Source organism: Oncorhynchus clarkii, chromosome 25 (assembly GCF_045791955.1).
Source record: "Oncorhynchus clarkii lewisi isolate Uvic-CL-2024 chromosome 25, UVic_Ocla_1.0, whole genome shotgun sequence".
NCBI lineage: Eukaryota > Metazoa > Chordata > Actinopteri > Salmoniformes > Salmonidae > Oncorhynchus > Oncorhynchus clarkii.
This window is the reverse complement of record NC_092171.1, coordinates 697019-841197: the sequence shown is the minus strand read 5'-3', so window position 1 is coordinate 841197 and position 144179 is coordinate 697019. Positions and strand designations below refer to the sequence as shown.

General features: G+C 42.1%; 1 protein-coding gene across 5 annotated transcripts; it reads left to right on the top strand.

Moving 5' to 3' along the window:
* The first annotated feature begins 40454 nt into the window (after positions 1-40454).
* On the top strand, positions 40455-141601 carry LOC139383540 (echinoderm microtubule-associated protein-like 1). 5 transcript variants are annotated; one of them, XM_071128113.1, is made up of 24 exons: positions 40535-40929; positions 90707-90889; positions 94802-94934; positions 96740-96796; positions 98083-98214; positions 98465-98493; positions 99893-99919; positions 102222-102351; positions 110694-110843; positions 112265-112334; positions 112448-112558; positions 112702-112797; positions 113001-113135; positions 113469-113568; positions 114075-114226; positions 114621-114746; positions 115050-115181; positions 117914-117981; positions 118182-118270; positions 119692-119789; positions 138283-138370; positions 138486-138581; positions 139025-139155; positions 139258-139411. In XM_071128113.1, exons 1-24 carry the CDS (start codon positions 40755-40757, stop codon positions 139381-139383), a joined length of 2634 nt encoding a protein of 877 aa, XP_070984214.1. In that variant the 5' UTR covers positions 40535-40754; the 3' UTR covers positions 139384-139411. The 5 variants fall into 5 exon arrangements, with proteins under 5 accessions (XP_070984218.1, XP_070984214.1, XP_070984216.1 ...); XM_071128117.1 differs by lacking the exon at positions 96740-96796 and having other exon boundaries at positions 40455-40929; positions 139258-141601; XM_071128115.1 differs by lacking the exon at positions 99893-99919 and having other exon boundaries at positions 112451-112558.
* Positions 141602-144179: the final 2578 nt, after the last annotated feature.

The following is a 144179-nucleotide window of genomic DNA, read 5'->3' as shown; positions in this document are numbered from 1 at the left end:
TTACATACATTACCAGTCAAAAGTTGACACACTTACTCATTCAAGGGTTTGTCTTTATTTTGTACTATTTTCTACATTGTAGAATAATAGTGAAGACATCAAAATTATGAAATAACACATATGGTATAATGTAGAAACCAAAAAAAGTGTTAAACAAATCAAAATATATTTTATATTTGAGATTCTTTAAAGTAGCCATCCTTTGCCTTGATGACAGCTTTGCACACTCTTGGCATTCTCTCGACCAGCTTCATGACGTAGTCACCTGGAATGCCTGGACTCCGGGATGCTGGCCTTCTAGGCATAGTTCCTCTGTTCAGTGTCTGTTCTTTTGCCCATCTTAATCTTTTCTTTTTATTGACCAGTCTGAGATTAGGCTTTTGATTGGCAACTCTGCGTAGAAGGTCAGCATCCCGGTGTCGCCTCTTCACTGTTGACGTTGAGACGGGTGCTATGTAATGAAGCTGCCAGTTGAGGACCTGTGAGGCGTCTATTTCTCAAACTAGACACTCTAATGTACTGTCCTCTTGCTCAGTTGTGCATCGGGGCCTCCCACTCCTTTTTCTCTTCTGGTTAGTGCCATTTTGCGCTGTTCTGTGAAGGGAGTAGTACACAGCGTTGTACGAGATCTTCAGTTTCTTGGCAATTTCTCGCATGGAATAGCCTTAATTTCTCAGAACAAGAATAGACTGACGAGTTCCAGAAGAAAGGTCTTTGTTTCTGGCCATTTTGAGCCTGTAATCGAACCCAGAAATGCTGATGCTCCGGAGACTCAACTAGTCTAAAGAAGGCCAGTTGTATTGCTTCTTTAATCAGAGTTTTCATTTGTGCTAACATAATTGCAAAAGGGTTTTCTAATGATCAATTAGCCTTTTAAAATGATAAACTTGGATTAGCTAACACAACTTGCCATTGGAACACAGGTGTGATGGTTGCTGATAATGAGCCTCTGTAGATATTACATTTAAAAATCTGCTGTTTCCAGCTACAATACTTATTTACAACATTAACAATGTCTACACTGTATTTCTGATCAATTTGATGTTATTTTAATGGACAAAAAAATAGCTTTCTTTCAAAAACAAGGACATTTCTAAATGACCCCAAACTTTGAACGGTAGTGTGTGTGTATGTGTGTATTTCATTATTATTATTATTATTTTTACATGAACCGCCCCAGGAGAAGGCTGCATTTTTTAAATTATCCGTAGGGATTGTCTGTTTCCTCCCTTTTTCTGCTTGTTGTTTGTTTAGCTTGAATTATACATGGTTTCAAGGTCGAGCTCTGGTCTTTTGGTGTAGAGCTTGAAAAGTGACTTCATTTTAGGAGGTTTTTTGGCTGGATCATGTCCACAAAAAAAACTAAGATAATGATTCATTTAAACCCGTCACATAACATACAGAACGTCTCTGTTCCTATGTTCGAAACTGACAAATTAGTATGTTTCTGGGAGATTGCTTACTTTCCTCCATTGCTGCTGCTTCAATTTCCAGTTTCACTCAACTTGTTTCCATCGTTTTTATTTTTGACCTCCATCTGGACATAATATGTTCAGAAAAACAACTCATCAGCAGTCGTGAGATGTGTGAAGGGCATCGGTGAGCCTCGTTCGTTTTGGGTTTTGTCTGTTCTGAGAACTGCTAGTGAGGGGTTGAGTGAGTAGCTCTGAGGGCCATGTACTGAGTTCACAGATCGTGCTGTTATGTAGGGAGTACACTCTTTGAAATAGAGTGAAACAGGGATGTACATAGCTGAACTTCTTCCAATAAGAACACAGATTTTTGTTTTCAGATGTAAAATGTTTGGCAACGACATTGTGCCCTCCTGAACGTGACCCTGGGCTATCTGCTGACAGAGCTGTTCCTTTGAGTAGCCATATTGAACTTCACAGGCCCGGGGAGAGAGAGAGGGGCCATGGATCATGTTTTTAAAGCCCCCAAGTTAACCCCCAGCCAAAGGTTTATTCCGCCTCCTATACCCATGGAGCCAAGGTACCGTTTCACCATGGCTTCCAGTGACTATGCCCGTGAACCATGAATGGACTCAATCCACCAAAGGTTCAAAACCTAGCTCTTAAAAATGTATTGAAACTGAGATGGCTGGGACTCAGTCAGGACAGCCCTGAATCTCATTCAGTTAACATATCCCCATGTGCACTTCAGTCCGTGCAAGATCAGACGTTTGGGCCTGGATCAGCTTTCCTTTTGAAGCTTCTCTTCCTCTCACCCCCATCTCCCCCTGAGCCCATCCATCACACTGGAGCTCCAGCAACCTCTCCTCCCCACCCTCCACTTCTCCCCAGTCCAGCACCTCTGTAAGTCATCCGTGACTGCCTGGCCCTTTCTACTGCAACCGAGGACCTGAGGGCAGGACTGGGGGAGGGGGAGTGGAGGGGAAGGGATTCTGGCTTCAGGAGTGGCCCGGCCTTGTCACTGCTGGAGTTAAAATCAAAGGCCTTTGCCTTTTGTTCTGGGGTCTCATATCCATTCTCCTCTTGTATCTTCACAGCCATTTCTCAGTGGAGCCAAACCTCCAGGAGCCCAGGACAGAATTAACATGTTCCAATATCCACACTAGTGTATTAATTAGAATGCATGGCTTAGTAGTATGCAAGTCTAGATATTGAAACAGTCACAGTCAGTTTCAAATTGATTAGGGCCTTTTGGCTAATTCAATTTGTTATTCCAAACTAAAAGGCCTACATACAGGCGAAAAAAGGCATTGTCTACTTGATTTCACTTGTCTGCTCGAGAGTTTGCAGTATGTAGACCTCCCTTTGACCTTTAGCAAGTGCAGTTTACTACTCTATAAAGATACGCTTTGCGTCAAAGGAAAAGTAACACCTGGAACCTAGTCATCAGCTTGGCTTATTTGTTACTGTTTTAAAAGCCATTTTACATGCCAAGAAAGTGACACAACCAGAAGAATACATTAAAATATTATAGACAGACATACAGTAGGTGCCGTATTCATATTAATTTATTTACTTGTTTTGTTTGTGATTGTGCTCTGACACGCCAAATGCAGGGTTCAGGAACGCAACCTTGTTGAAACCGTTAAACCAAGGAGAGACCTGTAAAACGCTGTGAACAGCCAGTCCCTAATTAGCGTATTGCCTCATAAAACAGTTAAGGGAATCAATGAGGTGCTGTAAAAGTTAGCACCATTAGGAGTTAATTAGGGCATACAGTGCTGCATCATTAACATATTGCCAGTAAATGTCCATCGGTAATATCAATTCAATACAAATCCTTGGCTGGTTACCTGTGGTAATGACTTATGGAGCTGGCTTACTTCAGGCAGACCATTAGAAATGTAAACTAGTAGGTAGGCTGTAACTCTGATGCATTTAACACACAGTTTTTACAGTTCCTTTACAAACCTGCACCGTAATTCCCCTTTAAAGCAAACATAATAGTGAGAAAAAAAATGAGAAGAATCATTCCATATATTACACAGAATTATATTTTTGCTGGCTGCCCAACTAAATTCTGCCCTAAAGTTAATTTGCACAGCATCATCTAATAACTTTGATATTTGTCAGATCAAATGTATTTTGCGTAAGTGGAGGAAGCAATTCGGGGTTGTGGAGTACATTACTTCCATTGAAAGTAATCTTAAACAATTAGAGAAGTAAAAACAGTCAGCGCCAATCCAGCAAAGAGGGTTTGAGGTGGGGATTATGATTGGGAGAATTTTTGTAAACAGGGGTTGGAGATCAAAGAAGAAGGCTGGTGTGGGATGGTGATTTTGGTCAGGGTCTTAGCAGGGCCTGGAGAGAGGGAGCCAAGCTTGGAAGAGAGAGCTGCCCAGAGCGGTCACAACCGACTGCCCCTTCCCCTTCCACTTCAAAACACAACTCAACCTCGAGCCAGCCTAGAGAAAGTAGTCTACTCATTCTCTGCTGTCGTTTAGGGTCACAGAATTGGTTTGAAGTGGTTGACAGAATGTATTCCTTTCCTGTCTCTCTAAACGTTATCTTTGGCGACAGCTCTCCCCTGGCCTCCACAGAAGTGCTGACGGAGAACTCTCTGACCCTAGGAGTACACGTTTGAACTTCCTCAAAAACAAACATCACGGTGACAGACCAAACACGGCAACCATTATTTAACACAAGACATCAAGTCAGCTGAATGCACCAACAATCTTTCATCTACACAGCAACATACTTTTGTAGCTCAAAATAGAAGTAGTTAAGTGCATAAGGACTTATCAGGGTTAGACAAATCTCCATATGATTTTGCCTCAATAGACTGATAAGATTTTTTGTGAGTACGTTATTGTAAGTCACCTATGAAATATATTGCAGTGTCAGTCTCTACTAACCCATTTCACTGCACCTATTCAGTGTAAGTGACAATATATGTTTTTTACTAGGTTTGTCAGTCAGCACTGTACTGTGATCACCTTAGTCCAACTTAGGCAGCCCAGCCTGGATAGAGTCCAGACACACTCCAGGTCTTGAAGTGTCAGGTAATATGTAAAGCTTCACCTAACCTCATATCACCACCTCTTCCCTTGCAATCTTGAACATGCTGCAGTAGACTGGTGATGAAATGTGATATGTGGCCTGAAGGAGTCCTAAGTATGTTACCTATCAAATCAAAGCCTATTGGTCGCGTACAGATTTGCAGATGTTATCGCAGGTGGAGCGAAAGCTTATGTTTCTAGCTCCAACAGTGCAGCAATATCTAGCAAAACAATAACAATACACACATAGTGGAATTAAAATGGATTTGATAGTCATTTTTTGTTAATGATCTACAGAAAATACTCTGTAATGTCAAAGTGGAAGGAAAATGAACATTTGTAAAACATTTATAAAGATAACACCGTAATATATATATATATATTTTTTTTAAACTTTTTATTATTATAGTTTTTACACCTAATATATTTTGATTAGATAAGTGCATGTTATTAACTTTTTTGGTTACTACATGATTCCACATGTGTTATTTCATTGTTTTGATGTCTTCACAATTTTTCTACTGTGTAGAAGTGGGTCTAGGGTGTCAGGTAAGGTAGAGGTGATATGATCCTTGACTTGTCTCTCAAAGCACTTCATGATGACAGAAGTGAGTGCTAAGGAACGATAGTCATTTAGTTCAGTAACCTTTGCTTTCTTCGGTACAGGAACAATGTTGGACATCTTGAAGCATGTGGGGACAGCAGACTGGGATAGGGAGAGATTGAATATGTCCGTAAACACTCCATCCAGCTGGTCTGCACATGCTCTGAGGATGCGACTAGAGATGCCATCTGGGCTGGCAGCCTTGCAAGGGTTAACACGCTTGTTTTACTCACGTCGGCCACGGCGAAGGAGAGCCCACAGTCCTTGGTAGTGGCCGCGTCGGTGGCACTGTGTTATCCTCAATGCGGGCAAAGAAGGTGTTTAGCTTGTCGGGAAGCAAGACGTCGGTTTATCTCTAGAATAAACTGACAGATTTTTATAAATTTGTTTTATTTATTTTGCTAATTTGATTTCCGCGGTGGCGCGACATTGACTCTAGGGGGTTAAAACTTCTTCGGGATCGGTGTCCCTTCCACGGGATGGTTGAGCTAACATAGGCTAATGCAATTAACATGAGTTTGTAAGTAACAAGACACAGACATATCTGATATTGGCAGAAAGCTTAAATTCTTGTTAATCTAACTGCACTGTCCAATTTACAGTAGCTATCAGTGAAAAAATACCATGCTATTGTTTGAGGAGAGTGCACAATTTAGAATATGAAAAGTTATTAATAAACAAATTAGGCACATTTGCAATAGTTCATTGGATCAATCTACAACTTTGCACATGCATTGCTGCCATCTAGTGGCCAAAATCTAAATGGCACCTGTGCTGGAATAATACATTATGTCCTTTCTCTTGCAAAAAAATGATGGTACAAAAAAATACACAAGAACGGTTCGTTTTATCTCTGTTTTAACTTTCACCAGATCTGTTGTTTTACTCTCCTACATTCCTTTCACATTTCCACAAACTTCAAAGTGTTTCCTTTCAAATGGTATCAAGAATATGCATATCCTTGCTTCAGGGCCTGAGCTACAGGCAGTTAGATTTGAGTATGTGATTTTCAGCTAAAATTTAAAAAAAGGAGAGGATATATATTTTACATTTGAGATTCTTCAAAGTAGCCACCCCTTGCCTTGATGACAGCTTTGCACACTCTTGGCATTTTCTCAACCAGCTTCATGAGGAACCTGGAATGCATTTCAATTAGCAGGTTGTTCAATTGTTCAAAGTTCATTTGTGGAATTTCATTCCTCCTTAATGCGTTTGAGCCAATCAGTTGTATTGTGACAAGGTAGGGGTGGTATACAAAAGATGGTAAAAGATCAAGTCCATATTATGGCAAGAACAGCTCGAATAAACAAAGAGAAACACCAGCATCATTACTTTAAGACATAAGGGTCAGTCAATCAGGAACATTTCAAGAACTTTGAAAGTGTCTTCAAGTGCAGTCGCAAAAAAAAAATGAAATGCTATGATGAAACTGACTCTCATGGGGACAACAACAGGAAAGGAACACCTAGAGTGACCTCTGCTGCGGAGGATAAGTTCATTAGAGTTAACTGCACCTCAGATTTTAGCCCACACAAATTCTTCACAGAGTTCAAGTGACAGACACATCTCAACATCAACAGTTCAGAGGAGACTGTGTGAATCAGGCCTTTATGGTCAAATTGCTGCAAAGAAACCACTACTAAAGGACACCAATAAGAAGAAGACAGTTATTTGGGCCAAGAAACACGAGCAATGGACATTAGACCGGTGTAAATCTGTCCTTTGGTCTGATGAGTCCAAATTTGAGATTTTTGGTTCCACCCGCTGTGTCTTTGTGAGACGCAGAGTAAGTAAGTGAATGGATGATCTTCGCATGTGTGGTTCTCACAGTGAAGCATGGAGGAAGTGTGCTGGTGTGTGGTTGCTCTGCTGGTGACACTGTCAGTGATTAATTTAGAATTCAAGGCACACTTAACCAGCAAAGCATTCTGCAGCAATACACCATCCCATCTATTTTGCGCTTAGTGGGACCATCATTTGTTTTTCAACAGGACCATGACCCAAAACACACCTCCAGGCTGTGTACGGGCTATTTGACCAAGGAGAGTGATGGAGTGCTGCGTCAGATGACCTGGCCTCCACAATCACCTGACCTCAACCCAGTTGAGATGGTTTTGGATGAGTTGGAACTCAGAGTGTAGGAAAAGCAGCCATCAAGTGCTCAGCATATGTCGGAACTCCTTTAAGACTGTTAGAAAAGCATTCCTCATGAAGCTGTATGAGAGAATGCCAAGAGTGTGGAAAGCTGTCATCAAGGCAAAGGGTGGCTGCTTTGAAGAATCAACAATCAGTCCCCCCCCCCCCCCTTCCAGGACATTTTTTTAACCTTTATTTAACTAGGCAAGTAAGTTAAGAACAAATTCTTAATTACAATGACGGCCTAGGAACAGTGGGTTAACTGCCTTGTTCAGGGGCAGAATGACAGATTTTAAAATTGTCAGCTCTGGGATTCGATCTTGCAACCTTTTGGTTACTCTAACCACCACTCCAGGGCAGAAAGCTTAAATTCTTGTTAACCTAACTGGACTGTCCAAATTATAGTAACTATTACATTGAAAGAATACCATGCTATTGTTTGAGTAAAGTGCACAATTATGAACTTGAAAATGTATTAATAAACCAATTAGGCACATTTAGGCAGTCTTGATGAATAATTTTCAACAGATATACAATGGTTCATTGGATCAGTCTAATACTTTGCACATACACTGCTGCCATCTAGTGGCCAAAAATCTAAATTGCCTTTGGGCTGGAATAATACATTATGTTCTTTCTCTTGCATTTCAAATATGTTTATTTAAATGTTTTATTTTAACCATGCTTTTTCTTTGTATTATCTCCTACGTATTCCCCTACATTAGTTTCACATTTCTACAAACTTCAAAGTGTTTGATATCAAGAATATGCATACCCTTGCTTCAGGTCCTGAGCTACAGGCAGTTCGATTTGGGTATGTCATTTTAGGCGAACATTTAAAGATTTTGATGTCTCCACTAATTCTACAATGTAGAAAATAGTAAAAATAAAGAAAAACCCTTGAAAGAGTAGGTGTGTCCAAACGTTTGACTGGTACTGTAGGTATTCCTACATATGTACAGGCACGGGAGACAGTTAAGTATGTAAGATGATCTCTTTACGTTTGTGAGATCATCAACAAAAAACATTTAGCCTTAACATGTAGCCATCATTATATCTGTATATATTATTTAGGTATTTATATTGCCTTCCTCAAGACACTTTGGCTCTTTCTCAATTGTCTATGAATCCATCCTCACCTACTTATTTTATTTTACCTAGCCTCCTCTCCCTCGTTGAACTGACCAGGTTAAAGACGGCCTAATGATGAGCACCATATTGTATTCACCAATCAAATATGTTCTATTCAGTGCAGATAAAGGGTGGGAGACAAGGAGAGGAGAAGATTTTTAAGCCATTGAGATAAAGCCTTTGCAGTGTTGTGCATGGAGACCAATACAGTGTTCAATGAAACATTACCGCCCTCTAGCAGCAGAAAGACACCACTACTACCACCACCACCAATGTGGACACAGGAGCATATATTTGGTGGAGGTGCCCACCTGCCTTCCAGCCTTCAACCAGTTGGCAGATTTGTGCAGGAGTCTTTTAGACTGAGGAGGTAATAATCATAGAGAGGGATAGAGATGTCTACTTGGAAATAACAGCTACAAAGATGAGTCATCTAACTAAGTCTATGGTAACAATCAGGGCCATCATGCACTCCAAAAATCTGAGGGTGCACAAAATAAGTGAGGATGGCTGGAGTGTGGTCCATTAATTTAGAGAATTTAAACATTTTAAAACACCTGAAACAGATTTTTCCTCCAATCTAGAGCCAGGGTCCTAACTACATTTGATGACACCGAGGTCCAGACAGTGGCGTGTATTCATGGATGCCAAGGGAAGCCTGACTTCCCGCAAAAAAATTCACCAATACATTTTTTTTATAAACATGAAATAATTTATCTTCGTCTCTCTCCGTTTCATAATTTTCCTTCAATTTGTAAGAGGCTGAATGTATCTCACAGGTGAAAGTATCCGAGCGAGTGAAACAGTGCCCCTCTGTCTTTCAATTTGTAAGAGGCTGAATGTATCTCACAGGTGAAAGTATCCGAGCGAGTGAAACAGTGCCCCTCTGTCTTTCTAAGTGTGGGCCAGCTAACTGATGTGGTCTGGTCCAATGAGTATGATGTTGTTGCCGCCCGTAGCATTGAAGGCAAGGGAAGCCAGCGAGCATCAGGTCTCCCTTGACAAAAAGTATTAAAAAATAATGTGCCAATGAGCATTGAGCAAAACTGAGCGAGCTCAACTGTGAATGGTCCTGGCGCACCGAAAGAAAGTGTCAAGGGAAGACAGCTTGGATTTGGCATCACTCCTGTAAAATCTCATTGAGAGCATACGTCATTGACAGGAAAACTTTAATTGTTGCATCTCGTTGTGTTGTTGTCCTCCAGGGGGTAGCTAGCCAGCTAGCTAAAATGGTCCGTTTCCTAAATTAGCCGTGGATGGAGATAGAGAATTAAGCAAAAAGTCAAAATCCCTGTACTGGCCAATGATTATAACAGATATTCTGATCCAACCATTAATTCATACATTGTTGTGCCCCTGGCCTGAGAGGATGGAAGTTCAATATGTAGCTAGATGTAGAAGGCTAATGTTTACTAGGTAACGTTGCCCATGAATGGAAGTTAGGCTAGCGAGCAAGCATTTTAGCCAGGTAGCCTAGGACCACAAAAATACAAGCGTGTACTCTATGATAGACCGTTTTGTCCACATGATAGAGAGGAGGATGACATGTTTTTCTACACGCATTAACACACACGCATGCGCACTTAGAAATCAGAACCATGGACAGCCCCATCATATTTAGCTTATGCTGATTGGACTAAATGGGGCGGCAGGGTAGCCTAGTGTTTAGAGCGTTGGACTAGTCTGTCTGTTGTTCCCACATGCTTCAAGAGGGCCACCATTGTTCCTGTTCCCAAGAAAGCTAAGGTAACTGAGCTAAACGACTACCGCCCCCGTAGCACTCACTTCCGTCATCATGAAGTGCTTTGAGAGACTAGTCAAGGACCATATCACCTCCACCCTACCTGACACCCTAGACCCACTCCAATTTGCTTACCGCCCAAATAGGTCCACAGACGATGCAATCTCAACCACACTGCACACTGCCCTAACCCATCTGGACAAGAGGAATACCTATTTGAGAATGCTGTTCATCGACTACAGCTCGGCATTTAACACCATAGTGCCCTCCAAGCTCGTCATCAAGCTCGAGACCCTGGGTCTCGACCCCGCCCTGTGCAACTGGGTACTGGACTTCCTGACGGGCCGCCCCCAGGTGGTGAGAGTAGGCAACAACATTTCCACCCCGCTGATCCTCAACACTGGGGCCCCACAAGGGTGCGTTCTGAGCCCTCTCCTTTACTCCCTGTTCACCCACGACTGCGTGGCCACGCATGCCTCCAACTCAATCATCAAGTTTGCGGACGACACAACAGTGGTAGGCTTGATTACAAACAACGACGAGACGGCCTACAGGGAGGAGGTGAGGGCCCTCGGAGTGTGGTGTCAGGAAAATAACCTCACACTCAACGTCAACAAAACTAAGGAGATGATTGTGGACTTCAGGAAACAGCAGAGGGAACACCCCCCTATCCACATCGATGGAACAGTAGTGGAGAGGGTAGTAAGTTTTAAGTTCCTCGGCGTACACATCACAGACAAACTGAATTTGTCCACCCACACAGACAGCATCGTGAAGAAGGCGCAGCAGCGCCTCTTCAACCTCAAGAGGCTGAAGAAATTTGGCTTGTCACCAAAAGCACTCACAAACTTCTACAGATGCACAATCGAGAGCGTCCTGTCGGGCTGTATCACCGCCTGGTACGGCAACTGCTCCGCCCACAACCGTAAGGCTCTCCAGAGGGTAGTGAGGTCTGCACAACGCATCACTGGGGGCAAACTACCTGCCCTCCAGGACCCGATGTCACAGGAAGGCCATAAAGATCATCAAGGACAACAACCACCCGAGCCACTGCCTGTTCACCCCGCTATCATCCAGAAGGCGAGGTCAGTACAGGTGCATCAAATCTGGGACCGAGAGACTGAAAACAGCTTCTATCTCAAGGCCATCAGACTGTTAAACAGCCACCACTAACATTGAGTGGCTGCTGCCAACACACTGACTCAACTCCAGCCACTTTAATAATGGGAATTGATGGAAAATGATGTAAAATATATATCACTAGCCAGTTTAAACAATGCTACCTAATATAATGTTTACATACCCTACATTATTCATCTCATATGTATATGTATATACTGTACTCTATATCATCTACTGCATCTTTATGTAATACATGTATCACTAGCCACTTTAACTATGCCACTTTGTTTACATACTCATCTCATATGTATATACTGCACTCAATACCATCTACTGTATCTTGCCTATGCCGCTCTGTACCATCACTCACTCATATATCTTTATGTACATATTCTTTATCCCCTTACACTTGTGTGTATAAGGTAGTAGTTTTGGAATTGTTAGCTAGATTACTTGTTGGTTATTACTGCATTGTCGGAACTAGAAGCACAAGCATTTCGCTACACTCGCATTAACATCTGCTAACCATGTGTATGTGACAAATAAAATTTGATTTGATTTTGATTTGATAGTAACCGGAAGGTTGCAAGTTCAAACCCCCGAGCTGACAAGGTACAAATCTGTCGTTCTGCCCCTGAACAGGCAGTTAACCCACTGTTCCTAGACCGTCATTGAAAATAAGAATTTGTTCTTAACTGACTTGCCTAGTTAAATAAAGGTAAAATAAAAAATTGTATTTGGTATCTTTTAGTTGTCACTCTATTTGACTAAGCAGAGGTGATTTGATGATGTTGAAATGGTGCTGGAATAGTGGCAGCAGGGTCTCAACTTACTGTTGAGAGTTAGAATACACAAGGTGCTTAGTTGTGCATTAGCAGTTTTCCCCTTGTTATGTTACTCACTAACAGTCACTCAATTAGCCCATGTCAGTTAAAACATTTTAGATTGGTAAATTAGTCTAGCCATATTACTGAACAGGAACAAAATAAAAAAAAAACATTGAATATCCCTTTGAGCATGTTGAAGTTATTAATTACACTTTGGATGGTGTACCAATACACCCAGTCACTACAGGCATCCTTCTTAACTCAGTTGCCAGAGAGGAAGGAAACCGCTCAGGGATTTTATCATGAGACCAATTGTGACATTAAAACAGTTAGATTTTAATGGCTGTGATAGGAGAAAACTGAGAACGGATCAACAACATTGTAGTTACTCCACAATACTAACCTAATTGATAGAATGAAAATAAGGAAGCTTGAACAGAATACAAATATTCCATAACATGCATCCTGTTTTTATAGTTGTTTTATTTAACCAGGCAAGTCAGTTAAGAACAAATTCTTATTTACAATGACAGCCTAGGAACAGTGTTAACTGCTGTCACGACTTCCTCCAAAGTCAGTCCCTCTCCTTATTCGGGCGGTGTTCGGCGGTCGACGCCACCGACCTTCTAGCCATCATTGATCCATTTTTCATTTTCCGTTGGTTTTGTCTTGTCTTCCTTCACACCTGGTTCCAATCCCATCAATTACATGTTGTGTATTTAACCCTTTGTTTCCCCTCATGTTTTGTCGGAGATTGTTTTATTGTATGTTTGTGCAAGTCATGTGTCGGTGTGCGACGGGTTTTGTACCCACTTATGTTATTTTTTATATATTTTGGTTTTTGGAGTTGTATGAGCACTTATTAAACGACTCTGTTAATACCAAGTTCGTTTTCCTGCACCTGACTTCCCTGCCACCGACACACACCCATTACAACTGCCTTGTTCAGAGGCAGAACAACAGATTATTTTATATTGCGGGGATTCAATCTAGCAACCTTTCGGTTACTGTCCCAACGCTTTAAATACTAGGCTAACTGCTGCCCCCTGTTTGCAACAAGGCTCTAAAGTAATACTGCAAAAAATGTGGCAAAGCAATTAACTTTATGCCCTGAATACAACATGTTATGTTTGGGGCAAATCCAATACAATGAATTACTAAGTACCGCTCCATATTTTCAAGCATAGTGGTGGCTGCATCATGTTATGTGTATGGTTGTAATCGTTAAGGACTGGGGAGTTTTTCAGGATAAACAAATAAATGGAATAGAGCTAAGCACAGGCTATATCCTAGAGGAAAATCTGGTTCAGTCTGTTTTCCACCAGACACAGAGATGAATTCACCTTTCAGCAGGACAATAACCTAAAATACAAGGCCAAGTTGCTTAACAAGAAGACAGTTCCTGAGTGACCGAGTTACAGTTTGACTTAAATCTGCTTGAAAATCTAAGGCAAGACCTCAAAATGATTGTCTGGCATTGATAAACAACCAATTTGACAGAGATTGAAGAATAATGGGAAAATGTGACTGGATTGTGGAAAGCTCTTAGACTTTCCCAGAAAGACTCACAGTCAGTTTAGTGTTTGAGACCACCTAAAGCGAGACTGATTCAAGACCAAGGGGGGGTGGAGACCGAGACCGGGAAGGGGGAAGGGGGACAAGGAGTCAAGAAAGAGACCAGAAAAATATGAGTCCAATTCCAGACCATGATTGTAATTTTGTCAAATCACCACCATAATAAGAGTTCAAAATGTCCAGTATTTCTTTGTTCATATTTCAGACCACGTATGGATTATTTAAACATTCAGAAGAGTGAAAAAAATGCATTCTGAGGGAAAATAGTGCCACTCCTATATATTTCACGTGCTTTGCAATTGTGTATTTGTATTTATTATGGATCCGCATTAGCCAAAGCAGCAGCTACTCTTCCTGGGGTCCGGCAAAATTAAGGCAGTTTATACAATTTTAAAACATTACAATACATTCACAGATTTCACAACACACTGTGCCCTCAGGCCCCTACTCCACCACTACCACACATCAACAGTACTAAATCCAAGTGTATGTATAGTGCGTATGTTATCGTATGTCTTTCTAAAATTATCTGCCAAAATTGTTGCAACCCCTATTACTAGCCTGTTCAACCTCTCTTTCGTATAGGACTGAGATCCCTAAAGAATGGAAAGCTGCCGCAGTCATCCACCTCTTCAAAGGAGGAGACACCCTAGACCCAAACTGCTACAGACCTATATCTATCCTACCCTGCCTTTCTAAGGTCTTCGAAAGCCAACTTAACAAACAGATAACCGATCATTTCGAATCCTACCGTACCTTCTCCGCTATGCAATCTGGTTTCCAAGCTGGTCATGGGTGCACCTCAGCCACGCTCAAGGTCCTAAACGATATCATAACTGCCATCGATAAGAGACAATACTGTGCAGCTGTATTCATCGACCTAGCAAAGGCATTCGACTCTGTCAATCACCATATTCTTATCAGCAGACTCAACAGCCTTGGTTCCTCAAATGACTGCCTCGCCTGGTTCCCCAACTACTTCTCAGACAGAGTTCAGTGTGTCAAATCGGAGGGCCTTTTGTCCTCTATGGAGGTGCCACAGGGTTCAATTCTCGTGCCGACTCGCTGGTGACTCTCTGATTCACCGCTACGCCAACGACACCATTCTGTATACTTCTGGCCCTTCTTTGGACACTGTGTTAACTAACCTTCAGACGAGCTTCAATGCCATACAACACTCCTTCTGTGGCCTCCAACTGCTCTTAAATGCAAGCAAAACTGAATGCATGCTTTTCAACCGATCGCTGCCCACACCTGCCCGCCCGCCCAGCATCACTACTCGGGACGGTTCTGATTCTGAAATTGTGGACAACTACAAATAGCTAGGTGTCTGGTTAGACTGTAAACTCTCCTTTCAGACTCACATTAAGGCTCTCCAATCCTAAATTAAATCTAGAATCAGTTTCCTATTTCGCAAAACAAAGCATCCTTCACTCATGCTGCCAAACATACCCTTGTAAAACTGACTATCCTACCGATCCTCGACTTTGGTGATGTCAATTACAAAATAGCCTCCAACACTCTATTCAGCAAATTGGATGCAGTCCATCACAGTGCCATATGTTTTGTCACCAAAGCCCCATATACTACCCACCACTGCGACCTGTATGCTCTCGTTGGCTGGCCCTCGCTTCATATTCGTCATCTATAGGTCATCTATAAGTCTTTGCTAGGTAAAGCCCCGCCTTATCTCAGCTCACTGGTCACCATAGCAGCACCCACCCGTAGCACGCGCTCCAGCAAGTATATTTCATTGGTCACCCCCAAAGCCAATTCCTCCTTTGGCCACCTTTCCTTCCAGTTCTCTGCTGCCAATGACTGGAACGAACTGCAAATAAAAAATAAAGCTGGAGACTCATATCTCCCTCACTAGCTTTAAGCACCAGTTGGAGAGCAGCTCATATATCACTGCACATAGCCCATCTGTAAACAGCCCATTCAACTACCTCATCCCCATATTGTTATCTATTTTATTTATTTTGCTATTTTGCACCCCGGTATGTCTACTTGTACACTCATTTTCTCCACATCTATCACTCCAGTGTTTAATTGCTATATTGTAATTATTTCACCACTATGGCCTTATTTATTGCCTTACCTCCGTTATCCTACCTCATTTGCACACACTGTATATAGACTTTTCTATTGTGTGTCTGTTTGTTTGTTTATTCCATGTGTAACTCTGTTTTGTTGTTGGTGTTGCACTGCTTTGCTTTATCTTGGCCAGGTCGCAGTTGTAAATGAGAACTTGTTCTCAACTAGCCTACCTGGTTAAATAAAGGTGAAATATACATTTTTTTCTTCATCAAAAGTGTGTGTGTATGCGTGTGTCTGTGTTACTTCACAGTCCCCGCTGTTCCATAAGATGTTTTTTTTAATCTGTTCTTTAAATCAAATTGTACCTCTTGTGTCAGTTACTTGATGTGGAATAGAGTTCCATGTAGTCATGGCTCTATGTGGTACTGTGTGCCTCCCATAGTCTGTTCTGGACTTGGGGACTGTGAAGAGACCTCTTGTGGCATGTCTTGTGGGGTATGCATGTCCGAGCTGTGTGCCAGTAGTTTAGACAGACAGCTCGGTGCATTCAATATGTCAACACCTCTCATAAATCACTGGACCAGACAGGACTGGCAAGTTGCGGTTTTATCTCACCAGGGCCGATGGTCAGATTTTTTATTTTACCAGGCAAGTCAGTGAAAAACAAATTCTTATTTTCCATGACAGCCTAGAAACAGTGGGTTAACTGCCTTGTCCAGGAGAAGAATGACAGATTTTTTTTACCTTGTCAGCTCAGGGATTTGATCTTGCAACCTTTCGGTTACTAGTCCAATGCTCTAACCACTTGGCTACCAGTCACCCCAATTAGCTCAGTGTTCGCGTTTATTGTTGAAGGAATAAGCGTTACACCGGACATTATGCTAAGATTTTGAAAGTATGATGTTGACACGATCAGTCCAGTCAAAGCTAATGTAGATAATGTGATTTGACGTCATTTTATGGGCACTTCTAATGTAAATCTATGGCAGCACCCAAGGGGGCTTGAACTTTCTAGCTCTCCCTGTAGATTTTGTAATGACTTAGTGTCCCCATGAGTGACAGAACACTGAGCCAATCACGGCGCAACTAGGGATGATTATCAACCCCTACACATTTTCCGCTAGCTGCCCGGTGCCTGCCATGAATGACGGTCGCCACTGATGCCCATTGAAAAAAAGTGGGTATTTGGCTTAAACCAGTGGCCCTTTGTGTTTTACAAAAAGTGCACTCTCCTACATGACATTGCTGTCTTTTCAGAGTCACAACCTGTCACACACTGAAGGCCTATAGGTTCGCCACTACGCAAACATGTCTATAATAGATATTAAGGTTGTTAAGATATTAATGTTTCAAGAAAGGGGTGTATATATTTGGCCAGCGAAGCGGTTTTATGTGCTGACTGAATGGAAGCTGATAATTATTCATTTTTTACGCTGCTGGTCTCGACTGGTCTCTGGAAGAAATTTAATCCTCACTGTCCGAGACCTGAGTCAAGACCGAGTAAACTATCCAACAGCAAGACTAGACCAGACTGAGACACTCAATATGTGGTCGTCTTGAAAAAAAGAATACAGAAATATCTCATTTACAAATGTATTAACACAGCGATTACACTGTGAGCGGTGTAGTATTTGAGACGGTCTCGAGTACTGCACTGCTCACAGCTGTAATCGCTGCCAAAGGTGATTCTAGCATGTATTGACTCAGGGGTGTTAATATGTAAATGAGATATTTCTGTATTTCATTTAACACATTTGCAAAAATATCTAAAAACATTTTCACTTTGTCTTTATGGAGAATTGTGTGTAGATGGGTGAGACTTTGTCACGCCCTGACCTTAGTTATCTTTGTTTTCTTTATTATTTGGTTAGATCAGGGTGTGACAAGGGTGGTTTGTGTAATTTTTGAATTTTCTAGGGGGTTTTGTATGTTTATGTTTTTTTTTTTGTCTAGGTGTTTTATGTCTATGGTTGCCTGAATTGGTTCTCAATCAGAGGCAGCTGTTTATCGTTGTCTCTGATTGGGGACCATATTTAGGTAGCCATATTCCTTGGATAGTTTGTGGGTTGTTATTCTATTTTTAGTTGCCTGTTTGCACTAGTCGTATAGCTTCACGGTTCGTTTTGTTCAGTGTTCGTTCTTTTCATTAAAAGAGTTATGTACACTGTACCTTGGTCTCCTCATTATGACGAACGTGACAGACTTTTATTTAATCCATTTTGAATTCAGGGTGTAACAACAAAATAAAGAATACATTAAGAGGTATGAATACTTTGAAGTCACTGTATCATATTAACATGGCATAAGTCATGGCATTTGTTAACTTTTTGTTCATAAAATACTTTTCTACGAACAGATCCCACTGTACGTATCAAAATATAGTTAATGACCCGTGCTGAGTAAATGTGAGGTAATGTGTTGTGTAGATAACAGGTTGTGTTTGTAAATCGACTGAGGTGAATGAAGTTACAGCAACCAACATGATACCGGCTGGGGTGATTGTTTTGCCTATTTTTGCTATTCTCCAAATATATTTTAGAGTTTTAAATTGTATAGAAGTGCAGTAAATGAGCTTCCACTTTCTTAACATTTCTTGGATGGAAGGGATCTTTGCTAAAACTCAGAACCTGGTTACGACCATGTCTAGAGCCATAATCATTTTGCATAAATTCTATGTAAAAAAAAAATTATATTCTTCTGCTTATCTAAGCATACCTCTAGAGCAGTCTGTATCCTCTCGGAATCTATGCATCACTGCTAAAATCTGGGTAAAAGATTGAAAGGAATGTGAGTCTTATAGAGTGCGTTAAGTTATTGCTTGCTTTAAAAGTCTACCAACCTGGCATCAGGCATGCCAGCTGAGATAGTTAGACAAGCTAGCCACTCTTAATTAATTGAGAGCCTGAAACAGTGGTAGCTAGTTCTGAGGTTGGGAACCTCTGGGCTAGCTAAAGCCAACTTCATAAAATTGCTAAGTGGCTAGTAGAATTACAAAGAAAACAAAACAAAAATGTTAATAAAAGAAACATGTTTTTTAGTTACAAAAAAAAAACAGGACAGATCGGAGTTGGCACATGCCCGTGTGTCTGTCCTCTATGGGCATGACACCTATGGAAACAATCCATAAAGGAACAGCTGTGTTCCAGGATGAAATCCTCCCTCTTCTGGGTTGCTGCTTCAGTTTGAAAACGTTTCTCCGCAGATGTTCCAGTATGAAAGTAATCTAATCTATATATTTGTTCATGTACAGTTGAAGTAGGAAGTTTACATACTTAGGTGTCATTAAAACTCATTTTTCAAACACTCCACAAATGTATTGTTAAATTATAGTTTTGGCAAGTCGGTTAGGACATCTACTTTGTGCATTACGCAAGTAATTTTTCCAACAATTGTTTACAGACAGATTACTTGAAGGTACCACGTTCATCTGTACAAACAATAGTACGCAGGTATAAACACCGTGGGACCACGTGGCCATCATACCGCTCAGGAAGGACACGTGTTCTGTCTCCTAGAGATGAACGTACTTTGATGCGAAAAGTGAAAATCAATCCCAGAACAACAGCAAAGGACCTTGTGAAGATGCTGGAGGAAACAGGTACAAAAGTATCTATATCCACAGTAAAAACAAGTCCTATATCGACATAACCTGAAAGGCCGCTCAGCAAGGAATAAGCCACTGCTCCAAAACTGCCATAAAAAGCCAGACTATGGTTTGCAACTGCACATGGGGACAAAAAATCGTACATTTTGGAGAAATGTTCTCTGGTCTGATGAAACAAAAATAGAATGGTTTGGCCATAATGACCATCGTTATGTTTGGAGGAAAAAGGGGGAGGCTTGCAAGCCGAAGAACACCATCCCAACCGTGAAGCACGGGGGTGGCAGCATCATGTTGTGGGGGTGCTTTACTGCAGGAGGGACTGGTGCACTTCACAAAATAGATGGCATCATGAGGACGGAAAATTATGTGGATATATTGAAGCAACATCTCAAGACATCAGTCAGGAAGTTAAAGCTTGGTCTTCCAAATAGACAATGACCCCAAGCATACTTCCAAAGTTGTGGCAAAATGGCTTAAGGACAACAAAGTCAAGGTATTGGAGTGGACATCACAAAGCCCTGACCTCAATCACCTAGACATTTAGTGGCCAGAACTGAAAAAGCGTGTGCAAGCAAGGAGGCCTACAAACCTGACTCAGTTACACCAGCTCTGTCAGGAGGAATGGGCCAAAATTCACCCAACTTATTGTGGGAAGCTTGTGGAAGGCTACCCAAAACGTTTGATCCAAGTTAGACAATTTAACTGCAATGCTATCAAATACTAATTGAGTGTATGTAAACTTCTGACCCACTGGGAATGTGATTCATTCTCTCTACTATTATTCTGACATTTCACATTCTTAAAATAAAGTGGTGATCCTAACTGACCTAAGACAGGCAATGTTAACTATTATTAAATGTCAGGAATTGTGAAAAACTGAGTTTAAATGTATTTGGTTAAGGTGTGTGTAATCTTCCTACTTCAACTGCATCTTTGTTTCTTAAGAGAATTGATCACTTGTCTATGAAATTAACTGAAAATGTATGGACATTTAAAATCTAAAAGAAACCCTTAAGATTCAGAAAAAGTTGAAAAAACAGGAAAGGAAAAAAACATTAACCTTGTCTATATAATAAGGTGGCCTATCAATATTAATAATGAGATTAAATTAGTTCAGTCATCCCAATGGGGAGGGCTGCTAACAGATGTACTATCCAATAGCAGCCTGGACATTAATGTTTGATAGTTATGCTTAGCGTCCTGTAGTCATAACACACTCAGAGGGACAGAAAGTCAGACCCACAGCCTGTTAGATGGTGACCATTCCACTCAAGGGTCTCACACAGCCAGCAGTGTAGAGGAGGAGCAGTAACACCACACACACACACACACAGTCTGGGAGAGGAGGAGAAGCAACAGGAACCACCTGACACTGCTGGACGGGAGAAGGCCGTTACTAACTGTCCCTCGTCACCATGTCGGACTTTGGATGCAAAGGGCGGCCTATTGGTGCGCATCGGACAGACGGACAGACAAGCAGGCAGGAAGACAGGCACAAAAACAGACAGACAAAAAAGAGAGAGAGAGGAGGCAGAAAGACGAGCAGGAAGGCAGGCAGAGTTGATCAGCTCCATGCTGTGTTGGCCTGAGACCACTGGGACAGCTCACCCTGCAAATATTCAGCCAGAGGAGAGCTTCACATGAGGCCATATATGGAGATGTATGTTTTCAGTCGGGATTTCTGTCACATCAAGACTTACATAACGGTGTGTATGTTTGTATTGGAGAGGGGGAGAGAGGGGGAGGGTGAGCGAGTGGAGCCGGGTCTTAACAATGGTTTTCTGCTCAACAGTGCTTCACAACGAGTGGCAGATAGTGATGTGCATTATGTGTCACTGAATCTACTCTTAAGCGGTGTCCTATTCCAGAGGGCATCTAGTTTTCCCAACATGGCATCAGCAATAAATGGTAATGAGCTGTTCCCAGATGGGGTTGTGGGCTTATGTGTGCCCACATATCTTGTGTGACCGACGGGGCATTGAGTGAGGGGTAATTTCTTACAAGTACTGAGAAGAGCTGAAGGTTTCCAGCATCTCTGGCAGGGGAGGAGAAACAATCAGATATAAATAGGCTAGCACCCCTCCCCCTGCTGTCTGGGATAGTCTCCCACTCCCAGCACAGTCACTCCCTAGCTATGATTAATACAATTGTGTAGCACCTAGGCCCTATCACCACAATAAGAGATGAAGGAGAGTCTGAGGAGGGGAGTGGCTTTCTACTTTTCAATTCACATCCTTGCCTTACCTTTCGTTGTGGCTGGCAAGATGACAATTTTTCTCTTTTGTTCTCAATTTTTTTTTATTTCACCTTTACTGAACCAGGTAGGCCAGTTGAGAACAAGTTCTCATTTAAAACGGCGACCTGGCCAAGATAAAGCAAAGCAGTGGAACAAAAACAACAGAGTTAGACAAACGTATTGGTCCTCCATTGTTCCTCAAGCACAAGCACAAACAAATCCAAACTGACTATATTGTAAAAATGTATGAAGAAAAAAAAGTTGCTGTTTGTCTTAATTTAAGGTTAGCATTGTCATTAAGGTTAGGTTTAAAATCAGATTTTAAGAAGATAAATTGTAGAACTAGGCGGGGCTTCTGACTTTTGGAACTTGGCCAGATCGTGATGACCAGAGAGACTCATGTGTTATAACTTCCTACCACTAGCTGCCAGTATGCACACATATTTACAATGTTTATACTCCTTCAGTAAGAGCAGAGGCAGGATATAATGACGAGATGATTGAGTCTCCATCCTAAGAATGGGATTCGTTTTCCACATGGCGGAACAGCGGGCTGTCAAGCACCCACCTATTCCCCTCTTTGGATTGGTGGATGCATCTCGTTATTTGGATATTCGATGAGGGGTGTTAACATCAACTGCCTGTATTCAATGGAGAGTGAGATGCTAGCCTCATGAATATGCATAGACCGTCTCAAATTTCAACAGGGACAACTCAGCACAGGAGGCTCATAATGTCTGGAACAGAGTAAATGGAAACCATGCGTTTGATGTATTTGATACCATTCCACTAATTCCGCTCCAGTCATTAACATGAGCCTGTTCTCCCCAATTAAGGTGCCACCAACTTCCTGTGCAACTCAAATATAAAACAAATTTTCTCTCAAAGTTGGGATAATGTCACGTGCATCACATATCAGTACACTCTTAACCTAAGAATTACAAAACCTCTTAGATTAAGTAAGCCTCATGTATCAAAATAGCAATACATTTTTATTTTGACAGAATTCAACACTCATTGCCACCCATACAAAATGCCTAATAATTAATGACCTACGTAACATGGACAAATTTTGGCCGGAGTTAACCCTCTCACCCTCTCAGGTGTGAGCAAAGGCTGGAAACTGGCTGGAAGTGGAAATGCTTGTAGTGATAACAATCCATAAGAACTAAGACTAAACTTAGCAAAAAATGAAACGTCCCTTTTTCAGGACCCTGTCTTTCAAAGATAATTTCTGAGAGAAGTTGGACTGAGGGCTTGTAGGCCTGTTGTAAGTCAGGTCCTCACCAGACATCACCGGCAACAACGTCGCTTAAGGGCACAAACCCACCGTCGCTGGACCAGACAGGACTGGCAAAAAGTGCTCTCACTGACGAGTCGCGGTTTTGTCTCACCAGGGTTGATGGTCGGATTCGCGTTTATCGTCAAAGGAATGAGCGTTACAACGATGCCTGTACTCTGGAGTGAAATCGAGTTGGAGGGTCCGGGCGGTGTGTCACAGCATAATTGGACTGAGCTTGTTGTCATTGCAGGCAATCTCAACGCTGTGCATTACAGGGAAGACATCCTCATGTGGTACCCTTCCTGCAGGCTCATCCTGACACGACCCTCCAGCATGACAATGCCACCAGTCATACTGCTCATTCTGTGCGTGATTTCCTGCAAGACAGGAATGTCAGTGATCTGCCATGGCCAGCAAAGAGCCCGGATCTCAATCCCATTAAGCACGTCTGGTACCTGATGGATCGGAGGATGAGGGCTAGGGCCATTCCCCCCAGAAATGTCAGGGAACATCTCACAGCAAGAACTGGCAAATTTGGTGCAGTCCATGAGGAGGAGATGCACTGTAGTACTTAATGCAGCTGGTGGCCACACCAGATACTGACTGTTACTTTTGATTTTTACCCCCCCTCCCCTCCCCTCCTTTGTTCAGGGACACATTACATACAGTTTGTTAGTCACATGTCTGTGGAACTTGTTCAGTTTGTCTAAGTTGTTGAATCTTATGTTCATACAAATACTTATAACATTAAGTTTGCTGAAAATAAAAGTTGATGGTGAAAGGACATTTATTTTTTTGCTGAGTGGATTTCAACATTTATAGATCTTTAGCAAGTACCTATGACTGGAAAAGCATCAGAAGACCACACATACAATTTAGTGAAATTTAAGGCTTTCAAGAACTGCAATATGAACAGATTGTTTAAGGTGTGCCTTCAAGATTGCTTTTTTAGACACATACCTTGTCACAGGAATTGCCTGTGACAATTCCTGTGTGTTTTGTTAAGAGTAGGCCTACTCACCAAAACATGACAACCTACAAGAGTATAGCTACATTGAGTGAAAAACCACAGCACACCATATTGACCTTTAGGCCATGTCCAAGATACAGTCTCTATTTGATGCAATACATTACATTTACACTCAGGGCAAGCCCATACCAGTCATCCTGGGGCAAGAAACAAAGGATGAAAAGGTAGAAGAGGTGCAATACAGAGGTGAAGCAGGTTAACTATACCGGTGATGAAACAGTTCTGCATGAGTTACAAATAGCCATCAACTTGAAAGCCGAGCTCCAGACATTACATGGGGATGGACATAGGTGCCAGGCATCCCTCTATATGTCTTGAAGATGTGAACAAGTACCCCTTGTATGATGTCAATTGTAGCCTAGTTTCTTTCACCTTTGACTAGTGAGGAATCCCAAATCTGTGGCTGAATTTTGATTTTAGTTTAGGTATTAAATGGGAGATCCTCAAATTAATCTGACAGTAATATTTGATCAAGGTACCGTATTTAAATATACAGCACATTGAGATGTCCTCAACTGTTTTCCCATGCAGTGTACAGTATATTCTTGCCTGTAGAGTCTGCGTCGTTGATTTCAATTCTAGTGAAGATTACTTAAATCGCTTGCCAAGTGATGGATTCAAAGCCTGTATCAGATGCAGAATAAATATTTCTTAGTTATCCAGTAACAGTATGCATTATCAGACTTGGAAGTGGGTGTGCACACATGCCCTTGTAACATGGGGAATGCACCATGAATAACTTTTCCTATAGCCAATAACCCAATTGTTTATATGCAAGGTGAGGATCTAAACATAAGTTTCTATCAGGGAGTGGAGCATGGGAATAACCAGTCAGAGAAACAAAAATATGGGCTTTATTCACAATTCTGAAGAAACTCAATGAGATTATTTTCAGACGGAAACTCTCATGGCTTTGCATTTAATATTCTGTCAACAGAAAATGTTTACAGCTCATTATCATAGATCAGCATCACCACAGACAAGTATTCAATCTCAATGCATCAGGTAGTTTCAATCAGAATTAAACAACATACCTAGCGAGGTACACCATGGGAGAAGGACAACCAGTGGCTACGGGCACATTTGCCACAAACATACTCACAATCCATTCTCATCATCAATTTGGTCTTGTTCACAGCCATCCGCCCAAGGCACGCCAGCCTGTACACAGTAAGAGAGATCCCTAAATAGGCATAAACAGCACAGCTTGTATACATGGGCATGGCAGCCATGCCCCTAATTGACTGTTGAAGGAATTTGATTCCTCTGTTTTAATTCCCAATTCAAATTAAACACTCTGTCAATTCATAAGAATTTGTAGGACCCTTATTTTATAGGAATGGACAGAGCCCCGGTCTTAAAGTCAAGTAACAGCCTTTATTCAAGAGAGTACTGAGTACACACACATTTTACCACAGGTTATAAACTGAAAATGACGTCAGCGTTTTCTAAATGTTCCGTCTCTTCTTGACACTGGTAGAAAGGCTCTATAGGTCTCAAGCCTTCCCTCCTCGCCTAGAGCCAAGGTCAGTCAGTGTACATAAGAATTCTAGTCAGTCTGGAGATATAGTTCATTCATTTGTACCAAGGAACAGACCGTCATTGTTCTAAACTCTTGACCACATTCACACACACATTATTTTCAGTACTGGGATGAAGAAAGAAAACTCATACATATACAGTAACATTTAGTATTCTGATTAGTACATATACAGTAACATAATAGTATTCTGATTAGTACATCCTGATTGAAATGTATACATAATTAGTCATTATAGATAAAACATTCCCTTAATCACAGACACCTGGTGCTGAAAGAGGGTGCAACTTCTTCAGTTTCACCCTGTTACACCCTCGTTCACTGCATATGTGTGTGTCCTGCTATCTCTGTGTGTTCCTATCTGCACAGAAAGTGGGGGAGGGGAGGGACATGAATTCAGAGCGGCCAAGACAGATGTGATTATTGTTGTAGTCGCTTCACAGAACATGAAGCATTGCATGTGTCAGAAAATACAAACGGTATGGACCCATTGGATTCCATTCTACACAGTAATGAATTATAGTGTCCACTGGACTGTAGGAAACATACGCACACTGTAGTGAGTTTTAAGTCATAAGGTGAAAATGAAATGCATGTCACATGATAGTAGTTGTGAGGTTGAAGTCAGACATCTCTGTCATAATCCAACCCCCACACTCTTAGAAAAAATGTGCTATCTAGAACCTAAAAGGGTTCTTTGGCTGTCCCCTTAGGAGAACCCTTTGAAGAACCATTTTTGGTTCCAGGTAGAATAACCCTTTTGAGTTCAATGTAGAACCCTTTATGCAGAGGGTTCTATATGGAACCAAAAATGGCTCTTCTATGGGGAACCCTTTTGGAAACCTTTTTTCTAAGAGTGCACTGTTCATGATTACCAGCTAATTTCTTCATCAAATTCTGTGAAATTGGCAGAACCGTGACCAAAACATGATTTTACATCCTCGCGATTCAATCTTTAGAGTTCTTCAGAAAATACCCAGGACTATGTGGTGCTGTACCCTATTCTTTTTCAAGAAATCTTGTGCTCCATACTCCAGAATATGTGTGGTCGTTGCTATCCAAACTATAGTTTCCCAACTGTTTATTGACCCTCAGTTGTATGCCACTGAAGTTATGCATTGTAGGTAACCAGCCTCACTGCTGAAAGCCTGGCTTAGTGTATGGCCTCTAATCCACACCTCAATGACATCATCATCCAGCTCAGTTGGCCTAAATGGGGAGAGTGAGTTCAGCCAGTGATGGGTAAGGTGTGTGTGTGTGTATGCACTCCCACATGTATGTGTGTGCGTTCATTTGTGCGCATGTTGAGCACAGGGGCGGAGAACTCTATGATGTTATTGGCTGACTAGATGTACTCCACTGATCCACAGAAGCCCAGCCCAGAAGTAGGACTTAGCTATGAAGGTCATGACGATGAGATGTGGTGAACAGCAGATACACATTGAAGTTACCCAGTTAAAATAATTGTGCATTGTATGTAGGATGTTGGCACTTAAAGGGAGATACAGTAGTTGCTATAATCTCCCCTGAGAGATGAATACAGTTTATTCAGTTTAATTGTATTGAATATGACTTCTCAGTACTGTGATTACAGCCAAATCACAACAGCATTTAGTGCTTTGAACTTCTTGCTATTTAACACTTGTGATTTGGAGAGAACATCAACCCCGTTAGCACATACACAGTCAGAGCCAGACGCATGCCAGTGTGGCGTGCTGTGTCTTTGACTACATACCAAATGACACCCTATTCAGTACTGATCAAAAGAAGTACACTACTAAGGCTGCGTTTACACAGGCAGCTCAATTCACTAGTTAATATTTTGACTGATCAGATACTCTGAAAAAGACCTGATATGAAAATATCTGATGTGATTGGTCAAAAGACCAATTAGTGGGTGAAGAAAAGTTTTCACCCACAAATTTTTCTTTAAAGACTCTCAGAAAGACTTTCAGAATAGCCTAATAACTGTGTTTAATAACTGTGTTTCACACCCATATTGTAATGGTTTTCCTCCTCTTCTGAGGAGGAGTAGGAAAGATCGGACCAATGCGCAGCGTGGTAAGTGTCCATATTTTAATGAAATAACCGAACACTTAATACACAAGAACAAGATAAATAAATGAAAACCGAAACAGTTCTGTATGGTAAAACACAGACACAGAAAACAACTTCCCACAACCCATAGTGGGAAAACAGGCTGTCAAAGTATGGTTCTCAATCAGAGACAACGATCGACAGCTGCCTCTGATTGGGAACCATACCAGGCCAAACACAGAAATACATAACCTAGAATACACAACATAGAATACCCACCCCAACTCACGCCCTGACCAAACTAAAACAGAGACATAAAAAGGAACTAAGGTCAGGACGTGACACAGATCTTGATTTGATTGGTGATTTACTGAATCTAACTTTAAGTAGCTTAATTTACAGTAAACAGTATGTCTACTGTATACATTAAATGGCCAATATGAGGTTCGAACAATACCAACGCTGGGACACCACCACTGTTTTGCTAAATAGCTGAGAGATGGGTCTTGAGAACCACTCTCAAATTCATGGTGCTCTACAGTATTTGTTTACAATTACATTGTTTACAAACAAAGGAGTAAAACAAGCTGATATTTTGTGTTCTGGTGGGGTACGGCAGTTGAAATAAACTCATGAGACATTTATAATTTATATTCTCCAAGTATAAATGTGCATATATCATTGATTTATATGTCGAAAAATGGATGTAGCAGGCTGCATTTCATTATTGTTGGCGCTAGAGGTGGAGCAGGTAATTGGCCTACCTATCCACAGCCTCTTCAGGATTATCGTCTATTTCCATCCCAGGTTCCTCCTTGTCCATCTGCCTGTGGCTGCATCTCAGTGGGGACACTCTTCGGCTACATCTCAATAGGGCCACTCTTCGGCTGCATCTCAATAGTCTTAATAGCAATTTCCTGTTCTCGTCTCTTCATCCCTTCTCCTTCATCTCCACTTATTAAAAAATCCAAAGCAGATAAAAGCTATATGGTGGATCCCTACAATTAACTTTTTGTATTGTTACGGGGAATTGGCATCCTCCTGTCCAATTTCTATCCCATCATCTGAGATTTTAAAAAGTAGAGGAGAAAAATAAGCTATTGAGATACAGCCGAGGACTGTTGTGACAAAGAGCTCAGTGAGAGAGTGAGAGAGAACCAGCAGGAGACGGGAAGCTCTGTTTGAAGCCTCCGTGACGAGAACAATCGCTCCCCCAAAACAGATTTGCTTAACCTTGAGTTAGAGAGAACAATGTTTTACTACATAGTCAAACTGTTGGCAGCAGTAGCCATTTTGTTGGTGTTGGTAATAACCACCCGGATCAGGGACAGACACCATGATAGTGAGCTAGTAGTAAGATAGTACATTTTAGTCATTTTAAATATGCACACAATGCAATTATAGACTGTGACAAAAGACTAAGCCAGAACAAGGGCTGTGACCCAGATTCATAAATCATAAGAATCTTAGCTTCTATGATGAGGCACTATATGTGTACACACAGTACAGGGACATTGTTGCTGTGCTGAAGCTGTGACATTAGAATAGAACTGATAGAATGAAATCAATAAGAATAAAATGTTCTTATTGATTTCCTCTGTTCCCAGTCCCTCTGTTTGTGACACGAGGCACTGTGGTGTGTAATGATACTGGCTGGTAATGTTGTGATATTGTCTGGTCATGTTGTGATATTGTCTGGTCATGTTATAATACTGGCTAGTCATGGTTTGATACTGGCTGGTCATGTTGTGATATTGGCTGGTCATGTTTTGATACTGGCTGGTCATGTTTTGATATTGGCTGGTCATGTTTTGATACTGGCTGGTCATGTTTTGATACTGGCTGGTCATGTTGTGATATTGGCTGGTCATGTTGTGATACTGGCTGGTCATGTTTTGATACTGGCTGGTCATGTGATATTGGCAAGTCATGTTGTGATAACGGCAGGTCATGTGATATTAGCAGGTCATGCAATGATAATGGCTTGTCATATAGTGTGGCAGGAATGATACTGGCTGGTTATGTTATGATACTGGCTGGTCATGTTTTGATACTGGCTGGTCATGTGATATTGGCAAGTCATGTTGTGATAACGGCAGGTCATGTGATATTAGCAGGTCATGCAATGATAATGGCTTGTCATATAGTGTGGCAGGAATGATACTGGCTGGTTATGTTATGATACTGGCTGGTCATGTTATGATAGTGGCTGGTCATGTTGTGATATTGGCTGGTCATATAGTGTGACAGGAATGACACTGGATGGTCATATTGTGATATTACACTGTAAAAAAATATGTTGATTTGATTCAACGTACCATTGTAAGGCAACCAGCTGAAATAGGATTGTGAGTTTGGCCAACACATTTTTTCTTCAGCAAACTCACAATTCTATTGCAGCTGGTTGCCTTACAATTTTACATTGAATCAAAATATTTGTAAAAAAAAAATACAGTGTAGCTGGTCATGTTATGGTCATGTTATGATTCTGGCCGGCCATGTTGTATGATAGTTCCACCAGTCACATGCCACTACTATTATAGATAAGGAAGACAGCTTTAGTGCAGCTTTAGTCTTTAAATCCATCAGCCTTACACAATATTCATCTCATATCTCTGAATCTGTATATATCTGATGGGGAGGTTCTATCTATGGAATAAAGCCATTTTTGAAAAAGTATATATTTTCCGATTACAACCAAATTACAACCAACATATTAATTTTGTTGTAGTAGGTAATTTCAATTTAGCTTGTGGGTGGATGAACACAAAACATGAGAGTGACTGTACAACTGAGCATTAACAGTCCATCATCACATACTGTGACTTCTGTGTTTATGTAGGTAGGGCATGATATTTTGCTTGCCGATATTCCACAGTGACAATTATTCTGGGTGATGATTTAAGTATTTATTTTGTTGCTGACGCTAGGTGGTGAGACTTACCGCAAACAGGGCTTGCTGTCACGTTCTGACCATAGTTCTGTTATTTTATTCTTTGTTTTAGTATGGTCAGGGCGTGAGTTGGGGTGGGCGGTCTATGTTTGTTTTTCTATGTTGTATTTTGTGATCGGCCTAGTATGGTTCTCAATCAGAGGCAGGTGTCGTTAGTTGTCTCTGATTGAGAATCATACTTAGGTAGCCTGGGTTTCACTGTTGGTTTGTGGGTGTCTGTTTCCTTGTCAGTGTTTGTCGCCACACGGTACTGTTTCGTTTCTTCACGGTTCTTTTGTTATTTTTGTATTCAGTGTTCAGTGCTTTCTTTGATTAAAGTTATGGACACTTACCACGCTGCATCTTGGTCTGATCCTTACTCCTCTTCAGACGAAGATGAGATCTGCCGTTACAGAAACACCCACCACAAGAGGACCAAGCAGCGTGGTAACGGGCAGCAGCAGCGGCCGAAAACACAAGACTCCTGGACTTGGGAGGAGATTTTGGACGGCAAGGGACTCTGGGCACAAGCAGGGGAATATCGCCGCCCTAAAGCAGAGCTGGAGGAAATCCGTTACAGAAACATAGACTGCCCACCCCAACTCACGCCCTGACCATACTATAACAAAGAATATAATAACAGAACAATGGTCAGAATGTGACACTTGCCTGGGGCAATATGGATCCAGTCGTGGAGAGATTTAGGTAGGCTCAGGATTTAATTTTCAAAAGAGGCGAAATATAGTGGTCTGAATAACATTCATAGCAAATGTGCCATTCTTCATTGGAGAATGTACCATTTGGCTTCTCCACATGATTTCCATAGGCATTGAAAACAATGCAATGCACTGTCTTTCAAGTCTGTTCTGGACTATTTGATTCTTATTATAAACGTTTCAGTCATAATAGTGAAGTACATTGTAAGTGTTGGGTTAATTCTGTTTTTTTAATCCCTTTATGTACACTGCTCAAAAAAATAAAGGTAACACTTAAACAACACAATGTAATCCACGTCAATCACACTTCTGTGAAATCATACTGTACACTTAGGAAGCAACACTGATTGACAATACATTTCACATGCTGTTGTGCAAATGGAATAGACCACAGGTGGAAATTATAGGCAATTAGCAAGACACCCCCCAAAAAGGAGTGGTTCTACAGGTGGTGACCACAGACCACTTCTCAGTTCCTATGCTTCCTGGCTGATGTTTTGGCCACATTTGAATGCTGGCAGTGCTTTCACTCTAGTGGTAGCATGAGACGGAGTCTACAACCCACACAAGTGGTTCAGGGAGTGCAGCTAATCCAGGATGGCACATCAATGCGAGCTGTGGCAAGAAGGTTTGCTGTGTCTGTCAGCGTAGTGTCCAGAGCATGGAGGCACTACGAGGAGACAGGCCAGTACATCAGGAGATGTGGAGGAGGCCGTAGGAGGGCAACAACCCAGCAGCAGGACCGCTACCTCCACCTTTGTGCAAGGAGGAGCAGGAGGAGCACTGCCAGAGCCCTGCAAAATGACCTCCAGCAGGCCACAAATGTGCATGTGTCTGCTCAAATAGTCAGAAACAGACTCCATGAGGGTGGTATGAGGGCCCGACGTCCACAGGTGGGGGTTGTGCTTACAGCTCAACACCGTGCAGGACGTTTGGCATTTGCCAGAGAACACCAAGATTGGCAAAGTCACCACTGGCGCCCTGTGCTCTTCACAGATGAAAGCAGATTCACACTGAGCACATGTGACAGATGTGACAGAGTCTGGAGACGCCATGGAGAACGTTCTGCTGCCTGCAACATCCTCCAGCATGACCGGTTTGGCGGTGGGTCAGTCATGGTGTGGGGTGGCATTTCTTTGGGGGGACGCACAGCCCTCCATGTGCTCGCCAGAGGTAGCCTGACTGCCATTAGGTACCGAGATGAGATCCTCAGACCCCTTGTGAGACCATATGCTGGTGCGGTTGGCCCTGGGTTCCTCCTAATGCAAGACAATGCTGGAGTGTGTCGGCAGTTCCTGCAAGAGGAAGGCATTGATGCTATGGACTGGCCCGCCCGTTCCCCTGACCTGAATCCAATTGAGCACATCTGGGACATCATGTCTCACTCCATCCACCAACGCCACGTTGCACCACAGACTGTCCAGGAGTTGGCGGATGCTTTAGTCCAGGTCTGGGAGGAAATCCCTCAGGAGACCATCCGCCACCTCATCAGGAGCATGCCCAGGCATTGTAGGGAGGTCATACAGGCACGTGGGGGCCACACACACTACTGAGCCTCATTTTGACTTGTTTTAAGGACATTACATCAAAGTTGTATCAGCCTGTAGTGTGGTTTTCCACTTTAATTTTGAGTGTGACTCCAAATCCAGACCTCCATGGGTTGATAAATTAGATTTCCATTGATCATTTTTGTGTGATTTTATTGTCAGCACATTCAACTATGTAAAGAAAAATAAATATTTAATTCATTCAGATCTAGGATGTGTTATTTTAGTGTTCCCTTTATTTTTTTGAGCAGTGTAGTTCATTCTTCTATCCATCATTGGTATACATAGAGTGTTCTGTACTCAGTGTCTTGTAATAGTGTCTTGTGATTATACCTGGCCTGTATTGTGCTTTATGCATATTGTGGCACAGAAAGAGGCTATTTTCTCCAATATACACACGCACGTATGCATGTGCGCATACACACACACACTTCTCTCCACCACTATTTCCACTCTCCCATCCACAGGTCAGAACATTATGAAGAAAAGAGGTGCTGACCTGCTGTAACCCATAGAAATGGATTCTGTTTCTATGCTGTCACCAACCTTATTATTTTCACACTATCCAACTCTCACAGTCAGATGAGCCAGCTCTATTCCGAGGCCCATGTGCTGGTGTGCTGCCCAGACCACTGATTAGCCCTATATGAACCTTGGCCCTCTCTTATCACTCATTAATAAGCACTTGGGGAAAACCCATCAGACTGACTAAAATCATTTAGGCTGCCTTTCTCTGACACATTTGTGCCCTAAGATCTGCAAACAGCACACTGTTTGACTAAGGCGAGAGGGGTGTGTTGGTGTGACACACTCCAATAACACCCTAACACTTGGAGAAAAACAAATCACACAAAGGCAGACCATTTTGGCTGCAATCAACCATCTTTTTTCCCCAACTCATTTGGAACACATATTGAGTGCCCTCAGATCTCTCCAAAACAGACAAATTGGGATTTACCCCAATATTTGACTATGGCTTTGGGGACCTATTTGTGTGTCCCATTGGAGTGATCATCCCCCAGGCAGATGGTAGGTAGATCTTATAGAGGGATTAATCCTCTAGGATACCCATAACTCTTTTGATTGTGGCTTTAATCCTGGCCCACTGGCAGACTGGCAGGTCCTCTGTAATACTGCCGCAAAGCTGCTGTGAGGTTTAAGATGTGCTTCTGTTTCCAGCGGGGCAATGGAATGCATATCTGGAGAAAGCAGTGGTATCAAAGAAATAGAATGACTAGAGCAGACATTCCCATTCAAGTCAACGTTGAATGTTCTAGTAATTATATTACAATGACTGGGATATCTTCCACAGAGCAGCATGAATGGATGGAAGCACGCTTCAGGTTAAGTTCCCTGTGAAGGGTTCCTCCGGTCACTGCTGGTGGGTTGTTGTGTGTAGTGTGCTGTCTACCAGTACCTACCCCCTGAGGCCTGAGTATGTGTCTGACTGTGAGTGTGTGCTGGACCGCAGCCAGGGGCGGTGGAGAACAATGAGATTAGTGGGAGGGGGACGGGGTGAGGTAGAAGAGCCCTCCTCCAGCTGCCACCCGCGGGAGGCCCCTGCCTCACGCCCCTCATCCAACCCCCGTATTGCCGCACCCTCTCCAGCCCTAATCTAGAGCTCCAATCTGCCCTCATACAGATTCCAATCTGAGTGTATTCCAATTTAGCCACAGTGAGGCTTTTCTCAGATAATAGTCTTGTGTTTTTCAACTGAGGGCATCTAAAGGAAAGGAATATTATTTATTTTTTTACCTTTATTTAACTAGGCAAGTCAGTTAAGAACAAATTCTTTTTTTCAATGACAGCCTAGGAACAGTGGGTTAACTGCTTTGTTCAGGGGCAGAACGACAGATTTTTACCTTGTCAGCTCGGGGATTCGATCTTGCAACCTTTCGCTTACTAGTCCAACGCTCTAACCTCTAGGCGAGCTGCCGCCCCATAACTAGCCCTTTCATAAATCAATCATAACATTGGTATTATAATTTTTTGGGGTGTGTGCAAATTTGTATTACACACCACTATTCCAGGAGAAAAACAGATAAATATGAATTTGAACAGACAGATAAACACGTTTTTAAAGGGAGTCCCCATCATTCATATTTACTATGATGCAGAAAGAATTTCAAGAACAAGTGAAAGCAACATTGTGATACAGACAGACATATTCCAGTAATGTTTTCACTGTCTCTGATTTAGAAGCATTACAAAGGAGAGCCTTGTCTACTCCTGTAGGTCACCAGAAAATAGGAGTCTTAGGGGGCCTTCATGCTGTTGTGTAATAGGCTATCTAGATGGAACAGCGCTGACTGCAGTACAATCCCCTGAGGGGAAATAGAGGAGAACGCTCCACCACCAGTACCCACCTGGGATTACCCTAACTCAGCTGGTCTGTAGGAATCAGTAGGAAAGCCGCTAACACATCACCGCCATGCTCTGAGACAAAGCGGTCTAGGTTGAAACAGATCTGAAATCTGCCTTAACAAATCATTGCCATGCTCCAAGACAAAGCAATCCAGGTTGGAAAAAAAAATCATTAGAGCATTCTTTGTTGTGTTTTTGCCTTGTTTATTTTCATGAGCCAGAACAGTGCGAGGAGTGTTTGAAAATAAGTAAATATAGACCACAGAGTTATCTTTATGCATATTTTTTTCTTTCCATCCTGCGCCAGGCGCATGAATAATTGAAAGAGGTTTTCCACCATGATAGCTCCAGTCAGAAGACACACAGTAAAAACGAAGAGGCAGTTTCTCTCTTTCCCTCCCTCCCTCCCTCCCTCCCTCCCTCCCTCCCTCCCTCCCTCCCTCCCTCCCTCCCTCCCTCCCTCCCTCCCTCCCTCCCTCCCTCCCTCCACTATTTCTCTCCCCCTCTTCGTCTTCTTTGTCAATTACACTGTCTGCTTTAAGACAGAAGGCTGAGAATAATAATGTTTAGGTTCAACACTGATTGTGTTCAAACGCCTTCTTGTTTAGCTTCTTGGGATGATAGAGCGGGAAGATTTTTTTAACGTTTATTTGTCAAGGACCATGTACAACATGCCATTTCACCAGATTTAGCTAGATAGGTCAATTTCATCTGTACTCCCTGGGCAGAAAAAATAAGAAGAAGAGAGTAGCTTGGGCCAAGAAACACGTACAATGGACATTAGACCGGTGGAAATCTGAAATTTGTCCTTTGGTCTGATGGGTCCGAATTTGAGATTTGTGAGATGCAGAGTACGTGAACAGATGATCTCTGCATGTGTGGTTCCCACCGTGAAGCATGGAGGAGGAGGTGTGATGTTGTGGGGGAGCTTTGCTGGTGACACTGTCTGTGATTTATTTAGAGTTCAAGGCACACTTAACCAGGATTGCTACCACAGCATTCTGCAGCAATACGCCATCCCATCTGGTTTGGGCTTAGTAGGACTATCATTTGTTTTTCAAAAGGACACTGACCGAACACACCTCCAGGCGGTGTAAGGGCTATTTGACCAAGAAGGAGAGTGATGGAGCACTGCATCAGATGACCTGGCCTCAACAATCACCCGACCTCAACCCAATTGACATGGTTTGGGATGAGTTGGACCACAGAATGAAGGAAAAGCAGTCAACAAGTGCTCAGCATATGTGGGAACTCCTTCAAGACTGTTGTAAAAGCATTCCAGGTGAAGTTGGTTGAGAGAATGCCAAGAGTGTGCAAAGCTGTCATTAAGGCAAAGGGTGGCTACTTTGATATTTGATAAAAGAGTAAAAAATAAAGAAAAACCCTTGAATGAGTGTTTCAACTGTTGACTGGTATATATATATATATATATATACAGTGGGGCAAAAAAGTATTTAGTCTTGCACAATTGGTGGCTGACTAAATACTTTTTTGCCCCACTGTATATATATATACACCGTTCAAAAGTTTGGGTCATGTAGAAATGTCCTTGTTTTTTAAAGAAAAGCTACTTTTTTTTCCATTGAAGTAATATCAAGTTGATCAGAAGTAGACATTGTTAATGTTGTAAATGACTATTGTAGCTGGAAACAGCAGATTATTTTTTATGGAATATCTACATAGGCGTACAGCAACCATCACTCCTGTGTTTCAATGGCACGTTGTGTTAGCTAATCCAAGTTTATCATTATAAAAGGCTAATTGATCATTAGAAAACCCTTTTGCAATTATGTTAGCACAGCTGAAAACTGTTGTCTGATTAAAGAAGCAATACAACTGGCCTTCTTTAGACTAGTTGAGTATTTGGAGCATCAGCATTTGTGGGTACGGTTACAGGCTCAAAATGGCCAGAAACAAATAACTTTATTCTGAAAACCATCAGTCTATTCTTGTTCTGAGAAATGAAGACAATTCCACGCTAGAAATTGCCCAGAAACTGAAGATCTCGTACAACTCCATGTACTACTCCCTTCACAGAACAGCACAAACTGGCTCTAACCAGAATAGAAAGAGGAGTGGGAGAACCCGGTGCACAACTGAGTAAAAGGACAAGTACATTAGAATGTCTAGTTTGAGAAACAGATGCCTCACAAGTCCTCAACTGGAAGCCTCATTAAATAGTACCCGTAAAACACCAGTCTCAACGTCAACAGTGAAGAGGCAACTCCGGGATGCTGGCCTTCTAGGCAGAGTTCCTCAGTCCAGTGTCTGTGTTCTTTTGCCCATCTTAACCTTTTATTTTTATTGGCCAGCCTGAGATATGGCTTTTTCTTTGCAACTCTGCCTAGAAGGCCAACATCCTGGAGTCGCCTCTTCACTGTTGACGTTGAGACTGGTGTTTTGCGGGTACTATTTAATGAAGCTGCCAGTTGAGGGCTTGTGAGGCGTCAATAGTCATTGACAGTAGTATTTACAACATTAACAATGTCTACACTGTATTTCTGATCAATTTGATGTTATTTTAATGGACAAAAAAATGTGCATTTCTTTCAAAAACAAGGACATTTCTATGTGACCCCAAACTTTTGAACGGTAGTGTGTGTATATATAAAATATACAACAATAGACAATATAACGCTAATGTTACATGAGAATTTAAATGTGCCTTGGTCCTACAGTATCTGACATCTTAGGAGTCGCAATGTCTTAATGTTCACATGACTGGTTTACCTTCAGCCACCTTTTCAGGTTTGCCTTGAAGCTAGCAAAGGTACTGAACTCTCTCTCACATTGGTTGGCAGGTTGTTCCATAATCTAGACGCTCTGACTGAAATAGGTTTCTGGCCAAATTTAGTGGACCTAAACTGAGTTGAGCAGCCCCCTCTGGTTGAAGCTCTTGTTGTCCTGGTATTGTCCTTGCAATATGTAGCAAACTGTTTAAGAGGTGGTGGGGCAAGGTCATGAGTGATCTTAAACAGCAGAGAAGTGTCATCAAGGCATAAGAAGCTATCAAAGCTCAGTAGGTATTATGTCTTTGTGATATTGCAGTGGTGACAAGTGTTTGTTTTTTTGTCCAGCACTTTCAGAGTTTGTTTACAAAGCTTTCCGAGTGGTTTCATTGCTGTGATACTAGCATTTGACCAGGTTGTGACACAGTACGAGAGATGGGACAGAACCATTGAGTGCATGTACAGTTTACCACATCTGCTGACATTTGGTTTCAGATAAATTAGAAATTCACCAGGTTGTGTTTTGCTGTTCCATGCACTTTTTAATTGTTTTTTTGAAGGAAAGGTTAGAGTCAATCATTATTCCTAAGTATTTAACATGTGAAACCACCTCAATCCTCTGTTCCTTTACAGTTCCCTCGGGCTGATGGGTCTCACTGTTCCTGATGGAGAAATACATGCAGAGATTGTAGACAGTTTTTGTTATGTTCAATTTTAGACATGAGTGGTCCAACCAGTCATCTATTTTGTCCATTGGTGCTGTAAGTTTACGAGCAGCCTGTTGCTTTGTCTTGGCATGGACAAAGAAGACTGTGTCGTTGGCATGCATCTGCATTTTGATCTCGGGACATACATCATTTATGTATACATGAATACTTGAAAGAGGTGTTCCACCATGACAGTTCCAGTCAGATGACCCACAGTCTCTTTCAATTATCCCTCAATTTCTCTCCTTCTCATCCTCTTCTATCACTTATTTGATGGCTGCTGAAAACCCCCAGTCAAAATGAAGAGGCAGTTTTTCCCTCCCTCCCTCCCTCCCTCTCCCCCTCTTCGTCTTATTTGATGATTACACTGTCTGCTTTAAGACAGATAAGGCTGAGAATAATAATGTTTCGCTTCAACACTGATTGTGCTCAACCTTGTTTAGCATCTTGTTTAGCTTCTTGGGATGATAGAGCAGGAAAATGTGATGTCGCATTGTTTTGTGACTTTGTGGTCCAAGTCCTTCTCTGCCCCAGTCTGACTCCAGGGCCAAATGTTGCAGATAAACATGTCTTGAATAGGGTTGACATTATTCAATGTTCTGCTTGTTAGAGGGGCATGTTTGTTCTACATCATATGTGAAGTTGTTGAAGTTGTTGAAGTGTAGACTGGGTCAACTCAAATCAAAGTTTATTTGCTGTGTACACAGATGTTAAGGCAAGTGCAGGGAATTGCTTTTGTGTCTAGCTCTAGAAGTGCAGTAAATATCGAACAGTACAATAATAATACACAAATAATCCCAAGAAAAAAAGAAGAAACAAGAGATTAAGTAATATCAGAATGAGCAATATCAGAACGAGCAATGTCAGAGTGCTGATATAAATGTGGTTTGTATAGACAGTATGGACAATATACACTGCTCAAAAAAATAAAGGGAACACTAAAATAACACATCCTAGATCTGAATGAATGAAATTTTCATATTAAATACTTTTTTCTTTACATAGTTGAATGTGCTGACAACAAAATCACACAAAAATGATCAATGGAAATCAAATTTATCAACCCATGGAGGTCTGGATTTGGAGTCACACTCAAAATTAAAGTGGAAAACCACACTACAGGCTGATCCAACTTTGATGTAATGTCCTTAAAACAAGTCAAAATGAGGCTCAGTAGTGTGTGTGGCCTCCACGTGCCTGTATGACCTCCCTACAATGCCTGGGCATGCTCCTGATGAGGTGGCGGATGGTCTCCTGAGGTATCTCCTCCCAGACCTGGACTAAATCATCCGCCAACTCCTGGACAGTCTGTGGTGCAACGTGGCGTTGGTGGATAGAGCGAGACATGATGTCCCAGATGTGCTCAATTGGATTCAGGTCAGGGGAACGGGCGGGCCAGTCCATAGCATCAATGCCTTCCTCTTGCAGGAACAGCTGACACACTCCACACTCCACACTTATTTTTCTCCTGAATGGATTTGATTCCTCTCTTCTCTTGGATTCATCTCCTCTCTTTGAGACTGAGAAAGAGCTTTATTCTATATATATTTATTAATTTCTGTGCGGTTTCTCTCATATCAGTGGCTCTTTGGGATTATTATTGTCACAAAAAGATTTCTGGCAGCATGCCAGAAGAGCTGAACAATAATATGGTGACTATATCAATATATAATCCCATTCTACTCATTCTACCAGCTGCAATCTTTTTTCTTCCTTGTGACCCTTCTATTCCACTTATTCTCTTCCTGGTGATCAGAGCCTCTCTCTCTCTCTCTCTCTCTCTCTCTCTCTCTCTTTATCTCTCTCTTGCTCTCTGTCCTCTCTAGGCAAGGGGGATGATCTGTCTTTTGAAAGAGGCCCAACCCCCTCTGCCCTTATCCACAGTTAGTGAAAGTCTGGGGCCGGGGAAGGCTGTCCAAGGTATTATCCAAACACTCACTCGCACACACACGCTCTCGCTCTATTTCTCTCTCTATCTCGCTCCCCCCACTCTTTCTCTCTCTCTCTCTCTCTCTCTCACACATGCGCACACACACACAGTCGCTGCTGGGCTGGCGCCCTCCACTTACAGCTCCAGCCTTTCAAAGCTGTTTTTCCTCTGGAGATCAGCACACGGTTTAACACCACACAGCTGCCACCGAAGAGACTGAGGGAAGGAGAGAAGAGTGAATAGAGAAAATAGGGAGCAAAAAGAAGAGGAAGAGAAAGAAAAGTGTTTTCAAATACTCCAGGTTTTTTGTGTTTTGAAATACTCCGGGTTTTTTGAGTTTACTCCTTGGGACCATTCAAAGAAGAGAAGAGAGTGAGTTCACAGGAAATTATCAGAGTGAATGGGTTGCCATGGTAACTGACACTGGCAGCCTGACACGAGAAAACTCGATGTTTAATGGAGGAAGATCCTCGGTGGTGGCAAGCAAGCGAAAGTAACAGGGATTTAAGGGAGGTGAGAGGGAACAAGAGAGGAGTGAGTGGAGGAGCGCGGTGGAAGTCCAGAATGGAGGACGGGTTTTCCAGCTACAGCAGCCTCTATGACACATCTTCGCTGCTGCAGTTCTGTAACGGTAAACTCATCCTCATCCCTGGTTATCATTATGTGTGCTTGACATGACATGTCACCACTGCCTGGTTAAACTTAACACCAAACTTAACACTGCCGGCAGGGCTGTTGCATGTAGGCATGAGGCTATTTTGGAGCTCAAGCTTGACTTGATGAAAGTGAAAGTTTATCCTTTGTGCTGAAAAGATGCAATCTTATGTGACAGACACAGATGGGATGGTAGGCTATACGCTACATGACCCTAATTTAGACATAGCAGGGAACAATATTCAAATGTTGAGTTTAACCATGCAGAGATGCAGAGATTTGTCTTTCAAAACCTCCTAAGGAAATGTTTCTGCCAAGAATCTCAGTTGAAGGTCTCTGTGGCTGTTGTGTTCTTATGAAGCATTGTGTAAAGCATTGTGTAATAATAATATGCCATTTAGCAAATGCTTTTATCCAAAGCAACTTCCATTGTACATATGGGTGGCCCCAGAGGGAATCAAACCCACAACCCTTGGTGTTGAAAGCACCATGCTCTTCTGAGTGAGCCACAGAGTCTTCTCCCTGGTGTGCTGATTATCATCCGTATCTAGTGGATAGTTCAATTGTGATTTAACCCACAGCAGTGGGCTAAATCAGGGTCACACAGAGTGTTTCTTGGTCCTCTTAATCAAATCTACTTTGAAACAAAAGTATACACCTCACACACATGGTTAGTGGCTTAAATAAAATAAGACATCCATACCATGTCAGATATAGAGTTGAAATGTATTCAATTTTGAGTTGCATCACAATATTACATTTTATATACATCACAGAAGACTGAACTATAACAAAACCGTTTGAAATAGAAACATCAGATTTTATGCGTAAAAAATGTCATGTTTATAAATTATAAAATTATGAGAAATATTAATAACATTCCACCTATGACGCCACTAGAGGGCAATTTGGACATTTGACTGCAGAAAAGGGTTTAAAAGGCTGAAGGGTGGAAGTGGAGTTGGGGTTGCAGGTTATTAGTGGAGTGAGTGAAGGTGCAGCGTGACACATCACTTTGTCACAACTAATCAATCTATTATCAACAAAGCCTGATGTCTGCTCAGATACAGGAAACACTGTCTGACACTTATTTATAGCTCTGCTGAGCCAAAGGAAGTAGGGTGAGACGCTGGTCTTGGGCCAGTTTTGAGTTTTCCCAACTAATCCTAGATCTGTACCCTGGAGCAAAACAAAGAGAATACTCAAATTGTCTAACGATGTGGCTGATTAGTGAGTTACAGAAGGTTGGCAGTTTAAAACTAAATAAGAAAATCAATGACATTTACAAAGTAGTGTCCTGAACATGAACTAATACTGTGTGGTGTGCTGTGTGGTGTGCAGACATGCTGATAATGTCAATGATGTCACAGACATTCACTCAGGCATGTTGGATTATCTGAAAAACAGGTGTAGGCTGAATGTCAGGTTGGATAAAAAATAAATAAAGCTTCATTCTCCAAGGATGAGTTGACCTTTTAGAGTGTTGCGAATGACACTGTCATTTAAAGAAAGAAAAAAGGCTACTGCAACATGTCATATTGTTTAATTGCTGTCAACCTCAAGGGTGTTTAATTAAAGGATTCACACACATACAGGAGTATTGGGTCAAATTCGTGCAAGGGTCAAGACAAAATCCCTTTTCCCACTGTGTTGTCAAACATAAAAATATTGACTAAAGTCTCTGAGTTTTCAATGTTCTGAAGTCCCCAAATTGGCACCTACATGCATGCCCTAGTCTGACATGGTTGACATTTTCTAATTATGTAGAGGTTAATGACTTTTCTGTGCAAGCGAGAGGCCAGTGAGTGCTTCAAATCACTGCCTTAATCTGTTTGTTATTACTTCAGAAAGTCCGGTTAGCACTTACAAGACGAAACACGCCAATCTGTTGTGACTCTTGCCAGGGATTTTCAAATGTTCTCTCACTAGAATGACTAAGACTGTCATACTGACTGAGGGGCTTGGTTCATATCAAGCGAGAGGACCTCATTGTTCCAACATACAACTTAATTGTGTGAGTGTGTTGTCTGGAGGCTCTGAAATCACCCAATGGTGTGTTGGCCAGCTGTAGCTCTGCCTGTAAAAGTGATGTAATTTGTTCTTGAACGCTTCATGTGTTAGTGATCAGCCAACCAAACTAATGGCAGGGGAGACTGGGTCAGCGACTCAGCAAACTGGAAAAGCATGCTTTTGTCCCGAGGAGATCGGCTACTAAGGGAAATTATCCACATTAGTAGCCTACTAGTCCAATTATCAGGGAGTTGCATCTTTAGAAGAGGATCTACAGTATTGAATGTATCCACCACACCTTATGAGTGCCTTTAATGAAGAAATGATTAAAGGTGTATATTTTTTTTACTGCCCCTATCGCTAGGTGTCTGACTTAATACTGACAGTGGATGATCTGGTCGTATTCACTTAGTGTTGTTATGACTGATCAATAGATTATGAATCAAAACAAGAAGAGAATTCACTGTTTCACCCTTCAGATTTAACCAGACATCCTTATCACTTCCCTACACCCCCTCTCCTCTAGGGCCTGCAGTGCTGGCACTACCCGCCACATCACCAATGTCACCAAGAGATTGGTAGTTGGCACACAAACAGTGTGACACGGTTCCCTCTCCTCTTTGGTTTCTGTAAAGCCATTAATGGAAGCACATGCAAAGGGATTAGGGTTTAAGTCATGCTCACGTTACCAACAAACCAACAAAAACAGACAAACAAAAGGTTGGGCCAAGTCGGGTCAGCCCATGCCTGCCCACAGTCAAGGAATTCTGACCTGTACTCAAATATGCTCTCTGACATTTCTACAGATTTTTGGTTTCCAAAAATTCCTGTTTTGTTGGCCTCTCCATGTTGGAGTAATGTTGACTAATCCAACAACACTGATCCTACTCAGTGACCACACTCTTGTGATTAGTAACCTTGCCAGAGACCTTGGGGCCTCATTTATAACCATTGCATATATTTCACACTAAATATCCTTTACTACATTAAAAGACTGAAGGACAGCTTTTTCTTGTTGAAGCGAGTATTTCAGTTCTGTGGGTAAAATAACTCATCACTGCTGATCAAATTTAAGGTTGGCCATTGATTCCCTTTAGTTGCATTGGGCTCTCTTTCTGACTCTTCTGGTGATTTGTTTCCTCTGTTTGCTAAGTTGAAACCAGACTGCACTGAAGGATAAAAGTAATTTTCTCTCTTGAATGGAGAGATATTCAGAGGCAGTTTGGGCTGTTAATGTTCTATGCTGTTGTTTCTGTTGTAGAATACAAAGCATAAACAGTGGAACTGACAGTTTGTTTCCTATCTGCAAAGTAGTTCAAACAGACACATTATCAGTCAAAACTATCAAATTCCTAGTTTATGCTGCAAAAGCAACTTTAAGATTTTTTAAAAATAGGTTATATTTGACTCAAAATTCCATTACGTAGAGTAAGCCATTGTTGGCTGAATAGATGGATGCAGTTCAATACATGATTAAGATATAGTGAAAATAAAATCTCATGTTTCAGCATAATAATGCACGGCCCAATGTCGCAAGGATCTGAACACAATTCTGCATACTCATGACAATTTGTGCACACAATTTGAGAGAAAGAAGCTTTTTGTGCATATGGAACATTTCTGGGATCTTTTGTTTCAGCTCATGAAACATGGGACGAACACTTGACATGTTTATCAGGGCACAAGGCGAGACCCAGATGCAAACACAGAAGGCAGATGGTTGGAGTCTTAAATGTTTATTAATCCAAAAAAGGGTAGGCAAGAGAATGGTCATGGACAGGCAAAAGGTCAAAACCAGTTCAGAGTCCCGGAGCTACAGAGTGGCAGGCAGGCTCGAGGTCAAGACAAGCAGGTACAGAGTCCAGAAACAGGCAAGGGTCAAAACCGGGAAGGCTAGCAAAAAAAGAGAAAAAACACGAGCACGGGAAAAACACGCTGGTTGACTTGGATATACAAGACAAACTGGCACAGAGAGACAGGAAACGCAGGGATAAATACACTGGGGAAAACAAGCGACACCTGGAGGGGGTGGAGACAATAATGACAGGTGAAACAGATCAGGGTGTGACAGTACACCCCTTAGGGGCGCATACCTGGCTGACCGGGGTGAAAAATTGGTGACGAGGGCCGGGTCCAGGATGTCTTTAGCAGGAACCCAGCACCGCTCCTCCGGGCCATAACCCTCCCAGTCAACCAGGTAGTGGAAAACCTGCCCCATGCTCGAACCCTCAGGAGGCGTCTCACCATATACGCTGGCTGGCCATCGATGACCCGGAGGGGGAGGGATGGGCCTAGAAACAGAAGACAAAGGACTGAGGCACGGGCTTAATCCTAGACACATGGAAGGTAGGGTGAATACGGGATAACACAAGACAGACAGCAGTGGAACTAAGGACTCTAGAGATGGGGAAAGGACCAATGAAATGGGGGGACAGTTTGTGGGACTCCACCCGAAGGGGCAGGTCCCTAGTGGAAAGCCATACCCTCTGCCCAATGCAGTAGCGGGAAGCTGGGGTCTGACGACAGTCCACTTGTTGACGATACCTGGAGTTGGTCTTGAGAATTGCCACCCTGGCTCTTCTCTAGGTACGTTGACAGTGGTGGAAAAACATCTGGGCTGAGGGCACGCTGACCTCCTGCTCTTGTTCCGGGAAGAGTGGATGTTGATACCCCAAAGAGCACTCAAAAGGAGAGAGTCCTGTGGCCGAACAGGGACGGGTGTTCTGGGCATACTCCACCCAGACCAGTTGTCGGCACCAGGCAGTGGGGTTGGTTGAGACCAGGCATCTCAGGGTGGTTTCTAGATCCTGGATGGCTGGCCGTTGGAGTGGGGATAAAATCTGGAGTGGGGAAAAAATCAGGCTGGCCGACCACCCAATAAGGGTGCAGAACGCCTTCCAGAACTGAGACAAGAACTGAGGACCCCGGTCGGAGACCATGTACACCGGGAGTCCATGGATCCGGAAGATGTGCCGCACAATAAGCTGGGCCGTCTCCTTGGCAGAGTTTAGTTTGGGGAAAGGGATGAAATGGGCAGCCATGGTGAATTGATCCACTACTGTCAGAATGACAGTGTTGCCATCAGACGGAGGGAGCCCAGTGACAAAGTCCAGAGAGATATGGGACCAGGGACGATGAGGGACAGGTAGTTGCTGAAGGAGGCCAGAAGGAGCTTGCCATGGAGTCTTATTCTGAGCACACACTGTGCACACTGTGACGTAGGCAGAGACATCAGGAACCATTGTGGGTCACCAGAAACATTGTCGGATGAAGGCTATGCTACAACGGGAACCTGGATGACAGGTCAGCCTTGAGGAATGAGCCCATTCCAGGACTGGACTGAGTTAGGAACAAATAACCGGTTAGCCGGTTCAACCCCTTCAGGTTCAGGGTGGGAACGTTGGGCCTTTCGAACCAAGTTTTCAATACCCCAATCCACTGAAGAAGCAAGGCATGAGGTAGGGAGAATGGTTTCGTAGACCGAGGGTTTGGCAGAGGAACTGTATATGTGGGAAAGGGCGTCCAGCTTCACATTTTTGGACCCTGGGCAGTAGGAAATGGTGAAGTTGAATCTGGTGAACAATAAAGGCCACCTGGCCTGCCTGTAGTTAAGGCTGTACGGAGATATTCCAAATTTCTATGGTCGGTCCAGACCACAAAGGGCTGTTCTGCTCCTTCCAGCCAATCCCCACACTCCTCCAGCAACAACTTGACATCCAGGAGGTCGCTGTTGCCAACGTCATAGTTCCTCTCAGCCAGACTGAGACGATGAGACAGGATGGCACAAGGATGGAGCTTCTGGTCCTGTGCAGATCGCTGGGGCAGAATGGCCCCTGCACCAACAGAAGCATCAACCGCTACCACAAATTGACGGGATGGATCCGGATGGACGAGGATGGATGCTGTGGTGAAATGTTTCAGATCCACGAAGGCTTTGTCAACCCCTGGAGACCATGTACTTTGGGAGAGGTGAGTGCCGAGAGGGGGACCGCCAGAGTGCTGTAGCCCCAAATGAAACGGCGGTAGAAATTAGCGAACCCCAGGAAACGTTGCAACTGCACCCTGGATGTAGGAATAGGCCACTCAACCACCGCTTTCACTTTGTCCTGATCCATTTGGACATTTCCATCAGCGATGGCATATCCCAGAAAGGAGATTGTTGAGCGGTGAAACTCACATTTCTCGGCCTTCACAAACAATTGGTTCTCCAGCAGACGCTGAAGGACTTGTCTGACATGAAGAACCGGGAAACAAAACAGGTTGTCGTCCAGGTAAATGAACACGAAACGGTTCAGCATGTCCCGGAGCACATTGTTTACCGGAGCCTGAAAAACAGAGGGGGGCGTTGGTGAGTCCAAACGGCATGACCTGGAACTCATAATGTCCACTGGCTGTATTAAAGGCTGTCTTCCACTCATCTCCTTCACGTTTCCGAACCAGGTGGTAGGCATTCCGAAGGTCCAGTTTGGAAAAAATGGTGGCTCCCTGGAGCGGTTCAAAGGCCGAGGAGAGGAGTGGTAGGGGATAACGATTCTTGATCGTTATATCATTAAGACCCCGGTAGTCAATGCACGGACGCAGGATCTTGTCCTTCTCCACAAAGAAAAACCCCGCGCCGGCAGGAGATGCAGACGGACGGATGCCTCAAAATAGATTCCTTAAAATACTCTTCCATAGCCTTTGTCTCCGGGCCGGATAGAGAATGTAGACGACCACGAGGTGGTGTGGTGCCTGGGAGGAGATCAATGGCACAATCATAAGGACGGTAGGGAAAGAGAATTAGCCAGTGCCTTACTGAAAACCTACAGGAGGTTATGGTACTCAGTGGGGATGGCAGAGACATCCGTGGCTTTGCTCACATCCTGCGGGGAACATCTCAAGGACGACTGTGCCGCTTTAAGGCAATGAGAAGGACAAAACGGACTCCAACACTGGCTGGAGCCCGTGGTTCAGTCAATAACCGGATTTTGTTTCTGAAGCTAAGAAAACCCCAAAACCACAGGAACATGGGGTGAATCGATGAGGAGGAACTGTATAGTCTCACTATGGTTTCCTGATACCCGTATATGAACGGGCACAGTGCTGTGGGTGACTCTTCCAATTGAACAGTGCCCATGCATCCATGGGAACAGAGAAATGTTGAGTGGGAAAACCCAATTCAGAAACTATGGTAGCATCCATAAAACTTCCATCAGCCCCAGAGTCAATGAGCACTCAGAGACTTAGATTGGTCTCCCCACAGCAAAAGCACAAACAAAGGTGTGCAGGTGATGGAAATAAAGGAATTCCCAGTCAGGCTAACCAGAGTACTTGTACCGACCAGAGACAGGGGTTTCCTAATAGGGCAGTTAGCTATATAATGTCCTGCCTCACCACAGTACAGACAACAGTTAGGGAACGCTCACGAAGGTTGAGTTCTAACTGATAACTGAGCGCTTCCCAGTTGCATTGGCTCAGGAGTGTCCAACTCACCCGTCGTAGATGATTCACGAGGGGGCTCGGGTGGCTTCAGAGCCTCTCGGAAAAACTGCCTTCGGAAACTTCCGGATTCCTTCGAAGATGAGCCAGCCCTAGCGAATGAACGAGTGTGCCCGAGGCCAGACCTCCTCTCACTCCAGCGTTCCCTTAGACGCCCATCAATTCTAATGGTGAGAGCGCTAAGGGAGTCGAGGTCCACCGGTAATTCCCGAGCAGCTAGCTTTTGACGTAATTCAAGAAGCTTACTATGAGTTAACTCCTTAATTAGCTCCATGGTAGCCTTAAACCCTTGGTCGTGGCGTTCCGTCAGGGAACAAGGCCCTTCCAACAGGTCCTGTAGTAGTTCGTCATGCCTCCCAATAGTGTCTCCCTGCAGGGAGACACTATTGGGAGGAGGTGGTGTGGTGGGAGGAGGTGGTGTGGTGGAGCTGATCCAAGTCTGCTGGGTCTGTCATGGCCAGTTCGTACTATAAGGGCACAAGGCGAGACCCAGATGCAGACACAGGAGGCAAATGGTTGGAGTCTTAGATGTTTATTGATCCAAAAAGGGGTAGGCAAGAGAATGGTCATGGACAGGCAAAAGGTCAAAACCAAAACCAGTTCAGAGCCCAGGAGGTACAGAGTGGCAGGCAGGCTCGAGGTCTGGTCAGGCAAGCGGGTAAGTCCAGAAACAGGCTAGGGTCAAAACTGGGAGGACTAGCAAAAAGTGAAGGAAAAAGGCACACGCATGGGGGAAAACAGACTGGTTGACTTGGACATACAAGACAAACTGGCACAGAGAGACAGGAAACACAGGGACAAATACACTTGGGAAATCAAGCAACACCTCTGGAGGGGGTGGAGACAATCACAAGAGCAGGTGAAACAGATCAGGGCGTGACAATGTTGCATTTATATTTTTGTTCAGTAAAATAACAGTTTTATTCATCAGTGTCTAAGATTCAGGTAAAACATATAACTTAGACTTGAAAAGTGAACGTCTGTTTCATCAAACATGGGGCATGATGTGTAATATCATACATTCATACTTACAGAAACAGCATAGCCATGATTTTCCTTTTATTTTTTATTTTTTATTCTGCCTTTTCTTCTGCTGAAAACCAATGACCCATAAAAACAATGAAGCATATAGAGAACAGCATAAGTCACGGGGTAAATATGTCTGAAAAACATTGTGTAAGTAATATTCCCTGTTGTGCCCCACGGTGAGGATGAGTAGTGTGTGTGTGTGTGATCGTGTGCGTGTATGTGTGTGTGTACATATGTAAGCCTCTAGCACTGTAAATATATGAGGTAAATACAGATAGCGAGGTCATAACACATCCAGGAGAATACAGCTCTTCCACAGATCCTTGAGCGTGTATGAATACCAATGGAAGAGAGTGATAAAAATGCTGCTTTCTATTGGATGTGTGGAAGTGTTGGTACGAGAGGTATACTGCTGAGGCTTTGAACTTCAGTACAGGGAGCAGGAGGGGTCATAAATCATCGAACTTTCAGCAGCAGGGTTCCAAGGAGAAGCTGTCTAGTGCTCTGGTTAACGTCCTCGGATGGGTGGTGTTCATTAGGCCCCTATGGCAGAAAACGGACCGAAACTGAGAGAGACTACCTGGTCCAATAAGAAACTACAATTTTCCATGCAACACTAGGTGCACCTTTTGGTTTTTGCCCTAGCACTACACCAGTGCGTGTGGTGGCACCTTAATTGGGGATAACGGGTAATGGCTGGAGCAGAATTAGTGAAATGGTATCAAATTCAACAAACACATGTTTTCCATTCGTTTGATGCCATTCCATTTGCACCGTTCCAGACATTGTTGTGAGCTGTTCTCCCTCAGCAGCGTCCACTGCAATACACAGCTGATTCAAATAACCAACTCATCATCAAGCTTCGATTCAGCTGTGGAGTGCTAGGGCAAAAAACTAAATGTGCACCCAGGGGTTTGGGAAACCCTGTCCTATTGAACTCAACCCTGATTTTGAAGATATTCAGCACAACTCTCAAGAGTAGGACAATCAAAGGTGTTTTATAACTAAATCTGGAGCTATCAGGATTATTCAAATCTGGTATTTGGATTTAATATGCAAGTATGCAAATGATTAGACCAGTAGGCCAACTGTGATGTATGTTTCACTGAAAATATTATGACCATTGGATGAATTAAATGAGTATGACAAGGTGAACAACGAGCGGTGAAGGCAATTATTTAATTATAGTGTAATTATATGTATTTGCATATTTCCCCATCCCAAAGCCATTGCCCATGACATGGCCTGGCTTAAATTTAGAATTCAATGCCATGTTTTCAATGCCCAGTACTAATCACACTAGATATAATTAACCTTATTCTGATGAGTGTCTCCATGAACTGATTGGTTGAATTCTGTTATTACAGGGGGGAAATCGGGAAAAGCCCAGTTTAGCAGATGGCTAAGAGATATGATTCCTAATTAGATTGTGTGTATATTCACATGGTGGATAAATCTATCAAGATAGAAAACATTCACTATCACAGGTAAGGGAATAAAGAGAATGAGTTAAAGCATTTAATAAATCCTCTTGGAACTCCCTCTCCCGGATCCGGGAGAATTGTCATCAACTGACACTAATTAGCATAACGCAACGGACAAAAAATATTACTAGAAAATATTCATATTCATGAAATCAAGTGAAATATATTGAAACACAGCTTAGCCTTTTGTTAATCACCCTGTCATCTCAGATTTTGAAATTATGCTTTACAGCCACAGCAAGACAATCATTTGTGTAAGTTTATCGATAGCCTAGCATAGCATTATGTCTAGCTAGCAGCAGGCAGCTTGGTCACGAAAATCAGAAAAGCAATCAAATTAAATAGTTTACCTTTGATGAGCTTCGGATGTTTTCACTCACGAGACTCCCAGTTAGACAGCAAATGTTCATTTTGTCCCATAAAGATTATGTTTATAGTACCTCACGTTTGGTTGAGAAATCCACCGGAAACTGCGGTCACGACAATGCTGAAAAATATTCCAAATTTGTTCCATAATATCGACAGACACATGGCAAACGTTTTTTTATAATCAATCCTCAAGGTGTTTTTTAAATATCTATACGATAATATATCAACCGGGACAGGTGGCTTCTTAGTAGGAAAGAGAGAAACAATGGCCGTATTTGTTTTTTACGCCCAAAATACTGAGAGCCTCCAGCTGACCATTGACGCAATGTTGTCGTTCAGGCTCATTTTTCAAAATAAAAGCCTGAAACTATGTATTGTGACACTAGACACATTAGGGAAGCCATAGAAAAAGGAATCTGGTTGATAGCCCATTCACTGCTCAATAGGGACGTATCGGAACGCAGAGCTTTCAAAACATGAGTCACTTCCTGATTGGATTTTTCTCAGGCTTTCGCCTGCAATAACAGTTCTGTTATACTCACAGACAATATTTTTACAGTTTTGGAAACTTTAGAGTGTTTTCCATCCTAAGCTGTCAATTATATGCATATTCTAGCATCTTGTCCTGACAAAATAGCCCGTTTACTTTGGGAACGTTATTTTCCCAAAAATGAAAATAGTGCCCCCTAGTTTCAAGAGGTTTTTAAGTAGCTCAGTTCAGACTTTCTCTTCAAAGAATATTATGTTTGACTCAGCTTTTATGCATTCCTTGTGCCCCTATAGGGTAGTTTTTTTCAACAAGGTTGCATTTCTTACATGAATATGTTACTTTGATTTGTCTTACCTTCCAGGTCACCTACTTTCCATTTTGTAAATATATATTATTTTCTGGAACTACTACATATACCCATCTCATTGCTATTCAATTATTAGAGATACACATTGTTTTTGCACCCACCATGAGTCATGTCCACAATGTTCATGTGAGGTTAAATGTGTATATTTTGGGATGTTTGACCTGACGAAGATCCACTTCGGATTGAAACGTTGTCAATAAATTGGTGAATTGGGAGCTTTAACAGTGTGCGGGCCTTCTTGTTCTTTACTACCATTATTCTAAGCCCACACTGTAACATAAAACTGTCATTTATTTGGGGTATTATCAACAGCAAATGACTCAAACCTTTTACTGCAGCATACTGTCAATGTTGTTGGTGGGAAAATATATCCTGTATTTCCAAATGGTACCGTAATTCAACCCCACATAATACAGTCCTGTACTGTGTCTTTGGAGCGCCAACAATCTTTTGACCACTAGTGGTGCATGGTATTGTTGTTTCTGGCTCAATAACATATTTTGAGGCGTGCCTTGTAAGAGGCTATATTTGTTGCACCCGTGAGTGAGAATGCTGTTACAATTTAACTCTTATGTGGTTATAGTGCCTAATCAATTCAAAATGTATAGAGCACAGATTGGAATGGCAGCAAGTCTTAAAACCTTAAGTGGGTGAGCATTTTGCCATGTCTTTTTGGTCTGTTTTGCCCTGTGGTCGATGCCAGTTTGGAAGCCTTTGTTAGGCCTCTAGAAGAGCAACTGATATAAAACACCAAGTATTCATTCATATGTTGTGATGTGTAAACACTTTAACTAGCAGCCAACCTGCTTGCACCAATCCCTTGTAATTACAGTAAAACACTGAAATTCAAACCCCTCCCGTCAATGAATGTCATTCATCCATTCTTTCATTCATTCATCACGATTTTTTTTTACAGTATAATAGTCAATTTTACGGCATTTTACTGTATTTCATATTACAGTACACCTACTGTAATATAATTATGGTATAATTATGGTATCAAAGCACATTGTGTAATTATATTACAGTAGGTGTACTGTAATATGAAATACAGAATGTGACTTACCACCGAGCTGCCGGTAAAAAACTGCCAAATTCACTGTAAATTCATATGCTTAACATATGGTCTGCCCCATACACAGTATCTGGCTCGAAACATCCCTGATTGTCCATTGTTACCCTTCTCATTTGGTTTCCACACCATATGTAAATCCTAACTCTTACAACAACGCTGTCACTTGTCTGAACAACTGGACCGCCCAATGTTCCTAGCTGTTTGTTATTTGTGCACAAGGCCCTGTTTATGGGAGAAAAGGTTATCCAATCATGCACACTGAAAAAAGCATTGTGTCAAAGGAGTATTGAACGCCGTTTGGGTCTTTAGGTCTCAAAAAATATACATGTCTAATAACACTATTTGACGTGTTAAATAAGCTTTTACACGTTGACACGTCAAATAACACAATTTTATTACATGCAAGCCAAGCGCCACCACTATCAGTAGCACTGTCAAAGCTGTAGAAAAAGTCTTCAAACAAGCACACACTGGGCACGAACTATGTGTTTACAATACCATGTTGGTAATAAGGTATTATTTGTTTCTCCAACATTTCTCATGTTGGAGTCAACAGAAATACGAAATTACATCATAAATATTCCCTTAACTTTGATGATCTTTCATCAGAATGCAGTGCCAGGAATCCTAGTTCCGCAATAAATCGTTGTTTTGTACGATAATGTCCATTACTAGTGTCCAATTAGCTACTTTTGCTAGCACGTTTAGTTCACATGTCCAAAAGCTGGCGCCGGTCCAGGCGAACTCGGACGAAAACTTCAAAAAGTTATATTCCAGGTCGAATAAACTTGTCAAATTAAGTAGAGAATCAATCTTCAGGATGTTGTTATCATATATATCCAAAAACGTTCCAACCGGAGAATTTGTTTTTGTCTACAGAGTAATGGAACGCATGGCGATATCATGAGTAATCCGCGTAACCAGGAACTGGCATTCTGCCAGACCACTGACTCACACTAGAAGTTTCATTCCATTTTCTACTGACTGTTGACATCTAGTGGAAGACGTAGGAAGTGCGAACAGATCCATATCTTACCGGGATGTGAATAAACGGTGAGTTTAACATCAACCAGCCCCAGAATTTCCACTTCCTGTTTGGATGTTTGCCTGCCATATGAGTTCTGTTATACTCACCTACATAATTCAAACAGTTTTAGAAACTTCAGAGTGTTTTCTATCCAATAGTAATAATAATATACATATATTAGCATCTGGTACAGAGTAGGAGGCAGTTCACTATGGGCATGCAATTAATCCAAAGTGAAAATGCTACCCCCTATCCCTAAAAAGTTAACAACTTGGAAAATTCCAGAAAATGATTTCATGGCTTTAGAAGATTCTGATAGGCTAATTTACATACTTTGAGTCAATTGGAGGTGTACCTGTGGATGTATTTCAAGGCCTACCTTCAAACTCAGAGCCTCTTTGCTTGACATCATGGGAAAATCAAAAGAAATCAGCCAAGACCATATAAAAAAATGGTAGACCTCCACAAGTCTGGTTCTTCCTTGGGAGCATTTTCCAAATGCCTGAAGGTACCACGTTCATCTGTACAAACAGTAGTACGCAAGCATAAACACCATGGGACCACGCAGCCGTCATACCGCTCAGGAAGGAGACCAGTTTTGTCTCCTAGAGATGAACGTATTTGTTGCGAAAAGTGCAAGTCAATCCCAGAACAACAGCAAAGGACCTTGTGAAGATGCCGGAGGAAACCGGTACAAAAGTATCTATATCCACAGTAAAACGAGTCCTATATCGACATAACCTGAAAGGCCACTCAGCAAGGAAGAAGCCACTGCTCCAAAACCTAAAAAAAAAAGCTTGACTACGGTTTGTAATTGCACATGGGGACAAAGATCGTACTTTTTGGCCATCATTATGTTTGGAGGAAAAAGGGGGAGGCTTGCAAGCTGAAGAACACCATCCCAACCGTGAAGCATGGGGGTGGCAGCATCATGTTGTGGGGGTGCTTTGCTGCAGGAGGGAATAGTGCACTTCACAAAATAGATGGCATCATGAGGACGGAAAATGATGTGGATATATTGAAGCAACATCTCAAGACATCAGTCAGGAAGTTAAAGCTTGGTCGCAAATGGGTCTTCCAAATAGACAATGACTCCAAGCATACTTCAAAAGTTGTGGCAAAATGGTTAAGGACAACATAGTCAAGGTATTGGAGTGGCCATCACAAAGCCCTGACCTCAATCCTATAGAAATTTTTTGGGCAGAACTGAAAAAGCGTGTGAGAGCAAAGAGGCCTACAAACCTGACTCAGTTACACCGGCTCTGTCAGGAGGAATGGGCCAAAATTCACCCAACTTATTGTGGGAAGCTTGTGGAAGGCTACCCAAAACGTTTGACCTAAGTTATTAAACAATTTAAAAGCAATGCTACCTAATACTTATTGAGAGTATGTACATTTCTGACCCACTGGGAATGTGATAAAATAAATAAAAGCTGAAATAAATTCTTCTCTCTCCTATTATTCTGACATATCACAATCTTAAAAACAGGTCATGTTTTCTTTGATTAAATGTCAAAAGTTGTGAAAAACTGAGTTAACTGTGTTTGGCTAAGGTGTTTTTAACTGTATTACCTCAACTAACCGTTATCCCGCACATTGCCTCTGTACAGGTACCCCCTGTATATAGTCTCACTATTGTTATTTTACTGCTGCTCTTTAATTACGTGTTCCTTTTATTTCTTATTCTTATACGTATTTTTTATAACTGCATTGTTGGTTAGGGGCTCGTTAGTAAGCATTTCACTGTAAGGTCTACACATGTTGTATTCATGTGACTAATACAATTTGATTTAAAAATTTGAGTTAAATGCCTTCTGTGCTCGCTTCGATGCAAGCAACACTGAACCATGCATGAGAGCACCAGCTGTTCTGGACGGCTGTGTGATCTCACTCTCTGTAGCCAATGTGAGTAAGATATTATAATACAGGTTCATTTTTGCAAGGCTGCAGGGCCACATGGAATACCAGGACGTGTACTCAAGGCAAGCGCTGACCAGCTGTCAGGTGTCTTCACTGACATCTTCAACCTATCACTGACCCGGTCTGTAATACCAATGTCACACCTTGATCTGTTTCACCTGTCTTTGTGATTGTCTCCACCCATCTCCAGGTGTTGCCCTTCTTCCCCATTATCACCTGTGTATTTATACCTGTGTGAGCCATGACAAGCCTGGGAAAAGCAGGAGCTGTTTGTCTGTAGGCAGTTTGTCAAGTCAACCAGTGTTTTTGTTCTCAGCTCCTGCTTTTCCCAGTCTATTTTTCTCGACCTCCTGGTTTTGCCTGTCCTGACTCTGAGCCTGCCTGACCACTCTGCCTGCCCCTGACCATGAGCCTGCCTGCCAACCTGTACCTTTGCCCCACCTCTGGATTATTGACCTCTGCCTACCCTGACCCTGAGCCTGCCAGCCGTCCGGTACCATTGCCCCACCTCTGGTTTACTGACCCCTGCCTGCCTTGACCTGTCTATTGCCTGCCCCTGTTGGATTATTAAACCATTGTTAATTCAAGGTTGTCTGCATCTGGGTCTTACCTTCATTCCTGATAACCAACTTATTTCAAGCAGACCACCATAGTCCCCTTGCCCAAGAACGCTAAGGTAACCTAGCCCGGATATCTATAGCCATGAAATGTTTTAAAAGGCTGGTCAGGGCTCACATCGACACCCTGGACCCACTCCAATCTGCATACCACCCCAACAGATCCACAGATGACGCAATCTCCATTGCACTGCCCTCACCCACCTGGACAAAAGTAATACCTGTGTAAGAGTGTTGTTCATTTACTACAGCTCAGCATTCAGCATCATAGTCCCCTCCAAGCCAAACACCAAGCCCAGGACCCTGGGACTGAACACCTCCCTTTGCAACTGGATCCTGACTTTCCCGAGAAGCCACCCACAGGCGCTGAGGGTAGTAAACAACACATCTGCCACGCTGACTATCAACACGGGGGCCATCAGCTGTATTTATTTATTTCTTTATTTATTTCACCTTTATTTAACCAGGTAGGCAAGTTGAGAACAAAATCTCATTTACAATTGCTACCTGGCCAAGATAAAGCAAAGCAGTTCGACACATACAACGACACAGAGTTACATATGGAGTAAAACAAACATACAGTCAATAATACAGTATAAACAAGTCTATATACGATGTGAGCAAATGAGGTGAGACAAGGGAGGTAAAGGCAAAAAAAGGCCATGGTGGCAAAGTAAATACAATGTAGCAAGTAAAACACTGGAATGGTAGATTTGCAGTGGAAGAATGTGCAAAGTAGAAATAAAAATAATGGGGTGCAAAGCAGCAAAATAAATTAATTAAATACAGTAGGGAAAGAGGTAGTTGTTTGGGCTAAATTATAGGTGGGCTATGTACAGGTGCAGTAATCTGTGAGCTGCTCTGACAGTTGGTGCTTAAAGCTAGTGAGGGAGATAAGTGTTTCCAGTTTCAGAGATTTTTGTAGTTCTTCCAGTCATTGGCAGCAGAGAACTGGAAGGAGAGGCGGCCAAATAAAGAATTGGTTTTGGGGGTGACTAGAGAGATATACCTGCTGGAGCGTGTGCTACAGGTGGGAGATGCTATGGTGAACACCGAGCTGAGATAAGGCGGGACTTTACCTAGCAGGGTCTTGTAGATGACATGGAGCCAGTGGGTTTGGTGACGAGTATGAAGCGAGGGCCAGCCAACGAGAGCGTACAGGTCGCAATGGTAGGTAGTATATGGGGTTTTGGTGACAAAACGGATTGCGCTGTGATAGACTGCATCCAATTTGTTGAGTAGGGTATTGGAGGCTATTTTGTAAATGACATCGCCAAAGTCGAGGATTGGTAGGATAGTCAGTTTTACAAGGGTATGTTTGGCAGCATGAGTGAAGGATTCTTTGTTGCAAAATTGGAAGCCAATTCTAGATTTAACTTTGGATTGGAGATGTTTGATATGGGTCTGGAAGGAGAGTTTACAGTCTAACCAGACACCTAAGTATTTGTAGATGTCCACGTATTCTAAGTCAGAGCCGTCCAGAGTAGTGATGTTGGACATGTTGGACAGGTTGGACAGGGCAGGGCAGGGCAGGTGCAGGTAGCAATCGGTTGAAGAGCATGCATTTAGTTTTACTTGTATTTAAGAGCAATTGGAGGCCACGGAAGGAGAGTTGTATGGCATTGAAGCTTGCCTGGAGGGTTGTTAACACAGTGTCCAAAGAAGGGCCAGAAGTATACAGAATGGTGTCATCTGCGTAGAGGTGGATCAGAGACTCACCAGCAACAAGAGCGACCTCATTGATGTATACAGAGAAGAGAGTCGGTCCAAGAATTGAACCCTGTGGCACCCCCATAGAGACTGCCAGAGGTCCGGACAGCAGACCCTCCAATTTGACACACTGAACTCTCTCAGAGAAGTAGTTGGTGAACCAGGCGAGGCAATCTATTGAGAAACCAAGGCTGTCGAGTCTGCCGATGAGGATGTGGTGATTGACAGAGTCGAAAGACTTGGCCAGATCAATGAATACGGCTGCACAGTAATGTTTCTTATCGATGGCGGTTAAGATATCGTTTAGGACCTTGAGCGTGGCTGAGGTGCACCCATGACCAGCTCTGAAACCAGATTGCATATTAGAGAAGGTATGGTGAGATTCAAAATGGTCGGTAATCTGTTTGTTGACTTGGCTTTCGAAGACCTTAGAAAGGCATGGTAGGATAGATATAGGTCTGTAGCAGTTTGGGTCAAGAGTGTCCCACCCTTTGAAGAGGGGGATGACCGCAGCTGCTTTCCAATATTTGGGAATCTCAGACGACACGAAAGAGAGGTTGAACAGGCTAGTAATAGTGGTGGCAACAATTTCGGCAGATAATTTTAGAAAGAAAGGGTCCAGATTGTCTAGCCCGGCTGATTTGTAGGGGTCCAGATTTTGCAGCTCTTTCAGAACATCAGCTGAACGGATTTGGGAGAAGGAGAAATGGGGAAGGCTTGGGCGAGTTGCTGTGGGGGGTGCAGTGCTGTTGACCGGGGTAGGAGTAGCCAGGTGGAAAGCATGGCCAGCCGTAGAAAAATGCTTATTGAAATTTTCAATTATGGTGGATTTATCAGTGGTAACAGTGTTTCCTATCTTCAGTGCAGTGGGCAGCTGGGATGAGGTGTTCTTGTTCTCCATGGACTTTACAGTGTCCCAGAACTTTTTTGAGTTAGTGTTGCAGGAAGCACATTTCTGCTTGAAAAAGCTAGCCTTGGCTTTTCTAACTGCCTGTGTATAATGGTTTCTAGCTTCCCTGAACAGCTGCATATCACGGGGGCTGTTCGATGCTAATGCAGAACGCCATAGGATGTTTTTGTGTTGGTTAAGGGCAGTCAGGTCTGGGGAGAACCAAGGGCTATATCTGTTCCTGGTTCTAAATTTCTTGAATGGGGCATGTTTATTTAAGATGGTTAGGAAGGCATTTAAAAAAAATATCCAGGCATCCTCTACTGACGGGATGAGATCAATATCCTTCCAGGATACCCCGGCCAGGTCGATTAGAAAGGCCTGCTCGCTGAAGTGTTTCAGGGAGCGTTTGACAGTGATGAGTGGAGGTTGTTTGACCGCTGACCCATTACGGATGCAGGCAATGAGGCAGTGATCGCTGAGATCTTGGTTGAAGACAGCAGAGGTGTATTTAGAGGGCAAGTTGGTTAGGATGATATCTATGAGGGTGCCCGTGTTTAAGGCTTTGAGGAGGTACCTGGTAGGTTCATTGATAATTTGTGTGAGATTGAGGGCATCAAGCTTAGATTGTAGGATGGCTGGGGTGTTAAGCATGTTCCAGTTTAGGTCGCCTAGCAGCACGAGCTCTGAAGATAGATGGGGGGCAATCAGTTCACATATGGTGTCCAGAGCACAGCTGGGGGCAGAGGGTGGTCTATAGCAGGCGGCAACGGTGAGAGACTTGTTTTTAAAGAGGTGGATTTTTAAAAGTAGAAGTTCAAATTGTTTGGGTACAGACCTAGATAGTAGGACAGAACTCTGCAGGCTATCTTTGCAGTAGATTGCAACACGCCCCCTTTGGCAGTTCTATCTTGTCTGAAAATGTTGTAGTTTGGGATTAACATTTCAGAATATTTGGTGGTCTTCCTAAACCAGGATTCAGACACAGCTAGAACATCCGGGTTGGCAGAGTGTGCTAAAGCAGTGAATAGAACAAACTTAGGGAGGAGGCTTCTGATGTTAACATGCATGAAACCAAGGCTATTACGGTTACAGAAGTCATCAAAAGAGAGCGCCTGGGGAATAGGAGTGGAGCTAGGCACTGCAGGGCCTGGATTCACCTCTACATCGCCAGAGAAACAGAGGAGGAGTAGGATAAAGGTACGGCTAAAAGCAATAACAATTGGTCGTCTAGAACGTCTGGAACAGGGAGTAAAAGGAGGTTTCTGGGGGCGATAAAATAGCTTCAAGGTATAATGTACAGACAAAGGTATGGTAGGATGTGAATACAGTGGAGGTAAACCTAGGTATTGAGTGATGAAGAGAGAGATATTGTCTCTAGAAACATCATTGAAACCAGGAGATGTCATCGCATGTGTGGGTGGTGGAACTAATAGGTAGGATAAGGTATAGTGAGCAGGACTATAGGCTCTACAGTGAAATAAGCCAATAAACACTAACCAGAACAGCAATGGACAAGGCATATTGACATTAAGGAGAGGCATGCTTAGTCGAGTGATCAAAAGGGTCCAGTGAGTAGAGAGGTTGGTTGGGGTCACGGCGATTTAGACAGCTAGCCAGGCCATCGGTAGCAAGCTAGCATAGGATGGAGGTCTGTTATTAGCCACCTCGTGCGTTCCATCGGTAGATTAATGGGGTTCCGTGTGGTAGAGGGGATTAATCCAAATCACACAACAACAAAAAAAAACAATAGATATAGTTAGTTGTATGTGCTTAGACCCTCCTGTACTCCCTGTTCAACCATGACTGCGTGGCTGCACACGACTCCAACACCATCATCAACTTTGCTGATGACACAATGATGATGAGGCAGCCTATAGGGAGGAGATCAGAGACCTGGCAATGTGGTGCCAGTACAACAACCTCTCTCTCAACATAAGCAAGCATCTACATCGATGGGGCTGTAGTGGAGCGGGTCGAGAGCTTCAAGATCCTCTGTGTCCACATCACTATGGAATTAACATGGTCCCCACCCACACAGTTGTGAAGAGGGCACGACAGAGCCTCTTCATCCTTAGGAGGCTGAAAAGAATTGGCATGGGCCCTCAGATCCTCAAAACGTTTTACAGCTGCATCATTGAGAGCATCTCTTACTGGCTGCATCACCACTTTGTACAGCAACTGCAAGGCACCTGACCGTAAGGCGCTATAGAGGGGGGTGAGTACAGCCCAGTAGCAACGGTCATCAACATTGTTAAAAACAATTAGAATAAATGCAACCGTTGATGAAGATACCCCAAACTTTTTGAATTTAGAAAATGCGTCAGATATTGACTGAATTATAGCACATGAAACATTTTACTGGCATGAACAAATAATTAATGGGGTTCACGGATTTTGGTGGGAATTCAGGTACATAAAGGGGTGAAACAGGGCTGCAACCATCAAAAGGCCGCTCCAGTCATTACCACAAGCCCATTCTCCCCAATTAAGGTGACATCAACCTCCTGCTGTCTAGGCCTACATGCACTCACCTGCACTGTCTAGACTGCCTTATTAATTACTGTTGTTGTCATGTTCTGTTGTGTGTCAATTGCAGGATAACCTCAGATAAAAAATCAAGTGCTTGGCTCTAGATTATACCGATCTAGTGTATATATACTCTACATTGTTTGCAAGATCAGACACATATCTCTATAATCTGAGTGTTCATTTTCAGAAGTTGCATTCATTTCAGTGCGTCTAATTTGTAAACATTTCAACTGTGTTAAATTAACAAAAAATGTACACCGATTTAAAGTTATCTTTCTTCTCTTTCTTGTGATGTAAGTGTTGAGACGATGTGTTAAATCCCAGACAAAGCTTCAGCATTCTTATTGATGCAACAGAAAGACAATGTATTTCATTGAGCCCATTTCAGCCATTACCGGGGTGTGTTTGACAGGTCATTACAAACATTTCCGCTGTGCTAACGTTAATGGGAATAAATGACAGACACAAGCAAGAGTATGAAAGAGTCATACACTTTTGGGCACTAACTCTCCTGCACTGACTCTATGCACATACACTGGACTCTACCCACACACTCACACATACTTACACTAAAACACACACACACACGCACACGCACACACACACACACACACGCACATGCACACACACACGCACACTCCCATACACGCTTTCACACTCACCACATATGTTGTTGCTACTGTCTATTATCTATCCTGTTCCCTAGTCACTTTACCCCTACCTACAGTGCCTTCAGAAAGTATTCATACCTCTTGACTTATTCCAGATTTTGTTGTGTTACAGCCTGAATTCAAAATGGATGAAATACTATTTTTTTCATTCATCTACACACATTAACTCATAATGACAAAGTGAAAACATGTTTTTTGAAATGTTAGCAAATTTATTGAGAATGAAATACAGTATCTAATTTACATAAGTATTCGCATGTTTGAATCACCTTTGGCAGCGATTACAGCTGTGAGTCTTTCTGGGTAAGCCTCTAAAAGCTGGATTGTACACCTGGATTGTACAATATTTGCACGTGATTCTTTTTAAAAATTTTCAGACACTGTTAAGGTGGTTGTTGATCATTGCTAGACAGCCATTTTCAAATCTTATCATAGATTTTCAAGCGCTTTTTAAGTCAAATCTGTAACTAGGCCGCTCAGGAACTCCAGTGTGATTTAGGTTATTGGCCTGCTGAAAGGCCAATAACCTTTCCACCCAGTGTCTGGTGGAAAACAGGCTGAACCAGGTTTTCATCTAGAATTTTGCCTTTGTGTAGCTCCATTACATGTATTTTTTATCCTGAAAAACTGCCCAGTCCTTAACGATTACAAGCATACACATAACATGATGCAGCCACTACTATGCTTGAAAATATGGAGAGTGGTACTCAGTAATGCATTGTATTGGATTTGCTCCGAACATAACACTTTGTATTCAGGACAAGAAGTTACTTGCTTTGCCACATGTTTTGCAGCATTACTTTAGTGCCTTATAGGATGCATGTTTTGGCAGAGCTTGAGAGGATCTGCAGAGAAGAAATGGGAGAAACTCCCCAAAAACAGGTGTGCCAAGCTTGTAGCGTCATACCCAAGAAAACTCGAGGCCGTAATCGTTGCCAAAGATGCTTCAATAAATTACTGAGTAAAGGGTCTGAATACTTATGTAAATGTAATATTTCAGTTTTTATTTTGAATACATTTGCAAGAATTTCTATAAACCTGTTTTCGCTTTGTCATCATGGGGTATTGTGAGAAGATTGATGAGGGAAAAAAACAATTTAATACATTTTAGAATAAGGCTAACGTAACAAAATGTGGAAAAAGTCAATGGGTCTGAATACTTTCAGAATGCAGTGTATATATATATGTATTATTCTATATTTGTTTACATTTATGGGAATTGGCCCTATATATATACAGTGGGGCAAAAAAGTATTTAGTCAGCCACCAATTGTGCAAGTTCTCCCACTTAAAAAGATGAGAGGCCTGTAATTTTCATCATAGGTACACTTCAACTATGACAGACAAAATGAGAAAAAAAATCCAGAAAATCACATTGTAGGATTTTTTATTTATTTATTTTCAAGTTATGGTGGAAAATAAGTATTTGGTCACCTACAAACAATTAAGATTTCTGAATCTCACAGACCTGTAACTTCTTCTTTAAGAGGCTCCTCTGTCCTCCACTCGTTACCTGTATTAATGGCACCTGTTTGAACTTATTATCAGTATAAAAGACACCTGTCCACAACCTCAAACAGTCACACTCCAAACTCCACTATGGCCAAGACCAAAGAGCTGTCAAAGGACACCAGAAACAAAATTGTAGACATGCACCAGGCTGGGAAGACTGAATCTGCAATAGGTAAGCAGCTTGGTTTGAAAAAATCAACTGTGGGAGCAATTATTAGGAAATGGAAGACATACAAGACCACTGATAATCTCCCTCGATCTGGGGCTCCACGCAAGATCTCACCCCATGGGGTCAAAATGATCAAAAGAACGTTGAGCAAAAATCCCAGAACCACACGGGGGGACCTAGTGAATGACCTGCAGAGAGCTGGGACCAAAGTAACAAAGCCTACCATCAGTAACACACTATGCCGCCAGGGACTCAAATCCTGCAGTGCCAGACGTGTCCCCCTGCTTAAGCCAGTACATGTCCAGGCCGTCTGAAGTTTGCTAGAGAGCATTTGGATGATCCAGAAGAAGATTGGGAGAATGTCACATGAAACCAAAATATAACTTTTCGGTAAAAACTCAAATCATTGTGTTTGGAGGACAAAGAATGCTGAGTTGCATCCAAAGAACACCATACCTACTGTGAAGCATTGGGGTGGAAACATCATGCTTTGGGGCTGTTTTTCTGCAAAGGGACCAGGACGAATGATCTGTGTAAAGGAAAGAATGAATGGGGTCATGTATCGTGAGATTTTGAGTGAAAACATCCTTCCATCAGCAAGGGCATTGAATATGAAACGTGGCTGGGTCTTTCAGCATGACAATGATCCCAAACCGGGCAACAAAGGAGTGGCTTCGTAAGAAGCATTCCAAGGTCCTGGAGTGGCCTAGCCAGTCTCCAGATCTCAACCCCATAGAAAATCTTTGGAGGGAGTTGAACGTCCGTGTTGCCCAGCAACACCGCCAAACATCACTTCTCTAGAGGAGATCTGCATGGAGGAATGGGCCAAAATACCAGCAACAGTGTGTGAAAATATTGTGAAGACTTGCAGAAAACGGTTGACCATTTGCTAATAAATTCATTAAAAATCCTACAATGTGATTTTCTGGATGTTTTTCTTTTTTCATTTTGTCTGTCATAGTTGAAGTGTACCTATGATAAAAATTATAGGACACTCTCAAATTTTTAAGTGGGAGAACTTGCACAATTGGTGGCTGACTAAATACTTTTTTGCCGCATTGCATATATATATATATATAACTTCTTATGGCTGCGGGCAGTATTGCGTAGCTTGGATGAATAAGGTGCCCATAGTAAACTGCCTGCTACTCAGGCCCAGAAGCTAAGATATGCATGTTATTAATTGGATAGAACACACTCGGAAGTTTCTAAAACTGTTTGAATGGCAAAACCCTGAGAAAAAGTCCAACCAGGAAGTGGGAAATCTGAGGTTTGTAGATTTTCAAGTCTTTGCCTACCCAATATACAGTGTCTATGGGGTCATATTGCACTTCCTAAGGCTTCCACTAAGATGTCAACCATCTTTAGAACCTTGTTTCATGCTTCTACTGTGAAGGGGGAGAGAATAAGAGCTGATTGAGTAAGAGGTCTGTCAGACTGCCATGAGCTCAGTCAGGCTCTCGCCCGTGAGAGGTAGCTGCGTTCCTTTTCCTTTCTAAAGACAAAGGAATTCTCCGGTTGAAACTTTATTGAAGATGTATGTTAAAAACATCCTAAAGATTGATTCTATACATCGTTTGACATGTTTCAACAAACTGTAATGGAATTTTTTGACATTTGGATTTGTGATTTGTGAACTAAAAGCGTGAACAAAAAGGAGGTATATGGACATAAATTATGTACTTTATCGAACAAAACAAACATTTATTGTGGAACTGGGATTCCTGGGAGTGCATTCTGATGAAGATCATCAAAGGTAAGTTAATATTTAAAATGCTATTTCTGACTTCTGTTGACTCCACAACATGGCGGGTATCTGTATGGCTTGTTTTGGTCTCTGAGCCCTGTACTCAGATTATTGCATGGTGTACTTTTTCTGTCAAGCTTTTTTGAAATCTGACACAGCGGTTGCATTAAGGAGAAGTTTATCTAAAGTTCCATGCATAACACTTGTATCTTTTATCAATGTTTATTATGAGTATTTCTGTAAATTTATGTTGCTCTCTGCAAAATCACCGGATGTTTTGGAAGCAAAACATTACTGAACATAACGCGCCAATGTAAACTCAGATTTTTGGATATAAATATGAACTTTATTGATCAAAACATACATTTATTGTGTAACATGAAGTCTTATGAGTGTCATCTGATGAAGATCATCAAAGGTTAGTGATTAATTTGATCTCTATATCTGCTTTTTGTGACTCCTCTCTTAGGCTGGAAAAATGGCAGTGTTTTTGTGACTAGGTGCTGACCTAACATAATCGCATGGTATGCTTTCATCGTAAAGCCTTTTTGAAATGAGACACTGTGGTGGGATTAACAACCAGTTTTTCTTTAAAATGGTGTATAATACTTGTATGTTTGTGGAATTTAAATGATGAGATTTCTGCACTTTCCCTGCACTTTTACTGGCTGTTGTCATATCGTTGCCGTTAACGGGATCTCAGCCATAAAAAAGAGGCTCTATAGTCATTAAAAAAGTAACCTCTTTAAGTGGAAAAACTAGTTCTATATGAATTTGAATATGTACTCTTTATGACAGAATGATAACATTTTGTGAAATCAAAAGTTTTTTTATTCGCCAATACAATTTCAATTATATCACTGCCAGTTTTGGCTTGATCGCCCAAAAAACCATCTCCATTGATAAATATGTAAAGAGGCATTTGAGAGTCCTCTGAAGTGCCAACGTATTTCTTATGCTGAATTTGGAACCCCTTTGGCCACCCGGTAGACTAGATGAGCAAAGATACAAATGTACTGTATGTACAGTACCATTCAAAAGTTAGGACGCACCTACTTATTCCAAGGTTTTTTCTTTATTTTTATATTTTCTTCATTGTAGAATAATAGTGAAGACATCAAAACTATGAAATAACACATGAAATCATGTAGTAACCACATTTTTTTTTTTGCACACTCTTGGCATTCTCTCAATCAGCTTCATGAGGTAGTTAATTCGTGTGCATTTCAATTAACAGCTGTGCCTTGTTAAAAGTTAATTTGTGGAATTTCTTTCCTTCTTAATGCGTTTGAGCCAATCAGTTGTGTTGTGACAAGCTAGGAGTGGTATACGGAAGATAGCCCTATTTGTTAAAAGACAAAGTCCGTATTATGGCAAGAACAGCTCAAATAAGCAAAGAGATATGACAGTCCATTAGTACATTACAGTTACCAGCCTCAGAAATTGCAGCCCAAAAAACATACCTCAGAGTTCAAGTAACAGACACATCTCAACATCAACTGTTCAGAGGAGACTGTGTGAATCAGGCCTTCATAGTTGAATTGTTGCAAAGAAACCACTACTAAAGGACACCAATAAGAAAAAGAGACTTGCTTGGGGCCAAGAAACACGAGCAATGGACATTAGACTGGTGGAAATACGTCCAAATTTGAGATTTTTGGTTCCAACCGCGTGTCTTTGTGAAACTCAGAGTAGGTGAACGGATGATCAACGGATGATCTCCGGATGTGTGGTTCCCACTGTGAAGCATAGCGGAGGAGGTGTAATGGTGTGGGGGTGCTTTGCTGGTGACACTGTCAGTGATTTATTCTGAATTCAAGGCACACTTAACCAGCATGACATTCTGCAGCGATACGCCACCCATCTGGTTTGCGCTTAGTGGGACAATAATTTGTTTTTCAACAGAACAATGACCCAAAACACACCTCCAGCCTGTGTAAGGGCTATTTGACCAAGAAGGAGAGTGACGGAGTGCTGCATCAGATGACCTGGCCTCCACAGTCACCCAACCTCAACCCATTTGAGATGGTTTGGAATTAGTTGGACCACAGAAAAGCAGCCAACAAGTGCTCAGCATATGTGGGAACCAGTAGTGACCCATCATTCAGTGCAGGTGGGGCTTTGAGACCCACATTTTTTGCTAAAATATAAAATAAATATATATATTTTTTGGGGGGGTTGCATGTTATTTTTGCATGAATACGTGTCACATGTCCGATTGCAAACAATGTAAAAAAATATATAGATATAATTGAGTTAATAAAGCCGCATACAACCACGTTCTCTTTTTTGTTTTCTTGATTAAGGCAGCTCCAAAATGCAGGTGTTTCAGCCTAGCTCAGTGCTTTCTGTGGTGGTTTGGCTCAGTACTCTGTCACTCATGAGGTCCTTGCACAATCGCCTAGCTTCAGTCCTTTAGTAACCCTTTGGGTCCTACCATGGAGTTATATTACAAGGGCCCTTCCAAGAAGGCTCATTGGCCACAGAAATGATGTCAAATCACGTTATATGTACAGTAGCTTTGATTGGACTGATCATGTCAACCTCTTACTTTCACAGTCATTATCGTGAATCAAGTCTACTGGCAAATCCTTTTTAATCCATGTCATATGAAGATAAATAATGAAGAGAAAATATAAATACAACGTATCGGTGCTTGTCGGCCATTGGACATAAACATTACACAAGTTGAAAATCGCAAATTCAACAATGAGTTGTTTGGAAGGAATCGGTGACAGTGGCTAACCGCAAACACTGCAACTGGGAAGTCAGACTGGGAAAATACATTCTGAATGGTGATCAAACTCGGAATTGTAAATATTTTTCTTTGATGGCAAAATTTGCCAACGAAGGGCCGACACGCACAAAAGGTAAGTGTAACAGATTTCCTCCTCTTCGTCTGAAGAGGTGTAGCAAGGATCGGACCAATACGCTGCGTCGTAAGTGTCCATGTTTTAATAGAAAAGACTGAACATGACACAAATACAAAATTGTGAAATGGAAACGAAAGTCCCGTGTGGCACAAAAACTGACACAGGAAACAATCACCCACAAAATACCCAAAGAATATGGCTGCCTAAATATGGTTCCCAATCAGAGACAACGATTAAACACCGGCCTCTAATTGAGAACCAATCTAGGCAACCATAGACCTACATAACCACCTAGATGGAAACAACCCCATAAATCTAAAGAAAAACCTAGACAGTACAAACACCCTAGATGAGACAAAAAACACACATAACACCCATGTCCCACTCTGACCTAACCAAAATAATAAAGAAAACAAAGAATACTAAGGTCAGGGCGTGACAGTAAGTCCAAAAATGTATTATATGCTGCTGCATAAATGATGTAATATGCCAGGGAGATATGGTCAACCATAACAGCTATGTTTTTTAAAAAGGCAGTAAACGAGGCTGAATGAATTGTTTCATTGCCAGACAAGGCTCAGCTGATAGCCAGGCATAGCGGTGGTAAGGATTCACTCCATTGTGCTGGAAAGAAAGCTCTGCTGTTGGGACAGCTTTATGTAGGTCCAAAACATTTGTGGGCACCACTTGTCGCCGTTATAGTGCATTTAATGTATTGTTTAGTGTTGTGTTGTGTAGTGTCTTTGCTGGCATGCATCTAAAAAAGAATTGGGGGAAGTTTGCCCCACCAAGATTTACATGCTACAATCGCCACTGGTGGGAACTCCATCAAGACAGTTGGAAAAGCATTCCAGGTGAAGCTGGTTGAGAGAATGCCAAGAGTGTGCAAAGCTGTCATCAAGGCAAAGGGTGGCTACTTAGAAGAATATCAAATATAAAATATATGTTGATTTCTTTAACACTTTTTTGGTTACTACATGGTTCCATATGTGTTATTTCATACTTTTGATGTTTTCACTATTATTCTACAAAACTTTTGAATGGTACTGTACATGTACTTGAAATACATTTTATGGGAAGTTAAATATATTGCACAAACCCTGAGCTCTGATGTCCAATATAGGAGCTTATCAGTGCCCAAATCTGCCATTTTCAACCTGTATACGGGTACGAGTGTAAAGGGCTACAACCCTTGTATCTAGCCATCCCCCACAATCACCCAACTGTTAGTGTTTGTTCCAGAGAAGTAGAAGCTACAATGTCAGTTGAAGTAAACAACACCTGCATCAATGAGAACACAAATCCAGCCCCTCAATCCGACTTGAGCTTATAGGGATAACCAGTGAACAAGATCAGCTCAGTATCCCCCTACTTAATCCTCTTCCTGCAGTGTGGACTCTTGCTCTTTGAAAGAAGCTTTGGAGAGGAATGCTATTGTCTCCTGTGTTCCTCCTCTGGTCTTGTGCCACTGAGCCTGGTGAGAAAAGGAGGGTTGGGGTGTGTGTGTGTATGTGCGGGAGAATGATTGTGTGTGCATATATGTGTGTGTGGAGGTGCATATATATATATATATATATATGTATATACAGTGCCTTCCAAAAGTATTCATTATTCCTATTTTGTTGCATTACAACCTGTAATTTAAATGGATTTTTATTTGTATTTCATGTAATGGACATACACAAAATCATCCAAATTGGTGAAGTGAAATGAAAAAAAAAACTTGTTTAAAAAAATGTTTAAAAAAAACAACCAAAAAATGGAAAAGGGGTGCGTGCATATTTATTCACCCCCTTTGCTATTAAGCCCCTAAATAAGATCTGGTTGCAACCAATTACCTTCAGAAGTCACATAATTTGTTAGATTGCACACAGGTGGACTTTATTTAAGTATCACATGATCTGTCACATGATATCAGTATATATACACCTGTTCTGAAAGGCCCTAGAGTCTGCAACACCACTAAGCAAGGGGCTCCAGCAAGCAAGTGGCACCATGAAGACCAAGTAGCTCTCCAAACAGGTTAGGGACAAAGTTGTGGAGAAGTACAGATCAGTGCTGGGTTATAAAAATGTTTTGGGAACTTTGAACATCCCACGGAACGCCATTAAATCCATTATTAAAAAATTGAAAGAATATGGCATGACGAAAAACCTGCCAAGAGAGGGCGTGTAACGGCCGTTGGTGGAAGAAGGTGAGGACCAAAGCGCAGCGTGGTACGTGTTCGTCATTTATTAAATAGAACTGAACACTAAATGCAAAGTGACAAAAAATAACAACCGAAACAGCTCCGTCAGGTACAAAACAGAAAGCAACTACCCACACAACCCATGTTTGCAAGAGCTACCTAAGTATATTTCTCAATCAGAGACAACGATAGACAGCTGTCCCTGATTGAAAACAAAGGAATACAAAAACACAGAAAAAGGAACATAGAATGCCCACCCTAGTCACACCCTGGCCTAACCAAAATAGAGAATAAATGCCTCTCTATGGCCAGGGCGTGACAGGGCCGCCCATCAAAATGCACGAACCAGGCAAGGAAGGCATTAATCAGAGAGGCAACAAAGAGACCAAAGATAACCCTGAAGGAGCTGCAAAGCTCCACAGCAGAGATTGGAGTATCTGTCCATAGGACCAGCTTAAGCCGCACACTCCACAGAGCTGGGCTTTTACGGAAGATTGGCCAGAAAAAAGCCATTGCTTAAAGAAAAAATTAAGCAAACACGTTTAGTGTTCGCCAAAAGGCATGCGGGAGACTCCCCAAACATAAGGAAGAAGGTACTCTGGTCAGATGAGACTTAAATTGAGCTTTTTGGCCATCAAGGAAAACGCCATGTCTGGCGCAAACCTCTCATCACCCTGAGAATAGCATCCCTACAGTGAAGCACGGTGGTGGCAGCAACATGCTGTGGGGATGTTTTTCATTGGCAGGGACTGGGAAACTGGTCAGAATTGAAAGAATGATGGATAGTGCTAAATACATGGAAATTCTTGAGGGAAACCTGTTTCAGTCTTCCAAAGATTTGTGACTGAGACGGAGGTTCACTTTCCAGCAGGACAATGACCCTAAGCATACTGCTAAAACAAAACTCAAGTGGTTTAAGGGGGGACATTTAATAATTAAATGTCTTGGAATGGCCTAGCCAAGTCCAGACCTCAATCCAATTGAGAATCTGTGGTATGACTTAAAGATTTCTGTACACCAGCAGAATCCATCCAACTTGATGGAGCTGGAGTTATGCACGTTCAAGTTCTCTGGGGGTTTTTAGGTCTAATTTCTAGTTTGTTTCAAAATAAAACATATTTTGCTTCTTTAAAGGGGTTGGCATGTTGTGTAAATCAAATGATACAAATCCGCAACATATCCATTTTAATTCCAGGTTGTAAGGCAATGAAATAGGAAAAAATGCCAAGGGGGTGAATACTTTCGCAAGCCACTGTATATTATCATGTTTGTGGCAGTGTGGAGAATGGGAGTCTGCTGTGGAGGGTTCTGCCTCAGAGAGCACACATCTTTTGACTCCTCTGGCTGAGATTGGGGGATTAGCCTAATAGCCTATAAACAGTAGCTTTAACAACAGTCCGCCAATCTCCCCTGTGCTTGCTACTGGCTCAGGTTTCTACTGGCTCCTTGTACAGACAGACAGAGCGGTTTGACAGAATGGGGGGGGGGGGGGGGGGGGGGTGGACAATCCATTGTGCTCCTGGCACTGTATTAAAGATATGCACATGCAAGGTACACTTTGCATGCTACTAGGGTTTCCTGGCTCTTGGCCTTTTGGCTTTAGCCGCTCTATGGGGGACAGGTGCCAAAATTAAGTGGTTCCAAGGACAGCCTGTCAGCTTCTCTTGGTTTTCATCATCAAACCGATTATCTGTTTGTTGTATCCCTTCAGCCAGACCTTTTAAACACCACATAATGCTTCCCTTATCTACTTCATCTCTCCAGATGCCTTGACCTAGCCTTGAGTTCTTGGCTTCCTCACGTTCGTCTTGGGAGGTCAAAACCGACCGGTTCCTTATTAAACCCCCAAACCGGCAGGGTGGGAGAGGGGGTGTTTGCTAACGCTTTAACATGTTGACCGCTGTTTGACCTGAGGAAGGATGTGGCAGATGTCAGGAGGATGCTTGGGTAGTCCTCCAAGGACATGTAGTGGGGTCCCAGGAGGGTAGTTGACCCCTCGATCATCTAGAATCTGTACCTCTCTCTCCATTTTCCTCCTTTCTTTCCTGCTTTCCTCTTTTACACAGGTCATCTCTGATCCACCCTGCACTTTTTAAGCCAGGGCATTTGTTCATGAAATGGACAAACTGTATTCTGTCCAGCTCATTGGGTAATACACCTCTGTCAGATGACCCACCTCCTCTCAATGACAGCTGGGTTAGATTAGGTAGGATTTTTTTAAACTCCTACTACGGTATGTTTTTTTTTTTTAGATATTCAATAAACAGAGAGTGTTTGTGCCAAACTTGAAATGGGACAGGGCAGATACAGTGCATTCAGAAAGTATTCAGAGCCCTTGACTTTTTCCACATTTTGCTGTTACAGCCTTATTCTAAAATGTATAAAATATTTTTTCCCCTCATCAATCTACACATAATGCCTCATAATGACAAAGCGAAAACAGATGTTTAGACATTTTTGCACATTTATTAAAAATTAAAAGCAGAAATACCAACCTGACAGAGCTTGAGAGTATCTGCAGAGAAGAATCGGAGAAACTCTCCAAAATCAGGTTTGCCAAGCTTGTAGCGTCATACCCAAGAAGACTTGAGGCTGTAATTGCTGCCAAAGGTGCTTCAACAAAGTCACAGATTCTCAATCAGGGAGTGACCATTCAGACATTGAATCTGGAGGTTGCTGAACTTTAGGTGTCATCTTACAAGCCAGTCAATTAATTGTGATCTTTGTTCATGGCCTTGAGGGAAAAAGGTTAAAGAGGATAGGTTGAGTGAGTTAAAACCCCTTACACTTGGCCTAAATGGATAGGGCGAAATTGAAATGTTACTTAAAGAAAAAATATGGAAAGCATAACAATGATATCAATTAAAAGAGAACAGTCTGGATATTATGGGAAATTATTAGACTAAAGGTGAGGACATAACAATTCATCTGACGCAAGATTGAAACAAAATATTACACTGTTGATTTTATGCGCATTTTACATTTACTGTACTTTGATGCATTTGTTGATAACCTCAAGGGAGGTGATGGTAGTGAACTGGATAATTATCGACCCATCTCTATGCTCTCCTGTTTGGCTAAAATTCTAGAGTCATTGGTGAATAGGCAACTACAATCTTTTTTAACTGTTAACAATATTCTTTCTAGTAATCAATCTGGCTTCAGACCTAAACACAGTACTATTATGGCCACTGTAAGTGTTGTAAATTATATTACTAATGCCCTAGATAATAGAAAGTACTGTGCCACCAAGATTTGTCTAAAGCTTTTGACACTGTAGACCATGCGATACTTTTGAGAAAGCTGTCGTCAATAGGATTGGGATTGGATGCCTGTCGTTGGTTTCATGACTATCTAAAGGATAGAATTCAGGCTGTTAGAGTCGACGGCATCCAGTCGGAGCCATTGGAGTTGGTTAAAGGGGTCCCACAAGGTTCTATACTTGGCCCATTATTTTAATTTTATTTTAATTTCACCTTTATTTAACCAGGTAGGCTAGTTGAGAACAAGTTCTCATTTACAACTGCGACTTGGCCAAGATAAAGCATAGCAGTGTGAACAGACAACACAGAGTTACACATGGAGTAAACAATAAACAAGTCAATAACACATTGGAAAGAAAAAAGAGTCTATATACATTGTGTGCAAAAGGCATGAGGAGGTAGGCGGATAATTAAAAATGTTCAGATTAACACTGGAGTGATAAATTATCAGATGGTCATGTGCAGGTAGAGATACTGGTGTGCAAAAGAGCAGAAAAGTAAATAAATATAAACAGTATGGGGATGAGGTAGGTAAATTGGGTGGGCTACTGTATGTACAGCTGCAGCGATCGGTTAGCTGCTCGGATAGCAGATGTTTGAAGTTGGTGAGGGAGATGAAAGTCTCCAACTTCAACGATCTTTGCAATTCGTTCCAGTCACAGGCAGCAGAGAACTGGAAGGAAAGGCGGCCAAATGAGGTGTTGGCTTTAGGGATGATCAATGAGATACACCTGCTGGAGCGCGTGCTACGGGTGGGTGTAGCCATCGTGACCAGTGAACTGAGATAAGGCGGAGCTTTACCTAGCATGGACCTAGATGACCTGGAGCCAGGGGGTCTGGCGACGAATATGTAGCGAGGGCCAGCCGACTAGAGCATACAGGTCGCAGTGGTGGGTGGTATAAGGTGCTTTAGTAACAAAACGGATGGTACAGTGATAAACTGCATCCAGTTTGCTGAGTAGAGTATTGGAAGCTATTTTGTAGATGACATCGCCGAAGTCAAGGATCGGTAGGATAGTCAGTTTTACTAGGGTAAGTTTGGCGGCGTGAGTAAAGGAGGCTTTGTTGCGGAATAGAAAGCCGACGCTAGATTTGATTTTAGATTGGAGATGTTTGATATGAGTCTGGAAGGAGAGTTTACAGTCTAGCCAGACACCCAGGTACTTATAGATGTCCCATATTCTAGTTCGGAACCATCCAGGGTGGTGATGCTAGTCGGGCGTGCGGGTGCAGGCAGCGAACGGTAGAAAAGCATGCATTTGGTTTTACTAGCGTTTAAGAGCAGTTGGAGGCCACGGAAGGAGTGTTGTATGGCATTGAAGCTCGTCTGGAGGTTAGATAGCACTGTGTCCAAGGAAGGGCCAGAAGTATACAGAATGGTGTCGTCTGTGCAGAGCTGGATCAGGGAATCACCCGCAGCAAGAGCAACATCATTAATATATACAGAGAAAAGAGTCGCCCCGAGAATTGAACCCTGTGGCACCTCCATAGAGACTGCCAGAGGACCGGACAACATGCCCTCCGATTTGACACACTGAACACTGTCTGCAAAGTAGTTGGTGAACTAGGCAAGGCAGTCATTAGAAAAACCGAGGCTACTGAGTCTGCCGATAAGAATATGGTGATTGACAGAGTCGAAAGCCTTGGCCAGGTCGATGAAGACGGCTGCACAGTACTGTCTTTTATCGATGGCGGTTATGATCTCGTTTAGTACCTTGAGCGTGGCTGAGGTGCACCCGTGACCGGCTCAGAAACTGGATTGCACAGCGGAGAAGGTACGGTGGGATTCGAGATGGTCAGAGATCTGTTTGTTGACTAGGCTTTCGAAGACCTTAGATAAGCAGGGCAGAATGGATATAGGTCTGTAACAGTTTGGGTCCAGGGTGTCTCCCCCTTTGAAGAGGGGAATGACTGCGGCAGCTTTCCAATCCTTGGGGATCTCAGACGATATGAAAGAGAGGTTGAACAGGCTGGTAATAGGGGTTGCGACAATGGCGGCGGATAGTTTCAGAAATAGAGGGTCCAGATTGTCAAGACCAGCTGATTCGTACGGGTCCAGGTTTTGCAGCTCTTTCAGAACAACTGCTATCTGGATTTGGGTAAAGGAGAAGCTGGGGAGGCTTGGGTGAATAGCTGCAGGGGGGGTCGGAGCTGTTGGCCGAGGTTGGAGTAGCCAGGAGGAAGGCATGGCCAGCCGTTGAGAAATGCTTGTTGAAGTTTTCGGTAATCATGGATTTATCGGTGTTGACCGTGTTACCTAGCCTCAATGCAGTGGGCAGCTGGGAGGAGGTGATCTTGGTCTCCATAGACTTTACAGTGTCCCAGAACTTTTTGGAGTTACAGCTACAGGATGCAAATTTCTGCTTGAAGAAGCTGGCCTTTGCTTTCCTGACTGACTGCGTGTATTGGTTCCTGACTTCCCTGAACCATTGCATATTGCGGGGATTATTCGATGCTATTGCAGTCCGCCACAGGATGTTTTTGTGCTGGTCGAGGGCAGTCAGGTCTGGAGTGAACCAAGGGCTATATCTGTTCTTCGTTCTGCATTTTTTTGAACGGAGCATGCTTATCTAAGATGGTTAGGAAGTTACTTTTAAAGAATGACCAGGCATCCTCAACTGACGGGATGTGGTCAATATCCTTCCATGATACCCGGGCCAGGTCGATTAGAAAGGCCTGCTCGCAGAAGTGTTTTAGGGAGCGTTTGACAGTGATGAGGAGTGGTCGTTTGACTGCGGACCCGTAGCGGATACATCCTGGTTGAAGACATCGGAGGTGTATTTGGAGGGCCAGTTGGTCAGGATAACGTCTATGAGGGTGCCCTTGTTTACAGATTTAGGGTTGTACCTGGTGGGTTCCTTGATGATTTGTGTGAGATTGAGGTTCATCTAGCTTAGATTGTAGGACTGCCAGGGTGTTAAGCATATCCCAGTTTAGGTCACCTAACAGAACAAACTCTGAAGCTAGATGGGGGGCGATCAATTCACAAATGGTGTCCAGGGCACAGCTGGGAGCTGAGGGGGGTCGGTAGCAGGCGGCAACAGTGAGAGACTTATTTTTGTAGAGAGTATTTTTTTAAATTAGTAGTTTGGGTATGGACCTGGAAAGTATGACATGACTTTGCAGGCTATCTCTGCAGTAGACTGCAACTCCTCCCCCTTTTGAAAGTTCTATCTTGACGGAAAATGTAATAGTCTCCGAATTTTTGGTGGCCTTCCTAAGCCAGGATTCAGACACGGCAAGGACATCAGGGTTGGCAGAGTGTGCTAAAGCAGTGAGTAAAACAAACTTAGGGAGGAGGCTTCTGATGTTGACATGCATGAAACCAAGGCTTTTTCGATCACAGAAGTCAACAAATGAGAGCGCCTGGGGAATAGGAGTGGAGCTAGGCACTGCAGGGCCTGGTTTCACCTCTACACCGCCAGAGGAACAGAGGAGGAGTAGGATAAAGGTACGGCTAAAAGCAATAACAATTGGTCGTCTAGAACGTTGAGGACAAAGAATAAAAGGAGCAGATTTCTGGGCATGGTAGAATATATTCAGGGCATAATGCGCAGACAGGGGTATGGTGCGGGTACAGCGGAGGTAAGCCCAGGCACTGGGTGATGATAAGAGAGGTTGTATCTCTGGACATGCTGGTTGTAATGGGTGAGGTCACCGCATGTGTGGGAGGTAGGACAAAGGAGGTATCAGAGGTATGAGGAGTGGAACTAGGGGCTCCATTGTAAACTAAAACAATGATAACTAACCTGAAGAACAGTATACAAGGCATATTGACATACAACAAGGCATACAGTAATTGCAGGTGTTGATTGGGAGAGCTAGCTAAAACAACAGCAGGTAAAATGGCTAATCAGCTAGCACAACAACTGCAGGTAAAATGGCGATTACCAGGCAGAGAGAGTCGGATTAACTACACACAGAGACTGAGTTCGAGGCTGGGGCCGACAGATAAAACATAAACAAACAGAATGGAGTACCGTGATTAATGGACAGTCCAGCAGGCATCAGCTATGTAGCCAAGTGATCGCAGTGTCCAGGGGGCAGCAGTAGATGGGACAGGGAATCCGCCACTACGCTAGCGACACAGGGCTGGTAGGGAGATGTGCCTGCTAGCAGGGAGATGTGCCTGGCTCACAGCTAACTGGTGCTAGCTTCGTGGCAGTGGCGTTAAATCAAATCAAATCAAATCAAATTTCAAATCAAATCAAATTTTATTTGTCACATACACATGGTTAGCAGATGTTAATGCGAGTGTAGCGAAATGCTTGTGCTTCTAGTTCCGACAATGCAGTAATAACTAACAAGTAATCTAGCTAACAATTCAAAAACTACTACCTTATACACACAAGTGTAAGGGGATAAAGAATATGTACATAAAGATATATGAGTGAGTGATGGTACAGAGCGGCATAGGCAAGATACAGTAGATGGTATTGAGTGCAGTATATACATATGAGATGAGTATGTAAACAAAGTGGCATAGTTAAAGTGGCTAGTGATACATGTATTACATAAAGATGCAGTAGATGATAGAGTACAGTATATACATATATATATATATGAGATTAATAATGTAGGGTATGTAAACATTATATTAGGTAGCATTGTTTAAAGTGGCTAGTGATATATTTTACATCATTTCCCATCAATTCCCATTATTAAAGTGGCTGGAGTTGAGTCAGTGTGTTGGCAGCAGCCACTCAATGTTAGTGGTGGCTGTTTAACAGTCTGATGGCCTTGAGATAGAAGCTAATTTTCAGTCTCTCGGTCCCAGCTTTGATGCACCTGTACTGACCTCGCCTTCTGGATGATAGCGGGGTGAACAGGCAGTGGCTCGGGTGGTTGTTGTCCTTGATGGTCTTTATGGCCTTCCTGTGACATCGGGTGGTGTAGGTGTCCTGGAGGGCAGGTGGTTTGCCCCCGGTGATGCGTTGTGCAGACCTCACTACCCTCTGGAGAGCCTTACGGTTGTGGGCGGAGCAGTTGCCGTACCAGGCGGTGATACAGCCCGACAGGATGCTCTCGATTGTGCATCTGTAGAAGTTTGTGAGTGCTTTTGGTGACAAGCCAAATTTCTTCAGCCTCCTGAGGTTGAAGAGGCGCTGCTGCGCCTTCTTCACGATGCTGTCTGTGTGGGTGGACCAATTCAGTTTGTCTGTGATGTGTACGCCGAGGAACTTAAAACTTACTACCCTCTCCACTACTGTTCCATCAATGTGGACAGGGGGGTGTTCCCTCTGCTGTTTCCTGAAGTCCACAATCATCTCCTTGGTTTTGTTGAGGTTATTTTCCTGACACCACACTCCGAGGGCCCTCACCTCCTCCCTGTAGGCCATCTCGTCGTTGTTGGTAATCAAGCCTACCACTGTTGTGTCGTCCGCAAACTTGATGATTGAGTTGGAGGCGTGTATGGCCACGCAGTCGTGGGTGAACAGGGAGTACAGGAGAGGGCTCAGAACGCACCCTTGTGGGGCCCCAGTGTTGAGGATCAGCGGGGTGGAAATGTTGTTGCCTACCCTCACCACCTGGGGGCTGCCCATCAGGAAGTCCAGTACCCAGTTGCACAGGGCGGGGTCGAGACCCAGGGTCTCGAGCTTGATGACGAGCTTGGAGGGCACTATGGTGTTAAATGCCGAGCTGTAGTCGATGAACAGCATTCTCACATAGGTATTCCTCTTGTCCAGATGGGTTAGGGCAGTGGGCAGTGTGGTTGAGATTGCATCGTCTGTGGACCTATTTGGGCAGTAAGCAAATTGGAGTGGGTCTAGGGTGTCAGGTAGGGTGGAGGTGATATGGTCCTTGACTTGTCTCTCAAAGCACTTCATGATGACGGAATTGAGTGCTACGGGGCGGTAGTCGTTTAGCTCAGTTACCTTAGCTTTCTTGGGAACAGGAACAATGGTGGCCCTCTTGAAGCATGTGGGAACAACAGACTGGGATAGGGATTGATTGAATATGTCCGTAAACACACCAGCCAGCTGGTCTGCGCATGCTCTGAGGGCGCGGCTGGGGATGCCGTCTGGGCCTGCAGCCTTGCGAGGGTTGACACGTTTAAATGTTTTCCTCACGTCGGCTGCAGTGAAGGAGAGTCCACATGTTTTAGTTGCGGGCCGTGTCAGTGGCACTGTATTGTCCTCAAAGCGGGCAAAAAAGTTATTTAGTCTGCCTGGGAGCAAGACATCCTGGTCCGTGACTGGACTGGTTTTCTTTTTGTAATCCGTGATTGACTGTAGACCCTGCCACATACCTCTCGTGTCTGAGCCGTTGAATTGAGATTCTACTTTGTCTCTATACTGACGCTTAGCTTGTTTGATTGCCTTGCGGAGGGAACTGTTTAGCCAAGGTCCAGAGTTTACAGCAAGGATCCGGTGGAGTATTGGGCTCTTGCCATGTATGAGTGTGGTTCGGGGGAACAGCTGAGTAGGCCGGGACGTGGGCCTCAGGGATAGCTTCGGTACTGGGTGCAAGCTAGCTGTGAACATCGGAAGTAGTGGTCCAGGGATTACAGCAGGAATCCGGCGTTATTGGGGAGAGACAGTTCGATACTGGTAGACTGGCGAGTATTATCCAGGCTAAAAAATAGGGCTGGCTGTGCAGAAGGTAAAAGCTGCTAGCAGTGGCTAACAATGACTAAATAGCTTGTAGCTAATTAGCTGGTTAGCTTCTGGAGGTTCTTGAATGTGAATTACTGTTCACTCTTTACATAAACGGTGATGAGATAAGAAAGTGTCAAATTAATTTATATGCTGATGACACTGTCATGTACTCTATCGCTTCAACGGCTGACCAAGCATTATCACTATTGGAGACAGATTTTAACATATTACAAGGTTTTTTTATACAGCTGAAACTTGTTTTAAATGCAACGAAAACACATTTTATGATTTTTAATTGGTTCAAAATAGTGGTTGAAAATACACTTGCACTTACGAGTTTAGATGGTTCTCGAATTAATCAGGTCTCTGCATAAAAATACTTAGGGATAAGGTTGGATAATAAACTGTCTTTTAAAATGCATATTGACAATCTTTGTAAACAGCTAAAAATCAAGCTAGGCTTCCTCTATAGAAAAAGGACATGTTTGTCCTCTACAAATTGAAGACAAATTGTACAAGCTACTTTTATGTCTGTTATAGATTATGGGGATATTATCTACATTCATGCTACGGTATCAACACGTAAATCGCTGGATGCTACTTACCATTGCACTCAGGTTTATTATGAGTTCTAGCTACAGAACTCACCACTGTGTTTTATGTCAAAATTTGGGTTGAACTTCGCTGTTCATGAAACGAGAACAACACGCTCTTGTGTTTGTCTATAAAGCACTTATGAATAAACTGCCTTCTTATTTATCATCACTGATCAATATTAGAATTAGAATTCCTAAAACCAGGTCTTAAGCATGGATTACACTTGAGGCCCATGTGATTTCCACAGAGTTGGGTATGGCTGCCTTTTCCTGTTACGCTTGTCGTGGAACAATCAGAATTTGTTGGTCACATATGTAAGATGTTTTATATTCATCAAATGTTAGTAAATTACTTCTCATCAATAATGTTATTTTTATATAATACTGTGGCAGGGTTGCAGTATCTGTTCTATGTCAAGACTAAGTTGCATGGGCCGCAGAGAGGGGAGAGGTCAAGGGGTCATCATGTGTAAACATATCTTTTGCTCCACTGTGTTTGTGTGCCAGTTCACTCCCTACTTTTCCCATCGGGGAAAGGAGGATGGCAGTGTCTGGAATCATTCTATCTTCTCCGTGAGTTTGTCAAGATAGGATTGGTTGTATTTAGAATTGGTTGTATCTAAATGACAATTTGATATATGCCTGTTGATATGGAGGATTGGTTTATGGTTCTGGGGTTTGAGAAAGGAGACAAAGCTGAACGATGAATTATGCCGATGCTGTCTTATCCTGTGTGGGTCTTTGCTATAAAGGACCTCATTTGAAATGTGGAGGGGGCTCTCAGAGAATTCATGGTTAGACACTGAATTGCCTGAGAGTCACAGGATTGTGATAGAGCTGATATAATTAAAAGATGAACTTTGATAACTAACTCTGACTTGTGTTGTGGTTTGCTCCCATGATTTGGTAAATAGAGGAAATTTCTACGACACGCTCCTTGCCTATGGAATAGCCTGCAGACTAAACTTAAACTTGAGACTCTTGTCCCCCTGTTGCCCATTTTAAACCTTTATTGGAGGATTTATATTTTTGTATTGCTTGTAACTGTTTTAGGTAATGCAAGTTCTTGTGCTGTTAGGGGAATAACCTAAATGTAACAATCTGCTGTTGTATTTTTTTGTGTTATCTGTAATCGTTTTGTTTGTCTTGTGTAGTTTCTTAGTCATTGTACCTAAACTGTATGTGTAAACATGTATACACAGGGTCCAGCTGTAAAAGAGACCTTGGTCTCAATCTGTGTTCCTTGTTGAAATAAAGGTATAATAATAATAATAATGACGAAATCTGAAAATCTCTGTGTACAGTCAGTAACATAAGACTATTCTTTCAAAATTTGGGGTAGGTGCAACATACAACAAAAAAATGACAAAGGTTTGAGTGAGAGGTCTTACTGATGTTTCCAAGTGGTCACACACCTCTCCAAAGTGTGCACAGTTCCTAAGTAATTTCAATGCACTTTTATGACTCAAAGAAGAGTCTTCAACTATAAGATGCTTTTTTGAACTTTCCTAGCTGTGCTGTTGAGGAACTAGAGCAAGTATACTTGTAGTTGTTTTGTTTGGAACACAGCCCTGCTTCCCCTCCATTATAAATCGCAATCTGTGTCTGGTGGCAATCATTTGAAAGCTTGTTCTATTGCCAACATGACTAGCTAAATTCCAAAATATGATCATACAGTGTTAGGCTTTCACAAGGCAATTCAGAGAAGCTGATCGACATTTGGTGCGCATAGAATGGAGTCATAAGTACATTCAGATGCGTTGTCTACGGCCAAGTTTCTTCACAATACAACAAACATAGGCTCTGTATATTACTTGAGTTTATGATATGGAAATGTGAAGTGCGCATTTTGCTTGCTTGTATGACATAAAAGTGGTATTTATTTTAATTCTCAATGTCTCATCTTTCAAAATACATAGAGTCCTCGTAATTTACAGCATTACCCTCACAGAGACAACCAAACATTTGCTAAAGTTGCCCAATTAGTGGAAGAGATGGGGTCAACTTCTTCTTGCTTGCAGTGCTCAAGTTGTCAGTCAAAACCAATACAAAGCTGTGAAGCAAAGACCCTGAGCTCTGACATCATGTATAGCATGTTACTGAACAGCCACTGCATTCCAATTTAGGCGCATATCAGTGTCCAAATCTGCCATTTCAACCCATATATGGGTACCAGTGTAAACAGTTCCAATTGTAGTCCTCAATACGAGGAGACTTGTGTCAGGGCCCAATTTGACTATTTTACATTTGAGAGCAAGAGTGTTAAGTTAAACTTCTTGCTCCTACTTGAGAGGCAGATGTCTCAAGTAGACACCTGGAAATGCAAATGCGCTACGCTAAATGCTAAATGGACTCGTTAAAACTCAAACGTTCATCAAAATTCACATGCAGGGTATTGAATTAAAGCTACACTCGTTGTGAACCTAGCCAACAAGTCAGATTTTTAAAATGCTTTTCGGCGAAAGCATGAGAAGCTATTATCTGATAGCATGCAACACCCCAAAATGCCTGAATGCGATGTAAACAAAGATATAGCTTAGCCGGCGCTACACAAAACGCAGAAATAAAATATAAAACATTCATTACCTTTGACGAGCTTCTTTCTTGGCACTCCTATATGCCCCATAAACATCACTATTGGGTCTTTTTTTCGTTTAAATCGGTCCATATATACCCAAAATAGCTTTCTATGGAAGCTGTGTCATTCAGAAAAAAACATTGTTTTTAAACGCTGCGTCATTTTTTTAAATTAAAAAAGTCGACGATAAACTTTCACAAAACACTTCGAAATACTTTTGTAATCCAACTTTAGGTATTAGTAAACGTTTATAATCTATCAAAATGATTACAGGGCGATGTATATTCAATAGCTCCTCGTTTTCAAATCAATGGCTGCCAATGTGCACATTCAAAACATCCTGGTGGAGACCGGAAGAAATTGAATGCAGTTAGTTGGATTTACCAAGAAAAAAGTCCCTGGAAAATGATGACAATGGCGACATCGTGTGGAATCTGTAGGAATTGCATGCAGGTCAATAATTAATTTTGTGCCCTTTTAACATCCCATGAAAGTGACGCATGGAAATAATTTTTAGCTTTCAGAGAGCAGTTTTTCTTGCGCTTTTCGATGAAACACACGATCTGTTATAGTCACAGCCGTCATTTAACCAGTTTTAGAAACTTCAGAGTGTTTTCTATCTACACATACTAATCATATGCATATACTATATTCCTGGCATGAGTAGCAGGACGCTGAAAAGTTGCGCGATTTTTAACAGAATGTTCGAAAAAGGAAGGGGTAGACTTAATTAAACCTACATTTATAACTCACTTTGTGCTAATCTACTGGGCTTTGCTTCAGTGAAGCCAGGCCGCCAGATGTATTTTGTGTGGAAATGGTGTCTATATTGTGACTCACGGGTCCAGAGAGATGTTGTAGTATAAAACCCCTGCTGCATGTCAGTTTTTACAGTCCGGTTTTCTTAGGTCAATTTAGCTGTATCATTTGGCCTCTCCAGCCTGTTAAAGGGAAATGCAATGAACATCCATCCCACAGCTAGGATAATAATATTTTATCCTAGAGAGGCAGCTGCCTAAAAATATAAGAACATTCTGAGACAGGGTTAAGATATAATCTTATAAAGCAACATAGATGAGTCCTCTGTGGCAATTTAACTTTCACTTCCGTTGCAGTTCTCTTTCAGTTCTCGTTCATTTATCGTTCATTTCTCATCTCAACCTCACCTCAGATGCTGGGGAATAAAAGGATATACAAAGCGAGTCAGCGAGATGATGAGCGCACGCAGCCTAACAGGCAGAGTAGGTGTATAATTAATGAGGTTACACTGGAATACAAAGAGAGTCCCCATCTGCTTTGATCCACAGCCCTTTTTTTTATTCCTGTCTCCTCTGATATACCATTGACAGAAGCTGTGAATTGGACAGGGGGGAGCGGTTAAGGTGCTATGTTGCTGATCATTAATGGCCTCGGGGTCTGGCATTTAAAGAAGCAGGCCGGTGGCCTTTGTCAACCATCACAACATTGGTTATTTTTGGAGAAAGGTAATCAGGGTGAGGAATATAGAGGGAATGTAGAGGATGGTGATGGATGTGTTCTGTAATGGACTCTGACACTTCTTGGGACAGCATCTATCCTGAATGGATTGATATTGACACCGGCACTGAGGGTTAAGAGGACAGCCAGATATATATATATAACCCACATAACAAACTGTTTTAATCAACGTTGTTTCAACTTAATTTGTCAACGTATTGTGAGGTGGAATCTACGTGGAAAATAGATTGGAATTAAAAAATATGTTTTGAGGGTGAAATTTCAACACAGGATTATGTCATCAGGGTAACCACAATTCAACACAGACAAACATTTTATAAATATGTTGAATTTGATCCTTTAAAACAATGTCAGATCTTCAACGTTATGTCCTCTATCAGCAAAAAAAATCAATAGACTGGGCAGCACCTCCTACTGGAGAGTTGATAGCTACACTTTGGTCTCCCATCCAGGGTTGTACCCAAGCCCAGCCCCGTTTAGCTATGATATTTGTCACTGTATATTACCAATGTGCTATCGTGAGAATGACTGATGAGAGTTCTCCATTTTAAAACTAAATAGATTCACTGTTTGCTTTCCAAAGGGTACCCCTAGAGTCGATGTATGCGTGTCTGTTTAAGCTAGAGATATCCATTTTTGGGGTGCCCGCGTTATAGCCAGCTAAATCGGTCCGCTAATACAGGATTAGTAAAGGCCCAGTGCATAACTATTGTGAGATTTCTTTTTTTAAATAAACACTTCCAGTCAAAAGTTTGGACATTCAAGGGTTTTTCTTAATTTTTACTATTTTCTAGAATAATAGTGAAGACATCAAAACTATGAAATAACACACATGGAATCATGTATTAAGCAGTTTATTTATTTAGAATTCAAGGCACACTTAACCAGCATGGCTACTACAGCATTCTGCAGCAATACGCCATCCCATCTGGTTAGCTCTTAGTGGGAATATCACTTGTTTTTCAACAGGACAATGACCCAAAACACACCTCCGGGCTGTGTAAGGGCTATTTGACCAAGAAGTAGAGTGATCGAGTGCTGCGTCAGATGACCTGGCCTCCACAATCACCAGACCTCAACCATATTTAGATGATTTGGGATTAGTTGGACTGCAGAGTGATGGAAAAGCAGCCAACAGGTGCTCAGCATATGTGGGAACTCCTTCAAGCCGGTTGAAAAAGCATTCCAGGTGAAGCTGGTTGAGAGAATGCCAAGAGTGTGCAAAGCTGTCATCAAGGCAAAGGGTGGCTACTTTGGAGAATCTGGAATATAAAGTACATTTTGATTTGTTTAACACTTTCCTTTACTGCATATTTGTTATTTCACAGTGTTGATGTCTTCACTATTATTCTACAATGTATAAAATATACAAAATAAAGAAAAACCCTTGAATGAGTAGGTGTGTCCAAACTTTTGACTGGTACTGTAAATATATATTTTGTATTCATATACATTTTTTTAATTCCTACTTCCTGCAGCTATGGCTACAGCTGTGTTTGTCAGACCAGGATACATCCTAAAACTAACATGACCCCTCTATGGAAAGATGAGACTCTCACGAACACTATGGTGTTATTTTGCTCCACGACCCCCACAAGCGTCACAGGACATATTGCAAGTCGGTACAGCTGATTTGCCAACTTCTGTTTGTAGTGTCCAAACAGTTTGGGCTACACACTAATATGACCCCGCCAACGAAAGGTGAGACTCTCACAAAACATACATCTCGGTTGTTTTGCTCTAGGACACCCACAAGCTTCACAGGAAGCTGTGAAGGTATCCCGGTACCAGTTAAAACAAATTATGAAAGTATATACTGTATGGAAGTACTTGACAAAAAGTAGTGACAAAAAAAGGGTTAAATATGGGTAAACAATTCTACAAATTATTATCCTGATCTTTCTTATATCTCTCAGACATTGGACAGACACTTAAAAACATACCTACATACCTACCTACCTGTTGCCATGCATGAATATGTTATTCAATGCATTTCTATGGTCTAATAGCAGTAAGGCCAAATTCAATGTTTCATCAAATAATAAAAAAAATCTTTACTTGGCTCACCCCGCTCTAGCCACTCCTTGTGGCGGGCCGGGTGCCTGCAGGCTGACCTCGGTCGTCAGGTGAACGGTGTTTCCTCTGACACATTGGTTTGGCTGACTTCCGGGTCAAGCGGACGGATGTTACGAAGCGCGGTTTGGAGGGTCATGTTTTGGAGGACGCATGACCCGACCTTCGCCTCCCGAGCCCATTGGAGAGTTGCAGCGATAAAACAAGATCGAAATGATTGTCAACGCAACCAAATGTCAACATTTGAAGGAGATGTTGGATTCAGGTCTACTTCTCAACCAAAAATGTAAGTTAAAGAATAGGACTAAATCAAATAAATCTTTATTTCAAGTGCATTTAAAGTGAGTTTTTATTTCATTTCATCCTATTCTTTAACTTAGATTTTTGTGTTGAGATGTAGACGTGAATCCAACATCTCAATTATTAATTTGAAGACGAACTGACTTAGTCAATGGCACAGATGGAACTCTCCAAGCAGAAGATAAATCTCCTTCAAATGTTGATATTTGGTTGAAAACCAAACACAATTCAATATCACTTTTGAAATAGCCCAATAAATAGCCTTTAAACTTGTCGTAACAAAATATATGTTGGATTCACATCTCCAACTCAACCAAATGTTAAAGAATGGGATTAAGCCAGTTGCTCACATGGATCTACCCAAGCAGTAGATACATGTCCTTTAAATGTGGATATTTGGTTGTGTTGTCAACCAAACACCATTCAATATTACTTTTGTAAAACAGTAAATAGCCTAAAATTAAGGCTATCTTACAAAATAATGTAACATTTAGCCTTTAAATGAGTAACACATCCATGGCCACATTGAGGTTACTGTAACTAAACATGTATTCTTATGTAGAGCATCTATAGGTTTACTTAGACATTTTGTGCGTTCTTTTCTCAAGGGCTTTCTGCTTAAAAACCAATCAACTACTTTGTAACTGTCCTATGACCTTCTGATCCAGTGTTTCTCAACAACAACAAAAATACCAGACCCAAACACTGGCAAGCTATAGTCTTTCTAGTACCAGGAATTTACAAGCAATGGTCCTTCCTCCTACGGGACAGCTTACATTACAAATATCACTTGAGAACAGCCTAAATCAGTGTCAGCTAACCTTCTCAGGAACTGGACAGCATCATCTCAGGGAACGGTATCAGTCCATGGGCTGGATATTGAGAAACAATGAATGTACTGTCATCTTTCATGGAGGAGAACACCATGAGGTATATCACCAAGGTGTGCTTACTCTGATTCAATTGCCTGACTTATTCTCTATGTTATTTAGCAGCCTGTTGTGTGTATAAGGAATAGTCAATTCCAGTGAAAGCCCAGGTGACATGAGTGAGCGGTACAATCGGATAACCAATCGCAGTGGTATCAGGGCTGTGACAGGCAGTCATTGTATCCATGCTCGTACCATGCCCTAAGCAGCTGCTAGCACTAAGACTAGGGCTTTGTACTCCTTAGAATACATTGCTGTAGTAGCAGCTCCGGCTTTACAGATTAATCTAAAAAAGGTCCATCAAATGAATCATTTATAACCTTAAAAAAAGCCTTCACATTGGGTTAGGCGACCATTTGTTTGAGTACTGTATGTTTAAAGGCCCAGTAAGTATGATAGGCTTCTTCCTCTGTAAATATTTGTCATTGTGATTGATTCAGCATGCAGAATCTAACCTAGCTACTCAGTGGATGACAGTAGTGCAGATCCAATTGAAATGGACAAGCCACGAAAGAAGACCACACCATCTTGATTTAAATTCCCAGATCTATCTATCTAACCATGCAGTCAAGGCTATCTGGCAGTATGGGCCAGTATGAAGTGGTTTACCAGGCCTATCGCTCCAATGGAGGGTACAGTAATGGCTGCAATCATTACTGTAGGGATGCCAAGTGAATTTAAAGTGGGGTGCATGGAGGCCACGGGAGGGCATTGGTTCGGTGCGGGGTTGGGGGGATGGGGGGGTGACTTTGTGTGTGTGGAGGGGGGGTGACTGTGTGTGTGTGTGTGTGTGTGTGTGTGTGTGTGTGTGTGTGTGTGTGTGTGTGTGTGTGTGTGTGTGTGTGTGTGTGTGTGTGTGTGTGTGTGTGTGTACAGCAAAAGGGTTTGAGTATTTGGTAATTAGCAACCCACTGATTTAGATACAGTATATTTAGTCCAGATTAAAAATGCAAAAACCGTATGACTGAACATATTTCTCTTCACTGTCTATATGCTTAACTGGTAATGCTGTCCTTAATGTGTGCATCTATTCTATTTACCATTACATTACCAGCCATATTAGATTGAGACTGAGAATTAACATGTTTCCATATTTTGTTTATTAATAAGAATCTATGCCTCTGTCTCGACTTAATTCAACACAGATAAAAACACTATTTTGATTGCCTTATTACCAGCTGCTTCCTCTTCTGCATAATTCATAGGGAGGTTGTTATCAATCTCCAGGGGAACACAACACTGATTCCCATTAATATTTAATCTCACTGACTTCAAAGTCTCAGCAGAGCAGACCCCTGGACTAGGCCAATACATTGGACATGATTACTATGGTGGTGTTAAGCTCATTTGAACAGACAGATGGACAGACAGACAAACAGGCCGGGAGGATAATAGATGGACTTACAGAGGTACGGAAATGTACTGTAGGCAGAAAGACAGACAGACATGACAGAGAGCTCATGGATAAAAATGTCTTGGTCAAAAAGCCTTTGCCCATTGTGTTTGAGGTGTGACGCTAAAACCAAAATCATTCAAGGACACAGAGAGAAAGCCATAATCAATATTTCTACAGATACCACTGCAAATTGTACATAATGCAACACTGTAGGTGTTCCACGTCCATTGAGCATGTGAGATACATGAGAGCTCAGGCGAGACCACCAGTTTATTTACGTGTGTTCAACCCATGCTATGTGTGCTCTCATCCGTGCTAAATTTGTGTCCAACCCATATTAATTGTGTCTTTCTCTACCATCCCCAGATGACAGTGAGTCGGCAGCCAGCAGCATGGAGGTCATGGACCGCATTGCCTCCCTGGAGCAGCGTGTCCAGATGCAGGAGGACGAGATCCAGCTGCTCAAGTCAGCGCTGGCCGACGTGGTGCGCCGCCTCAACATCTCTGAGGAGCAAAACGCCATGATTAACAGGAGGGGACCCACTAAAGGTAACTGATGTGTCACACAAACAGGCACAGACAGATACACACACATGTACATATGTATGCACACATGCATGTGCACACATCCCAGGGAGGTTTTATTAACGTTTTGAGAAGGTTTCAATAAAACACGGCTGGCTTAGGTCAACTTTTGAAAAACTCCAAGCACAGATAGGACACATGGAAATGAATTTATCATGCAAACACATTTCTTTTTTTCGCTGCACAGCATCAGTGCGATCCAAACCTATGATCTTCTGTTCTCTATCCATGGAATTATTCCACTGGCCACCAGGATGGAGCTAGCGTGACATTTTTTTTTACTCAAACAAAGCTGTTCATTTTAGTGTATTCAATTAGTGGGTGTGGCCAACACACCTGAACACACTTAACAAGATAGACAATAGAGAGAGTTTTGTTGACGCTTTCTTTGTGTTCTATGTTTTTAAATAACATTTTTAGAATGTTCTTTAAACGTTACTAACGTTTTCTTAATGTTCTGATAACATAACATTTAGTAAACCCAGAGAAAACCTGCAGTACTGAACTTCCTACAGAAGAACATTCATTCTTAACCTTCCCTGAACTATTTGAGAACATTCCCAATGTCAAACCAGTTGGAGAACGCTCATAGGATATTACCAATCATTTTTTAAACGTAACCATGTGTTAACTTTTAGGAAACGTTCTGTTAAAGTAATGAAATACCAATAAAATATGTTTTTAGTCAAGTTCCTTAAATGTGCTGAGAATGTTCCAAAGCTAAGCAACTATTCTGCACCATTCCCAGAATGTTGTGGGAAGGTTGTATTCAAAATAACCATAGGACAACCACACTCTCACCAAGCTCTAAGAAACACGTGGTTCTCAGAACGTTATGTGCTGGCTGGGATAGGATCTCACACACCCACACACACTTGTAACCTTTTGGTTCCCTCCCATTCCCTCCCATTCTAGTCTCCTATTGTGTTTCTCCATCTATGGTATCTCACTGTTTACACTACTTCCATCTTCCTTTCATCCTTTCCTGGACTCTATTGTTGTGTTATGTGTATGTACGGCTGTAGACCCATCTTTGATGAAAAGGTCCCCATCGTCAGACAGCAATGGTGGAAAGCCAGGTAGGCTCTGTCCCTTCTAACATGGCCTGTCATGTAGGCTCTGTCCCTTCTAACATGGCCTGCTTTGTGCAACTCTACTGAGCACTACTGTGTCTACTGTGTCTTTTTAGTACGGTTTACATTTTAGGACATCCCTACTCCCTATGACAAAAGTCCATAGTCTCTATGACAAAAGGGAGTAGGGATGTCCTAAAATGTACATTGTGCTACTGTGCACTAGTGTCTACTAAGCACTACTGTGTATACTGTCTGAGCACTAGCGTCCACTGAGTCTACTGACACTTAGCACATTGTCAATGAAGGACATTCTGATGTTGTTGCACTAGACTGCATGCCACTCAAGTTCCCTTAACTCAGAGTGGGTGAGAGGTGTTATGCTGTGGAAACACTTGCATGGTTTTTCCTTAATTCTAGCATGTCCTGACACCCACAATAAATATCACATTATGTGTCTACAATTAATTCACAGACATACTTTGAGATGCTAGTTACTTAGGTCAATTTTGTCACACAATGCATATTTTGACTGTACCTCAGTGAGATACAGGGTAAGTAATCTGCTCTACACAGAGCCGACCCATGGCACTCAAACACAGTGGTTCGTTTGAAATACACAGTCCCCACTCACTCTCTCACTCTCTGACTGGTGCCCCTATTTGATCTAATTCTGCTGTATCACACACACACACACACACACACACACACACACACACACACACACACACACACACACACACACACACACACACACACACACACACACACACACACACACACACACACACACACACACACACACACCAGCTGGCAAAGCAAGCATAACAAACCCCACCAGCTTCTCTGCAGTGATAAATATTTCAAAGCCACTGCAGTCCATATAAATACAGGCCTTCCTACCCTTATCAGTGCTGTTAGCAATTATGCTGAGGAGGTAAAGTGGGCCCCTAATGCCATTAGAATGGAGCGCAGGGAGTCACTTGAGGTGTGAGTGATGGTCTAGCAGTGTGACTGCACATATTGAGGCATGTGTCTATTGAACTGCTGTTTCAATGAATCTCAAATCAATGTTATACCAAATACAATAAAATTGTATTTGTCACATGCTTCGTAAAAACAACAGGTGTAGACAGTGAAATGCTTACTTAAGGGCCCTTCCCATCAATGCAGAGAGAAAAGAAAGACAAATAATAGAAAAAGAATAACACAAGGGATAAAGGGTTCCAGTCTTGGTGCATCAACACCGCTTGAACAGTCTATGACCTGGCTGGCTGGACTTGTAAAACAGTGTTTAGGGCCTTCCTCTGACACCGCCTTGCATAGAGGTTCTGGATGGCTGGGAGCTCGGCCCCAGTGACGTACTGGGCTGTACGCACTACAATCTGTAGCGGCTTGCTGTCAGAGGCCAGGCAGTTGACATACCAAGCGGTGATGCAGCCCGTCAATATGGTCTCAATGGTGCAGCTATAGAACTTTTTGAGGATCCAAGGGCCCATGCCGAATCTTTTCTGCCTCCTGAGGGAGATGAGACGTTGTCATGCCTTCTTCACGACTTTGTTGGTGTGTGTGGACCATGATAATTCCTCAGTGATGTGGACACCAAGGACCATCAAGCTCTCGACCTGCTCCACTACAACCCCGTTGATGTGGTTGGGGGCATGCTTGGCCCTCCATTTCCTTTAGTCAGCTCCTTTGTCTTGCTGACATTGAGGGAGAGATTGTTGTCCTGGCACCACACTCCCAGGTCACTGACCTCCTCCCTGTCTCATTGTCGTCGGTGATCAGGCCTACCACCGTCCAGTCGTCGGCAAACTTAATGATGGTGTTTGAGTCATGCGCAGCCACGCAGTCGAGGGTGAACAGGGAGTACAGGAGGGGACTAAGCACACACCCCTGAGGGGCCCCCGTGTTGAGGGTCAGCGTGGCGGCCGTCAAGAAGTCCAGGATCCATTTGCAGAGGGAAGTGTTGATTCCTAAGGTCTTTAGTTTAGTGATTAGCTTGGAGGGCACTATGGTGTTGAGCGCTGAGCTGTAGTCAATGAACAGAATTATCACGTAGGTGTTCCTTTTGTCCAGATGGGATAGGGCAGTGTGGAGTGCAATAGAGATTGTGTCATATGTGGATCTGTTGGCACGGTATGAGAATTGGAGTAGGTCCAGGGTGTTTGGGATGATGGTGTTGATATGAGTCATGGCCCGCCTTTCAAGGAATTTCATGGCTACAGATGTGCGATAGTCATTTAGACATGTTACCTTGGCATTCTTGGGCCCAGGGACTACGGTGGTTTGCTTGAAACATGTATTAGACTGGGTCAGGGAAAATCTATGTGGTCTCTTAAGTTCTAATCAAGAAACAAAAGCCTTCACACGGTATATGGAGCTCGAAGGGTAACAAACGCCATTGCAGCTAAAAAGTTTTATATTTGGGTGCAGTTGTGAATTCACCATTTCTGAAGGCGATGTTCAATACAGTTTGTCGAATGCTTCAGCTCAATCTCATGAATTTTCCATCAGTCTATTACTCATACACCTATTGTGGAGGGCAGTTTATTGATTTCCATATATTTTCAAGATTATAGACGGCGTCTGAAGAGTTTAAAAATGTTGGACACTTTCCAAAGTTCCCAGGTTTTTCAGAAAACCCAGGATTTCAGAAAGTTTCTAGCATTTTGCAACCCTATATCTGAATATCAAAATTCCCAATAGCTGACCACTGTGAAAAGTGTAGTTTCTGCATGTTCCAGCTAGTTCAATGCGAAGCACCATTTACCCTGTGGTACTGTGTGTGTTTGTCTTACAGCCAGACCCATGATGGCTGCTCTGCCTCTAAGGCACACTGTCAGCAACGGCACTGTCCTGCCCAAGAAAAGCTGTGGCACGCTACCGTCCCCCACCAGCTCCAGGAAGGATGCTGCTGCACCAGCAACCAAAAGGTAAACACAGCTCAAATGCTCCCCATTTCCTTCCCTTATGAAAAAAGATTGCAGTCAGAGAGCAGTATAACTCCAGTACACTGCAGTATAAATACAGTATGCTGCAAATAGTGTGACCAAAATAACAGTTTTTTTAACAACAGTAATTTTGCAGTAAACTGCAGTTTTGTAAGGGTTATGGTAGAGGCCTTTTCCTGACCATGTGACCTGACCAGCAGGGCCAGTTTATGAGATATCTCTCAACAGTATTTTTTTGTTCTGAGTAAAACCAACTCTGTTTTAGTTTTGGCTTTTTAAAACTAGAGGCTTTAAAAAACTGGAGCAGTAATGACTGTGTTTTCTAGATTTGGGGTATTAATATTGTAGTATAGTCAGACTAAATTGTACCCTAAAGCTCAATAAGTGCACACTATTTAAATACACATTTCTTCCTCAACTAAAAATGTATACAACATATGAAATCATTGCACTGTTGGTGTGTTTATTTTATTAGTCCACACAAAGTCAACACATTATTTGATTCCTGCAAACAGGAATCTGTGTGTCTTTCACTGTGTTACTACTATCTCCCTGTGGCCTGTCTGCCTGTGCTAATTTTCCCCTCGCATAAGTGTACCCTCCTCTGAAGGGAGAGCCATTGACATTTAACATGAATAATAAACACAGGTACAGTGCTGTCACAGGCACCCCCATTTACACCACAGTGGCATTCAGAGACGGCATTGATTTACTGATTGAGGCTGACTGGGACCAAGGGAGTGCAGGTAATAAATCACAACTGGCAAGGGAACAATAGGCACTCCTCCAATGATGTTCATGCCTGGAGTCTAATTATCATAATCCAGGACTCAGGAATGGATGGTATATGGATGAGACTATAGAGTAAATAGGTACGAAGGGGAGGGGGGGGAGGGTGGGAGGGAGGGAGGGAGGGAGGGAGGGAGGGATGGAGTTCCTAACATGGATGCAGTATAGGTGAACCATCTCCAGACTGAAGCAATTGATATAGAGTGATATGGAGCTGACCAGGCTAGACTCGGTAACACACTAAGGCACAGGGGAAATGTCAAAGGTCTGTTGTGTATTAATAGGACTAGAAGTGTAAATGGTTTGTCCATGCATGAAAGATAACAATGAATCCCTGGTCGTGTGCACATAGAGGCCAAATTGATTCGGCCTCCTTCAGATCTTGACTCCTGAACTTTAAGTCTTTGCACAAAGGACACCCATCGTTCCTAACTCTGTGTTATTTTAGGATGAGAAGGAAGGAAGTCTGCAGGAAGCAGAATTGTTTACATTGGAGACTATTATTTGTATTTATGCTGTGTGCCGATGTTTCCACAAGAGATCCCTTCAGACAGGTAGACACACGCATATACTCATATTTGATAATAGACATACGGTATGTATTCCTATTCATCACAACACCATTTTCACCATATCGCCATTCACGCCAGTTGATCTCTATCTTAATTATATGGCACTTTTGCAGTCTTAACCACAGCTCTGTTCTGTAAAGGTAATATCTATCAAACTGACAATTTGGTCCAAAACCAGACTTGAGACATCCTCTTTGAAAAAACTGGTATTGGCAGTGTGTATCCACTAGCCACAATACTGAACTTGATTCAAATGGATGCAAATGTTATAGTCAACTACTGTATCTACACATCAATTCTCTTAAAAAAAAATCACAGAGCGTGATACTGTAAATCACCAGTCTTTTTTGTCTTTCCACCATTCACTGTCTCCTTTTCCACTTCGCTGTTTCCCTTCTCGGCCATGCATGCCCCCTGTCTGTCCAGTCTCTCCAGTCTGTCTGGCATACCCACCAGACTTATCTACATCACTTCTCCTTACAGGTGAGAGGGTGGCCAAACTGTGACACCATCACCATCCTCAAAGCTCATAATGTTACCTCAATGTTACCCATCCCTCATAGATCCATGAATCATTGAATTAACAGATAATTTCTATGAACAATGAATAACAACATTCATCACAAAAATATCTCTCTCCCTGGAAAACAGTGGCAATTGTTGTAGTTACTGAGTGGACTATCCTGGTTAAATATTGAATAATGCATTGTTGGGTTTAGAGCTTGGAAGAAGTGGAACTTGAAACTTAAATGAAATGAATGAATATCTCTCTCTTTCTCTCTCTCTGTCTTTTCTCTCTCTCTTTCTCTGTGTGTGTGTGTGGTGGGAATCAGATCAACTACAAAAGGTGCTGCTCCTATGCCAACCAAAGTTGGCAAAGAGACCAAAGGTTTCAATAAATCCCCCATGGCCTAATTAACTCCATTCCTGATCTAGGTATGCCTGCTGCCTGGCATACATCAACTAACAAAGGTCCCCTCACAAACACACACAAACACACACACACACACACACACACACACACACACACACAAAGATACACATCCCAAACCCTGTTTCAGGGGGATAACATCAGCCACAAATGGGAGGATTGAATGGACTTTGGTCTAGCAGGCTGGATTAGACCCGGTACACATTCCAGCCAATGAACTGCTGATTGGGCCGTTCTTTTGTGAAGGCATTTTTAATGGCCCGCTTTTTAACATGTTTCAACCATCTCTAATACCATCATAAATGTGGCCATGAATGAGTCACAGGGGAGAGAGAGGGAAAATTCTCTCTCTGTCATGGATCAGTAATCTGGTTTCCTAGTATAGGGCCTTCTTTGGTGTACTATGATATTCTGTACTTACAGTGTCATATGAGGACTTGTAGTAGATAGTGTTATTGATAGGTTTCTGGTATGATCTTTGCTTGACGTTACCCTTACACTCAAAATCAAGTTTGAAGTCTTTGATAGTTCCGGTGATAGATTATATTCATTATAAGGATTTGCAACTGAAGAATCTCTGAAGGGATACAGCTAAATAACAGCCTAGTTTAACACTATTCCCCGGACAGTTAAGGCTATGCTTCTTTCTTTCACCATTAGGTAATTGCATCATCCATTTTACTATCTCTCCCACAGAGAGATAAATCTTGGGTACTTATTTTATGAGATTACAAGTAAATAATCAGAATTCCTTAGACAATTTCTTTTAAGCACCTTTATTTATTCAAAATGCACCATTAGGTAGATTTATCATCCATTTTACCATCTATTCCTCCAGCACTGTGAGGAGAACCAACTCCAACGAAACGATGGGTACACTGACTCGTAAAGACAGCGGCGACTCCAAGAGCAACCGCACCCGCACCGGCTCTACCGGGAGCAACTCCAGCGGCAAGAGAGCCAGCGAAAGGTACAGCCAGCCTAATAACAATAGGCCACACTGTAGCAAAATGTTTTAAAACAGAAAACAAAAACAAGCCGTTCTTATTGGAAACCTACAGGTTATAGTCAGTTACATAATGATTCACCCTACTGCACATGACCCTGGGATTAAGTAGTGTTTGTTTTCTTTCAAATACTTTATCTGCACTTGATTAAACCTATCTGGCGCAATGCCTGGTTCAGTGTTGACAGTTTTTTTTTTTTTACTCACTCTGTAGCAAACTTAAGGAGCCCATTTTCAATGCAGGTAAGAGTCAACTACATCAGTGATGCCATGCACTCAGTGGCTCACTGTAAATTAGAGATTTAAAGCTTTTGAGAGACATACCGTCACATAACCCTTGAAAATGTCCTTGCTTTTGTTTTGCATGATCTACAGACATATGATAGATGTTATCAACTGACCATTTGAGCCATTGTTCGGTTAAATGGTTGGATTCATAGACTTTGTCAACATTGTTTGTCAGACGTGCAAAATAAATACAAGGTATGTTAAAGGTTAAAGCCAGGCTAAAGCCAGGGCCTGTGTCCCAGTAGGCAAAACTGGTTGCAATAATGTCTTTGTCACATCATGTTTGGTTATAATGATGTGGTAATGAAATAATTTAAACCACTTTTGCCCACTTGGTCAATTCCCAGCTCACGGAGTACCACTCAAGGATGTTCAGTGATGTGCTGTGATGTATAGTGGTGACATTTGTCTTGTAACATATTGAAAATGTTCATCCTTCAACCAATAATCATCCCTCCATAACAACTTCCATCCTCCCATAAGTTCTAATGAAGTATTTCAACCTCCATTGTCATCTATGATTTCCTTTTTCCTTTCCATAACAGGAGTCATGCACATGTGCTATTTATTTATTTTACTGTATGAGTTCGTATACTGCAGTAGTAACAATAAACACCATGAGATAAGATTAATTGTGATGAGAAAGAAGCGTCTCCAGAATGGTATTGATCGCTGGGCAAATTAGACTGCTGTAACCCATTAGGCTGATTTACCTGGTTTAATTCTCCCTGATAGATCATCACCCCTCTGAACCTTACTTTGGCACGGGGTTACTTTGGCTTGAATGCTGATAAGCAGAGAAAATGTACTGGAACCACGATTAATGTAGTCTTGTTGAAGATTTAAATTAATTATTGTCCTATAATAACCTGATCAAACCAGCATAGTCCCAGGGTAGTGTCATGAACGTTCAACCCTAAAGAGAAGTCATTCAGTCAATGTAAATAACTGATTAGACATAACAGCTATTGAGATGATACCTAAAGAGTACTCACAAATAATATATGAAATTGTTTACTGTTTTTTAAAATCTCACTATAGCCCATCATAAGCTAATCTTCCAATAATCCTTAAAGAAACAAACAAGGGAAACAAACAGTACATGCTTAGCCTATGGGAAATCATTAGCTGCTCCTGTTCAGACTGGTAGATCAGATAGATAGCTAGATCGATACATAAATAGATAGATACAGAAAAGACCTTAAGCACAATAGCCTAAGTGTTGCCAAGAAGAGACTGAGACACGGTTCTGGCATAAAACGGGAAAAAAATTACAATGATGAGTAAGTCCAGGTCAGGAACCAATGCAAAACCTCACCTGGTCCTTCTGTCCCCTTCTCTGTGAAATCACAAGGGATGCGACGAGTGACACACTGCAAAGGTAGGCCTTGGTTCTCAAGCCCCCTTACCTTAGCAGCTCTCTGGACATTGTGTTCTCCTAAAGCCTTAGAAGAAAGCGTTAAAATACACATACATTTGCCATATGTGGCATGGAGGTGTTTTTGCCGACAGACTATCCCACCATCATGGGAATTGTGCCCAAGGATATTGTCTGGTAGCTAAAATCTCACCATGCCACAATGTGGCATAGTCGGCCAGATATTGCATTGCACATATCTGCTGCTATTAGAGTTAGCCTACCAGCTATTGTTCTTTTCTCATGCGAGAATGTATAATAAAGGCTACTGACTCAGAATACTTTTGCCTTAGTGATTCATAGGCCCAATTCACAGAGAGCTGCCCCATGGTAGGGGTAGGGTTGGGTTGACAGTGAGTGTGATAGTAGCCCTTCCCAATATGTCAGCCAACAGTGGACTAATAAACACTCTCTAACACACTGAGAGTTTGAACTGTGTGTGGTTGATTGCAGTGCCGCTGTTACACTAGCTGTCAAACGTATTGTGGAATTGCCACTTTCTAGATGTGTTTGCTCACAGCCATGCAGCGCTCTTTTGTCCTTGTCACCATAGAAACCCCACCAAATATTTCCTGCAGTGCACACTGATCTTCTAAGAGACCCTTTTCAGAGCACAACGAGCCAATTTTATTGTGCTTGCATTATGTATCTTCAAAAGGGCTGTTTGCATTACCAGCCGATGCAATGTCTTTACTTTACAGCTTTTGAAATCTTTAGCCATCTCTTGCATGGCTTTCAGTATGGGTTTTTGATGCACAGCTTGCGGGTCATTTCCATAAGCTTGGCTAAAGAAAGATGAATTGAGAAAGAGACATGTTTGGAAGCAGAGTGTTGTGAAACTCATGGTCCTTTAGCCAGGCTGTCATCTTTCACAGTGGAAAAAGACATTTAAAAAAAGAAAAGAAATGGCAGGTCCATGGTAAATGCTGGGTCAAGTGAAGTGAACATATTTAAATAATTCACGTAATTCACCTTGAAGCCAGCAAAAGTATACCAAAAGAGTCACTTCATTATGTCAGATTTATCATAGACAATAGTTGTTGAGCTACTGATGCACTCTTTTTTGTAAAAGTCTCAAACTTGACTTAACGAGTGAGAGCCCCAGTAATTTAGCCCACCTGCGGTTGTTACCCAGTAGATACTGAAACTTGTCTTGTACCAGTCCCGTGTTTTGTGGTCGTCCATTGTAGCATAGCAGCCAGTTGTCGATCACATCTAACTTGGATATATTCTACCAACCCCTCCTACCCATTCCTTCTGGCCCCTCTCCAATTCTACCACCTCACCTACCTAGTAACAGTGCAGATATATCTGGCCCATCCGTCAAAAAGGACCGGAACTGCTGAGGCGCCCAAATCCACTGCAGCAGCCGTGTCTGGCCTCTTCTCCGCTCCCCCCACTGCGCCTGACTCCAAGAGCGCATCTGACAAGTCTGTCAGGTCCAATGGAGTCAGGAAGACCCCAACGTTTGCGCTCCCCCTGAGAAAGTCAGTCAGCCAGTCGTCCTACACCCCCTACTCCCCCTTAGACAAGCCAAGCTACAGGAGCCCCATCAAGTCCCCCAGCCAGTACTTCCAAATCTGTTACTAAGCTAGGCCTATACCAGCGTTTGGAATTAGGTTGAAAGAGGTTCTGTGGTAACTGTGGATGTAAAAATGGACTTCAAAAAACATTCCTCTCATGACTGTCATATTTCAGTTTTTTTTGTTGTGTGTTTTTCCATCTTTCTTGTTGTTTTTGGTCACACATTGACAAAGATTTGACTCTTATTTGTGTGTCCTCTGGTTGGTTTGTTCAGATTTTGTTTTTCATTCTCCTGCTGTGGCACCATAAGCCTATGTTTTTGCTTGCATTGTTTTCTCTTGTTTACTTGTGTGTTGTACTGTACATTAAACAAATGCTATGATGCTACATAACACTGCAAACTGCCTGCTTTTCATTTTGCACCATTCATTGTTATTGTCTGAATGTATTTGAAATTACTAATAAAAGGGAATCAAAAGCCCACCCATCTCTGTGTTTGCTAATCTATACTTTTCCTTACAAAATGAATTCACTCCAAAAAATGTGTTGTACATCAACATCTCATAACCATAACTGTTGATACTTTCTTTCTCTTTGCATTTTCCTCTCAAGCATTAGTCTCGGAACCACACTTTCATTTTCACTCCTCTCATACACTGTTCTCACCATCACAAACACTCCTTCCTTGTTACCAATGAGTCATGACAAATTGTCCACTGAAAATGTCTGTTGCTTTTTTTAGAGGAAGGGTATGTGAAAATGTATTTGAAGGGACGACCCATCACCATGTACATGCCCAAAGACCTTGTGGAGACCTACTGCCTGGAAGCCAAATCGGACCTGCCAAACATAAAGCTCAAACTGGACTGGGTGTATCCTTTTTTCACTGTTGTAGGTTCAGTACTTTTCAGACAGTTAGTTGTATATTTCAATAGATAAGAAACTGTTTGTTACATGGCATTACAACATTTGAGTTATGTTAATAACAATAGGCTTGAAAGTCCATGCTTTCAGGACAGAGATGTATTGTGACTCACAAGATGCATCCCCTTATGTATTGTGAGGTTACACATTTGCCAAAGTTATATTCTTAATGCATTCTATTGCACAGGTGTGAAAGTCACATCTGGATGTTCCAATAAATCTTTTTCCCTAATCAATAAAATTGAATCAATCAAATGTATTTATAAAGCCCTTCTTACATAAGCAGATGTCCCCAGGTGCTTATACAGAAACCCAGCCTAAAACCCTAAACAGCAAGCAATGCCGATGTAGAAGCACGGTGGCTAGGAAAAACTCTCTAGAAAGGCAGGAACCTAGGAAGAAACCTAGCGAGAAACCAGGCTATGGGTGACCAGGCTATGGGTGGCCAAATCTCTTCTGGCTGTGCCGGGTGGAGATTATAAGAGTACATGGCCATTAAGACCAAATCTTTCGTCAAGATGTTCAAACGTTCATAGATGACCAGCAGGGTAAAATAATAATCACAGTGGTTGTAGAGGGTGCAACAAGTTTCAGCGGGTGCGGAAAAGAGGGAGGGAGGGAGGGAGGGAGGGAGGGAGGGAGGGAGGGAGGGAGGGAGGGAGAGAGAGAGAGAGAGAGAGAGAGAGAGAGAGAGAGAGAGAGAGAGAGAGAGAGAGTTTTTGAGTTTTTATAAAACCTTTATTTTTTACTCAAGTGTTAACATAAATAATGACACACTGCCTTTTCAGAAATGAAGTAACAAATGTAATTCCTAAACAAAAATAAATACATAACATATACATTCAACTTATTTCAGCAGCAAAAAATAATTTCCCCTCCTCTACAAAACAAAGCTCTCCTTCGTAGGCCCACTTCTCCTCAAATAATAGGAGATCTTTTACAGCTGAAAAGAACTCAAAATCTACTTTTATTCTTGCTTTCACTAAACCTTTAAAAACACATCTTACATCCTGCCCATATCCCGTTTCTATCTTATGTTTCCTACTCAGAAAAATTGACATCTTAGCTTGTCCCAAAATAAAATTTAACATTTGACATTTTCTTTTCTGTTGTTTACTATATTGAAACCCCAAAATAAAAACAGTGTTATTGAAAAACTCCCCTACAGCTTTAAACAAAGATTCCAACATTTCCAATAGCGGTTTTATCCTCTCACACTCCATAAAACAGTGAAAAATGGTTTCTCTTATATTACAAAAAGGACATCCATCTCTAACATCTGAGTTAATAACAGATACAAAAGCATTAACTGCAATGATGCCATGTAAAACCCTCCATTGCATATCACCAGTACCCTTTTGTAACGGTGGCTTGTACAGTGCTCTCCATGCTGGCTTTACCTTGTCATCAATGCCCAACTTTACCCTCCATGGAGTATCTTTTCTATTTTTCAATTTATCTTTATTCAACACCTTGACACACCCCCTATACAATTCCTTCCCATTCACCTCATCCAAACCCACCTCCTCCAACCCTCTCAAATCCAGCAATACCGCCTTTCTTTCTGACTCTGGGATATTTGGTGTAATCCCTAGTTTTGGAAATGAGACGTCTTCATCTTGCACCTTCTTCTTGTGGCTACTAAGCATACCCCATTCTTCCGCTGACAGAGCCTTCCTACAGCTCCCCAGCATTTGTCCGACAATCCTTTCCGACCTCATCCCCAAATGTTCAGCCACCCGTCTTCCATCCATTAAGGCGGGCCCAGCCATGGCCATTAACTGTCTTAAGGTGATGATTTTCCCCTTCACCAGAATCTTGGAGAAATGTGGAACAGCTGCAGTTGTACAATCCAGTCTTGCCCCATACACCAGAGGTTCCTCCAACAGCCAATGCACTGACTCCGCTGAAGTTCTTCTGGACACCTTCATTACGCTCCACACTCTGAGAAGGCCTCTGTAAAACGGAGGTACTCCTTCCCTAGAAATCTGGCTACTATCAACCAGAAATAAAGCCTTCTTTAAACCTAATCCTCCAACCCGCTGTAATACAAGACCTGCCACCCCTCTCCACACCACATTTTCCGGTCCATAAAGCAACCTTTGAATAAACTGAAACCGGAAAGCAGCAGCCCTACTAGCAAGATGTACAAGACCTTGTCCCCCCTCCTCTTTTGACAAATACAAAACACTTTGTGGAACCCAGTGATATTTATCCCAAAAGAAATCCACAATAATTGCCTGTATCTTAGCCAGAAGGCCAGATGGTGGTTCTAAAACTGACAACCGATGCCACAGTGCAGAGGCAATCACATTGTTAACTATAATAGTGCGCCCCCTATATGACATACGAGATAGTAACCAACGCCATCTCCTCATCCTCCCTTCCACCATTTCAACCACCCCACTCCAATTTTTTTCCATAGTCCCCTCATCTCCTAGGTACACTCCAAGATACTTAAAACCTCCCTTACACCATTCTAGCCCCCCTGGCAAAGCCATGATCCCTCCAGACCATTCTCCAATCTGTAAAGCACAACTCTTTTCCCAATTTACCTTTGCAGAGGATATTCCCCTAAAACGATCAACCATTAGACTCAAACTATCCACCTCCGCTTGATTTTTCACTAGCACAACTACATCATCAGCATAGGCTGAAAGACGAATAGGAGGAATATCCTCTGAAAGGCACACCCCTGCAATGCGACTTCTAATGCTATTTAGTAGTGGCTCTATAGCAATAGCATATAACATCCCAGACATAGAACATCCCTGCCTAATACCTCTACACACTTTAAAAGGAGCACTCAAACCACCGTTAACTTTCAATACACTTTCAATGTCACCATATATCACCTTTATCATGGCAATAAAACCAGAGCTGAACCCAAACGCCTCAAACGTGTGCCATAAATATTGATGTTCAACTCGGTCAAATGCCTTTTCCTGATCAATTGAAATTAGACCAGCATCCAACCCAACAGCCTTAGAGACGTCCAAAAAATCACGAATCAGAGAAATGTTATCCCCTATCTGCCTGCCAGGAACACAGTAGGACTGATCCGTATGTATGATTTGCCCCATCACCTCCCTCAGCCTGTTGGACAAAGCCTTTGACAATATTTTATAATCAGTACACAATAAAGCCACCGGCCTCCAGTTCTTCACCTCCCTCAGGTCACCCTTTTTAGGCAGTAGGGTGAGGACAGCCCTTCTGCAGCTTATTGGTAGTAACCCTCCGGTTAAACTATCATTAGCTACTTCTAACCAATCCTCTCCCAACATAGCCCAAAAAGACTTAAAAAAGTCAACGGGAAGCCCATCAATGCCTGGTGCCCTTCCATTTTCCATGCCATTTAATGCAGTGTATAAATCCTGCAAAGACAATGGTTGCTCAAGCTCAACCTGAGCTTCTGCAGGCACCTTTGGGAGCCCATCAAAGAACTGCTGTGTCACTGTTTTGTCCTCTTTGTACTCACACTTGTAGAGCTCAGCATAGAACTCTACTGCCCTCTTTCTAATTTCACTAGGGCTAGTGAGCTCTTGTCCAACAGCTGATTTGAGACAATGAATAATTTTTCTTTGTCCATTCTTTTTCTCTAAACCAAAGAAAAATTTGGATGAGGCATCCATTTCAGATATGCCCTGAAATTTACTTCTCACCAATGCCCCCTGTGCTCTGATACCCAGCAGATCTGCCAATGCAGCTTTTCTCTTCTTGAGGTCCTGAGTATGGCCTCGATCTCCTGTGGTCTCAACCAACGTCATGAGTTCCACTATTTCAATCTCTAGGGCTTTCATTGATCTGGTGATATCCTTGGTGACATTCCTCGTGTATTGATTACAAAATTGTTGAATCTGGATTTTCCCTATATCCCACCATTGTTGAAGGGATACAAAACTGGCCTTTTGAGACCTCCACCTCTCCCAAAAAAAACTGAAACAATTCCTGAAGTGAGCATCACTCAATAAAGTTATATTAAAATGCCAGTATGCGCTTTTAGGTTTTACATCGTTAATGAACACCACCTCTGTTATTAAACAATGATCAGAAAATCCCACTGGAGTTATCACACTTGATTTACAGACCTGAGATTGATGCTCAAAAACATAAAACCTATCTAACCTGGCCATAGAGATGATGTTCTCTCTCACATGCGCCCAGGTGTACTGCCTTGTTCTTCCATGTTGACTCCGCCAAATATCACACAGTTCATTTGTTACAATAAGGCGTTTTAAAAACGTCCTTGAGGCTATATGAGGTTCTTGATGATTTCTATCTAAATCACTAACTGTGCAGTTAAAATCCCCAGCAATAAACAAATAATCTTCTTTGTTACATTTCTCAATGGTATTTGATAATGTCTCTAAAAAACATACCCTCTCAACTGTCACCACTGGGGCATATACATTTATCAGACACATATTGATGTTTTCATACCTTGCTCTAACTTTTAATAACCTCCCCTCAACTACCTCTTCAACCTCATATGACAAAGGCAAAAACCCTTTTGAGAACAAGATAACCACACCCCCACTTTTTGAGTTTTTATGACTACACACCACTGTCCCCCCCCACTCCTGTTGCCACATAACTTCATTTTCCAAATTACTATGCGTTTCTTGTAGAAAAATTATATCACTTCCCTTTCCCCTCATTAACTCATACACCATGGCTCTTTTTTTAACATCTCTTGCCCCATTTACATTTAAAGAAGAGATCTTAAAACTGCTCATGGATAAGAAAAAAATACAGAGGAAGATACAGCCACCACATCTCTTTACAGAGTTAAAACTGCAACTGAACTCTTTCATTTTCTTTAGAATTTGCATCACTTATTACTCTCGTGACCACTTTCTTGAGTCTAGCAATTTCAGGGCTTTTCAAACCTCCCCCTGTAATTTTTGACATCAGAAACTTTGCTGATTCAATAAACAATTCACGTTCAGGGAAAAAATCAGTTACATTGTAATCCTGCATATATTTCTTCCCTTTTGTCAACTTCAGAAATTGACGTATCTTCTCGATCCCATACCTCCCTTCCACCCCATCTATCTCACTATATTGTTGTGACGCGTCAGATGACTCACTCTCGCTATCCTCCCCAGAAGAAAACCCCATCTCTACAACCTGTTCATCTTCACCTGATTTATCCATCTCTACCTTTCTCTTAGAATTAGACCCTTCACCACCCCTTAAATTCTTCCTTTTACTCCTCGGTATTTTGAAAACATCCGCTTCCTTTTCCGTTATTTCAATCTCCTCTTGACCTCCAATTTCATTTTCCAGCACCACCTCAGCGACGGCAGTCGCAATCTCACCTACTGTTTCCCCTCCCTCTTTGTTCTGATCTACCACAATTGCCCCCTTATCCACAATGCCTTCCTCTCCTACTTTTCCAACCACATCTGCCCACCTTCTCTCTTCCCCTACACCTGTAGTATTTTCATCCCTTCGCTGTGGTACGTTAGTTGCACCCGCACTAAAGCTACTACCAGGCTCAGCGCGTTCATTCTCGGGACAATTACGCACCAAATGCCCCTCTCTTCCACATCCAAAACATTTCATTGATTCAGTAGATGCATAGAAGACATAATCAAATCCATCAATCTTGAAACTAAACGCTAAATTCAGTTCATCTCCTTCCTTCTTTAAAATCATATGCACTTGTCTCCTATGAGACACGACATGTTTCAACAACGGAGATTTGCATCCAAAAAGAACCTTCTTTATTGTAGATACGATTTGACCATGGCGAGATAACTCTCGCTCTAACACTTCATCTCTAACAAATGGTGGCACGTTAGAAAGCATAACTTTCTTCGCAGGATTCATAAGCGGAAATACCGGCGTCTGTGTCTCCCGCAACACAACACCCCTCTCAACTATCTTATTCACCTTTTCAATTGAATCTAAGAATATCACTACAGCGCTATTCATCCTTGAGGCTGATTTGATGCTATCATACCCAATGATAGCACCCACAGCCAAGCTACATTCTTCCACTGAACACCCAGCCGCAGCAGGAATTTTTACTCCATGCCTCCGACTAAGTTTTTCAAACTCTACATTTCCGCGAGTGGCCATTGCAACCAGCCTCACCCGCTGGTTGTGCCCTCGCGAAAAACCAACCTCAAAGATCCCACCACCCCTATACGTGCTTAGTGATAGTTAAACAATATACCCTTAAAACAACTAAACTAATCAATATATATATATATGTACATACCAAAACCCAATAGAGTGAAAATAAATTCCATTCGCTCTCGCAAACACTCTGCTTGACGACTCACTCCCAGCATGCACTCCGACGAGAGAGAGAGAGAGAGAGAGAGAGAGAGAGAGAGAGAGAGAGAGAGAGAGAGAGAGAGAGAGAGAGAGAGAGAGAGAGAGAGAGAGAGAGAGAGAGAGAGAGAGAGAGAGAGAGAGAGAGAGAGTCCAAAACAGCAAGTCCGGGACAAGGTAGCACATCTAATGAACAGGCCAGGGTTCCATAGCCGCAGGCAGAAAAGTTGAAACTGGAGCAGCAGCACGACAAGGTAGCACGTCCAGTAAACAGGTCAGGGTTTCATAGCCACGGGCAAAACAACAGAAACTGGATCAGCAACACGACCAGGTGGACTGGGGACGGGGATAGACAGGTACTGCTGAGGAATGGTCCTAGGGCTCCGGTCCTCCGGGAGGGGAGAGAGGGAGAGAGAGAGATGGGAGAATTAGAGGGTGCATATTTAAGTTCACACAGGCCACAGATAAGACAGGAGAATTAAACCAGATAGGACAGACTGACCCTAGCCCTCCGGCACATAGACTATTGCAGCATAGATTCTGGAGGCTGAGACCGGGGGAGGGGGGGGGGGTTGGGAGACACTGTGGCCCCATCCGCCCCCACCCCACTAGAGGGATATCATCAGATCACCAACTTATTACCCTGAGACAAGGCTGATAGCCCACAGTGATCTTCTACACCGCACGTAAGTGACTCAACCCACTATAGTCGAGTATAGCGAAAAAACGCCTGGCACAAAGTGATGCACACCTCCTAGTTGTACAGTCGTCTCAAGTAAAACTGTGAAGGACCTTGGCGTTACTCTGGACCCTGATCTCTCTTTTGACGAACATATCAAGTATATTTCAAGGGCAGCTTTCTTCCATCTTTGAAACTTTTTGTCCAAAAATTATCCAGAAAAGCTAATCAATGCTTTTGTCACTTCTAGGTTAGACTACTGGCTACCTGAAAAAAGCACTAAATAAATTTAAGTTAGTGCTAAATACGGCTGCTAGAATCTTGACTAGAATCCAAAAATGTGATCATTTTACTCCTGTGCCTCTCAACACCGACTTTCTGTTAACCTTTTTGGGATAGGGGGCAGCATTTTCACTTTTGGATGAATAGCGTGCCCAGAGTGAACTGCCTCCTACTTTGTCCCAGATGCTAATATATGCATATTATTAGTAGTATTGGATAGAAAACACTGAAGTTTCTAAAACTGTTTGAATGATATCTGTATAAATCATGCCTTACCTTGGACGAGGTTCTTTTATTGGCACTCCAATATGTCCCATAAACATCACAATTGGTCCTTTTGTTCGATTCATTCCGTCCATATATATCCAAAATGTCAATTTATTTGGCGCGTTTGATCCAGAAAAAAACAGCTTCCAGTTTGCGCAACGTCACTTCAAAATATTTCAAAAGTTACCTGTAAACTTTGCCAAAACATTTCAAACTACTTTTGTAATACAACTTTAGGTATTTTTAAACGTTAATAATCGTTCAAATTGAAGACGGGTCTATCTGTGTTCAATACAGGAAGACAACAAACCAAAGCTACTTTTCAAGTCTTGCGCAACTCTCAACAGTGTTACCCAGTTTCTAGATGGCCGTACTTAATCATTGCACAAAGGAATAACCTCAACCAAATACCAAAGACTGGTGACATCCAGTGGAAGCGGTAGGAACTGCAAACAAGTGCGTAAGAAATACAGTTTCCCAATGAGACCTCACTGAACAGACAGAGAAAAAAATTCTGAATGGTTAGTCCTCGGGGTTTTGCCTGCTACATAAGTTCTGTTATACTCAGTGACATGATTCAAACAGTTTTAGAAACTTCAGTATTTTCTATTAATAATATGCATATCTTATATTCTTGGTATGAGTAGCAGGAAGTTGAAATTGGGCACGCTATTTATCCAAAAGTGAAAATGCTGCCCCCTATACCTTAAGAAGTTAATATGTAGGCTAAAGTTGATGTCCTATAGAAGTTATGTGGATCTTGACCAAGATGCCCAGTTATGGGTACAGGGGACGGGACTGTCGCTCTAACCTGTACCTGCTACCCACGGGAGAGACGGTCTACTTCATTGCATCTGTTGTGGTGCTGTACAACGTGGACGAGCAGCTCCAGAGACACTACACCGGGCACACTGATGACATCAAGTGGTGAGAAGAAACAGAATGTGACAACAGTTTATTTCTCCTGTACTGTACAACCTTTGTCTGTGAAATAATTTTGACCTGAGCTGTACGTGTGATGCTGTCCTAATATGGACACTGTACTTGTAAAGGCGTCTGTGTGTAGCTGGTGAGATGAGTCAGGCGCAGGACAGCAGATATGAGTAATAAAATACTTTACTCAAGAATTCAAACATAACACGTAATATACACGGCCACACAATACGGACCTCAAAACAACAAACAATCACTCACAAATACAACATGTAGAACAGGGGGTTAAATAATAAACAAGTAATTGATTAAGTGAAGCCAGGTGTGATAAGACAAAGGCAGAACAAATGGAAAATGAAAAGTGGATCGGCGGTGGCAAGAAATCCGGTGACGTCGACTGCCGAACGCCGCCCGAACAAGGAGAGGGACCGACTTTGGCGAAAGTCGTGACAGTACTCATCAAACACTGCCCTATTTCACCTAGTTACAGTATAAATCATTTTCACCATCATCCATGTATTCTCAGACCAACAGTACAGTCGAGTAATTTATTAAGCAATTACATTTTTTTTTATCTACAGTATGTTTCTGGCATCCAAAGTTGGAAGGGCTTTGCAACTCACCTTGTTGCACAACTGTGTCACACTACTTTTGATATAAAATCCTCCCTATTTCAGTACAGACAGAGCTACTGTGACACCACTGCTTTAATCAGTATTCTCGTACAGTCCCATGGAATAACCCCTTCACCATAAGGCAGGCTAGGGTAAACAGGTGGCTGGTCTGCAGCTGCTTTGTCCTCAGTGATAGCGTTGGCCAGGTAATTATCTCAGACAGAAAAGGGTGGTCCATAATATAATAAGCTGAAACTCGAGGGGTCGCCCTGGGGTCATGCTCATTATGAATAATTAGAGTTGAGTCAAGACTGGGCATAGAAAAATGTTAGCTTCCTTTTCACTGTTGTACAGATAATCTTGACTTTCACTTATCTCTGTAAGGCATAGTGCCCTTCTGTTGTGCCCTTCTATCAGAAGCTGATAGTCTTGTCAACATTAGTAAGAATCAATCACACATGACTAGGCTACTGTAACTGAATCCCATAAGCTTCAGTCTGACAGACTAGAACAACATCCATGATATATATGATACGTGCTTCAACACCTGCATTGCTTGCTGTTTGGGGTTTTAGGCTGGGTCTCTGTACAGCACTTTGAGATATCAGCTGATGTACGAAGGGCTATATAAATACATTTGATTTGATTTGATATATTAGCAACTCATAGTTTCAGACTCCACACAAAACACTTCTCTTTGATATGCTTTGAGGTCTCTGTGGTTTTTCATCATTGTTCAAATCGACCTTCAGATGTTCAAAGTGTTTGCCGTCTCTCTGTTCCTCTGTTTGTGTTCTATAGTCTGGCTGTCCATCCTGATAGAATCACCATAGCAACGGGACAGGTGGCAGGCACCTCTTCTGAAGGCAAAGTAAGTGACCTCTCACCCTCAAATAACTTTGAACCTATGAACAGTTCACTTATTTAATAATAAGAAATAATGTGTGTGTGTACGTGTGTGTATGTGTGTGTGTGTACTGACAGCAGTTGGCTCCTCATGTGCGGGTTTGGGACTCTGTGAGCCTCAACACCCTCCACATTCTGGGGACAGGTTTCTTTGACCGCGCCCTGGTTTGTCTTGCCTTCTCCAAGTCGGTAAGCAATGGACCTTGGCAAAAAAAACTGAATACATATCATATCTCATATGTGAACCAGATTTTGAGTTTGCCTTTACTGGTCAGAAAAGCTTTGCTAAATAACTGAGAACAGGGCTGATCCATCTCTGTTGGTCTGTGCAGAATGGAGGCAACACGCTGTGTGTAGTAGACGACTCCAATGACCATGTGCTCTCTGTGTGGGACTGGCAGAGAGAGGAAAGACTAGCTGATGTCAAGGTGAGTGTCTATGTGTCCGACTGGGGTTTGAACCTGTGCGCATCAAAACTTTGTTAGCCCTCTAAACTGAAGCCTAGGCATTAGCTCGGGGATTCAACGCAAGTCTTCAGGTCTCAGGAAAGCTTACCTGGCTTTGGAGTTGCTCTATTGATCCTCATAAACGTTTGACAAGTGTAACAATAATTTTTTCTGTCCCATTACAGTGTTCCAACGAGGCAGTGTTCGCTGCCGACTTCCACCCCACTGACACCAACATTATAGTCACGAGTGGGAAGTCACACCTCTACTTCTGGACACTGGAGAGGGGTACCCTTACCAAGAAGCAAGGCTTGTTTGAGGTATGACATGAGATTTCTCATTTATACTGCCTCATGTTCACTTGCTTGACTTTCTGAGTTTTAGAGGAAATGTATTTGCCAAAATCAATATAATTTATGTCATTTTGCAGTATGTTTTATCTAAATTCAATGTAGCTTGAACAGGCTGTGTTGCTTTTGCTCTTTAGTTCTTCACCCAATGTTAGAGAATGTCATATTTTCAGGTTTTCAGTAGTTCGTTTCTCTGTAGTGTTATTGAAGCCTGCACGTCTGTCTCTGTCTGTTTTCTGACAATACAACTCTGTTTTATCTCTGCCCCCCAAGTAAACAAAGCCATATTTATGTTCCTTGCAGAAACAAGAGAAGCCCAAGTTTGTCTTGTGTGTGACTTTTTCAGAAAATGGAGACACCATAACTGGAGACTCAAGTGGAAATATACTGGTGTGGGGAAAAGGTAAAACTGTCATTCTATAGGATGAACCATCAAACTCAAAAGGGTGGAACCTGGAACCAAAAAGGCTTCTTCTTTTCTAAGAATGCAGATCCCTGTCCAGTTGTGTTTATTACATTTACATTTTAGTCATTTAGCAGACACTCTTATCCAGATAGACTTATAGGAGCAATTGGTGTTAAGTGCCTTGCTCAAGGGGGAACATTGACAGAATTAAAAAATATATTTTTAAAAAGGGCACAGACAGATTTTTCAGCTAGTTGGCTTGGTCCTTCAAACTAGCGACCTTTCAGTTACTGGCCCATTGTTTTTCCCCTTTTTTGCTCATCAAAAGACTCTTTATTATGAGAGGGTTGTCAGGTGGCTGGGGTCAGAATATGGTCATGCCTAGGATAGAACAACAAGGCCTGTCTTGTGAGTGAACCGCTCCTGACCATGTGTTATAGAACAAACAGCTAGCTATCTTCTGCCTTCTCCAATGGTGTTTTGTCTTTCTCTCTGTTTTACAGGCACTAATCGAATTAGCCATGCCATTCAAGGTGCACACGAGGGGAGCATCTTTGCACTGTGTATGTTGAGGAACAGCACACTGGTGTCAGGGGGAAAAGATCGGAAACTCCTCTCTTGGGATGGGAGCTACCAGCAGATCCAATCGGTTGAGGTGAGACACATGCGGATTCTTGTACATATACCCAAAAAAGTAGTCCCATGATTTTGCCCATTTCTATAGTACACTTTTTATTAATGCATCTACAGTATAAGTGCTTACAAAGAAGACAGATTCTGCATACTGCAACCCTGGCAAAAGATGATGCTAGCTTTCTCAGAAATATGGGGGTTTTGGTTGATGCATATACACAGTAAGTATTTATGTAAACAGTAGTACCAATGATTTGTACAAGGAAAACAATGTTCTCTTTTACAATTTCTCTTCTCCGTAACCCCCACCCAGCCATCTGTAAAAATCAAACATGGATAAAATAAAGAAAACAACCCTCACCTTTACGGTGGGAGGAAGCTTACCACAATAATATTTATTTTCCCACCTTTCCCAGGTTCCTGAGTTATTTGGCCCCGTCCGCACTGTTGCCGAGGGCAAAAGGGAGAGTGTGCTTATTGGGACCACCAGGAACTATGTTCTACAAGGCAGTTTATATGGCGAATTTACCCCCATCACACAAGTGGGTAAAATCAAAGCCATATATATATATATATATATATATGGCTGCTGGTATAATTATCTGACATTTTAGTTCATGCAGACCTAGAGTGTTTTTAGTTCATTCAGACATTCTTTAAGCCCATTAGCTGGTTATTTAGTAATGTCCAGCATCTCCTGGCTAGCGTGTTTGGTGCATGTATCAATGCTAATGGAAACAGATGGACCCAGTTAGAGGAAAGTACAGAATGGGACTACATTAAGCAAGTACTCTTTCTAGCAACTGATTGCCAACGATGCTAACTATGCTCCCTAACTCTTCCAGGGTCACACCGATGAGCTGTGGGGGTTGGCCGTGCACCCTTGGAAACCCCACTTCCTCACCTGTGGCCACGACAAGCATGTCAGCCTGTGGGACGCCTCCTCGCACCAGCCTGTCTGGACCAAGACTATGGAGGTAGACAGGCAGGCAGTGCTCCCTGGGGACAACTCTGAGCCTCACACGTTATACTCAGTTAACATGAAATGTATGAGTAAAAGGGCCACAAGCTCAGCTTATTCCCTGATATGTTTGTGCTGTACAGCCAACAACTGTCACTCTATATGCAATCGTAAATCAAGTCCTTTCAACCATCGAGCATCTGAGCTTATGATTAATTGTGGGGGAAAGGGATTGTGTGTGTGTGTGTGTGTGTGTGTGTGTGTGTGTGTGTGTGTGTGTGTGTGTGTGTGTGTGCGTGCGTGCGTGCGTGCGTGCGTCCCACATCTATTGCTAGGGGGTAGGGATGTTAGAGCAAGAATATAGTATGAATCACAATAAGTGTTTGCAAAAATAATAATTGTTTCACAAAAATGTAATGCAATGGAAATCCAGGTTATAGGTACCAATCCTTTGCATAAACTGTCAAAAGTATTACGCATATTAATTGTTAATGATGGAAATTAATATATGCAAGATTTTAGAATATACTGTATATAGTTTTCTAATAGCTATATACAGTTGAAGTCGGAAGTTTACATACACATAGGTTGGAGTCATTAAAACTTGTTTTTCAACCACTCCACAAATTTCTTGTTAACAAACTATAGTTTTGGCAAGTCGGTTAGGACATCTACTTTGTGCATGACACAAGTCATTTTTCCAACAATTGTTTACAGACAGATTATTTCACTTATAATTCACTGTATCACAATTCCAGTGTGTCAGGAGTTTACAAGTTTACAACCTTGAGTTGACTGTGCCTTTAAACAGCTTGGAAATTTCCAGAAAATGATGTCATGGCTTTAGAAGCTTCTGAAAGGCTGGTGTACCTGTGGATGCATTTCAAGGCCTACCTTCAAACTCAGTGCCTCTTTGCTTGACATCATGGGAAAATCAAAAGAAATCAGCCAAGAACTCAAAAAAAAAAATTGTAGACCTCCACATGTCCAGTTCATCCTTGGGAGCAATTTCCAAATAGCTGAAGGTACCATGTTCATCTGTACAAACAATAGTATGCAAGCATAAACACCACTGGACCACGCAGCTGTCATACCACTCAGGAAGGAGACGCGTTCTGTCTCCTAGAGATGAACGTACTTTGGTGCAAAAAATGCAAATAAGTCACAGAACAACAGCAAAGGATCTTGTGAAGATGCTGGAGGAAACAGGTACAAAAGTATCCATATCCACAGTAAAAAAGAGTCCTATATCGACATAACCTGAAAGGAAGGAAGAAGCAACTGCTCAGCAAGGAAGCAAGGAAGAAGCCACTGCTCCAAAACCACCATAAAAAAAGCCAGACTACGGTTTGCAACAGCACATGGGGACAAAAATCATAATTTTGGGAAAAATGTCCTCTGGTCTGATGAAACAAAAATAGAACTGTTTGACCATAATGACCATCATTGTGTTTGGAGGTAAAAGGGGGAGGCTTGCAAGCTGAAGAACAACATCCCAACCATGAAGCACGGGGGTGGCAGCATCATCTTGTGGGGGTGCTTTGCTGCAGAAGGGACTGGTGCACTTCACAAAATAGATGGCATCATGAGGACGGAAAATGATGTGGATATATTGAAGCAACATCTCAAGACATCGGTCAGGAAGTTAAAGCTTGGTCACAAATGGGTCTTGCAAATGGACAATGACCCCAAGCATACTTCTAAAGTTGTGGCAAAATGGCTTATGGACAACAAAGTCAAGGTATTGGAGTGGCCATCACAAAGCACTGACCTCAATCCTATAGAAAATTTGTCGGTAGAACTGAAAATGCGTGTGAGAGCAAGGAGGCCTACAAACCTGACTCAGTTACACCAGCTCTGTCAGGGTTAATGGGACAAAATTCACCCAACGTATTGTGGGAAGCTTGTGGAAGGCTACCCGATTGACCCAAGTTAAACAATTTATAGGCAATGCTACTAAATACTAATTGAGTGTATGTAAACTTCTGACCCACTGGGAATGTGATGAAAGAACTAAAACAAATTACCAATCAAAATATTACAGATATAAATAAAAAAGCACAGGTATCATCAAGCAGCAGTGGCCCACATTCAGGTTAAAAAAAACATGAGGGCAGTGGAATGCCCTGGAATGTCAAATAAGAGTTGTTGATCCAACTCAAACAAATCATTTTCTCTGCTATTATTCTGACATTTCACATTCTTAAAAAAAATAAAGTGATGATCCTTACTGACATAAGACAGGTAATTTTTACAATGAGTAAATGTCGGGAATTGTGAAAAACGGAGTTTAAATGTTTTCGGCTAATGTGTATGTAAACTTCCGACTTCAACTGTATATATAATTGCAAAAAAATATATGGGGGACTGGAAGTGATGCAGACAGTTACATTGATGGAAGCCAGTCTATATGCAATATTAAAGCTGATCTACCCCCTAAATAAAAAAGAATAACAATAAATAAACTGTCATGCCAAGTATGTTGGCTATACAGCACAAACATATCTGGGACCAGGCTACCACAAGCTTTTGCTGACCACATGAGCTGATTCAGAAAAACTCAGTTTTTGCCCTAGTTATAATAGTGGAGAAATGCGTAGGGTACTATCTAAAGCCTTTGTGTTTATTAATCTCTCAAAAAACTTCAGTCTCTCTGTCTTCTAATAGATCTTCACTGAGACTGGGTGCGGTAAAATGTGTAAGGATGCAGTATTGAAATTAGGCATCCTTTGTTTCTTTCATTTACAGGACGCTGCTCAGTCTGCTGGATTCCATCCCTCTGGAGCAGTGGTTGCTATAGGAACGCAGACCGGCAGGTGAGAAAGTACTGCTCGAGGAGAATATTGTTAGGACAATTAAATCACAAAAGCCATAGAGATCTGCCAGTAATAATAATAACACATGTAGTTTGTATAGTGCTTTTCATTACAATATGAATCTCAAAAGGGTGTTGTGAAACTACAGGAGAGATGTGATGTGGATAATCATGAGAGGATGGATAACTTTCCTCATACAGGTGGCTGGTGCTGGATACTGACTCTAAGGATCTAGTCACAGTGCACACAGATGGGAATGAACAGCTATCTGTTATACGCTTTGCACCGGGTAAGTGTTCTTAAGGCTCTTACATTGCTTTATTACTTGATCTACGCATTTATGAGGCTTTATTATGACTTATTAAAAGGATTATAATAGGTTACGTCTCTCTCTGTAGCAAATCTTCTAATTAAAACCGCTGTCATTTAGTCAGGATCATTATCAGATGATAGATTAAACGAACGTGTTGTGACATTTTTGACGCTGTTAATCTCATCTCCATTTCTTCACCGCGGGGGTTTTACTAACCTAACATATGGAATTGTTTTAAGATGCTCATACCAACAAAAATTTAGCTATTTGATTTTGAATTTTAGGACCCCTTTAGGTATCAAAATATATATGAAAAAAATATTTGCTAAAACATTTCATTTGACTTTAGCCCATAGAAACACAATGAATAACAGATTCATGCAGTAAAAAAATAATCTAAATTAATTTTGTTTTGAAGTGTCTCTCTGTAACAGTTTTCTTTAGGTGAAGGAGAGTCGGACCAAAATGCAGCGTGGTTGTTATTCATGGTTCTTTAATGAAGAAAAAACTATACATGAATAAACTAACAAAACAATAAACGTGAGAAAACCTAAACAGCCTATCTGGTGACAACAAACACAAAGACAGGAACAATCACCCACAAACACACAGTGAAACCCAGGCTACCTAAGTATGATTCTCAATCAGAGACAACTAATGACACCTGCCTCTGATTGAGAACCATACTAGGCCGAAACATAGAAATACCCCAAAACATAGAAAAACAAACATAGACTGCCCACCCAAGTCACGCCCTGACCATACTAAATAAATACAAAACAAAGGAAATAAAGGTCAGAACGTGACACTCTCCTATATCTGAAAGATCAGGAAATTATATTTTTTTGTTTTTTTACACATATTTAACACATTTAACACATCTTTTAGGCACTAAACTACTTCCATAACTGAGTGTGTAAAACACATAAAACACTATTTCCATGACCAGGTGAATCCAGTAAAAAAAAAAATGAGTCTACAAAACATTAGGCACACCTTTTCTAATATTGAGTTGAACCTCCTTTTGCCCTCAGAAGAGCTTGAATTCGTCAGGGCGTGGAAGCGTTCCACCGGGATGCTGGCCCATGTTGTGCCAGAAACTTTCACCCTCGGAATGGCACACAATCACAATCCATGTCTCAACTGTCTCAAGGTTTAAACATCCTTATTTAACCTATCTCCTCCCCTTCATCTACACTGATTGAAGTGGATTCAACAAGTGACTTCAATAAAGGATCATAGCTTTCATCTGGATTCACCTGGTCAGTCTATGTCATGGAAAGAGCAGGTGTTCTTAATGTTTTGTACACTCAATGTAGATTGACTGTGATACGGACGTTTTATTTATGTCGGGGACATTATCCGTTCTAACCTACATCTCCTGTCCCTATTCCTAGATGGCAATTTCCTGGCGATCGGCTCTCACGACAACTACATCTATATCTACGCAGTGGGGGAGAGCGGCAGGAAGTACGGTCGAGTGGGAAAGTGCTCGGTGAGCACCTTTTATTTTTAGTACACCCCTCTTCTCCTCAGCATCACATCAGGAGGGCATGCTAAATGATGCGCATTCACAGCATAGTGTATTATGGTTTAAATAGGTATTCAAAGTCAGGGTCGAGGGGGAATTGCAATGAGATTGCCAATATAAAAAATATATAAAAAAGTTAATCTCCAAAAATGTTTTGGGGGAACAAAACATTTATTATTCTATAATAATAATCATTATTGTATGAGACAATATACAACGTTTTTGAGAAAGATCATTTTAGTAAATTGAGTAAATGTAGTTATTGGTTCTCTTAATTTTTATGAGAGATGAAAATGTAATGGATTGAAGATTATTTGTTGATATTATGATTAAGTTTATTTGAACAAGGACAATGTACAACAGAACATACTTCTTAGTACACTTGAGAAAATATGCATTGTATCTTGTGGCGATTTAGCATGTAAATCTTGTTGGGGCAAACTCCACAAAAAATTGTAGATGCATGCCAGGAAAGCCACTACACAACACAACACAACAATAAACAATACATGAATTGGACTAACGGTGCAACAAACATGTGTTACTTGTCACATGCGCCGAATAAAACCTTACCGTGAAATACTTACTTACAAGCCCTTAACCAACAATGCAGTTCAATAAATAAAGTGAAGAAAATATCAACTAAATAAACTAAAGTAAAAAATGTAATAAAAAGTAACACAATAAAATAACAATAACGAGGCTATATATACAGAGGGTACAGGTCCCGAGTCAATGTGCGGGGGTACAGGTTAGTCAAGGTCATTTTTACATGTAGGTATCGGTAAAGTGACTATGCATATATAATAAAAGTGGGGGTCAATGTAAATAATCCGGGTGGCCATTTGATTAATTGTTCAGCAGTCTTATGCATTGGGGTAGAAGCTGTTAAGGAGCCTTTTGGACCTAGACTTGGCACTCTGGTACCACTTGCCGTGCCATACTTGGGTGACTGGAGTCCTTGACCATTTTTTGGGCCTTCCTCTGACACTGCCTAGTATATAGTTCCTGGATGGCAGGAAGCTTGGCCCCAGTGATGTACTGGGCTGTATGCACTACCCTCTGTAAAGACTTGTCGTGCCCTCTTCACAACTTTCTTGGTGTGTTTGGACCATGATAGTTTGTTGGTGATGTGTACACCAATAAACTTGAAACTCTCGACCCGCTCCACTACAGCCCTGTCAATGTGAATAGGGGTGAGTTCGGCCCTCCTTTTCCGATCAACTCCTTTGTCTTGCTCACGTTGAGGCAGAGGTTGTTGTCCTGGCAACACACTGCCAGGTCTCTAACCTCCTACCTATAGGCTGTCTCATCATTGTCGGTGATCAGGCATACCACTGTTGTGTCGTCAGCAATCTTAATGATAGTGTTGGAGTCTTGCTTGGACACGCAGTTGTGGGCAAACAGGGAGTACAGGAGGAGACTAAGCATGCACCCCTGAAGGGTTGATAATCAGCGTGGCAGATGTGTTGTGGCCTACCTTTGCCACCTCGGGGCAACCCGTCAGAAAGTTCAGGTTCCAGTTGTTGAGGGAGATGTTTAGTACCAGGGTCCTTAGCTTAGTGATGAGCTTTGTGTGTACTATGGTTGAACACTGAGCTGTAGTCAATGAACAGCACAGGTGTTCCTTTTGTCCAGGTGGAAAAGGGCAGTATGGAGTGCGATTGAGATTGCGTCATCTGTGGATCTGTTGGGGCGGTATGCGAATTGGAGTGTGTCTAGAGTTTCCCGGGATGATGGTGTTGATGTGAGCCATGAACAGCCTTCATCCCAATAGCAGTCCCTACACCTTACCACTGTTACACCTGGCTATCAGCAGAGCCTTGTCTGGCAGTGAAACAGTTCATTCAGCCTCATTTACTGACTTTAAAAAACATAGCTGATATGGCTGACTTGCTTACACAAATGTGGTTTCTACTGACAATGGAGATGTACAGACTATGGCATCAGGGAACGATGAGTGGATAAAAGGCAATCGTAATTTCAATTAAGACGTTAATGAGAGAGCTAGGACGGACGTAGTCAATGAAATGTACAGCGACAGAATTCAGAACATGGGCCGTTCTTACAACATTATCCCTGTACAACAAGTCAGAACCTTAGCATAAATAAAGGGGGCATATAGGCAGACAATGAAAGCTCTTACAATATTCGATGATGATATTTCTCTGAAACAGTCTATAGGCTACATGTGCACCACCAAGTCAGTAGGCTAAATTATGAGGGGAAAAGGGACCACATTATTAGGGTGAGGCACATGGGCTACTAACAGCTTACTACAAAACATAGTATTACTTCCTTAGCTACAGTATACATATCTCCCTGGCATATTACGTCATTTATGCTGCAGCATACAATACATTTTTGGACTCACCTTGTTGTGTTGTGCTCACTTGGACAGGAAGGTGGAGCGGTGGTCCTTCGTTGCAAATTTTGTCATCAAACTTTGTTATCAAAGACTGGCATTCTATGGATTTATGGTGCTTTCAAGACAACTGGGAACTCGAATCATAACCTCAGTGATCTTCAGGTCGAACTCACTGAACTCACTGAAGTCTGAGATGTAGTAGTTCCGAGTTTCCAGTTATTTTGAAAGTGGCAGAAGTCATGCTGGATTGACAGCATGGCTAATTTTCAATGTTTAAGCTTGGAAAAAAGACCCTTAAACCCAGACTTTTACCACACATCCACTCCACTGAGGAGCAGGCTAGTGATTGCATTGCAATGCTTGCAGTTAGCCACTGATTTCTTCCAAACCACTCATTGTTAAATTTGCGATTTCTAACTTGTTGTGTAATGTTTATGTCCAATGGCCGATGAGCACCAATACCTTTTATCTATAATTTCTTTACATATTACAAGGATTGAAAATAATTTGCCAGTAGTTTGTTGACTTGATTCATGATGATGACTGCTACCTTGCTACCTCAGTCCAATCAAAGCTACTGTAAATATAACGTCATTTGATGTCATTTTATCTGTAGCCAATGATATTGAGCCTTCTTCTAATGTAACTCTATGGCAGCACCCAAGGGGCTTGAATTTTTGAGCTCTCCCTGTTGATTTTGTGGTAATGTATTGTCCCCATGAGTGACAGAACACTGAGCCAATCACGGCGCAACTAGAGAACATTACCAACCTCTATGCAAATGTTTTTCTGCTGGCTGCCCCAACACCACAGAAAGCACTGAGCTAGGCTAAAACATTTTTTTTTACATTGTTTGTAAACTGATATGTGACACGTATTAATGCTAAAATAACATGCAAAACAGGCACCACATTATTTTTGGGGGGCTAAAAACAGGTGGGGCTCTTCGATGACTGAAATGGCCATGGCATATGGTTTACGTTGTTTTCATGTTCATCAAACCATTCAGTGATCACTTGTGACCTGTGGATGGGGGCATTGTCATCAAATGGGGCATAGCCATGGTAGTCAAAATAATAACCAAAATAATGCTTTTTTTACATGACCCTAAGCATGATGGGATGTTAATTGCTTAATTAACTCAGGAACCACACCGGTGTGGAAGCACCTGCTTTCATTAAACTTTGTATCCCTGATTTCCTCAAGTGTTTCCATTATTTTAGCAGTTTCCTGCACTGTATATTCAGACACAATAAAGAGGTCAGGATTGGTGACATGCTTTTTCCTTCTGAGCCAAAGCTTTAGTTAGCTTAGATGCAACTTTTGTTGTGACATGTGTGTATATAACAGTTTAATCTCCATACATGTGTATATCAACACCATGACTGTCACGTTCTGACCATAGTTCTTTTGTGTTTTCTTTGTTTTAGTGTTGATCAGGACATGAGCTGAGTGGGCATTCTATGTTGTATGTCTAGTTTGTCTATTTTAATGTTTGGTCTGATATGGTTCTCAATCAGAGGCAGGTGTTAGTCATTGTCTCTGATTGGGAACCATATTTAGGTAGCCTGTTTTATGTTGGGTTTTGTGGGTGGTTGTCTTCTGTCTTTGTGTCTATGCACCAGATAGGACTGTTTCGTTTTTTTCACATTTGTTGTTTTGTATTTTGTAGTGTTCACATTTATTGTCCTTATTAAACATGCTGAACACTAACCACGCTGCATTTTGGTCCTCCTCTCCTTCAACGGAAGAAAACCGTTACAGAACCACCCACCAACCAAGGACCAAGCGGCGTGGTAACAGGCAGCAGCAGGAGAGGCAGCGATGTCAGGACTCCTGGAAATGGGAGGACGTTTTGAACAGCAAGGGTTGCTACACATGGGAGGAGATCCTGGCTGGAAGGAATCTCCTCCCATGGGAACAGGTGGAGGCAGCTAGGAGAGTGGAGGCAGCCGGAGAGAGGAGCCAGCGATATGAGGGAACACGGCTGGCAAGGAAGCCCGAGAGGCAGCCCCAAAAATGTATTGGGGGGGCACACAGGGAGTGTGGCGAAGCCAGGTATGAGACCTGCGCCAACTTCCTGTGCTTACCGGAGAGCGAGCGAGACCGGGCAGGCAACGTGTTATGCTGTGGAGCGCACGGTATCCCCAGTATGGGTGCATAGCCCGGTGCGGTACATACCAGCTCCTCGTATCGGCCGGGCTAGAGTGGGCTTCGAGCCAGGTGCCATGAAGCCGGCTCTACGCATCTGGTCTCCAGTGAGTCTCCTTGGGCCGGCATACATGGCACCAGCCTTAAGCATGGTGTTCGCCAGCACAGCCCAGTGCGGGCTATTCCACCTCGCCGCACTGGCAGGGCGACCGGAGCATTCAACCAGGTAAGGTTGGGCGGGCTCGGTGCTAAAGAGCTCCAGTGCGCCTGCACGGTCCGGTCTATCCAGTACTACCTCCAAACACCAGCCCTCCGGTGGCAGCCCCCAGCACCAGGTTGTCTCTCCGTCTCATCCCTACGGGTGCTCCCGTCTTTCCAGCACTGCCAGAGTCGCCCGTCTTTCCAGAGCTGCTGGAGTCTCCCCTCTGTCCAGAGCTGCTAGAGTCTCCCGCCTGTCCAGAGCTGCTAGAGTCTCCCGCCTGTCCAGAGCTGCTAGAGTCTCCCGCCTGTCCAGAGCTGCTAGAGTCTCCCGCCTGTCCAGAGCTGCTAGAGTCTCCCGCCTGTCCAGAGCTGCTAGAGTCTCCCGCCTGTCCAGAGCTGCTAGAGTCTGCCACCTGTCCAGAGCTGCTAGAGTCTCCCGCCAGTCTGCAAGGAGCCGCCAGAGCCGCCAGTCTGCCAGGATCCGCCAGTCTGCCAGGAGCCGCCAGGAGCCGCCAGTCTGCCAGGAGCCGCCAGAGCCGCCAGTAAGCCAGGAGCCGCCAGGAGCCGCCAGAGCCGCCAGTCAGCCAGGATCCGCCAGTCAGCCAGGATCCGCCAGAGCCGCCATTCAGCCAGGATCCGCCAGAGCCGTTAGTCAGCCAGAAGCTGCCAAAGCCGTTAGTCAGCCAGAAGCTGCCAGAGCCGTCAACCAGCATGAGCTGCCCCTCGGTCGTGAGCTGCCCCTCGGTCCTGAGCTGCCCCTCGGTCCTGAGCTGCCCCTCGGTCCTGAGCTGCCCCTCGGTCCTGAGCTACCCCTCGGTCCTGAGCTACCCCTCGGTCCTGACCTACCCCTCGGTCCTGAGCTACCCCTCAGTCCGGAGGAGTCCAGTGGGGCCCTTTAGTAGGGTTGCCAATCCTAGGTCGGCGGCGAGGGTCGCCGTTCTTAGGAGGAGACTAAAGTGGACAAAGACTATGGTGGAGTCCACGTCCTGCGCCAGAGCCGCCACCGCGGACAGATGACCACCCAGACCCTCCCCTATAGGTTCAGGTTTTGCGGCCGGAGTCTGACCATAGTTAATTTGTGTTTTCTTTGTTTTAGTGTTGGTCAGGACGTGAGCTGAGTGGGCATTCTATGTTGTATGTCTAGTTTGTCTATTTCTATGTTTGGTCTGATATGGTTCTCACTCAGAGGCAGGTGTTAGTCATTGTCTCTGATTGGGAACCATATTTAGGTAGCCTGTTTTGTGTTGGGTTTTGTGGGTGGTTGTCTTCTGTCTTTGTGTCTATGCACCAGATAGGACTGTTTTGTTTTTTTCACATTTGTTGTTTTGTATTTTGTAGTGTTCACGTTTATTGTCCTTATTAAACATGTTGAACACTAACCACGCTGCATTTTGGTCCTCTCCTTCAACGGAAGAAAACCGTTACAATGACACACATGAGGCAGGTCATTTATATATAAACTAAAGAGTAAAGGCCAGGTCCCAGACAATGAGAAGTTCTGTTTGATTCTAACACACTATTCTGTCAGATAAATATGAATCCATCCATTTTAAAGCATTTGGGGAGAAATTACATTCAGCTAGTTTAGAGGGTAGAATTCTGTGATGTACAGTATCAAATGCTTTTTGCAAATCTAAAAACACAGATCTTACCACTCCCTCTATGTCAAGTTTAAATGTAACCTTCTCCATAAAATAACCGTTTTCTGACAGTAATGAGAAATCACTAGTATTCAACTTTCCAGCCTTTGAAATGATTGGCAAAATACGTATAGGTCTATAATTATTGACCATAAAACAATCAGCAGACTTGAATATTAGGTTAACAACAGCTGACTTCCATTCCCCTGGGAATTTACGGGAAATGAATCAAATCTGTTATTGGCAGGGGCGCAACATTCTGAATGTCACGTCCTGACCATAGAAAGCTTTAATTTTCTATGGTAGAGTAGGTCAGGGAGTGACTGGGGGATGTTCTAGTTTATATTTTCTATGTGGGGTTCTAGGTTTATTAGTCTATGTTGGTGATTTGTATGATTCCCAATTAGAGGTAGCTGGTTATCGTTGTCTCTAATTGGGGATCATACTCAAGTAGCATTTTTTCCACCTTTGGGTTATGGGATATTGTGTATGTTTAGTTGCCTGTTAGCACTGCATTGTCGTCACGGTTCGTTTATTCTGTATTGTTTCTGTTTTTTCTAAGTTTCACTTTCTTTAATAAATAATGTGGAACTCTATGTACGCTGCGCCTTGGTCCGACCATTATTACGAACATTGTGACACTGAAATTGCATTCTGAAATCCCCCCTCCCACAGTTTTATAATTGGAATGTGATATAAACGAGGCAACTGTCACGCTGTTTATTCTCTGTGTTGGTTGGTGTATGATAGTGACTTGGGTGGATCATCTAGGTGAATTTATGGTGGCCTGATATGGTTCCCAATCAGAGGCAGCTGTTTATCATTGTCTCTGATTGGGGATCATATTTATTTAGCCATTTCCCCATGGTTATTCGTGGGATCTTGTCTACATTTAGTTGCCTGAGTGGCACACCAGTAGCGTCACGTTTCATTTGTGCTTTATTGTTTAGTTTTTTGGGTGAGTTTCATTTTATTGAAATATGTGGAAATCTACTCATTACAACGAACGTGACTGCAACGGTGTGCTTTAGGACTATGCGGGTGCTTCAGAGAGGTCGGGTAGGCTGTTTGGAGTGTTTATCCAACTGGATAAAAAAGAAACAAAAAATATATAGAAACAATATGCCCCCCCCCCCCCCCACCCCCACTTCTAAAACCAAAGATGTGCCCCTTGTTATTTATGATGTCAAAGTATCTTTATGTGTTTTAAAGAACACATTATCAAAACCATAGACATCTTTGGCTTTAGAGGTTTTCAAGCTGTTTAAGATTTTTTTTAACTTTCACCTCAATAGTTGGAATCATATCAAACATTTTGAGGGAGTCATCACATCGGGTGATACATAACTCGCTCACTGTAAACTTTTGCCCCAGATCTTGTACAGACTGAGTAAAGAAATTGTTAAAAGTAGTGGCTATTCTCGATTAATCTTCCATTAACTTTCAGTTTTATACCTCCTTTAATTTGTCTTGCCTGTTAAACTGTAAATTTGTTTACAATCACCTTTCGCCTCATTTATGATGTTAATGAAAAAGTTGGCTTTGAATTTCTTAACTCAGAGAATAACTGAATATCATTCTGTCACCATCTAGTCCAGTTTTCGGCTTTCTTTAGTGCAGCATACATGTTTTGTTAACTGCCACAGGGTGTCATTTAACCAGGGTAGGCTATTATTTATATTTTTCTTTCATGTAATTGTCTTAGTATAATATGTTTTCAAATTAGTGAGCGTTATTTTATTATATCACAATTATTTTCCAGGTCCTTGGATGTCAGGAAATCATCCCACTTGATTCTCTTTAAGTCATTTTGAAAATGGACCAAGCCTCTTTTTGGTATACAGTAGACAGAGGTTTGCCTTCTTGAGTGGTTTAAAATTGAATCTCTGTTTTGAAAGCTTTCTTGCAATCAGAGTTAAATTATGATCTGATAGCCTAGTTATCAAATTGTATTTAGAGTAGCTGCTCTTAGCAACATCCATGTATTTACATACACTATTCGGTTGCACAAAAACCGTCTGCGGGAAGCCAGAAGTTAATTAAATACAATTCCATTTCAACTTACTGTGCCAGTCTGCAGGAAGCCAGAAGTTAATTAAATACAATTCCATTTCAACTTACTGTGCCAGTCTGCAGGAAGCCAGAAGTTAAATACAATTCCATGTCAACTTACTGTGCCAGTCTTCAGGAAGCCAGAAGTTAAATACAATTCCATTTCAACTTACTGTGCCAGTCTGCAGGAAGCCAGAAGTTAAATACAATTCCATTTCAACTTACTGTGCCAGTCTGCAGGAAGCCAGAAGTTAAATACAATTCCATTTCAACTTACTGTGCCAGTCTGCAGGAAGCCAGAAGTTAAATATAATTCCATTTCAACTTACTGTGCCAGTGGGCAGGAAGATTGGTCATTATGACGAAGGGAATTTTAGATAAAATATCTAAAGGATCGTATTATTAAACTGACTCTGTTTGTTGTAGACCTACTTCCTCTCTGCTTACCTCATGTCAACATAGGGGGACGTACATTTTCTCCTTTCCTTCACTCTTGATTGCATGTGCTGCCATAGAAATAGAATTATTTAGCTATATCTGTTTTAGTACACTAAATCCTGGCATTGTATAAATACTAGCAGGAGATGTAGATTGTTTTTTCAGAAAGACAAAGAAAATTCAGATTGGAATCTACCAGAAGGTGTTCTAATTGGCCACGTTATGGTGTAAGACTTCTGATGTTCAGGTGCCCTACAAAAATTCCATTAGGTTTGAATTTAGGGTCCCACACGACCTTAGCATGGTTCACTGTTTGAAAGGTCTTAAAGGGCGACTGCACCTCCTGATTTGGCATTGTTTTGAAGATTAAGAAAAGCTAGTGGCCATGACTGAAGCCAAACAAGTCGTCTTGGGGTGTGGTTTGATGTGGGTGTGAAATGTTTGCATATTGTACCCTGGCAGGCACTGTTGTTTGTCCCTCCAGAGTCACTGTAGCAACAACATAGCCACTTCCTCAAAATAGTAATTTCTTTAAAATAGTCAGAATTCATGTAAGACAAATCAAGAAATCTGTAATTAATTTAAAACTTTTTTTCAGAGGAGGTTTTAGTAGTGCAATTTTACATCTAGCTAAGGTGTTTGGTGCAGTATTTCTCAAGTAACAAAATGTGCATGAAAAATGAGTCAGTGCACTGCATACAGTCTATTGAGTCGGCAAAGTCTGGCTGCTTGCTCTGGACTGATTTCTGAGAACAATAACATGCCTACAACTTCATTGTCTGCAAGCTGTCGTGAATAAAGCACAAACTACACGCTGTTTATCAGTGCTTGAAATCACTAAGTTCCAACTCTGTGTTTTTCAATGAAGCTAGCAAGTAGTAGCTGGCAGGCACATTGAGCAGCCAGGCCACAATCAGCTTATCAAGTCACTGAGTGGTAACGTGTGTGCTTCGGTGCCGTTTAGACTACATCGGAGAGTGGATAAACCGCCTCTGCCCTCTATTCTATTGGCGAAAGTGTAATCACTGGAGAATAAACTGGAAGAACTCCGTTTGAGACTATCCTATCAATGTGATCTGAAGAACTATAATATCCTACGTTTCTCTGAGTTGTGGCTGAACAACGACATGGAAAATATACAGTTGAAGTGGGAAGTTTACATACACTTAGGTTGAGTCATTAAAACTCGTTTTTCAACCACTCCACAAATTTCTTGTTAAAACTTGCTATGGCTGGGGGCAGTATTGAGTAGCTTGGAAAGAAGGTGCCCGAAAGTAAACTGCCTGCTGCTCTGGCCCAGTTGTTAATATATGCATATTATTAGATAAATTATTATTGGATTTGGATAGAAAACACTCTGAAGTTTCTAAAACTGTTTGAATGATGTCTGTGAGTATAACATAACTCATATGGCAGGCAAAAACCTGAGACAAAATCGAACCAGGAAGTGGGAAATCTGAGGTTTGTAGTTTTTCAACTCTTCGCCTATCGAATATACAGTGTCTATGGGGTCAAATTGCACTTCCTACGGCTTCCACGGGATGTCAACAGTCTTTAGAAACTTGTTTGATGCTTCTACTGTGAAGGAGGGGGGAATGAGAGGGGATTGAGTCAGAGGTCTGCCAGAGAGGCATGAGCTGGCCATGCATGTTCACGTGAGAGTTAGCTTGAGTTCCATTGCATTTCTGAAGACAAAGGAATTCTCCGGTTGGAACATTATTGAAGATTTATGTTAAAAACAACCTGTAATATAACCTCATCTGAACTAAGCGATCGCGTATTGAGCATTTGGATTACTAGGCTAAACGCGCAAACAAAAAGGAGGTATTTGGGCATAAATTATGTACTTTATCGAACAAATCAAAAATGTATTGTGGAACTGGGATTCCTGGGTGTGCATTCTGATGAAGTTCATCAAAGGTAAGTGAATATTTATTACGCTATTTCTGACTTCTGTTGACTCAACATGAAGGATATCTGTATGGCTTGATTTGTTGTCTGAGCGCCGTACTCAGATTATTGCATGGTTTTCTTTTTCCATAATGTTTTTTTGAAATCTGACACAGCAGTTGCATTAAGGAGAAGTGTATCTATAATGCCATCCATGATAGTTGTATCTTTTATACATGTTTATTATGAGTATTTCTGTAAATTGTTGTGGCTCTCTGCAAAATCACCGGATGTTTTGGAACTACTAAGCATAAATCGCCAATGTAAACTCAGATTTTTGTATATAAATACGAACTTTATCGAACAAAACATACATGTATTGTGTAACTTGAAGTCCTATGAGTGTCACCTGATGAAGATCATCAAAGGTTAGTGATTAATTTGATCTCTATTTATGCTTTTTGTGACTCCTCTCTTTTGCTGGAAAATGGCTGTGTGTAATTTTGTGACTAGGCCCTGACCTAACATAATCATATGTTGTGCTTTCGCTGTAAAGCCTTTTGGAAATCGGACACTGTGGTGGGATTAACAACAAGTTTATCTTTAAAATGGTGTAAAATACTTCTATGTTTGAGGAATTTTAATTATGAGATTTCTGTTGTTTTGAATTTGGTTAGATCCCATTAGAAGGATTCAAGCCATAAGAAGTTAACAAACTATAGTTTTGGCAAGTTGGTTAGGACATCTACTTTGTGCATGACACAAGTGACACACACTTATAACTCACTGTATCACAATTCCAGTGGGTCAGAAGTTTACATACACTAAGTTGACTGTCCCTTTAAACAGCTTGGAAAATTCCAGAAAATTATGTCATGGCTTTAGAAGCTTCTGATCGGCTAATTGACATCATTTGAGCCAATTGGAGGTGTACCTGTGGATGTAGTTCAAGGCCTAGATTCAAACTCAGTGCCTCTTTGCTTGACACCATGGGGAAATCAAAAGAAATTAACCAAGACCTCAGAAAAAAATTGTAGACCTCCACAAGTCTGGTTCATTTTTGAGAGCAATTTCCAAACACCTGAAGGTACCACGTTCATCTGTGCAAACAATAGTACGCTATTATAAACACCATGGGACCACGCAGCCGTTATACCCTTTAAGAAGGAGACGTGTTCTGTCTCCTAGAGATGAACGTACTTTGGTGCGAAAAGTGCAAATCAATCCCAGAACAACAGCAAAGGACCATTTGAAGATGCTGGAGGAAACAGGGTCAAAAGTATCTATTTCCACAGTAAAACGAGTCCTATATCGACATAACCTGATAGGCCGCTCAGGAAGAAGCCACTGCTCCAAAACCGCTCAGGAAGAAGCTACTGCTCCAAAACCGCCATAAAAAAGCCAGACTACGGTTTGCATGGGGACAAAGATCATACTTTTTGGAGAAATGTCCTCTGGTCTGATGGAACAACAACAGAACTGTTTGGCCATAATGACCATCATTATGTTTGGAGGAAAAAGGGGGAGGCTTGCAAGCCGAAGAACAGCATCTCAACCGTGAATCATGGGGGTGGCAGCATCATGTTGTGGGGGTGCTTTGCTGCATGAGGGACTGGTGCACATCACAAAATAGATGGCATCATGAGGGTGGAAAATTCTGTGGATATATTGAAGCAACATCTCAAGACATCAGTCAGGAAGTTAAAGCTTGCACCCACAGCCAGTGAAATCAGTGCAACCCTAAGTTGCAGTCAGTTGTAGAATGATTGCTAGAAATAAAGTAGTTCTGAACATAACTAAAAGCATTGTATTCGGTATAAATCATTCCCTAAGTATTAAAACAGGTAATGAATTAAATCAGGTAATGAATAATGTGGCTGTTGATCAAGTAGAGGAGACTAAACGTATTGGTGTTATTATATCCCTTGAGTCTAAGCCCTGTCTAAGCCATGCTTAATATATAAAGACCCCTCAATATATACAACAATTTTTGGGTGAAACTTTTAATTTTGCATTGCTGCTATATTAGCCCATAGAATCGCATTGAATAATAGATATTCTACATGGAACAACAGAAAACAAAATTCTACAGGAAGTTTGTTCGGAAGTGTCTGTCATATATCTGAGCGATATAAGAAAGATCAGGTCAGATCAGATCAGAACTATTTATATATTTTTTACATGTATTTATCCACCTTTTTTAGGCACTAAACTATCTCCACTGCCGTTCCAATGTTTGGGGTCACTTAGAAATGTCCTTGTTTTGAAAGAAAGCACATTTTCGTCCATTAAAATAACATCAAATTGATCAGAAATACAGTGTAGACATTGTTAATGTTGTAAATGACTATTGTAGCTGGAAACAGATGCTTTTTAATGGAATGTCTTCTGTAAATCTATACGTTTTTTCTATACATCTGCAGGACAGAATGGCAGCTTTGGGGAAGCCCCGGGGGTGTGTTTCTCTGTTTATAATAGCTGGTTCATAAGCTCTAATATTAAGGAAGTCTCAAGGTTCTGCTCACCTGAGTTACAATAACTCATGATAAGCTCTAGGCCGTACTTTTTTCCTAGAGAGTTCATCTATATTTTAGTAGCTGTCTATTTACCACCACAAATCGATGCTGGCATAAGAACGCACTCAATGAGCTGTATAGGGCCATAAGCAAACAAGAAAATGCTCACCCAGAGGCAGAGCTCCTAGTGGCCGGTGAATTTAATACAGGAAAACTGAAATCCATTTAGCCTAATTTCTACCAGCATATTATGTGCAACTAGAGGCAAAACAACTTTAGATCATCTTTACTCCACACACAGAGATCCAGTGGGCCTCCTGGGTGGCGCAGTGATCTAATGCACTGCATCGCAGTTGCTAGTTGTGCCACCAGAGATTCTGGTTTGAGTCCATGCTCTGTCGCAGCCGGCCGCGACCGGGAGACCCATGGGACGGCGTACAAGTGGCCCAGTGTCGTCCGGGTTTGGCCAGCAGGGATGTCCTTGTCCCATCGCACTCTAGCGACTCCTGTGGCAGGCTGACATGGTCAGGTGTGCAGTGTTTCCTCCGACACATTGGTGTGGCTGGCTTCCGGATTAAGTGGGCATTGTGTCAAGAAGCAGTGCGGCTTGGTTGGGTTGTGTTTCGGAGGACCCATGGCTCTCGACCTTTGCCTCTCCTGAGTCCGTACGGGAGATACAGCGATAAGACAAGACTGTAACTACCAATTGGATACCATGAAATTGGGGAGAAAAGGAGGTAAGCAAACAACAACAAACCAAAAAACATAGAGATCCATACAAAGCTCTCCCTCGTGCTTCATTTGGCAAATCTGACCATAACTCTATCCTCCTGATTCCTGCTTACAAGCAAAAACTCTAACAATAAGTACCAGTGACGCTCTCAATATGGAAGTGGTCCGAGGAAGCAGATGGTAAGCTACAGGACTTATTCACTAGCTCAGACTGGAATATGTTCCGGAATTCATCCGATGACATTGAGGAATTTGCATCAGTCACCGGCTTTATTAATAAGTGTGTGTGCAATGTCCGTACGTACATATCCCAAAATGAAGCCATGGATCCCAACCAGAAGCCATGGAAACATAACTGAGCTAAAGGAGTGAAACACTAATCCAGACTAAACAAACAGGCTAAACGAGTGAAACACCAAACAAATAGGCAAAACATCAATACAGGACCAAGATCAAATCTTATTACACCAGCTCTGATGCTCTTCGGATGTGGCAGGACTTGCGAACTATCACGGATTGCAAAGGGACACCCAGCCACGAGCTGTCCAGTGACGCGAGCCATGTAGACAAGGAAAGCAACACCAAACCATGAATGAGAGCACCAGTTGTTCCGGACAACTGTGTGATCACGCTCTCTGTAGCTGATGTGAGTAAGACCTTTAAACAGGTTAACATTCACAAGGCCACAGGGCCAGACGGATTGCCAGGACACGTACTCAGAGCATGAAAGCACACCCCCATTCATATTGATGGGGGTTTTGGTGGAGTGGGTCGAGAGCTTCAAGTTTCTCAGTGTCTACATCACTAAGGATCCATCATGGTCCAAACCGTCTTTCCCCTCAGGAGGCTGAAAAGATTTGGCATGGCCCCTCAGGTCTTCAAAAAGTTCTACAGCTGCACCATTTAGAGCATCTTAATTGGCTGCATCACCACTTGGTATAGCAACTGCTTGGCATCTGACTGCAGGAGCCACAGAGGGTAGTGCCACTATATCACTGGGGCTGAGCTCCCTGCCATCCAGGACCTCTTTACCAGGTGCTGTCAGAGAAAGACCCTAAAAATTGTCAAAGACTCTAGCCAGCTCTCTCTGGGAGTCTGGGACCAAAACAGCTTCTACCCCCAAGTTATAAGACAGTTAATAAAATGGCTATCCAGACTATTTGCATTGCAATTTTCTTTTTGCACGGACCTTCTTGCACAAGCTCTATGCACACTCACTGGACTCTACCCACACACTCACACATACTACATTTTAACACACACATACACACACTACATACGCTCACACACACAAAACACACACATGTATATTGTCGCACTGTCTGGAGGATCTGGCTGCTGTGATTGGATAGAGCAGGAATCCCCTATTGGTGGCCCCTGGGTCGAATTTGGCCCGCTGGTGGTTTTACTTGGCCCCCCAAGTTCTCTGAGCAAAAACATTTTTTTTAAGACTGTAAAAACACCAGGAAATCAGCTCCTAGTGATTTTTATATAATAAATCTGCTCCCAATTATTCCCACACATAATAGAGAGACACTACATGTGATCATACACAAATGTGAGCAAGGTTTGAAATTATTATGTTTAGTCAAACATTATATCCGTTTAGGCTTCTTGTGGACAATTTGCAGTCTACAAATTATTTGTAATTAAGCTAGAGAAAAAAAATCTGTCTGCGACTGCTTTTAGATGATGATACCTGCGATAGAGCGTGCTCAGCTGATAGAGCACAATCAGCATAGCTGTTTCTCACGTGTTAGTGGGCACTGGGCAAGTGGGCATAATTGTAATCCATACCCAACCCTGCAGTCACTCATGACGAACTCACCAACAACACTCATTTTTGGACACGTCTGGCTTTATGGCCAAAAGTATCCTATTCACACGTTTGACTTATATCAATACCACATAGGCCGTCTAAAACCAGAGAAGTTTGTTCTAAGTTAAGGGGTAGTTGACCTTTAAAGGCCCAATGCAGTCGTTTTTATCTCAATATCAAATCATTTCTGGGTAACTATTAAGTACCTTACTGTGATTGTTTTCAATAAAAATTGTGAACAAAAAAAATAGCTTCTGAGCAAAGAGCAATTTCTCAAACAATAATTTTTATAGTACTGTCAGGGAGTGGGGAGGGGAAAAACTGCAAAGTAACTGTTATTGGCAGAGAGGTTTGGAACTGTCTTTCTTATTTGTCTATTAACACATTTAATAGACCATCCAACCAAAACAGGTTGACATTTCAGCCGGCCTTTTCAAACAGCTCTTACACTCAAAGTGCATTATCATAATTTTCACAATTTCACATTATTATTCCTACCTCATAGTGTGGAAATGTATACGGTACCAGTCAAAAGTTTGGACACACCTACTCATTCCATGTTTTTTCTTTATTTTTATTATTTTCTACATTGTAGAATAATAGTGAAGACATCAAAACTACGAAATAACACATATGGAATCATGTAGTAACCAAACAAGCGATAAATAAATCTAAATATATTTTATATTTGAGATTCCTCTAAGTAGCCACCCTTTGCCTTGATGACAGCTTTGCATACTCTTGGCATTCTGTCAACCAGCTTCATGAGATAGTCACCTGGAATGCATTTTAATTAACAGGTGTGCCTTGTTAAATGTTAATACAGTATGTGGAATTTCTTTCCTTCTTAATGCGTTTGAGCCAATCAGTTGTGTTGTGACAAGGTTGGGGTGGTATACAGAAGATAGCCCTATTTCCTAAAAGAACAAGTCCATATTGTTGCAAGAACAGCTCAAATAAGCAAAGTGAAATGACAGTCCATCATTACTTTAAGACATGAAGGTCAGTCAATGCGGAAAAGAACTTTGAATGTTTCTTCAAGTGCGGTCGCAAAAACCATCAAGCCCTATGATGAAACTGGCCCTCATGAGGACAGCCACAGGAAAGGAAGACCCAGAGTGACCACTGCTGCGGAGGGTAAGGTAATTAGAGTTAACTGCACCTCAGATTGCAGCCCACACAAATGCTTCAAAGAGTTCAAGTAACAGACACATCTGAACAACAACTGTTCAGAGGAGACTGTGTGGTCGAATTGCTGCAAAGAAACCACTACTAAAGGACACCAATAAGAAGAAGAGACTTGCTTGGGGCAAGAAACAAGAGCAATGGACATTTGACCTGTGAGGCCGTTGGTGAAATTGAATAAAGGCAAAGTCAGACACAGTTCTGAGTAATAATCGAGGATTTACTCAATAAATGGTAATATTCCAACAAGGAACATATACAATCAACTAAAGCACAAACAACGAGAACCCACATGACAAACAATAACGCACAAAACAGAGAAGGAACTCAGAGGGTTAAATAATGAACATAATTAATGGAATGGAAACCAGGTGTGTAAATAATCAAGACAAAACAAAACGAAAATGAAACATTGATCGGTGGTGTCTAGAAAGCCGGTGACGTCGACCGCCAAACACCGCCCGAAGAAGGAGAGGGACCAACTTCGGCCGAAGTCGTGACAAGACCGGTGGAAATCTGTCCTTTGGTCTGATGAGTCCAAATTGGAACATTTTGGATCCAATCACTGTGTCTTTGTGAGACATAGTAGGTGAACGAATGATCTCTGCATATGTGTTTCCCAACAATGAAGTATGGAGAAGGAGGTGTGATGGTGTGGGGGTGCTTTGCTGGTGACAATGTCTGTGATTTATTTAGAATTCAAGGCACACTTAACCAGCATGGCTACCACAGCATTCTCGAGCTTAGTGGGATGATAATTTGTTTTTCAACAGGACAATGACCCAACACACCTCCAGGCTGTGTAAGGGCTATTTGACCAAGAAGGAGAGTGATGGAGTGCTGCATCAGATGACCTGGCCTACACAATCACCCGACCTCAACCCATTTGAGATGGTTTGGGATTACTTGGACCGCAGAGTGAAGGAAAAGCAGCCAACAAGTGCTCAGCATATGTGGGAACTCCTTCAAGACTGTTGTAAAAGCATTCCAGGTGAAGCTGGTTGAGAGATTGCCAAGAGTGTGCAAAGCTGCCATCAATGCAAATTGTGGATAAAAAAAAAATATGTTTACACTTTTTTGTTTACTACATGATTCCATATGTGTTATTTCATAGTTTTGATGTCTTCACTGTTTTTTTACAATGTAGAAAACAGTAAAAATGTAAGAAAAACACTTGAATAAGTAGGTGTGTCCAAACTTTTGACTGGTACTGTATAAAACACAAGAAAATAACTGTTTTGACTGCACTGGTTCTTTAACGGTTCACTGTTTCAAAACTGCAGGGTTTCTTCACATATTTGTTATACTTTTTATGTTCCAAAAATTACATGTATTCAAGTTTTGAACAAATAATGTTCAGCAAATGTCTTATCTAGTGAAGTTCTGCTGCAGCAGGGTTCTCTTGCCTTTGTACTACAGCTGCATACAATCTCTCTCTGTCTCTCTCTCTCTTTCTGTCTCTCAGGGCCACTCCAGCTTCATCACCCATCTGGACTGGTCAGTGGACTCTCAGTACCTGGTGTCCAACTCAGGAGACTATGAGATACTCTATTGTAAGTATGGTCATGTTCAGTAAAGCTGTTTTGCAACTGAAAATGAAAATCTGTGTTCTTATTGGAAAACTTCAGGTAGCACCTCCACATTTCAATCCGCTGTGTCTCATTCCAGGGATCCCATCAGTGTGTAAACAGGTGGTGAGTGTGGAGACCACACGGGACATCCCCTGGGCCACGTCCAACTGCACTCTGGGCTTCCAAGTCTTTGGTGAGCAATGCAGCTGGATATGTGTTTGCTGGACACATACTGTACAATGTCTCGTGGACAGATGGACGTAACATTTGATGGTATCGTAGCATCTGTCAACAGACTGTGGGATGTGACGACTAATGAGGAACTTCCCTGTGCACAGATTTTTTGTCACTGGTCATTTGGACTAATCACGATTTCGCATCTTTCAAATTTCTGAAGGGGAGGGGCCATTTGACCCATACTTTGGCTGAGAGATTAATTTATGGGGGTGGAGACTTTGTTTGTCTTGTCAGTACTTCTCCCCTCAGAACCTAATCGAGCATATGATGCAATTACAGTACGCAACATTTTTATTCTGGGTTTCCAAGATTACATACTGTATGACCATTCACTTTGAACATTTTGTGTAGGGTATAACATAATGAGATAGATACTGTAACTCTGGTCCTGATCCACAGGGTTATGGCCTGACGGCTCCGACGGGACTGACATCAACGCCGTCTCCAGATCCAATGACAAAAGGCTGCTCGTCACAGGAGACGACTTCGGAAAAGTCCAACTTTTCTCATTCCCCTGCTCTCAATTCCGGGTAAGATTGAAAATCTATTGAATGTTTAGATGAGAAGAGCCTGTGAAGATGATGTGAGGCCATTGATTGCAGTTTGATTGATTGATTTTCTTCTTCTTCCAGGCTCCCAGTCATGTTTATGGCGGACACAGCAGTCATGTGACCAACGTAAAATTCCTATTTGACGATAGTTGCCTGGTTTCCACTGGGGGCAAGGACATGAGCGTCATGCAGTGGCGGGTAGTGTGAGGCGGCCATTTTGGGGCAACAGACAGACAGTTTCTTTATGGATCAGGGTAGGGTGGGTAGGGGAAGGGTTGTACTCATAGAGGCTCCCCTGTACAATGAGCTTACGATGATGTTGCCCCAAGAAGCTGATCTTGGATCAGTTTTGTATTTACCCCATTAATGGGTTAGAATTTGGGGAGGGCTGATTCTAGATCTGTTCCTAGGGTTGACTTCACTCCAGAGTTTAGCTTTTTGGTGGGAAGGATGGGTCGTGGGTGGGTTGGGGGCGAAGAGCATCGCAACAAAGGATGATACAACAGGGAGTACCTATTGTTTCGTCTTTTATCGTTCCGTCTGTCTCCTTTATTTTGTATATTTCACACCTCAGGAAACCAATAGAAAATTAGGAGTTGAATTTATTCCCTTTGCCATATCAATGGCCTCTACTCTGGCCTGGTAGAGATAGCACTCCACATTTGAAAGTGGATGGCAGGTAGCCTAGTGGTTAAGAGTGTTGAGCCAGTGAGCAAAATGTTGCTGGTTTGAATCCTGATTAGGGAAAAAATCTGTTGAGCAAGGCATTTTAGCCAAATTGCTCTGGGTAAGAGTGGATGCATAATGGAAGTTTTCATTTTTATTTTACTATGTGCATTTACTATGTGCACATACATTTGGTTCAAACTGATGCTGACAGAGAGTAAATGACCAATATTCCAATGATTACACTCTTTCATCATATGATGTTTATTTTATAATGAATACATCAGGTTTACCCCAGGCAGTTTGTTACTAGGCCAAGTGTGCGGTTGAATAGATGCGAATTCTGTGACGCTACATGGGAATATGAAGATATTAACTCTCTGCTGCCACTGTCTGGCTTCCTGAGGTATTGAATGGTGTCATAATGACTACTTCACTAATGCTCTGCAAACTATAATACATGATAAAGTATCACACTGGCATTTCAAAGAGCCCTTTAAAAACAAATGAATAATTATTTAAATTAATAATCAATGATTATTTACACCTGTTGAAAAGCATCATTTTGGGACACAAATGACTGAAGATCAACTACATTTCAAACATATTTGGATTACACTGTTATATATCTGCTGCCGATGTCACTTCCTTCCTGAGCCTCCCTTATCTTCCTGTATGGTCCTCAAACTAGTTCTGTAAATAAGAGGTTTGTACTAATCAGACCATTGCACTGTAAATGTTTTCTCTCCAATACTCTTTTCACACTATAGTGCCGAACCAATCCATACAGTAACTACATAGAAGCTAACCAGATTAGCTCAGTACAGCTTGTTTGGCTCGGTTTGGCTCAGTAGTGTGAAAAGTCCTAATGTGTGCTCCCCTATTGTGCACTGTTTGCCATAGGCAAGTAATCACTACTCCAAGGCTTAAGGCCCACTCTTGATATTTACAGCTGTTTTTGATCTCTCCAAGGCTTAAAATAACCTGTGATTTAGCTACCATACTGACGTTGTCGTCTTGACTCATGCCTCTTGTTTACTATGAACAAAACGTAATTCATATTGAAAGCTTTCCCAAAGCCAGGAAAAATAATCGCACCAAGGGTTATCTGTATCACACTGCTAATGTCTGAAATGGACTGGTCATTCATCTGGCGTTTGCTTTATAGTGATAAAAAGTGATGAAAAGTATCCAGAGCATGCATAACATTGGTTATACCTGGGCTGCATTCAGAAGGGCACAACATTGTGGAATGTTCATATAGAAATATACTACGAAGAACAAACATGCCTTTCTGACATGTAGGATGAAGAATCACATCAGCTCTATTCATGTAATTTCTTCAAAAAAAATTAGGCACTGAGCAAATTCCATGTCTGCTAAGGACAAACTTGAACATTGTGAACATTTGGTGCAACTTCCAGCGCGTGTTTACTGTGAACACTTAGGCTGTACCCACTTTAAGTTACAGTTTTAACAGTGGTCAAGTTGGCTAGTGGCTATTTGATCATAATATAGGCTTACCAGAGTGGCCTACCATCAAAAACAATGGAGAAAGTGCATCCCATAACATTTTAACAAAGAAATAGCTGTTCTATAATTCAGTCTACAGTAGCAGCCAATGTGTGGTGTTCCATGCAGGACTTGACATTAACCTGTTTATCCACTTGCCCTTCAGACAAGGAGGTGACTGAATATTTTGTTGTGTTTGTTTGATGCAAGAAATCACTTTACAAAATAAAATGCATTTTTATTCACATACCATTATTATAGAGAATCAGACAAATTATACTACCTTCTACCTATTGGCTACTTGGCTTATTCAAGCCTGTCTCAAAATACAACACTGTTCTTTACCTGACTCGCTTTTCAAAGATGTCTAGAAATGGACACGTTTTGTGCTATTGTAGGAAGCAATCGCTCCCCTATTGCTGACTACAAATTATCTATAACTGGGCTAATAACTCACTAACTAACAAAGGATATGAACAAAATGTGCACACATGGCTAGATGCAGCTTCGCTTTGATCTCAAAACAAGCGCATCCACTCACGACCGCCCATGCTGTAAACACAGTCCAGTTCAAAGTAAATGGCACAGATCCATAATGGCAATGGTATATTTGCATATAGGTCTACTGCAGCTCTGATTATTTATGCTGGACCAGGATGAGTAGTGTGTGTCAATGCAATAGAAACCTACTCATGCATTCTGCCTAAATCAACATGTCTTGCATAATTGGTTTTGTTTCAGTATATTGCATTGAAAGTGGCTAATATTTAATTAATTAGATCACAATTGCCACATTGAAGGGATAGTGTTAACAGGGAAAACTCTAAAACAGTGGTCACCAACCTTTTCTGAGTCAAGATCACTTTCTGAGTCAAAATGCAAGCCGGGATTTACTGCTCAATTTTTTTTAACATGACTTAAAAAAAAAGCCTATGCAACACTAACCAATTAAAAACAATACTGTAGTAAGGAGGTTTGTGCAGTAAGCTATAGGCCCAATACATTATCACCTCATATTGGCTTTGTTCGAATTGCCCTGCTAATGCATTGTTGTTTGGGCCATTTTTTAAAATTAGATTAAAACATTTGAGGTCGGCTATATAATCACAGGTGATAGATCCGTTGTTTTATTGCTTGTGAGGCACAGCTGAGTGAGCATACCTTCAAATCCTTTGCTTTCTATCTTTATTTTACTGGGCTGATGTTGCCTGCTTCTGATGGTCAGTCTCAGCAGAGTGAGAGAGCAGCACGGGCATGATACACTAGCACAGGATGCCGCATGGTGAAACACAGCTTCCCATTCATGTCAATGGAAGGAAAGCAGTGAGAAAAGGAGAGGGCGGGGGACCTTTGGGCAGTGCGAAGGTGGCGTGGGAGTCGGTGAAATATATGAACTTTTACCAACTTCATGCAAATCACCAGCGGCGACCGCTGGGCAATGACCAATCATATCGAGTGGTTCCCATGACGAATGTGACGCTATGTGACCCTAGGCTGTAGACTTTCTTCAAACACTCGGATGGATGCAAATGTAAGTGATTATAACATCATAAGGAATCATGCAAAAAAATGTACAGTTGACAGGAATATGTTAGTTAATTTAGAGACAAATGATTAAGCATATTTTTTTAATCATAAAGTTAACTTACGAAAATCGCGATTTAGCATGCTAGCTGACTAGCTAACATTAGCTAGCTCATTTGAGTTAGACTGCACTGTATGTAGCTAGTTAGCTAATAATACATCGTTTTTTTTACATTTTCAAAATGTATTTACTTACTTGAATAGGTTCTCCTAGCCATGTGGACGATTGTTAACAGGGGTAGCAAGTTTGTTTGTCACCAGAGAGTTTCTGTACAGCACTTTGAGATATCAGCTGATGTGAGAAGGGCTTTATAAATTCATTTGATTTGATTTTAGAGGATATTACTATTGAACTAGACCTTCATACAAACTTGCTATGCTGAATTATTGACGCACAATCGAACACGCTGCCACATGCTGCCAGCGCGCCCAACAGCGTGTCACAGTGGGCGGCCTAAGCAGCACGCTGCATATTACCGCCATCTAGTGTACAGTACATTCACCCCGAGACTGACCAAAAAGGGTTATTGTCTTCAAGCTGCTGGCGAAACTCGAGTCGCACCGCATTATTTCTTCCTCGTGCACAAATTCATGTTGTTACTCCTATAAACAGAGAAAGGGAAATATTATTTGATATTAAAAAAGACCCAAGCCACTAATAACGCAAGCCAATAGATACACTTTCCTACCAATTCATTACTGGTGCAGTGTGGCGCTGTGTGAAAATAAGTAGAACGTGCATTTTATGGCTTATAAAAGTGTTGAATATACAGTAGTGACAGTGCTAAGTAAGAACTTAAACAGGAATTCACTCAAAAACAGCAGCTCTTTGCTGTATTCATTGACAGTCACTCGCTAGTCATGGTTTTAAACGTTTTGTAATCTCACAGTATCAAATTTACTATAGCTTTCTTTTATGCCTGGTACGGCACAGCATGCAGAATTGGGTGCACCTACCGGTTTTTACATAAATGTTTGGCAATCAGGTTAGGAATTACTTGGAGATCGACATGTTGAGCGTGATTGACCAGTTGGTGACAACTGCTCTAGAAAGTTGAGTGAAGTTCAATCTCCTACTTCTCTCTGTGTGCTGATATTTCTTCAGTCCCAGGGGAGCTGCATGGCAGTCTTGGGGCTATTGCTCACCCACACAGCAATGTTCCACAATGTTTGCCTCCTGAACAAAGCCCTGTTTTTGCAGATGTAAACATAATTGGACATATGCAGATGTGACAAGTTAC

Coding starts and splice junctions, on each gene's coding strand:
- LOC139383540 (XM_071128113.1), top strand. CDS start 40,755: ATGGAGGAAGATCCTCGGTGGTGGCAAGCAAGCGAAAGTAACAGGGAT. Junction 112,559..112,701: donor GTCTTGCCTTCTCCAAGTCG/GTAAGCAATGGA, acceptor TGGTCTGTGCAG/AATGGAGGCAACACGCTGTG. Junction 114,747..115,049: donor AATTTACCCCCATCACACAA/GTGGGTAAAATC, acceptor TAACTCTTCCAG/GGTCACACCGATGAGCTGTG.